Raw genomic sequence first — 144179 nt, forward strand, 5'->3', positions numbered from 1 at the left:
CAAATTCCGCCTCCACATGCCTAAAAGGCCCAATTTAAAGTGCAAGCAAGCAAGCAGTATGCTATTGCAGCCTGGGGGTGGGTGGGTGGCAGGCTGCATACTTGCGCTTGCATTGCAAGGAATGGGAGAGGTACAATTGAACACTGCCCTGGGACAAGGACTTGAATGGGGATAGTTGCAAGTCTGCAATGACAGGTGCAAGGTGGGAGGCATCTTCGCATGTACCATGAACAGGGGTTTGGCATGCACACACTACAGCGGAATAGGCTCTCTTTCCCACTAAATGCACTGGGGAGGGCACAGGTAATCTATGTGTAAGGCACACCAGGACAAATATGGGCGGCTGGGGACTGAGTATGGATACCTCGCTGCCGAAGCAGCCATGAGGTAGTGGCCAGCTTCGGCCTCCTCCAAACTAAAAGGCCCCATTTCAAGTGCAAGCTAGCAGTATGGAATTGCAGTCTGGAGGTGGATGGGTGGCAGGCTGCACACTGACACTTGCATTAAAAGAAAACATAGCAGATGCTAACTTCTGTCATCATCATCATGCTCCTCACCTTGGCACTCTCAACTCCACCGATGGAGAAGTCAGGGCCCACCGGAGGAGTCTGGTTCTCTGGTGGGCTCGTCCAATGCTGCCTAAAGCAGGCCGGGCTAAGAAAAGTGTGTGGGGGGATGTTCCAAGGAGAAATAGGGGCGGCTGGGGACCGTTTATGGACACCCGGCCGCCCCCAGGCGGCTGGGGACCGTGTGTGGACACCCGGCCGCGGGGAGGCTGGGGACCGAGTATGGACACCCGGCCGCCGGGCGGCTGGGGACTGAGTATGGATTCCAGGCCGCCAACATAGCCATGACGTGGAGGCCAGATTCCGCCTCCACATGCCTAAAAGGGCCAATTTCAAGTTCAAGCAAGCAAGCAGTATGGTATTGCAGCCTTGGGGTGGGTGGGTGGCAGGCTGCATACTTGAGCTTGTATTGCAAGGAATGGGGGAGGTGCAATTGAACACTGCCCTGGGACTAGAACTTGCATGGGGATAGTTGCAAGTCTGCATCTTCTGATGCGGTAAGGATCACTAATGATGGGCACACTTTTAGACAGTGACCTGGGAGTCAGAGATGCTTCCAGGGGTCTTCCCCATGCTGTTCCCTTGTCTTTTCAGCACTTTATGCATGTGTCACACAGCACATGGCCAGATAAGGTTGTAAAATGTTAAAATGACATTTCACGGTGAATGCATTTGTCATAGTTGAAAGCAATGCAAAAGTGCAAAAACGCATAAAAAATGCTACTTGTGAACATAGCCCAAGGTGTGGAGGAGTATTTTTGTTTTTGGTCATTTATTTTAACTTATACACAAGTCTTTACCCTGGAAAGGATGTTCCTTAACATATTTCACAGGAAAAAAGTTTCACTTTCGTTTTTGAACGTTTTATTGTGAGCCTGTAAAAGTGGCTTAATACCTCTGACCACGTTGTTGACAGCAGTGACCTGGGGGTCAGAAATGCTTCCTGGGGCGATCCCCATGCTGTCCCCATGTCATTTGAGCACTGTCACTATCGTTTTGGGCACTTGTTAGGCTTTTAAAAGACTGCCGGGGGTGCCACCGCAAAAATGCTCGAGTCTCCCATAGACTAACATTGGGCTCGTTGCTCGGGTCGAGCACCCGAGTATCACGGCGAGCTCTGCCCGAGCTTCGAGCACCCGAGCATTTTAGTGCTCGCTCAACACTAATGCTGACCAATTAAAAGCAGGTAGCAACATAGGAGAAAAAAAACACTCCCCCAACATAATTTAAACCAGGATCTCAGTGTGTGAAATGTAATGAAACAGCTTGGATCTCCTCGTCTAACCTACAGCATGATTAGAAAATGCTGGGAGATTAGAACACAGAGACTCATACCTTTCAGATAAGGTCAATGTAGGGGGAGGAACAGCACAACTGAGTTGAGCTGTGTCACATTACAAACCCCTCTATCAGCTCTCCTCCTCCATTAGCACTTTCAGATCTGCTGTGCTGCCCCTTGCCCCACACTTATGATTGGACAGTGTCTATTTTGCAGGAGTTTCTGATAGGAGCTGCAGGAAAAAAAAACTAACCTGCACTTTCTTTTTGCCACCAAATATATTTCATGCTACATGAAGAAACAAAAAATTCCAAAACTCTTTGTATGAACAGCAAAATGTATTTCCCATACAAATGAATATAAAGAGTTTTCCATGTGCTTTTGGAGCCATTTTCTGAAAGGATTTTGAATCGAATCCATTAAAAAAAAACTTCTCTAAAAATGTCTTCTGAACATAGCCTAAGGGGTTGAAAAGTTTTAAATCAGTCAATCAAATTAGTCATAACCACGGTGTCAGAGATAACAGTCAGGGAAGTCACACAGATCCCACCACTGTCACCACTTTGTCACAGATGACACCAGAGAGATCACAAAAGTCTCACCACTGCCATCAGTTTTTCAGGGGAATGCAACTCCGCTGCTTCCAATCATCAGGATAATTATTCAATTGACTGACCAGTGATGGGCGACGCAGCAGCTGCTTCCACTACTAGGCCAGATATTGGGGAATCAGATCACAGAAATGGAATAACTTCATGGGTATATACCAATATCTAACATCAAAGAAAAACTCATTAAAAAATAACCTTTAATAGATAATAGTAAAATATTGCTTTGAGGCACACAACAAATCCTACATGACGCAGAAATAGACATCTAAATGATATTAGAAAAATGATCCAATGCTGTCAATGTAAATAGATACTCCAAATATTAAGCAATAGGCTACAACGTCTAACAAGACGAAATGCAGACTAAGGAGAGACCCAAAGGTTAGATGTCTCTGAGAGAAGCCTATCCTAATATAACAGTCATGGATCACAATAGCAAGACAAACCACTAGGAGCACAACTAATAGATATTGCTCGTCTACTGTAGTTCCAAAGAGATTCCCGGTAAAGATGGCGCTAGAAACATAAATAATGGTTCTTAAATCCCCTCATTCATCTCAACAGACCACCTAATACCGTCGTGTGGATACACCTACTCGTTTGCTGCATTTAGCAAGACAGTTACCAGGCAGGAACAGTACTCCAAAATGACAATGCAAATTAATAATTCCCCAAACTGAGGCACAACGGCAGGTACCCTCGCAAAATAAGTCATAAGATAAGAAGCATGTACAGATAACGCAATACCTCCTATCAATTTATATACTTTAGATAAATTGCATGAAGTGTTACTCATCTCAATGTGCAGGGATCCTACCTCCCCAGTATACTACAGGGGTTCCACATTCCTCGACGCGTTTCCCCGTATGGTTCCAGGTTTATCAGGAGAAAAAATGGGATAAAAATATTGTTGGGTATCCTGCTGATGATTTGCAGTCTATCCTAAGCTGCCACTCACCCTCTTTATATACCCCATCAAACATGATTGATCCATGCTTATGACGCGCCCCTGGGTCTGTGTCGCGCTGCGTTGCGCACGCGGGAGCTTACCCGGAGCCGGATCTCTTGAGGGTTGTAGTCTCGTGGCGGTGATCCGGTCCGTGCCCAGGGAGTCAGACTAAGTGGCGCTGGATTAGCGGTAGATGTTGTACGACTACGCCACCCGTTGAATGCAGCTAAGGAGCTGCTGCTGCAGGGCAGACCGCTGAGGCCGGTGGTAGGATTGTGCAGCGTGATAGTATAACCCCCAACGGGAGGGGTATGGCCTCAGGGCAGCCGACGTGGATGATGGGGGTAGCAGGAACCACTCAGAGACGGTACGGTGTAGTTCAGGGTCTTTACTGGTGACAACGATAGACCCTCCCGGAGTACTGGCTAGCGATTGGGGCCTGGTCAGTCCTTGAGCAGATGGGATCTCCCCTGGCCAGGCGGAGTTGTAGGCCTCCCAAACTGACTGTACTCTTCTGGCTACCTTGCTAGAGGCGGGTATAAGTAGCCCACGTCCCTGAGTGTACCGTGTGGTGCTCACCCGTATGGCCGGTGACTTGGGGCCTTCTAGTAGCTTCCCCTCCACGACGGCGGTGCTGGTCCCATGCGTGTGACCGTGCCTTCGGGTTTCTTGGCCAGAGGACCTGGAATCCCCTGCCTGACGGATTCTGCTGCTGGGTAGGAGTTAGTCCCCACAGCCTCGGACTCCGGGTCCGGTAAGAAATCTTCTCAGTCAGGGCGAGCTCTGCAGCTGCCAGCCCCTGACTCCTTGTAACACTGCTCCCACAGAGCTCCTGATGTTCTGTTCCTATATTTGCTTCTTTTCTCTGTCTCTACTTCTTCTCTACTCACTAACCCTGCCTCAGCCCCAGGTTTATATAGGGGAAGTTCTTCCCCTCCCAGGACTGGGCAGGAGGTGTGGCATGCATAGGATCCCTGACCAAGAGACCTCCCACCTGCTCTCAGACGTAATATCTCTATCACTGTGGCAACCAGACCCCTGGGGTGTCACATTCCCCCCTAGTGAAATTTAGTACTCCGGGACTAAACATATTTTAGAAAAACATAACAAGATATAACAATAACAATACAATAAAGAAACACATAAAGGTGGTCACGGCATGTCCGTAACCGGGTGCAGTCTTTGAAGAAAGCAAGGTGTCCATTTCACCAAAACAGGGAGACGTAACCAGGTAGGGGTCTGTCCTGCCCCGAGTCCTTAACAGTCTTTAGTCCGTCCTGGGTTACGCTCCAACTATGTACACAGGATTCCCGGTAAATCCACCAAAGACTCCTATAAACAACTAGAAACACATAATTATACACAAGCAACAAGAAAAACAGGTAACCACAAATAAAACAATTTATACACTTCAAATCCTCCAACGTGCGGGTAACTGGCCTCTAGTGGCCCTAGTGGACCTACGGAGCTGACTGTCTGGCCCTGAACTACAGGGTGTAGGAGCTGTTAAGGGTAAACTGGGCAGCGGTCTACGGGCCTTTGGCTCACTAGGGATATGGCAGGCTCACTGCAAGCAGAGGGTTGATCCTCCTGGTCTGCTGGTGTGGGGTCTTCTGCCTCCTGGACCGGCTGTTCTTCCAGCTCTACCTGTTGCTCCGTAGGTGCTTGGGATGCTGGTTGGAGGAAGGTGAGTACGGGTACCACAACTGCACCATTGACTTGAGTCCAAGACCGAGGGAAGTCTCCGAGCACAGTACTAACCATATCTTCCCTTTCCTCTACGGGTCGATGGTCTTCTTGTTCCTCTTCAGGGTTCCGTAGCTGTTCAGGACACTTCTTCAGGTGATCCCGGGATACAATGGCTGTGGTCTCCCCTCCGTCTTTACTGATGGTACAGACCTTCGGGTTCTCGTGGCTTGAGGGCAGTACGGTGTACGGGTCCTTCTCCCACTGGTCGTTCAACTTGTGGAGCCGTCTTTTCCTCTTCAAGACCTGCTCTCCGGGCACCAGGGGAACAGCGGGAGCATACTGGTTGTAAGTTTTCTCTTGTCTCTCCCTAGCCTGACAGAGACTTCGCTCCACGCTCTCCTGTACTTTCCGGTACTGCTGCTGCCTCTCTGTGTCCCAGTCTGCTTCTGGTGAAGTGTCTTCGGGTGTCAGGACTCCCATTTCCAGGTCAACAGGTAACTTACCAGGTCTCGCCCTCATTAGGTAAGCCGGGGTACAGTTGGTGGAACCTACCGGGATGTGGTTGTATAGGTCCACCAGATCGGGCAGCTTCTCAGGCCACAGACTGCGTTCTTCCAGGGGCAACGTTTTCAGAAGATCCATTATCACCTGGTTCATTTTCTCACAAAGTCCATTAGTTTGCGGATGATAGGGTGTCGTCCTTATCTTCCGGCAGCCATACAGATTGCAGAATTCCTGGAAGACCTCCGCTTCAAAGGCAGGTCCCTGGTCCGTCAGCACTTGGTCCGGGTACCCGTGTGGACGGCAGAAGTGCTGCTGGAAGGCTCTAGCTGCTGTTTGAGCCGTTAAGTCCTTGACGGGGACGACAACCAAGAACCGGGAGTAATGATCCACGATGGTTAACGCGTAGACGTAGCCACTTCTGCTTGGGGTCAGTTTTACATGATCCAAGGCTACCAGTTCCAACGGCTGCCGGGTGACGATGGACTGCAGGGGAGTCTTCTGGCTGGCACGGTCCTTCCTCCTCAGGTTGCACGGGCCACAGTCTCTGCACCACCTCTCGATGATTCCCCTCATGCCTACCCAATGGAACCGCCCACGCAGCAGGAACTCCAGCTTCTTCCATCCGAAATGCCCAGCTCCATCGTGGTATGCCTCCATCACCATGGCTGCGTCTCGTCGTGGCACCACTACTTGCCAGATTAGTTCATGCGTCCGGGAGTTAACCATCCTGCGGCACAACTTCCCCTTGTAAAGGAACAGTCTACTCTTTTCTGCCACAGTTGCTTGGCTTCCTCCGGAGCGTCTGGGTCAAGGCGAGCCTCTGGCTGAGTCAGCATCTCCTTCACCAGCCGGACAGCAGGGTCACTGTCTTGCGTTTCCGCCCAGTTGTAGTGAGGTAAGGGGTTAAGCGTAGCGCCTTGCTTACTCCTTACCCGATAGGAATACTGGATAGTCCCATGACGGTGAAACGCGGGGAGTTCGACTTCTTCCAGTCCCTCTGGATCCTCTCCTACGTCCGGTAGGTTTGGCATCCTGGACAGGGCGTCCGCGTTGGTATTGGAGCGTCCTGCCCGGTATTTGATGGTGAACTCGTAGTTGGACAGGGGGGCCATCCATCTCTGCTCTAGGGCACCGAGTCTTGCCGTGTCCAGATGTGTCAACGGGTTGTTATCCGTGTACACGACGAACCGGGAAGAAGCAAGGTAGTGCTTAAAGCGTTCGGTGACTGCCCACACCACTGCCAGGAACTCTAGCTTAAATGAGCTGTAATTCTCAGGGTTTCTTTCGGTGGGTCGCAGTTTTCGGCTGGCGTAAGCGATTACTCGCTCTTTCCCCTGCTGGATTTGGGACAGCACGGCTCCTAGCCCGATGTTACTTGCGTCGGTGTAGAGGATAAAGGGCTGGCTGTAATCCGGGTACGCCAGGATTTCATCCCCCGTGAGGGCCATCTGCAGCTGGCGGAAGGACTCTTCTTCCAACTTCTCCCATCTGAAGGGCGGCTTCTAGTTCTTGGCCTTCCGGGACTGGCCTATCAGGAGGTCCTGCATAGGAGCTGCCTTTTTGGTGAAACCGGGGATGAACCTGCGGTAGTAGCCTACCAACCCGAGGAACTGCCGCACTTCCTTTACACTGGAGGGACTTGGCCATTCCTTAATTGCGGTGATCTTATCAGGGTCGGGAGCCACTCCGTCAGCGCTCACCACGTGTCCCAGGTACTGCACCTTTGGTTTCAGGAGGTGACACTTGGAGGGTTTCACCTTTAGGCCGTAGCTTGCCAGAGCTTCGAACACTTCCGCCAGGTGTTTCAGGTGGTCCTCATAAGTCTTAGAATATACGATGACATCGTCCAGGTACAACAGGACCGTCTCGAAGTTTCTGTGGCCCAGACAGCACTCCATTAATCGTTGGAAGGTTCCTGGTGCGTTGCAGAGTCCGAACGGCATGCAGTTAAACTCGCTAAGTCCCATCGGGGTGGTGAATGCGGTCTTCTCCCGGTCCGCCTCTGCTACAGGAACCTGCCAGTACCCACTAGTGAGATCCAAGGTAGAGAAGAAGTTAGCAGATCTTAAAGCAGCCAAAGACTCCTCTATCCTTGGTAAGGGGTACGCATCCTTGTGTGTGATACGGTTGATTTTCCGGTAATCTACACACATCCTCATGGTGTTGTCTTTCTTTTTGACTAAGACTAGTGGAGCTGCCCAGGGGCTACAGCTATCCCTGATCACCCCAGCCTCCTTCATGTCTCTAAGCATCCCCTTGGCGTGTTGGTAGTGTGCAGGGGGTACGGGTCGATACCTCTCTTTTATGGGAGAATGGTCTCCCGTGGGGATGTGGTGTTCTACCCCCTTGACTCGCCCGAAGTTTAACGGGTGTTTACTAAACACTCTCTCGTACTCTTGAACCACCCGATAGACTCCCTGTTTCTGGTGTGAGGGAGTGGAGTCAGTACCCAAATGTAGTTGCTGACACCAGTCCTCCATTGTTTTCTTAGAGCCGTTACCTTCCTCCGGGTGAGATGGAGGCAAGGGTTCCACAGATTGTATAGCATTTTGGTTAATGGTATATAATTTGGCTAGCGTGGCATACCGGGGCAGGTACACTTCCCTCTTCCCGATATTGATTATGCGAACGGGCACCCTCCCATGGCGTACATTAACCACCCCCCGTGCTGTCAAGATGGTGGGCCTACTGTCTGAGTAAACTGGTTCTACCATTGCCTGGTAATCTCTACCTCTCAGACCAATAGCTGCCCGGCACCAAATCATCATTTCACTTTTTGGGGGCATGGCAATAGGGAAAGGGTCACACATTCTCACGCTACCAATCTCACCGCCGGAGAGTTCCACCTGTTGCCGTCACATCAGTGCCCGGATCTCTTTTTGGAGCACTCGCTGCTCGCCGGAGCTGGCGTTCTTGGCAACCTGCTGTAAAAGGAAAATCACCTCTGCAAGACAATTTTCAATTACATTAGTTCCTAGAGTTATCTTTGGGTGACTCTCGTGTTTGTCAATGTCTACAATGATCAGTCCCTGTGCTGCCAGTTCAACTCTACCAATTTTAATGGTCACCTCTTTAAATCCAATCTGTGGCACGGGCTGACCATTGCTGGCGATGATACTCAAGTCGTCGTCAGGGTAGCGGGTAATATCCAAGTCATTCCAGTACTGCTTGAAGAGCACGTACGGGATGGTGGTGACCTGTGACCCGGTGTCCAGTAGGGCACTCATAGGAATGCCATCCAGTACCACAGGCAAGACTGGACGTCCTCCCACATATTTGTCGCGCCAGTTCGATGGGCCTGATGATCTTCTTCCTAGGTGTTGGCCCTCTACCCTAGGTTGTGCCAGTTTAAAGGACAGTACCTTGCCATATGTCCGGGTTGATTACAGCGGCGGCAGATGGGTCGTCCGTCCTCGTTGTATCGGTCGCTGGGTCTTCCTCTGGCCGGTGGGGTCTCCTTGGTCGACGCCACGGGATGTCCTCCGGTCCGGATGCCAGCTGGATCTTCCCTGGAGTAGAAACCTGTAAAGACTGCACAGTTCGGGTTAGCGCAGCAACGCTTTTAGCTAGCTCTTGGACCTGATGGTGCAGGTCTGGAGCCGGGTCATTGCTCAAAGCCTGCGCATCAGCTCCCACAGGCCCTGCCGACAAGGGCGCCGCCTCCTGGTGGTAAGTGGTAGTGGGGCATCTGTGGGTCACAACGCCACCTGGTGCCGGTTCTCGGAGCACCCGGATGGCTCTGTCCTTGAACTGTGCAAATCCCAGATGAGGGTCCTGTAAGGCCATTGCCCGCAACTGGGTTCGGTGGGCATTGCAATATAAACCCTCTATAAATTGTTCAGTCAACAGCCTGTCCTCGTCTCCCACGCCGTCAGGGTCGGTCTGCTTAATGGCTCTCAGGGCTTCTTGTAGGTTTAATGCATAGTCCCTTATACTCTCATGTGCCCGCTGTTTGCACCCGTAGAATCTGAGCTTGATCTCGGCTGAGGTGCGGGTATCAAAGGTGTCCCTCAGCCGGGCCAGTATCCCTGCGACAGTCCTCCCCCCAGGTGGCCAGGACTTTACCTCCCTTTGGGCTGCCCCGGTTAATTGGGCCACCAGGATGCTCACTTTTTGCTCTTCTGTAAGGGGGTACACCTGGAAGAGGCTATCCAGCTTTTCTCTAAAGTCATGCAGGGTATGCGATTCCCCTGAGTACTGGGGTAGCCAGGCTGCCCCCGGGATATAGGGCATGGTGAAAGGCATGACCGCAACAGCGGTGGCGCTGGCGGGGGTTGAAGCGGTGAAGCTCTCCTCCGTATCCAGCATCCTTCTCCCCCCTAGTGGACCGTGGCCTACCTTGCGATGATCCTCTTCCGTAGGCCGCGGCTCCGCAGTGGATCGTCAGGGTTGAGGACCTTCCGTCGCGCTCCTGTGACGTCAGCGTCTGCTGGGCTCCTTCCAGGACCTTACGCGACGTCTGGACGTGAGGCGGGGCTTCAGTTCTCGCGCGCTTTTGGAGTCCACGCCCCTCTTCTTCCCGCGCGGCGTCTTCAAGATGGCGTCCAACGGCGGGAAGACTCCACGGAAGGCGGGAAGAAGGCTGAAAATGGCGCCGGATGGCGGGAATCTTCACCGCTGGTAAGTTTGAACAGTCTTTTTCAGGCACGCAGTACCCGGTGGTTGCGGGCACGAAATCCTGCCGACTACGCCAAAAGTTGACGCGCCCCTGGGTCTGTGTCGCGCTGCGTTGCGCACGCGGGAGCTTACCCGGAGCCGGATCTCTTGAGGGTTGTAGTCTCGTGGCGGTGATCCGGTCCGTGCCCAGGGAGTCAGACTAAGTGGCGCTGGATTAGCGGTAGATGCTGTACGACTACGCCACCCGTTGAATGCAGCTAAGGAGCTGCTGCTGCAGGGCAGACCGCTGAGGCCGGTGGTAGGATTGTGCAGCGTGATAGTATAACCCCCAACGGGAGGGGTATGGCCTCAGGGCAGCCGACGTGGATGATGGGGGTAGCAGGAACCACTCAGAGACGGTACGGTGTAGTTCAGGGTCTTTACTGGTGACAACGATAGACCCTCCCGGAGTACTGGCTAGCGATTGGGGCCTGGTCAGTCCTTGAGCAGATGGGATCTCCCCTGGCCAGGCGGAGTTGTAGGCCTCCCAAACTGACTGTACTCTTCTGGCTACCTTGCTAGAGGCAGGTATAAGTAGCCCACGTCCCTGAGTGTACCGTGTGGTGCTCACCCGTATGGCCGGTGACTCGGGGCCTTCTAGTAGCTTCCGCTCCACGACGGCGGTGCTGGTCCCATGCGTGTGACCGTGCCTTCGGGTTTCTTGGCCAGAGGACCTGGAATCCCCTGCCTGACGGATTCTGCTGCTGGGTAGGAGTTAGTCCCCACAGCCTCGGACTCCGGGTCCGGTAAGAAATCTTCTCAGTCAGGGCGAGCTCTGCAGCTGCCAGCCCCTGACTCCTTGTAACACTGCTCCCACAGAGCTCCTGATGTTCTGTTCCTATATTTGCTTCTTTTCTCTGTCTCTACTTCTTCTCTACTCACTAACCCTGCCTCAGCCCCAGGTTTATATAGGGGAAGTTCTTCCCCTCCCAGGACTGGGCAGGAGGTGTGGCATGCATAGGATCCCTGACCAAGAGACCTCCCACCTGCTCTCAGACGTAATATCTCTATCACTGTGGCAACCAGACCCCTGGGGTGTCACACTTACTTCCCTATTCAAGTGGTAAAACCTCCATTGGTACAATCATGAAAAATTGCCTCCTCCTAGTGCAGCACGCATGTCTATCGGGCCCACATTCACTAGAGGTCTTAGGAGTGTACTGCGCAGGCATGGGTCCCAGTACGGATGTCGGAGATCAAGCAGCGACCGCGCTTTCACTATAAACAGATACCAGGTGTGCTGCGTTCATCACGGAATCCGCGCATGCGCAGTCGACCAAGTCCATTGAATGGGCGGCGTAACTACAACGCTGCGCTATGTTTGCCATCAAAGTGAGAGCTCTGCGCAGGCGCCACCCATCACAACCAGGGCATGTGTACCATGCTCATGGCAAATCAGGGCCCACAGTATGTATATCTATCACAGAGATCACAGTCCACACTAATAGATTAACCACATAATAAGTGACTGTTATGATCAAAAAAGCCACTTTAGAAGATACAGTCTGCACATATATATATGATTATGCCCTAAAGAAGGGATGCTTATTATATCATTATACTGCTTATATATCAAGTACCGATACATTGGCACAAAGTGAGGAGTGGGAGGAGGGAGAAAAGGGGGGGAATGGGGGAGGGGGAAATTGAGGGGAGTACACATAGAGCACTTGAGTGTCAACGATACTTCTGATAAAGATAATGATAGACAGAAAACCTATATATGATAGTTACAAAGACTTATTAAATAACCACGCTGGCTGACAGTAGAAGTCCCTATTAATTAGTTGAAACAACAATAATTTTGTTGTTCGTTGAGACCATTTGGAGTCAAAGTACATAATCTAAAAATCCACTGACATTTCTTTTGAAGTAATAACTTATTCCAATCGCCTCCCCTCTCATTTTTCCGGATCACCTCTACTACACCAAAGGAAACTGCATTTGGGTTATTGGAATGATAATCCCTAATGTGACGAGCAAGAGGCGTATCCCTCGTGTCGCACATCACCAAGATGTTCACCAATTCTTCTCCGCAATTCCCTTTTAGTCTTACCAATGTAATTCTTGGGGCAGGGGCATGTCGCCATGTATATTACCCCTTCTGTCTTGCAATTTGCAGAATCCCTCATGAAAATTTTTTTTCCCTCAGTACTGCCAGAAAAGCTTTTACATGGTCTTAACCACGGGCAAAATTTACAATTTCCTCATCTAAAGGTACCGCATGTTCTACGTTCAAGCCAAGAACCCGATCTTGTTGGCCGTCTGTAAAAACTATGAACCAGACGGTCCCGAATAGATCGTCCCTTCCTATAGGTAGTATTAGGATGTTCAGAGACAAACCCCTTAAGATCATGGTCCATTCTGAGGATCCCCCAGTATTTGCGGACAATTGTGGACACATCATTTGCCCTGTTGTCATACGTGCCAATAATTCTAGGTGGACCATTACTTTTATCGTCATTGGTTGTCGGGCAAAGTAATCTTTGTCTATTTTGGCAACTGGCATGGAGGAAGACTGTTTCAATAACCTTGTCAGGATACCCCCTGTTTTTAAACCGGTCTCTCAGTTCACGAGACTGGGATATAAATACCCCTTGGTTGGAACAGTTTCTCCTAATACGTAGACTGTTGGCTGCGGTCAGCTTACGGAAAGTTCGTGTTGTAATAAATCCTTCCAGATCTCTACTAGAGATCAGCGTTCTTCGACTCGAACTGTTCGCCAATCTCAAATTCGAGCTGTTTTGGGCGGTGTTCGAGCCGTTCAGCGAACACGAACGATTTGAGAAAAATTCGGCTGTTCGAGGTTATGTTCGATAACTGTTCGTGCACCAAAATCATAACTGGATTTTTTCTCAGTAATGATGAAAATTAATGTTAATACGCAGTTTGAGTGTACAGCGGGGTGGGGGGAGGGGCAGGGGATGGATCTCTACAGGAATAATGAAGATCTCCATTTTTTTTTCTCTTTCCCGCATTTGCAGTGGGGAGGTGCAGTCTGTCAGCCTATCAGCAGCGCGCACACGGAGCGAACTGCTGTTTTTCACACAAGCAAGGGCATGTGTCATTGGCAGTGTATTTCACATGTCCTTGCCCTATAAGACCAAGCCATTTTCCCCGTCGCCACCATTTTCTCACTGCTGCAGCTGCGGGTTAGACGGCACCGCTGTTGCTGTGTGCGCTATACCTTGTTAATTTCAAGCCAATTTTCGCACAAATCTACAGATAGCTTGGGAGTAGGGAATAGTTGTGATTGCAGTCCTTTTAAGGACTAGGTTACAGCATTTCCTACGACTTTTATCAGGCAGGTCTGTGCTCTTAAATAGATAGATTGAGGGAGTAAAGACTAATTGTAATTGCAGTCCTTTTCAGGACTAGGTTACATCAGTTCCTATCAGTTTTTGCCAGGCAGGTCTGTGCCAGTGCTGTGCAAGTTTTTTTCACAGCATTTGGCTGAATCTAGCAAAGCTAATCCTTTTTGGCCTATTGTAGAGTGTGTTAGTCAGTGGAGTAGCCTATCTGTGTTGCAAGATATACCACCTGTGTATAGAATACCAATTTTTTTACTGCACCTAGTGAAGTAAAATCTTTTGGGCATAGCATCATTCTATTAGTCCATCTATACTGACCTCCATCAGGTTGCAAATTGAATATAATTTTTTTCTGCATCTAGCTCTGAAAAAATATTTGGGCTTCTAGCAGTGTGTGGGACTTGTTGTATTAGTCCATCTATACAGACCTCCATCAGGTTGCAAATTGAATATAATTTTTTTCTGCATCTAGCTCTGAAAAAATATTTGGGCTTCTAGCAGTGTGTGGGACTTGTTCTATTAGTCCATCTATACTGACCTCCATCAGGTTGCAAACTGAATATAATTTTTTTCTGCATCTAGCTCTGAAAAAATATTTGGCCTTCTAGCAGTGTGTGGGACTTTCTCTATTAGTCCATCTATACTGACCTCCATCAGGTTGCAAATTAAAAATAATTTTTATCTGCATCTAGATCTGAAAAAATATTTGGCCTTCTAGCAGTGTGTGGGACTTTCTCTATTAGTCCATCTATACTGACCTCCATCAGGTTGCAAATTAAAAATAATTTTTATCTGCATCTACCTCTGAAAAAATATTTGGGCTTCTAGCTGTGTGTGGGACTTGTTCTATTAGTCCATCTATACTGACCTCCATCAGGTTGCAAACTGAATATAATTTTTTTCTGCATCTAGCTCTGAAAAAATATTTGGCCTTCTAGCAGTGTGTGGGACTTTCTCTATTAGTCCATCTATACTGACCTCCATCAGGTTGCAAACTGAATATATTTTTTTTCTGCATCTACCTCTGAAAAAATATTGGGCTTCTAGCTGTGTGTGGACTTGTTCTATTAATCCATCTATACAGACCTCCATCAGGTTGCAAACTGAATATATTTTTTTTCTGCATCTACCTCTGAAAAAATATTGGGCTTCTAGCTGTGTGTGGGACTTGTTCTATTAATCCATCTATACAGACCTCCATCAGGTTGCAAACTGAATATAATTTTTTTCTGCATCTAGCTCTGAAAAAATAGTTGGCCTTCTAGCAGTGTGTGGGACTTTCTCTATTAGTCCATCTATACTGACCTCCATCAGGTTGCAAATTAAAAATAATTTTTATCTGCATCTAGCTCTGAAAAAATATTTGGCCTTCTAGCAGTGTGTGGGACTTTCTCTATTAGTCCATCTATACTGACCTCCATCAGGTTGCAAATTAAAAATAATTTTTATCTGCATCTACCTCTGAAAAAATATTTGGGCTTCTAGCTGTGTGTGGGACTTGTTCTATTAGTCCATCTATACTGACCTCCATCAGGTTTCAAACTGAATATAATTTTTTTCTGCATCTAGCTCTGAAAAAATATTTGGCCTTCTAGCAGTGTGTGGGACTTTCTCTATTAGTCCATCTATACTGACCTCCATCAGGTTGCAAATTAAAAATAATTTTTATTTGCATCTATCTCTGAAAAAATATTTGGCCTTCTAGCAGTGTGTGGGACTTTCTCTATTAGTCCATCTATACTGACCTCCATCAAGTTGCAAATTAAAAATAATTTTTATCTGCATCTACCTCTGAAAAAATATTTGGGCTTCTAGATGTGTGTGGGACTTGTTCTATTAGCCCATCTATACTGACCTCCATCAGGTTGCAAACTGAATATAATTTTTTTCTGCATCTAGCTCTGAAAAAATATTTGGCCTTCTAGCAGTGTGTGGGACTTTCTCTATTAGTCCATCTATACTGACCTCCATCAGGTTGCAAATTAAAAATAATTTTTATCTGCATCTAGCTCTGAAAAAATATTTGGCCTTCTAGCAGTGTGTGGGACTTTCTCTATTAGTCCATCTATACTGACCTCCATCAGGTTGCAAATTAAAAATAATTTTTATCTGCATCTAGCTCTGAAAAAATATTTGGCCTTCTAGCAGTGTGTGGGACTTTCTCTATTAGTCCATCTATACTGACCTCCATCAGGTTGCAAATTAAAAATAATTTTTATCTGCATCTACCTCTGAAAAAATATTTGGGCTTCTAGCTGTGTGTGGGACTTGTTCTATTAGTCCATCTATACAGACCTCCACCAGGTTGCAAACTGAATATAATTTTTTTCTGCATCTACCTCTGAAAAAATATTTGGGCTTCTAGCTGTGTGTGGGACTTGTTCTATTAGTCCATCTATACTGATCTCCATCAGGTTGCAAACTGAATATAATTTTTTTCTGCATCTAGCTCTGAAAAAATATTTGGGCTTCTAGCAGTGTGTGGGACTTGGTCTATTAGTCCATCTATACTGACCTCCATCAGGTTGCAAATTCAAAATAATTTTTTGTCTGCATCTAGTTCTGAAAAAATATTTTGCCTTCTAGCAGTGTGTGGGACTTTCTATATTAGTCCATCTATACTGACCTCCATCAGGTTGCAAACTGAATATATATTTTTTCTGCATCTACCTCTGAAAAAATATTTGGGCTTCTAGCTGTGTGTGGGACTTGTTCTATTAATCCATCTATACTGACCTCCATCAGGTTGCAAATCGAATGTAATTTTTTTCTCCATCTAACCCAGCCAATAGTTTTGGCCTAATACCACAGTTTGGCCACTCAGCTCTGCTCGGTTCCCATCCATTGTTTTTTTGTGCAAACAACTCCAGAGTTGTGAATTAGGTAACCACCAAAATGAGTGGAAAAAGGCCTGCTGCTGGTGGAAAGGGGAATAGGCGTGTTGGGAAGGGGAAAAAAGGTTGTGTCCGTGGGGTAGGTGTTAAAGCAACAGTAACATCTGCAGAAGAAAGACCATCTTCCAGCCAAACTAAAATGTCTACTTCTTTTAGCGGACAATGTGATAAGATCCCTTTCTTACGGTCACGCCAATCGCTACAAATTCCAGATGAGGCACAAAAACAACAGGTGCTTCAATGGATATCAAGTGCTCCTTTAAGTGGGCTCTCCTCCACATCAACTTCAACATCACAAATACTCCAGTCCTCAAAGGTGTCACCCCAATCGCACTTGCTTCCTCACAGCTCCCAAATCTCCAGCTGCCCGTCTGAGTATGAGGTAGAACAGATGGTTGAGTCTGCAGAGCTGTTTACTCATACTATAGCCTGGGAATCAGAGGTCGACTCCAGCGCTTCTGTGAATCCAGATGAGGAAATGATCTGCACTGATGCCCAGAATCTTTATGAGTCGGATCCAGGACCAGACGCAGAAGGTTCTGACCATAATGTAGACCCTCATTCCCAAACTGTAACTCCTGTTGGTGGAGACAATGAGGAAGACGATGATGAGACTCAAATACCTGATTGGAGCGAGAACTTTAGTTTTTTGTCAGGGCAGGAACAGGTTGGCTCTGAGGACGACGGGTGTGATAACGCACAGGGTGATGATGATGAGGTTGGAGATCCCACTTACTGTCAACCCACAGTCAGCCAAGAGATGAGGTCAGCAGAGGAGGTGGAGGAAGATGCTAGTGACGACGAGGTCAGGTTGCGCCTTCCTGGACAGAGACGTAGTACTGGAAGCACGTCAACAACTGCATCCTCAAACACAACTCTGCCTCTCACCACAAGTCGTGGTGGCTCTTCAGGTCGCATGGGTGCTAAGCCTTGCATAGCCTGGGCATTTTTTCAGTTCGATAAAGATGACCCAACTCGTGTTATCTGTAACATTTGTCAGCAAAAGCTAAGTAGAGGCCAAAAAATACATAGTTTGAGTACTTCATGCATGAACCGGCACATGGACATGAAGCATAAGTTGCAGTGGGAAGCTCAGTGTGCTACAATGCAGCCTAGCCGGCCGGGCCAACCACCGTCTGCCATATCTTGTGCATCCGCGGCCTCTTCATCCTCTGTGACTGGGGGGACAGCAGTCACACCTGTTTTGGGGCGCAGACCTGCCACCTCTTTACCCGCAACAGCCAGCGTGATTGGCAGGTCATCATTTTCTTTGGAGGTGGTAACACCAGCTGGTGTTGAGCGCTGTCCGGCATCGATAGCACCACCTTTGGATCAAGGCAACCTAACATGTCCGCCTGCATCTTCCTCACAGACCGGCAGTTTGCCGGGGACACCCTTATCAACCCCGTCTAAGCACAATAGCCAGCCCTCGGTCCCTCAGATGTGGACAAGTAAAAGACCATTTCCTCCTAGCCATGAGAAAGCTAAGAGGTTGAATTTCACCATCTGCAAGCTCTTGGCTACAGAAATGCTGCCTTTCCGCCTGGTGGACACAGAGGATTTTCGAGACCTTATGTCCGTCGCAGTGCCCCAGTACCAGATGCCCAGTCGGCACTACTTCTCAAAGAAAGGTGTGCCTGCGCTCCACCAGCATGTCGCACACAACATCACCGCTTCTTTGAGAAACTCTGTGTGTGACAGGGTGCATTTCACCACAGACACTTGGACGAGTAGGCATGGACAGGGGCGTTACATGTCGCTGACTGGGCACTGGGTAACTATGGTGACAGCAGGACAAGGGGCTGCTGTCCAAGTCTTGCCGTCCCCACGAGTTGTGCGTCAATCCTCTTTATGTCAAAGTTCCTCCACTGCTTCTGCCTCCTCAACCTCCTCTCGGTCTTCCACCTGCACCCAAAGCCTGTCTGGTCATGCCACAAGCTTTCTAACTGCGCAGAAGGGATCCTGCACACCTCCTTACTATGCTGGCAGTAGGGCCAGGGGCGGAACTACGTGCAGCCGGTTCATTGAACGGGGGCCCCGAGGGAGAGGGGGCCCCTCCAGCCTCCAGCAGGGCCGCCATCAGGGCATGACTGCCCTGACTCCAGTATGGGGCCGGGCCGGTAGGGGCCCCCTCGGGGGCCCCCCTCTTGTGCGTCTCTCTCCTCATGGGGCCCCCGGCCCCATGCTATGCGCCGGGTCCGGGACTTTTCAGCGCTGAGCTGCGCTGTTGCAGCAGCGCCTTCATGATTCCCCTGACTTCCGGTCATGTGACGGTGCCGTCACATGGCCGGAAGTCAGGAGAACCTGCTGTCAGCGATTTGGACGAGCGCCAGGATTCTGCAGGGATCGCATGGGGGTAAGTATAACAAGTTTTATTTTTTTTAAAATACAATTAACTAGGAGTGGAGAGATGGGAGAAGCACATGTGTGTGTGTATGTGTGTGTGGGGGGGGGGGAGATGGGAGATGGGAGATGCACATGTGTGTGTGTGGGGGGGGAGATGGGAGATGCACATGTGTGTGTGTGTGGGGGGGGAGATGGGAGATGCACATGTGTGTGGGGGGGGAGATGGGAGATGCACATGTGTGTGTGTGGGGGGGGAGATGGGAGATGCACATGTGTGTGTGTGGGGGGGGAGATGGGAGATGCACATGTGTGTGGGGGGGGGAGATGGGAGATGCACGTGTGTGGGGGGGGAGATGGAAGATGCACATGTATGTGGGGGGGGAGATGGGAGATGCACATGTGTGTGGGGGGGGGAGATGGGAGATGCACATGTGTGTAGGGGGGGAGATGGGAGATGCACATGTGTGTAGGGGGGGGAGATGGGAGATGCACATGTGTGTAGGGGGGGGAGATGGGAGATGCACATGTGTGTAGGGGGGGGAGATGGGAGATGCACATGTGTGTGTGGGGGGGATGGGAGATGCACATGTGTGTGTGGGGGGGATGGGAGATGCACATGTGTGTGTGGGGGGGATGGGAGATGCACATGTGTGTGTGGGGGGGGGTGGCAGATGCACATGTGGGGGGGGATGGGAGATGCACATGTGGGGGGGAGGATGGGAGATGCACATGTGTGTGGGGGGGGGAGATGGGAGATGCACGTGTGTGGGGGGGGAGATGGGAGATGCACATGTGTGGGGGGGAAATGCACGTGTGTGGGGGGGGAGATGGGAGATGCACATGTGTGGGGGGGAGATGGGAGATGCACATGTGTGGGGGGGGGAGATGGGAGATGCACATGTGTGGGGGGGGATGGGAGATGCACATGTGGGGGGAGATGAGAGAGGTGCACATGTGGTGGAGGGGGATGAGAGAGGGGCACATGTGGGGGAGGGGGATGAGAGAGGGGCACATGTGGGGGAGGGGGATGAGAGAGGGGCACATGTGGGGGGGAGGGGGTGAGAGAGGGGCACATGGAGGGGGATGAGAGCTGCACATGGGGGGGTTTGAGAGCTGCACATGGGGGAATTGGGAGTAGGGGGATAATGAGCTGCACATAACGAATGTGGGGTGGGGGAGAGTAAATGATAAATGATGATGGGGTGGTGAGAGCACGGACATGATATAATGAATTGGGGCAGGGGGTGCATGTAAATATTGAATGCGGGGAGCAGGAAGTATAGAGTAGGGGGCGTTGCGGATGCAGGAGTGTGACTGGTAAGAAATTGGCGGAAAGAGTAGAGGTTCTAATTAAATTATATATTAAGTGCCTATTTACAGTTAATGGGGGCACAGTGGTGGATTACAATTTATATTTGGAATGGTAGGTTGCCTAATAACTAACCATATATTGATGGTGGATGCACGTCTGTATTCAGCTGCGTAATGTAGAAGTTGGGGAATGTGCTCTAGATAACTGTGTTATTTTATGCAGAGACGAGTCCTGGCTGGAAGACGTGATGGCGGTCTGTGCTGGATGAAGGAGAAAAGCGAAGATGAAGGACTTCACCTAGAGACGTCACCGGTGAGTTAGTCTATTACATGTACACTGTGTATAATGTCACTGGTGATCACTGTATTACCTGTACACTGACACTATATACAGAGCTCCTGTGTATAATGTCACTGGTGATCACTGTATTACCTGTACACTGACACTATATACAGAGCTCCTGTGTATAATTTCACTGGTGATCACTGTATTACCTGTACACTGACACTATATACAGAGCTCCTGTGTATAATGTCACTGGTGATCCCTGTATTACCTGTACACTGACACTATATACAGAGCTCCTGTGTATAATGTCACTGATGATCACTGTATTACCTGTACACTATATACAGAGCTCCTGTGTATAATGTCACTGTATTACCTGTACATTGACACTATATACAGAGCTCCTGTGTATAATTTCACTGGTGATCACTAGATTACCTGGACACTTACGTTATACATACCATGTATAGAGCTCCCGTGTATAATGACACTTATGGTAATATTAGTAATGTGGTGGTAATATTAGTAATGTAGTGGTAATATGTGGTCTGGTCATGGTGTGGCAGTTTTTCTCCCTTCTGTGTGGTATTATTCGGTCACTATGTTGTGGTAATATGTGGTCTGGTCATGGTGTGGCGGTATTCCCTGTATGTGGTATTATTGGTCATTTAAAAAAAAAATGTATATGACACATTCCCTTAAAGAAAACTAAATAAAAATATATCTAAAAAGAGTATTGGATATTTTAAGAAAATTTTAATAGGTTAGAGTAGGGCCCGCCCAGAAGAGTCTACCTTATCGTGGTGGCGGCTTTAAAAATCTTTTGGCCAAAACAAAAGCTGATGGCTATGTATGTGGCGCCGTCACATGGCCGAACGTCAGGAGAACCTGGTGGCAGCGACGTGGACGAGCGCCAGGATTCTGCAGGGATTGCATGGGGGTAAGTATAACAAGTTTTATTTTTTTTAAATACAATTAATTAACTAGGAGTGGGGGGAATCAGAGATGCACGGGGGGGATGAGAGATGCACATGGGGGGGGATGAGAGATGCACATGGGGGGGGATGAGAGATGCACATGGGGGGGGATGAGAGATGCACATGGGGGGGTGAGAGATGCACATGGGGGGGTGAGAGATGCACATGGGGGGGTGAGAGATGCACATGGGGGGGTGAGAGATGCACATGGGGGGGTGAGAGATGCACATGGGGGGGATGAGAGATGCACATGGGGGGGATGAGAGATGCACATGGGGGGGATGAGAGATGCACATGGGGGGGATGAGAGATGCACATGGGGGGGATGAGAGATGCACATGGGGGGGATGAGAGCTGCACATGGGGGGGTGAGAGATGCACATGGGGGGTTATGTTTACATAACTTTGTTGCCTTATGAAGGGCAGGGGGGGCCCCCCAAAATTTCTTGCACAGGGGCCCACTACAGTCTGTGTCCGCCCCTGAGTAGGGCTCAACGTCATCAGGCGGTTTTTACATTGAAATGTCTGGGAAATGTGAGTCACACAGCTGAGGAGTTGTGGTCAGCTCTGGAGAACCAATTTCATGAATGGTTGTCTCCACTGGACCTGAAACCAGGGAAGGCCGTGTGCGACAATGCTGCAAACCTGGGTGCGGCCCTTCGCCGGGGCAATGTCACACACGTGCCTTGTATGGCTCACGTGTTGAACCTGGTTGTCCAGCAATTTTTAGCCCACTATCCCAGACTAGATGGCCTTCTGCAGAGGGCACGGTCGCTGTGTGCTCACTTCCGCCGTTCGCATCCCGCAGCTCAGCGACTTACATCTCTACAGAAGTCGTTGGGCCTGCCACTTCACCGGCTAAAATGCGATGTGCCTACCCGGTGGAATTCAACTCTGCACATGTTGCAGCGACTGTGGCAGCACCGACAAGCCCTGGTGCAATACGTTCTGACGTATAGCCTGGGCCAACGAGATCCAGAGGTGGGGCAAATCACGCTGGAGGAGTGGTCTCAGATCAGGGACCTATGCACCCTTCTGCACAGTTTTGAAATGGCGACGAAGATGTTTAGTGCTGACGATGCCCTTATCAGCATGACTATTCCGGTGATTTACATGCTGGAGCACATGTTAAACAGAATTCGGAGTCAGGTGGTGGCACAAGAGGAGGTGGAGGAAGTAGAGGAGGAGGAGTTGTATGCGGAAGGGCTAACATCTGCAAGGTCCAGACGGTCGGCAGCACCAAGGCGGCAGGCATGTGAGGGTGGGGGAGATGGTTTTACCAGGGCGCATGGTAGCAGCCAAACTAGTGAGGAAGGTGCAGGAGCCCAGGAAGAAGTGGAGGACGAACTGATGGAAGACTCATCAGATGAGGGAGACCTTGATCACATTTCTGTTGTGCGAGGTTGGGGGGAGAGGACAGAGGAAGGAAGCATGATTGTTACCTCGCCACCAACACAACAGGGACTTGGTGCTCCTGGATGCGCAACACACATGAGTGCCTTCTTGCTGCACTACCTGCAACATGACCCTCGAATTGTGAGAATTAGAAATAATCCTGACTACTGGGTTGCCACACTGTTAGATCCCCGGTACAAAAGTAAATTTGCCGAAATTATTCCTGCCATAGAAAGGGATGCACGCATGCAGAAGTATCAGCAGAGACTGTTGCAGAATCTTACATGTGCTTTTCCACAAAACACCAGTGGTGCACGTAGTGAATCTCACAGTTCCAACTTGCCAACCGTGGGACCGTCAAGTGTTCAGCACTCAAACTGTAACAGAACCACAGTATCTGCTGGTAACATCAATTTTGCGGAATCATTTCACCACTTTTTTAGCCCATCCTTTGCAAGGCCACAGGAGACAAGAAGTCTGACACATAGTCAACGCCTAGAGACGATGGTACAGGAGTATCTCCAAGTAAACATTGAAGCCATGACTGTGTCACTGTAAATGGATATGAATAGCGGTACCAGAGCGCCAATAACAGGGCAAAAATATTAAAAGGACTGATTTATTAATATACACACAAGTGTGTATATTAATAAATCAGTCCTTTTAATATTTTTGCCCTGTTATTGGCGCTCTGGTACCGCTATTCATATCCATTTATTGTCCCTTTCCTCCTGTTGGGGTGCGGTAGAGCTGCCTTTAACTTATTGTTCTTTCACCTGTGGGAGGAATTTAATTAGAATCACTACCCTGGTTTTCCAAGCTGCGCTGCCCTAACCCCTCCGGAACGCTGCCGGGGGTGTTGGTGAAGCTGGGCGTCCATCTCGGCGTTACATGCAACTAACCTGACCACGTGATCCACCACCGAGAGATCAGGATCTGTGAACGCCGCTGGAAATAGATGACAGCCACCAACAGAGCGGAGCTTGTGGAGCTTTACACTGGGGTTGTGCAGAGGTGCACAACTTCATAAGGTTAGTAGCCATCCTCACACCCCTCTAACAATTGCAATACTGAGTCACCCATTGCGCCTTGTTCTCTCCTCTCTTTACATGACTGTGTCACTGGACCCTTGCTCTTTTTGGGCTTCCAATCAGGATAAATAGCCGGAGCTAGCCACTTACGCCTTGGAGATCTTGTCATGCCCCGCAGCCAACGTTCTGTCTGAACGTGTGTTCAGCGCTGCTGGTGGTGTGCTGACAGATAAGCGCACGCGGCTCTCCACTGATAATGTAGACAGACTCACGTTCATAAAGATGAACAAATCATGGATCCGAAACGACTTTTCTACCCCTGTGTCATGCTGGGAAGAGTAAAAGCTTGATGATTGGTTAAAATCACCCTACCAACCGTTTTAAGCTTTCAAATTACTAATCATGTTTATCTGTATCTTGGCTGGAAAATAATTTGGGCTTTGTAGCAGTGTGCAGCACTGATTCTATTAGGCCATCTATAATAAGCTCCACCAGATTTAAAATTACTAATCATGTTTATCTGTATCTTGACTGGAAAATAATTTGGGCTTTGTAGCAGTGTGCAGCACTGATCCTATTAGGCCATCTATACTAAAGCTTCACCAGATTTAAAATTAATAATAATTTTTAGCTGCATCTAGCCCGGAAAATAATTTTGGGGCTCCGAGATGCGCAAGACACATAAGTGCCTTCTTGCTGCACTACCTGCAGCGTGACCCTCATATTGTCAGAATTCGAAGTAATCATGACTACTGGGTTGCCACACTCTTAGATCCCCCAAACTTTTCGATCAACCTTTTCATTTTAATAAAGACCAAAAAAATGGTCATTTTTGAAATTATAAGCATTAGCAGGTTGTTAGAAACTGAAATCAAACAGTTTTCAACTCAAAACTTTATTCTAGGTGATGTTACATTTTCACATAGGACCCCTTGTTCGAAAGGAGCTTCTGAACTCTCTCGTCCATTGAATTTGTCAGGTTTTGGATGGTTTCTGCTTCAATTGTTTTGCATGAGGACAGAATACTGTCCCAGAGGTGTTGCTTAGATGTGAACTGCCTCCCGCCATCATAGACACTCCTTTTGATGATGGTCCAGAGGTTCTGAATGGGGTAGAGGTCAGGGGAGCATGGGGGTCACAACATAAGTTTGTCCCCTTTTATGCCCATATCAGCCAGAGATGCAGATGTTTTATGTGCAGCATGAGATGGTGCATTATCATGCAAAAAAATGATCTTGCTGTGAAATACACGGTTCTTCTTCTTGAACCATGGCAGGAAGTGCTGTTTGAGAAAATCCACATACATTATGGAGTTCATCTTTAGCGCCTTCAGGGATCCTAAAGGGGCCAACAATCTCTCTCCCCATGATTCCAGCCCAAAATATTACTCCACCTCCTCCTTGTCTTCATGTAACGTTTAGCCCACTGGAGCCGTTTCTGCTTCTGTGAAGTGGATAGAGGAGGTCGACAGGATGGCGTATGCACAGCTGCAAACCTCTGAAGGACCCTGCATCTTGTTGTTCGGGGCACGTTGGAGGCACCAAAAGCTTCAAAAACTTGTCTGCTGCTATGACAAGGCTTTTCTGCCGCTGCTCTTTTAACCTGACGTAATTGCCTGTAGGAAAGAGTCCTCAATTTGCCCTTATCAGCACGCACACGTGTGTACTGTGAATCAGCTACATACTTCTTGATTGCCAAGACACTTCATCCTGATCATCGCACAATGTTGATTGTAGTCATGCCTTGACCTAAACACTCCACAATTTGTTGCTTCTCAGCAGCCGACACATCCTTTTTCTTTCCCATTTTGGCAGAAAATGTAGGCTGCTTAATAATGTGAGACAGCCTTCTTAAGTAGTCTTGCCTTTCATTGGACACACCTGCCAAACTAATTAGCACAGGTGTCTGCAATTGCTTACAGTGATATAAAGAGCCCTGACACACATCACCATCAATGAGTTTAACTGACAAACAAACAAATTCTTCCCTTATCACTCCTAAACACTTTTTGCATAATAATTTGGAACACAGTGTACATGTGCTTTTCCACAAAACACCAGTGGTTCACGTAGTGAATCTTACAGTTCTAACTTGCCAACCGTGGTCTGTATGGAGTTGTTCAATAAAGGGCCCAACATTAAGATAACATAGATGGGAGAGGTCTCTATGAATAGGAATTCCTAAGTATTTGATACCCTGTGAGGGCCAGGCAAAGGGAAAGTTGGACTGGATGGAATCCTATATGGATTTGGGGAGGGAGACATCGAGGGCCTCAGACTTCGCTGCACTGATTTTAAAATTTGACCATGTAACAAAGTGATCTATTTCAGCCATAACAGCATGGATGGATATATGTGATTGAGTGATATATACTAGGACATCATCAGCAAATAGAGAGCACTTGTACTCGGTGCCTCCCACCTCAATCCACCTAATATTGGGGTTATGGCGAATTGATGAGAGCAGGTGCTCTGTCACTAGGATGTATAAGAGAGGGGACAGAGGACATCCCTGCTTTGTCCCATTGGTGATTGTGAAAGGTGATGAAAATGTTCTGATGCACCCCCTGGGCCTTGGGACACCCGGAGCTGGACCCTTTTTGGTGGATGCTGGTGGTTGTAGTCTTCGTGGCGGCGACCCGGTTCCGTGGCTCAGGGTGGTCAAACCAGTGGCGGAACTATTTATGTGGTTTTGATGTTTAAATGTCCGACTACGCCACCCGTGGATTGCGGTCAGAGTGAACCGCCGCTGCAGGGCAGACCGCTGAGGCTGGTGTTGTGGGTGCAGCAGAGCGTAGCATAACTCCCCACGGGAGGAGTATAGCCTCAGGGCAGTGTATGCGGAGGATGGGGGTGATGGTGCAGGGCAGCAGCAGTAACGACACGGAGTCAGTGATGCAGTCCAGGGCCTTTACTCACAGTTCTTATTATCCAGACCACGTCTGCAGGTAACGGCTGCCCACGTCGTACTGTGCTCACCAGGTGAGGGGCTCAGACAACTCCCAGATAACTTTGGAGCGCTTCACAGGACCCCCTTTGTGTGTCCTTTGTCTGGCCTTTCTTACCAACCCTTCTGTCCGGCTGCCTCGGGCCTCCTCTTGGTAAACTTGGCGCCAGTTTCCCTGACCCTATGTGGTGCCTTCCTAGCGGGTGTAGCGAGGGGCTGCGCCACATAAAATGTCACAGCCTTTGGTTTCTAGCTGAGGGTCGTTTCCCGCCTCCACTAGTTTCGGGGACCGGTCTCCCCCTTTGGCCTGACCCCTCCACGCAGGTGGATTCGGGCGTGCGGTGGCAACTCGCCCTTCCACACCCCTGGGATCCTTTCGTTCCTCGTTCCTGGAGCCTTCTCCGCTCCTCTTCCTTCCTTCTCCCTCTTCCAGGCCTGGGCCTCTGTTACTAGGCCCGCCTCTGGAGCAGAGCTCATGCAGAGCTCCTGCTCCCTGTCACTTCTGCTCAGACTTCTCTGCACTGAACTAAGATGGTGCCCACCTTTTATACTCCCTTCTCAATGCACCCAGGAACTGCTTCCTCCCTGCTCCTGCACTACAGGGTTCCCCTTCCTCAGTGTTTCCTCCCCCCACTCCAGCCAGGGACAGGGACTGTCGTGCCCATCTCAGGGGCATATTGGTCGCCCTGCCCCACGGCAATGTGGTGTAATGCATGCAGGTGTCGGGTCGTGATCCTCACTCCATCCTTACCTGAGTGTGAGATATCACACCTCTGGGTGAGGTGCAATACCTCTGTAGCAACAGTTCCATTTATCTTCAGCCTAGGTGACGTATTGCAATACAGGGCCGTGATTTTGGCTATAAAAGGTTCCCCTAGACCCCTACCCCAAGCTTTTTAAGAGAATAATATATGGCGTGCCAGGAGACTCTATGGAATGCTTTCTCAGCATCCAATGAGAGTACCTAATTACAAATTTTTAACTGCATCTAGCCCAGGAAATACTTTGTGCCTAGTAGCAGTGTCTGCTAGTCAGCGGATTTTCCCGGCTGTTAAGCAAGCTACACCACCTGTAGTTTGGACACTTCATTTTTTCAAAGGAAATGCTTCGGGACCCCGGGATACTCAGTGAAGAGCATCAGGAGGCACCCCAAGGCATAGGGGCTGGGACTGGCGGTAGGATGCCTTGCGGTGGACAGCCGAGCTCGATCCTTATAAAAGCTTTTTAACTGCAGCAGCTTTAGTGGACGTTACTGGAACTGGAATTACGCGGCTGCTGGCATGAGACTTGCCCTCCAATAGATCCTTGTAAAAGGATTTAAAGTGTATTCATTCAAATTAGAGAGACACTTTAAATTAAAAAGCTTAGAGCTGCCTCCACCACAGGGGGGCTCGCTCGACCCACCAGCGGACAGGTACCAGTATTGGGAGATGGGGGCTGGCCGTCAGAGTCCACCGCAGCTCTGGCACAAACCCTGCGAGACGGAGGTGGCGCGGGCAGGAACGGACTGGCCATGTCGGCTTCTCACTTTTTGGATTTTAGAAGGGCATGACATGCCTATATCTGTGTCTCCTCCTCCTTTTACTCCTCCACCTCTTTTCTTTTCGCATGACTATATGTACTTGTCACTTTTCCATGTGTTAGTTATGTCTTCTGAGCAGTTTGTCAGCTTTTGGACACCTTTGAAGGTGTTTTCTATGTATTTCTATGTGTTTTTGTTTGCCTGCCATTGGTTTTAACGGTGTTCGAAGGTGTTCGATGAACAGATCGACGAACAGTTCGGCGAACACACGGGTGTTCGACGAACCGAACCGAACTCGAACACTACGGGGGTGGCTCAACACTAATCTCTACTAATCGTTAAATCCAGAAAGGTCAACTCATCTCCCCTTATTTCATATGTAAATCTCATATTGATTTCATTTGTATTAAGACACTGTATAAATTTCTGGAAGTCATCCACTGAAACCGACCAAAGGAGGAAAACGTCGTCGATAAACCTAGACCACAGTAGAATGAATGGAAACCACCATGCTTCCTGCCGCAACACCACAGTCTTGCTTTTCTGGCAGTACTGGGGGGAAAAAAATTTTCATGAGGGATTTTGCAAATTGCAAGACAGAAGGGGTAATATACATGGTGACATGCCCCTGCCCCAAGAATTACATTGGTAAGACTAAAAGGGAATTGCGGAGAAGAATTGGTGAATATCTTGGTGACATGCGACACAAGAGGGATACGCCTCTTGCTCGTCACATTAGGGATTTTCATTCCAATAACCCAAACACAGTTTCCTTTTGTGTAGTAGAGGTGATCCGGAAAAATGAGAGGGGAGGCGATTGGAATAAGTTATTACTTCAAAAGAAATGTCAGTGGATTTTTAGATTATGTACTTTGACTCCGAATGGTCTCAACGAACAACAAAATTATTGTTGTTTCATCTAATTAATAGGGACTTCTACTATTAGCCAGTGTGGTTATTTAATAAGTCTTTGTAACTATCATATATAGGTTTTCTGTCTATCATTATCTTTATCAGAAGTATCGTTGACACTCAAGTGATCTATGTGTACTCCCCTTAATTTCCCCCTCTCCCCTTCCCCCCCTTCTCTCCCTCCTCCCACTCCTCACCTTGTGCCAATGTATCGGTACTTGATATATAAGCAGTGTAGCATCAGCGTCTCTGTCCCCTGACAGGCAGAGACGCCGTCCCCCTTACCGCCGCGCTCCTGGCCCGGCGTCTTCCGGCTCTCCTGCTGCTGCCGGCACGCGCAGTCTCCCGGGCACTGTGCTTAGGGCACGCGCGCGCTCCCTCCCTCTTACAGGGGCCGCGCGCCATCCTAAGGAGTCCCCGGCAAATGGCCGGAGGACTTCTCAAATAAAAGGCACCTCCTCCAAAATGGAGGTGCCAGTGCAAGTTTGTAACTCTGTGTTCTAAACTCTGCTTCAGCCCTCAGGTCCCGCTGCTAGTCTGACTATCAGTCCAGTCTGCCAGCCTGACTACCAGTCCAGTCCGCCAGCCTGACTACCAGTCCAGTCCGCCAGCCTGACTACCAGTCCAGTCCGCCAGCCTACCAGTCCAGTCCGCCAGCCTGTCTACCAGTCCAGTCCGCCAGCCTGTCTACCTGTCTTCGCCAGCCAAGTACACTCTCCAGCCCGACGGTCTGCCTACGGTCCAAACCCGCCAGTCTGTCTATGGGCCAGGCTTGCCTGCCTACCCAGAGAACGTAACAGTTACCTGCCGTGCCTACCAGCCAGCCTACCTGGAGGCTCCTGCCAGTACCTGTGGTTTCTGCCAGTCCGTCTACCCGGATCTCCATTTTGGCTTTAGGACAATTCTTTTTGTGTTTTTTCCTTGCAAGCAAATTAAATGAAGATAGTAAGACCAAAGAATTTGTGATTGCAATCATTTTCAGGAAGAAACTGAGTATTATCTGACAGAATTGCAGGGGTGCCAATACTTTTGGCCACCACTGTAGGTGCAGACTGTATCTTCTAAAGTGGTTACTTTGATCCTAACAGTCACTTATTAGGTGGTTAATCTATGAGTGTGGACTGTGATCTCTGTGATATATGTACATACTGCGGGCCGCAGTGAGTTGTCATGATTATACATATATATATATATACAGTGCCTACAAGTAGTATTCAACCCCCTGCAGATTTAGCTGGTTGACACATGCGGAATTAACTTGGCATTGTGACATTTGTACTGTAGATCAGCCTGGAAGTGGGAAATGCACTGCAGCAAATTTTGTTTTGGGTTTTTTTTTTGTTTTTTTTTTAAAACGTTAAAAGTTAATTCAGAGTGTCATTTATTATTCAACCCCTCAAACCACAAGAATTCTGTTTGGTCCTCCTAAAGTATTACGAAGTAGTTCAGGCACCAAGAATAATGAGCTTCACATGTGTGGATTAAAGATCTCTTTTGCCAGCCTTTTCTGACTATTTAAGACCCTCCCCAAATTTGTGAACAGCACTCAGACATGGTCAACATGGGAAAGACAAAGGAGCATTCCAAGGCCATCAGAGACAAGATCGTGGAGGGTCACAAGGCTGGCAAGAGGTACAAAACCCTTTCCAAGGAGTTGGGCCTACCTGTCTCCACTGTTGGGAGCATCATCCGTAAGTGGAAGGCTTATGGAACTACTGTTAGCCTTCCACGGCCAGGACAGCCTTTGAAAGTGTCCTCCCGTGCCGAGGCCAGGCTTGTCCGAAGAGTCAAGGCTAACCCAAGGAAAACAAGGAAGGAGCTCCGGGAAGATCTCATGGCAGTGGGGACATTGGTTTCAGTCTATACCATAAGTAACGTACTCCACCGCAATGGTCTCCATTCCAGACGAGCCCGTAAGGTATCTTTACTTTCAAAGCATCATGTCAAGGCTCATCTACAGTTTGCTCATGATCACTTGGAGGACTCTGAGACAGACTGGTTCAAGGTTCTATGGTCTGATGAGACCAAGATCGAGATCTTTGGTGCCAACCACACAGGTGACGTTTGGAGACTGGATGGCACTGCATACGACCCCAAGAATACCATCCCTACAGTCAAGCATGGTGGTGGCAGCATCATGCTGTGGGGCTGTTTCTCTGCCAAGGGGCCTGGCCATCTGGTCCGCATCCATGGGAAGATGGATAGCACGGCCTACCTGGAGATTTTGGCCAAGAACCTCCGCTCCTCCATCAAGGATCTTAAGATGGGTCGTAATTTGATCTTCCAACAAGACAACGACCCAAAGCACACAGCCAAGAAAACCAAGGCCTGGTTCAAGAGGGAAAAAGTCAAGGTGTTGGAGTGGCCTAGTCAGTCTCCTGACCTTAACCCAATTGAAAACTTGTGGAAGGAGCTCAAGAATAAAGTCCACATGAGACACCCAAAGAACCTAGATAACTTGGAGAAGATCTGCATGGAGGAGTGGGCCAAGATAACTCCACAGACCTGTGCCGGCCTGATCAGGTCTTATAAAAGACGATTATTAGCTGTAATTGCAAACAAGGGTTATTCCACAAAATATTAAACATAGGGGTTGAATAATAATTGACCCACACTTTTATGTTTAAAATTTAATAAAATTCAACTGAGCAACATAACTTTTTGGTTTGTAAGATTTATGCTTCTGTTCATAAAACCTACTCTCGTTTGCAGTTTGAAGGCTCTAACTTATTTGCATCTTATCAAACCAGCTAAATCTGCAGGGGGTTGAATACTACTTGTAGGCACTGTATATATATATATATATAAATCTTTATCAGAAGTATCGTTGACACTCAAGTGATCTATGTGTACTCCCCTTAATTTCCCCCTCTCCCCTTCCCCCCCTTCTCTCCCTCCTCCCACTCCTCACCTTGTGCCAATGTATCGGTACTTGATATATAAGCAGTGTAGCATCAGCGTCTCTGTCCCCTGACAGGCAGAGACGCCGTCCCCCTTACCGCCGCGCTCCTGGCCCGGCGTCTTCCGGCTCTCCTGCTGCTGCCGGCACGCGCAGTCTCCCGGGCACTGTGCTTAGGGCACGCGCGCGCTCCCTCCCTCTTACAGGGGCCGCGCGCCATCCTAAGGAGTCCCCGGCAAATGGCCGGAGGACTTCTCAAATAAAAGGCACCTCCTCCAAAATGGAGGTGCCAGTGCAAGTTTGTAACTCTGTGTTCTAAACTCTGCTTCAGCCCTCAGGTCCCGCTGCTAGTCTGACTATCAGTCCAGCCTGCCAGCCTGACTACCAGTCCAGTCCGCCAGCCTGACTACCAGTCCAGTCCGCCAGCCTGACTACCAGTCCAGTCCGCCAGCCTACCAGTCCAGTCCGCCAGCCTGTCTACCAGTCCAGTCCGCCAGCCTGTCTACCTGTCTTCGCCAGCCAAGTACACTCTCCAGCCCGACGGTCTGCCTACGGTCCAAACCCGCCAGTCTGTCTATGGGCCAGGCTTGCCTGCCTACCCAGAGAACGTAACAGTTACCTGCCATGCCTACCAGCCAGCCTACCTGGAGGCTCCTGCCAGTACCTGTGGTTTCTGCCAGTCCGTCTACCCGGATCTCCATTTTGGCTTTAGGACAATTCTTTTTGTGTTTTTTCCTTGCAAGCAAATTAAATGAAGATAGTAAGACCAAAGAATTTGTGATTGCAATCATTTTCAGGAAGAAACTGAGTATTATCTGACAGAATTGCAGGGGTGCCAATACTTTTGGCCACCACTGTAGGTGCAGACTGTATCTTCTAAAGTGGTTACTTTGATCCTAACAGTCACTTATTAGGTGGTTAATCTATGAGTGTGGACTGTGATCTCTGTGATATATGTACATACTGCGGGCCGCAGTGAGTTGTCATGATTATACATATATATATATATATATATATATATATATATATATATATATATATAAATATATATATATATATATATATATACTGTGGGCCTCAGTGATTTGCCATGAGCATGGTACACATGCCCTGGTTGTGATGGGTGGCGCCTGCGCAGAGCTCTCACTTTGACTGCAAACATAGCGCAGCGTTGTAGTTACGCCGCCCATTCAATGGACTTGGTCGACTGCGCATGCGCGGATTCCGTGATGAACGCAGCACACCTGGTATCTGTTTATAGTGAAAGCGCGGTCGCCGCTTGATCTCCGACATCCGTACTGGGACCCGCGCCTGCGCAGTACACTCCTAAGACCTCTAGTGAATGTGGGCCCGATAGACATGCGTGCTGCACTAGGAGGAGACAATTTTTCATGATTGTACCAATGGAGGTTTTACCACTTGAATAGGGAAGTAAGCATGGATCAATCATGTTTGATGGGGTATAAAAGAGGGCGAGTGGCAGCTTAGGATAGACTGCAAATCATCAGCAGGATACCCAACAATATTTTTATCCCATTTTTTCTCCTGATGAACCTGGAACCATACGAGTAGTGTTGAGCCACCCCCGTAGTGTTCGAGTTCGGTTCGGTTCGTCGAACACCCGTGTGTTCGCCGAACTGTTCGTCGAACTGTTCGTCGAACACCTTCGAACACCGTTAAAACCAATGGCAGGCAAACAAAAACACATGGAAACACATAGAAAACACCTTCAAAGGTGTCCAAAAGCTGACAAACTGCTCAGAAGACATAACTAACACATGGAAAAGTGACAAGTACATATAGTCATGCGAAAATAAAAGAGGTGGAGGAGTAAAAGGAGGGGGAGACACAGATATAGGCATGTCATGCCCTTCTAAAATCCAAAAAGTGAGAAGCCGACACGGCCAGTCCGCTCCTGCCCGTGCCACCTCCGTGTCGCCGGGTTTGTGCCAGAGCCGCGGTGAACCCTGATGGCCAGCCCCCCTCTCCCAATACTGGTGCCTGTCCGCTGGTGGGTCGAGCGAGCCCCCCTGTGGTGGAGGCAGCTCTAAGCTTTTTAATTTAAATTGTCTCTCTAATTTGAATGAATACACTTTAAATCCATTTACAAGGATCTATTGGAGGGCAAGTCTCATGCCAGCAGCCGCGTAATTCCCGCTCCAGTAGCGTCCACTAAAGCTGCTGCAGTTAAAAAGCTTTTATAAGGATCGAGCTCGGCTGTCCACCGCAAGGCATCCTACTGCCAGTCCCAGCCCCTATGCCTTGGGGTGCCTCCTGATGCTCTTCACTGAGTATCCCGTGGTCCCGAAGCATTTCCTTTGAAAAAATGAAGTGTCCAAACTACAGGTGGTGTAGCTTGCTTAACAGCCGGGATAATCCGCTGACTAGCAGACACTGCTACTAGGCACAAAGTATTTCCTGGGCTAGATGCAGTTAAAAATTTGTAATTAGATACTCTCGTTGGATGCTGAGAAAGCATTCCATAGAGTCTCCTGGCACGCCATATATGATTCTCTTAAAAAGCTTGGGGTAGGGGTCTAGGGGACCCTTTTATAGCCAAAATCACGGCCCTGTATCGCAATACGTCACCTAGGCTGAAGATAAATGGAACTGTAGCACCCTGAGGGCTCGGTTGCTACAGAGGTATTGCACCTCACCCAGAGGTGTGATTTCTCACTCTCAGGTAAGGATGTAGTGTGGATCAGGACCCGACACCTGCATGCATTACACCACATTGCCGTGGGGCAGGGCGACCAATATGCCCCTGAGATGTGCACGACAGTCCCTGTCCCTGGCTGGAGTGGGGGGAGGGAACACTGAGGAAGGGGAACCCTGTAGTGCAGGAGCAGGGAGGAAGCAGTTCCTGGGTGCATTGAGAAGGGAGTATAAAAGGTGGGCACCATCTTAGTTCAGTGCAGAGAAGTCTGAGCAGAAGTGGCAGGGAGCAGGGGCTCTGCATGAGCTCTGCTCCGGAGGCGGGCCTAGTAACAGAGGCCCAGGCCTGGAAGAGGGAGAAGGAAGGAAGAGGAGCGGAGAAGGCTCCAGGAACGAGGAACGAAGGGATCTCAGGGGTGCGGACGGGCGAGTCGCCACCGCACGCCAGAATCCACCTGCGTGGAGGGGTCAGGCCAAAGGGGGAGACCGGTCCCCGAAACTAGTGGAGGCAGGAAACGACCCTCAGCTAGAAACAGGAGGCTGTGACATTTTATGTGGCGCAGCCCCTCGCTACACCCGCTAGGAAGGCACCACATAGGGTCAGGGAAACTGGCGCCAAGTTTACCAAGAGGAGGCCCGAGGCAGCCGGACAGAAGGGTTGGTAAGAAAGGCCAGACAAAGGACACACAAAGGGGGTCCTGTGAAGCACTCCAAAGTTATCTGGGAGTTGTCTGAGCCCCTCACCTGGTGAGCACAGTACGACGTGGGCAGCCGTTACCTGCAGACGTGGTCTGGATAATAAGAACTGTGAGTAAAGGCCCTGGACTGCATCACTGACTCCGTGTCATTACTGCTGCTGCCCTGTACCATCACCCCCATCCTCCGCATACACTGCCCTGAGGCTATACTCCTCCCGTGGGGAGTTATGGTACGCTCTGCTGCACCCACAACACCAGCCTCAGTGGTCTGCCCTGGAGCGGCGGTTCACTCTGACCGCAATCCACGGGTGGCGTAGTCGGACATTTAAACATCAAAACCACATAAATAGTTCTGCCACTGGTTTGACCGCCCTGAGCCACGGAACCGGGTTGCCGCCACGGAGACTACAACCACCAGCATCCACCAAAAAGGGTCCGGCTCCGGGTGTCCCAAGGCCCAGGGGGCGAGTCAGAACATTTTCATCACCTTTCACAATCACCAATGGGACAAGGCAGGGATGTTCTCTGTCCCCTCTCTTATACATCCTAGTGACGGAGCACCTGCTCTCATCAATTCGCCATAACCCCAATATTAGGTGGATTGAGGTGGGAGGCACCGAGTACAAGTGCTCTCTATTTGCTGATGATGTCCTAGTATATATCACTCAATCACATATATTCATGCATGTTGTTATGGCTGAAATAGATCACTTTGTTACATGGTCAAATTTTAAAATCAATGCAGCGAAGTCTGAGGCCCTCGATGTCTCCCTCCCCAAATCCATATAGGATTCCATCCAGTCCAACTTTCCCTTTGCGTGGCCCTCACAGGGTATCAAATACTTAGGAATTCCTATTCATAGAGACCTCTCCCATCTATGTTATCTTAATTTTGGGCCCTTTATTGAACAACTCCATACAGACCACGGTTGGCAAGTTAGAACTGTAAGATTCACTACGTGAACCACTGGTGTTTTGTGGAAAAGCACATGTACACTGTGTTCCAAATTATTATGCAAAAAGTGTTTAGGAGTGATAAGGGAAGAATTTGTTTGTTTGTCAGTTAAACTCATTGATGGTGATGTGTGTCAGGGCTCTTTATATCACTGTAAGCAATTGCAGACACCAGTGCTAATTAGTTTGGCAGGTGTGTCCAATGAAAGGCAAGACTACTTAAGAAGGCTCTCTCACATTATTCAGCAGCCTACATTTTCTGCCAAAATGGGAAAGAAAAAGGATGTGTCGGCTGCTGAGAAGCAACAAATTGTGGAGTGTTTAGGTCAAGGCATGACTACAATCAACATTGTGCGATGATCAGGATGAAGTGTCTTGGCAATCAAGAAGTATGTAGCTGATTCACAGTACACACGTGTGCGTGCTGATAAGGGCAAATTGAGGACTCTTTCCTACAGGCAATTACGTCAGGTTGAAAGAGCAGCGGCAAAAAAGCCTTGTCATAGCAGCAGACAAGTTTTTGAAGCTGCTTGTGCCTCCAACGTCCCCCGAACAACAAGATGCAGGGTCCTTCAGAGGTTTGCAGCTGTGCATACGCCATCCTGTCGACCTCCTCTATCCACTTCACACAAGCAGAAACGGCTCCAGTGGGCCAAACATTACATGAAGACTGATTTCAAAACTGTTTTGTTCACGGATGAGTGCCGTGCAGCGCTCGATGGTCCAGATGGATGGAGTGGAGGATGGCTGGTTGATGGACGCCCCACGCAAACACGGCTACAGCGCCAACAAGGAGGAGGTGGAGTAATGTTTTGGGCTGGAATCATGGGGAGAGAGATTGTCGGCCCCTTTAGGATCCCTGAAGGCGCTAAAGATGAACTCCATAATGTATGTGGATTTTCTCAAACAGCACTTCCTGCCATGGTTCAAGAAGAAGAACCGTGTATTTCACAGCAAGATCATTTTTCTGCATGATAATGCACCATCTCATGCTGCACATAAAACATCTGCATCTCTGGCTGATATGGGCATAAAAGGGGACAAACTTATGGTGTGACCCCCATGCTCCCCTGACCTCTACCCCATTCAGAACCTTTGGAGCATCATTAAAAGGAGTGTCTATGATGGCGGGAGGCAGTTCACATCTAAGCAACAGCTCTGGGAGGGTATTCTGTCCTCATGCAAAACAATTGAAGCAGAAACCATCCAAAACCTGACAAATTCAATGGACGAGAGAGTTCAGAAGCTCCTTTCGAACAAGGGGTCCTATGTGAAAATGTAACATCACCTAGAATAAAGTTTTGAGTTGAAAACTGTTTGATTTCAGTTTCTAACAACCTGCTAATGCTTATAATTTCAAAAATGACCATTTTTTTGGTCTTTATTAAAATGAAAAGGTTGATCGAAAAGTTTGGGGGATCTAAGAGTGTGGCAACCCAGTAGTCATGATTACTTCGAATTCTGACAATATGAGGGTCATGCTGCAGGTAGTGCAGCAAGAAGGCACTTATGTGTCTTGCGCATCTCGGAGCCCCAAAATTATTTTCCGGGCTAGATGCAGCTAAAAATTATTTTTAATTTTAAATCTGGTGGAGCTTATTATAGATGGCCTAATAGGATCAGTGCTGCACACTGCTACAAAGCCCAAATTATTTTCCAGTCAAGATACAGATAAACATGATTAGTAATTTGAAAGCTTAAAACGGTTGGTAGGGTGATTTTAAACAATCATCAAGCTTTTACTCTCCCCAGGATGACACAGGGGTAGAAAAGTCGTTTCGGATCCATGATTTGTTCATCTTTATGAACGTGAGTCTGTCTACATTATCAGTGGAGAGCCGCGTGCGCTTATCTGTCAGCACACCACCAGCAGCGCTGAACACACGTTCAGACAGAACGCTGGCTGCGGGGCATGACAAGATCTCCAAGGCGTAAGTGGCTAGCTCCGGCCATTTATCCAGATTGGAAGCCCAAAAAGAGCAAGGGTCCAGTGACACAGTCGTGGCTTCAATGTTTACTTGGAGATACTCCTGTACCATCGTCTCTAGGCGTTGACTATGTGTCAGACTTCTTGTCTCCTGTGGCCTTGCAAAGGATGGGCTAAAAAAGTGGTGAAATGATTCCGCAAAATTGATGTTACCACCAGATACTGTGGTTCTGTTACGGTTTGAGTGCTGAACACTTGACGGTCCCACGGTTGGCAAGTTGGAACTGTGAGATTCACTACGTGCACCACTGGTATTTTGTGGAAAAGCACATGTAAGATTCTGCAACAGTCTCTGCTGATACTCCTGCATGCGTGCATCCCTTTCTATGGCAGGAATAATTTCTGCAAATTTACTTTTGTACCGGGGATCTAACAGTGTGGCAACCCAGTAGTCAGGATTATTTCTAATTCTCACAATTCGAGGGTCATGTTGCAGGTAGTGCAGCAAGAAGGCACTCATGTGTGTTGCGCATCCAGGAGCACCAAGTCCCTGTTGTGTTGGTGGCGAGGTAACAATCATGCTTCCTTCCTCTGTCCTCTCCCCCCAACCTCGAACAACAGAAATGTGATCAAGGTCTCCCTCATCTGATGAGTCTTCCATCAGTTCGTCCTCCACTTCTTCCTGGGCTCCTGCACCTTCCTCACTAGTTTGGCTGCTACCATGCGCCCTGGTAAAACCATCTCCCCCACCCTCACATGCCTGCCGCCTTGGTGCTGCCGACCGTCTGGACCTTGCAGATGTTAGCCCTTCCGCATACAACTCCTCCTCCTCTACTTCCTCCACCTCCTCTTGTGCCACCACCTGACTCCGAATTCTGTTTAACATGTGCTCCAGCATGTAAATCACCGGAATAGTCATGCTGATAATGGCATCGTCAGCACTAAACATCTTCGTCGCCATTTCAAAACTGTGCAGAAGGGTGCATAGGTCCCTGATCGGAGACTACTCCTCCAGCGTGATTTTCCCCACCTCTGAATCTCGTTGGCCCAGGCTATACGTCAGAACGTATTGCACCAGGGCTTGTCGGTGCTGCCACAGTCGCTGCAACATGTGCAGAGTTGAATTCCACCGGGTAGGCACATCGCATTTTAGCCGGTGAAGTGGCAGGCCCAACGACTTCTGTAGAGATGTAAGTCGCTGAGCTGCGGGATGCGAACGGCGGAAGTGAGCACACAGCGACCGTGCCCTCTGAAGAAGGCCATCTAGTCTGGGATAGTGGGCTAAAAATTGCTGGACAACCAGGTTCAACACGTGAGCCATACAAGGCACGTGTGTGACATTGCCCCGGCGAAGGGCCGCACCCAGGTTTGCAGCATTGTCGCACACGGCCTTCCCTGGTTTCAGGTCCAGTGGAGACAACCATTCATGAAATTGGTTCTCCAGAGCTGACCACAACTCCTCAGCTGTGTGACTCACATTTCCCAGACATTTCAATGTAAAAACCGCCTGATGACGTTGAGCCCTACTGCCAGCATAGTAAGGAGGTGTGCAGGATCCCTTCTGCGCAGTTAGAAAGCTTGTGGCATGACCAGACAGGCTTTGGGTGCAGGTGGAAGACCGAGAGGAGGTTGAGGAGGCAGAAGCAGTGGAGGAACTTTGACATAAAGAGGATTGACGCACAACTCGTGGGGACGGCAAGACTTGGACAGCAGCCCCTTGTCCTGCTGTCACCATAGTTACCCAGTGCCCAGTCAGCGACATGTAACGCCCCTGTCCATGCCTACTCGTCCAAGTGTCTGTGGTGAAATGCACCCTGTCACACACAGAGTTTCTCAAAGAAGCGGTGATGTTGTGTGCGACATGCTGGTGGAGCGCAGGCACACCTTTCTTTGAGAAGTAGTGCCGACTGGGCATCTGGTACTGGGGCACTGCGACGGACATAAGGTCTCGAAAATCCTCTGTGTCCACCAGGCGGAAAGGCAGCATTTCTGTAGCCAAGAGCTTGCAGATGGTGAAATTCAACCTCTTAGCTTTCTCATGGCTAGGAGGAAATGGTCTTTTACTTGTCCACATCTGAGGGACCGAGGGCTGGCTATTGTGCTTAGACGGGGTTGATAAGGGTGTCCCCGGCAAACTGCCGGTCTGTGAGGAAGATGCAGGCGGACATGTTAGGTTGCCTTGATCCAAAGGTGGTGCTATCGATGTCGGACAGCACTCAACACCAGCTGCTGTTACCACTTCCAAAGAAAATGATGACCTGCCAATCACGCTGGCTGTTGTGGGTAAAGAGGTGGCAGGTCTGCGCCCCAAAACAGGTGTGACTGCTGTCCCCCCAGTCACAGAGGATGAAGAGGCCGCGGATGCACAAGATATGGCAGACGGTGGTTGGCCCGGCCGGCTAGGCCGCATTGTAGCACACTGAGCTTCCCACTGCAACTTATGCTTCATGTCCATGTGCCGGTTCATGCATGAAGTACTCAAACTATGTATTTTTTGGCCTCTACTTAGCTTTTGCTGACAAATGTTACAGATAACACGAGTTGGGTCATCTTTATCGATCTGAAAAAATGCCCAGGCTATGCAAGGCTTAGCACCCATGCGACCTGAAGAGCCACCACGACTTGTGGTGAGAGGCAGAGTTGTGTTTGAGGATGCAGTTGTTGACGTGCTTCCAGTACTACGTCTCTGTCCAGGAAGGCGCAACCTGACCTCGTCGTCACTAGCATCTTCCTCCACCTCCTCTGCTGACCTCATCTCTTGGCTGACTGTGGGTTGACAGTAAGTGGGATCTCCAACCTCATCATCATCACCCTGTGTGTTATCACACCCGTCGTCCTCAGAGCCAACCTGTTCCTGCCCTGACAAAAAACTAAAGTTGTCGCTCCAATCAGGTATTTGAGTCTTATCATCGTCTTCCTCATTGTCTCCACCAACAGGAGTTACAGTTTGGGAATGAGGGTCTACATTATGGTCAGAACCTTCTGCGTCTGGTCCTGGATCCGACTCATAAAGATTCTGGGCATCAGTGCAGATCATTTCCTCGTCTGGATTCACAGAAGCGCTGGAGTCGACCTCTGATTCCCAGGCTATAGTATGAGTAAACAGCTCTGCAGACTCAACCATCTGTTCTACCTCATACTCAGACGGGCAGCTGGAGATTTGGGAGCTGTGAGGAAGCAAGTGCGATTTGGGTGACACCTTTGAGGACTGGAGTATTTGAGATGTTGAAGTTGATGTGGAGGAGAGCCCACTTAAAGGAGCACTTGATATCCGTTGAAGCACCTGCTGTTTTTGTGCCTCATCTGGAATTTGTAGCGATTGGCGTGGCCGTAAGAAAGGGATCTTATCACATTGTCCGCTAAAAGAAGTAGACATTTTAGTTTGGCTGGAAGATGGTCTTTCTTCTGCAGATGTTACTGTTGCTTTAACACCTACCCCACGGACACAACCTTTTTTCCCCTTCCCAACACGCCTATTCCCCTTTCCACCAGCAGCAGGCCTTTTTCCACTCATTTTGGTGGTTAACTAATTCACAACTCTGGAGATGTTTGCACAAAAAAACAATGGATGGTAACCGAGCAGAGCTGAGTGGCCAAACTATTGGCTGGGTTTGATGCAGAAAAAAATATATTCAGTTTGCAACCTGATGGAGGTCAGTATAGATGGACTAATACAACAAGTCCCACACACAGCTAGAAGCCCAAATATTTTTTCAGAGGTACTGTAGATGCAGATAAAAATTAGTTTTAATTTGCAACCTGATGGAGGTCAGTATAGATGGACTAATAGAGAAAGTCCGACACACTGCTAGAAGGCCAAATATTTTTTCAGAGCTAGATGCAGAAAAAAATGATATTCAGTTTGCAACCTGATGGAGGTCAGTATAGATGGATTAATAGAACAAGACCCACACACAGCTAGAAGCCCAATATTTTTTCAGAGGTAGATGCAGAAAAAAATATATTCAGTTTGCAACCTGATGGAGGTCAGTATAGATGGACTAATACAACAAGTCCCACACACAGCTAGAAGCCCAATATTTTTTCAGAGGTAGATGCAGAAAAAAATATATTCAGTTTGCAACCTGATGGAGGTCAGTATAGATGGACTAATACAACAAGTCCCACACACAGCTAGAAGCCCAAATATTTTTTCAGAGGTAGATGCAGAAAAAAATATATTCAGTTTGCAACCTGATGGAGGTCAGTATAGATGGACTAATACAACAAGTCCCACACACAGCTAGAAGCCCAAATATTTTTTCAGAGGTACTGTAGATGCAGATAAAAATTAGTTTTAATTAGTTTTAATTTGCAACCTGATGGAGGTCAGTATAGATGGACTAATAGAGAAAGTCCGACACACTGCTAGAAGGCCAAATATTTTTTCAGAGCTAGATGCAGAAAAAAATTATATTCAGTTTGCAACCTGATGGAGGTCAGTATAGATGGATTAATAGAACAAGTCCCACACACAGCTAGAAGCCCAATATTTTTTCAGAGGTAGATGCAGAAAAAAATATATTCAGTTTGCAACCTGATGGAGGTCAGTATAGATGGACTAATACAACAAGTCCCACACACAGCTAGAAGCCCAAATATTTTTTCAGAGGTACTGTAGATGCAGATAAAAATTAGTTTTAATTTGCAACCTGATGGAGGTCAGTATAGATGGACTAATAGAATGATGCTATGCCCAAAAGATTTTACTTCACTAGGTGCAGTAAAAAAATTGGTATTCTATACACAGGTGGTATATCTTGCAACACAGATAGGCTACTCCACTGACTAACACACTCTGCAATAGGCCAAAAAGGATTAGCTTTGCTAGATTCAGCCAAATGCTGTGAAAAAAACTTGCACAGCACTGGCACAGACCTGCCTGGCAAAAACTGATAGGAACTGATGTAACCTAGTCCTGAAAAGGACTCCAATTACAATTAGTCTTTACTCCCACAACCTATCTATTTAAGAGCACAGACCTCCCTGATAAAAGTCGTAGGAAATGCTGTAACCTAGTCCTTAAAAGGACTGCAATCACAACTATTCCCTACTCCCAAGCTATCTGTATATTTGTGCGAAAATTGGCTTGAAATTAACAAGGTATAGCGCACACAGCAACAGCGGTGCCGTCTAACACACAGCTGCAGCAGTGAGAAAATGGTGGCGACGGGGAAAATGGCTTGGTCTTATAGGGCAAGGACATGTGACATACACTGCCAATGACACATGCCCTTGCTTGTGTGAAAAAAAGCACTTCGCTCCGTGTGTGCGCTGCTGATAGGCTGACAGATTGCACCTCCCCACTGCAAATGCGGGAAAGAGAAAAAAAAATGGAGATCTTCATTGTTCCTGCAGAGATCCATCCCCTGCCCCTCCCCCCACCCCGCTGTACACTCAAACTGCGTATTAACATTAATTTTCATCATTACTGAGAAAAAATCCAGTTATGATTTTGGTGCACGAACAGTTATCGAACATAACCTCGAACAGCCGAATTTTTCTCAAATTGTTCGTGTTCGCCGAACGGCTCGAACACCGCCCAAAACAGCTCGAATTTGAGATTGGCGAACAGTTCGAGTAGAACAACGCTCATCTCTACATACGAGGAAACGCGTCGAGGAATGTGGAACCCCTGTAGTATACTGGGGAGGTAGGATCCCTGCACATTGAGATGAGTAACACTTCATGCAATTTATCTAAAGTATATAAATTGATAGGAGGTATCAGTACATGCTTCTTATCTTATGACTTATTTTGCGAGGGTACCTGCCGTTGTGCCTCAGTTTGGGGAATTATTCATTTGTATTGTCATTTTGGAGTACTGTTCCTGCCTGGGAACTGTCTTGCTAAATGCAGCAAACGAGTAGGTATATCCACACGACAGTATTAGGTGGTCTGTTGAGATGAATGAGGGGATTTAAGAACCATTATTTATGTTTCTAGCGCCATCTTTACCGGGAATCTCTTTGGAACTAGTGGTTTATCTTGCTATTGTGATCCATGACTGTTATATTAGGATAGGCTTCTCTCAAAGACATCTAACCTTTGGGTCTCTCCTTAGTCTGCATTTCGTCTTGTTAGACGTTATAGCCTATTGATTAATATTTGGAGTATCTATTTACATTGACAGCATTGGATCATTTTTCTAATATCATTTAGATGTCTATTTCTGCGTCATGTAGGATTTGTTGTGTGCCTCAAAGCAATATTTTACTATTATCTATTAAAGATTATTTTTTAATGGATTTTTCTTTGATGTTAGATACAGATATTGGGGAACTCACAGTGAGCGTCTGGTATATACACATCCGATTCCAGCGCATTGAATATATATATATATATATATATATATAAATAACTTGGTATGGTCACTGCGAGCTACACAGTAAAAAGAAAAGGAACCTCTGCTAGTTGCCACCACCAATTATTTATACAGGCCGCTTGGACACCAATTAAAGATAGCGTATGGCTTCAGGGGTGCGGTTTAACAGGAAAAGGAACAGAGCTATTAAATTTTATATATTTAATCCAGAAAGGTAGACAGTGTTTATAAAAAATATACAAAGATGATACAAAATGGGAACAAAACAATACGGTATATACAATTACATAACATAAAAAGGATTAACGAAAGAGAATTACTAAACCTGATGTCACAGAAATGGCTCAGAGCATAGTGACTCGCCCCCTGGGCCATGGGGTACCCGGAACCGGGCTTCTGTACGATGCTGGGAGTAGTAGTGGCAACCCAATCCCGTGGCTTAGGGTGCTCAGACCAAATGCTGCGCAGTCTATTTATCAGTGTTTTGGAATGTCCGACTACGCCACACGTGGATTGCGGTCAGGGATGACCGCCGCTGCAAGGCAGACCGCTGAGGGTGGTGTTGGTATGCAGCACAGGGATAGAATAACTCCCCACGGGAAGAGTGTAGCCTCAGGGCAATGTAGGTGGATGCTGGGGTGATGGTGCAGGCGCAGCATAAATCACACAGAGTCCAATGGTGCAGTTCAGGCCTTTTACTTACAGTTGATATCCAAGTCACCTCTGTCAGCAATTGACGCACCCCTGGGCCTTCGTCGCGCGGCATCGCGCGCACGGGAGCTTACCCGGAGCCGGATCTGTTGAGGGTTGTAGTCTCGTGGCGGTGACCCGGTCCGTGCCCAGGGAGTCAAACTGAGCGGCGATGTATTAGCGGTAGATGTTGGACGACTACGCCACCCGTTGAATGCAGCGAAGGAGCTGCCGCTGCATGGCAGACCGCTGAGGCCGGTGGTAGGATTGTGCAGCGTGATAGTATCACCCCCAACGGGAGGGGTATGGCCTCAGGGCAGCCGACGTGGATGATGGGGGTAGCAGGAATCACTCAGAGACGATGCGGTGTAATTCAGGGTCTTTACTGGTGATAAAGATAGACCCTCCCGGAGTACTGGCTAGCGATCGGGGCCTGGTCAGTCCTTGAGCAGATGGGATCTCCCCTGGCCAGGCGGAGTTGTAGGCCTCCCAAACTGACTGTACTCTTCTGGCTACCTTGCTAGAGGCTGGTATAAGTAGCCCACGTCCCTGAGTGTACCGTGTGGTGCTCACCCGTATGGCCGGTGACTCGGGGCCTTCTAGTGGCGTCCGCTCCACGACGGCGGTGCTGGTCCCACGCGTGTGACCGTGCCTTCGGGTTTCTTGGCCAGAGGACCTGAAATCCCCTGCCGGGCGGTTTCTGCTGCTGGGTAAAGATTAGTCCCCACAGCCTCGGACTCCGGGTCCGGTGATAGCTTCTCAGTCAGGGCGAGCTCTGCAGCTGCCAGCCCTGACTCCTTATAGCACTGCTCCCACAGAGCTCCTGATGTTCTTTTCCTAGATCTGCTTCTCTTCTCTGTCTCTACTTCTTCTCTACTCACTAACCCTGCCTCAGCCCTAGGTTTATATAGGGGAAGTCCTTCCCCTCCCAGGACTGGGCAGGAGGTGTGGCATGCATAGGAGTCCTGACCAAGAGACCTCCCACCTGCTCTCAGACATAACATTGCTGTTACTGTGGAAACCAGACCCCTGGGGTGCCACATTCCCCCCTAGTGAAATTTAGTACTCCGGGACTAAACATATTTTTAAACATAACAAGGTATAAACAATAATAGTGCAATAAGAAAAACATATAAAGATGGTCACGGCGTGTCCGCAACCGGGTGCAGTTTTTGAAGAAAAGCAAGGTGTCCATTTCACCAAAACAGGGAGACGTAACCAGGTAGGGGTCTGTCCTGCCCCGAGTCCTTAACAGTCTTTAGTCCATTCCTTAATTGCGGTGATCTTATCAGGGTCGGGAGCCACTCCGTCAGCGCTCACCACGTGTCCCAGGTACTGCACCTTTGGTTTTAGGAGGTGACACTTGGAGGGTTTTACCTTTAGGCCGTAGTTTGCCAGAGCTTCGAACACTTCCGCCAGGTGTTTCAGGTGGTCCTCATAAGTCTTGGAATATACGATGACATCGTCCAGGTACAACAGGAAGTTTCTGTGGCCCAGACAGCACTCCATTAATCGTTGAAAGGTTCCTGGTGCGTTACAGAGTCCGAACGGCATGCAGGTAAACTCGCTAAGTCCCATCGGGGTGGTGAATGCGGTCTTCTCCCGGTCCGCCTCTGCTACAGGAACCTGCCAGTACCCGCTAGTGAGATCCAAGGTAGAGAAGAAGTTAGCAGATCTTAAAGCAGCCAAAGACTCCTCTTTCCTTGGTAAGGGGTACGCATCCTTGTGTGTGATACGGTTGATTTTCCGGTAATCTACACAGATCCTCATGGTGTTGTCTTTCTTTTTGACTAAGACTAGTGGAGCTGCCCAGGGGCTACAGCTATCCCTGATCACCCCAGCCTCCTTCATGTCCCTAAGCATCCCCTTGGTGTGTTGGTAGTGTGCAGGGGGTACGGGTCGATACCTCTCTTTTATGGGAAGATGGTCTCCCGTGGGGATGTGGTGTTCTACCCCCTTGACTCGCCCGAAGTCTAACGGGTGTTTACTAAACACTCTCTCGTACTCTTGAACCACCCGATAGACTCCCTGTCTCTGGTGTGAGGGAGTGGAGTCAGTACCCAAATGTAGTTGCTGACACCAGTCCTCCATTTTTTCCTTAGAGCCGTTACTTTCCTCCGAGGAAGATGGAGGCAAGGGTTCTACGGACTGTATGGAATTTTGATTGATGGTATACAATTTGGCTAGCGTGGCATACCGGGGCAGGTACACTTCCCTCTTCCCGATATTTATTATGCGAACGGGCACCCTCCCATGGCGTACATTGACCACCCCCCGTGCTGTCAAAATGGTGGGCCTACTGTCTGAGTAAACTGGTTCTACCATTGCCTGGTAATCTCTACCTCTCAGACCAATAGCTGCCCGGCACCAAATCATCATTTCACTTTTTGGGGGCATGGCAATAGGAAAAGGGTCACACATTCTTACGCTACCAATCTCACCACCGGAGAGTTCTATCTGTTGCCGTCGCATCAGTGCCCGGATCTCTTTCTGGAGCACTCGCTGCTGGCCGGAGCTGGCGTTCTTGGCAACCTGCTGTAAAAGGAAAATCACCTCTGCAAGACAATTTTCAATTACATTTGTTCCTAGAGTTATCTTTGGGTGACTCTCGCGCTTGTCAATGTCTACAATGATCAGTCCCTGTGCCGCCAATTCGACTCTACCGATTTTAATGGTCACCTCTTTAAATCCAATCTGTGGCACGGGCTGACCATTGCTGGCGATGATACTCAAGTCGTCGTCAGGGTAGCGGGTGATATCCGAGTCATTCCAGTACTGCTTGAAGAGCACGTACGGGATAGTGGTAACCTGTGACCCGGTGTCCAGTAGGGCACTCATGGGGATGCCATCCAGTACCACGGGCAAGACTGGACGTCCTCCCACATATTTGTCGCGCCAGTTCGATGGGCCTGATGATCTTTTTCCTGGGGTTTGGCCCTCTACCCCAGGTTGTGCCAGTTTAAAGGACAGTACCTTGCCATATGTCCGGGTTGATTGCAGCGGCGGCAGATGGGTTGTCCGTCCTCGTTGTATCGGTCGCTGGGTCTTCCTCTGGCCGGTGGGGTCCTCCTTGGTCGACGCCACGGGATGTCCTCCGGTCCGGATGCCAGCTGGATCTTCCCTGGAGTGGAAACCTGTAAAGACTGCACAGTTCGGGTTAGCGCGGCAACGCTTTTAGCTAGCTCTTGGACCTGATGGTGCAGGTCTGGAGCCGGGTCATTGTTCAAAGCCTGCGCATCAGCTCCCACAGGCCCTGCCGACAAGGGTGCCGCCTCCTGGTGGTAAGTGGTAGTGGGGCGTCTGTGGGTCACAACGCCACCTGGTGCCGGTTCTCGGAGCACCCGGATGGCTCTGTCCTTGAACTGTGCAAATCCCAGATGAGGGTCCTGTAAGGCCATTGCCCGCAACTGGGTTCGGTGGGCATTGCAATATAAACCCTCTATAAATTGTTCAGTCAACAGCCTGTCCTCGTCTCCCACGCCGTCAGGGTCGGTCTGCTTAATGGCTCTCAGGGCCTCTTGTAGGTTCAGGGCATAGTCCCTTATACTCTCGTGTGCTCGCTGCTTGCACCCGTAGAATCTAAGCTTGATCTCGGCTGAGGTGCGGGTATCAAAGGTGTCCCTCAGCCGGGTTAGTATCCCTGCAACAGTCCTTCCCCCAGGTGGCCAGGACTTTACCTCCCTTTGGGCTGCCCCGGTTAATTGGGCCACCAGGATGCTCACTTTTTGCTCTTCTGTGAGGGGATACACCTGGAAGAGGCTATCCAGCTTTTCTCTAAAGTCATGCAGGGTATGTGACTCCCCTGAGTACTGGGGTAGCCAGGCCGCTCCCGGGATATAGGGCATGGTGAAAGGCATTACTGCAGCAGCGGTGGCGCTGGCGGGGGTTGAGGCAGTGAAGCTCTCCTCCGTATCCGACAACTTCCTCCCCCCTAGTGGACCGTGGCCTACCTTGCGATGATCCTCTTCCGTAGGCCGCGGCTCCGCAGTGGATCGTCAGGGTTGAGGACCTTCCGTCGCGCTCCTGTGACGTCGGCGTCTGCTGGGCTCCTTCCAGGACCTTACGCAACGTCCGGACGTGAGGCGGGGCTTCAGTTCTCGCGCGCTTTCGGAGTCCACGCCCCTCTTCTTCCCGCGCGGCGTCTTCAAGATGGCGTCCAACGGCGGGAAAACTCCACGGATGGCGGGAAGAAGGCAGAAGATGGCGCCGGATGGCGGGAAAACTTCGCGGATGGCGGGAAGAAGACAGAAGATGGCGCCGGATGGCGGGAATCTTCACCACTGGTAAGTTTGAACAGTCTTTTTCAGGCACGCAGTACCCGGTGGTTGCGGGCACGAGATCCTGCCGACTACGCCAAAAGTTGACGCACCCCTGGGCCTTCGTCGCGCGGCATCGCGCGCACGGGAGCTTACCCGGAGCCGGATCTGTTGAGGGTTGTAGTCTCGTGGCGGTGACCCGGTCCGTGCCCAGGGAGTCAAACTGAGCAGCGATGTATTAGCGGTAGATGTTGGATGACTACGCCACCCGTTGAATGCAGCGAAGGAGCTGCCGCTGCAGGGCAGACCGCTGAGGCCGGTGGTAGGATTGTGCAGCGTGATAGTATCACCCCCAACGGGAGGGGTATGGCCTCAGGGCAGCCGACGTGGATGATGGGGGTAGCAGGAATCACTCAGAGACGATGCGGTGTAATTCAGGGTCTTTACTGGTGATAAAGATAAACCCTCCCGGAGTACTGGCTAGCGATCGGGGCCTGGTCAGTCCTTGAGCAGATGGGATCTCCCCTGGCCAGGCGGAGTTGTAGGCCTCCCAAACTGACTGTACTCTTCTGGCTACCTTGCTAGAGGCGGGTATAAGTAGCCCACGTCCCTGAGTGTACCGTGTGGTGCTCACCCGTATGGCCGGTGACTCGGGGCCTTCTAGTGGCGTCCGCTCCACGACGGAGGTGCTGGTCCCACGCGTGTGACCGTGCCTTCGGGTTTCTTGGCCAGAGGACCTGAAATCCCCTGCCGGGCGGTTTCTGCTGCTGGGTAAAGATTAGTCCCCACAGCCTCGGACTCCGGGTCCGGTGATAGCTTCTCAGTCAGGGCGAGCTCTGCAGCTGCCAGCCCTGACTCCTTATAGCACTGCTCCCACAGAGCTCCTGATGTTCTTTTCCTAGATCTGCTTCTCTTCTCTGTCTCTACTTCTTCTCTACTCACTAACCCTGCCTCAGCCCTAGGTTTATATAGGGGAAGTCCTTCCCCTCCCAGGACTGGGCAGGAGGTGTGGCATGCATAGGATTCCTGACCAAGAGACCTTCCACCTGCTCTCAGACATAACATTGCTGTTACTGTGGAAACCAGACCCCTGGGGTGCCACACAATGACTGCCCAAGCCGTGCTGCGTCCACCAGGTGAGGGGCTCGGTCAACCCCCAGGCAACTCAGGAGTGTGGCACAGGACCCCCTTCTATCCTTTCTCTGGCCTCTCGTGCCCCACCAGTGACCACGCTTCTGTCTGGCTGCCTCGGGCCTTCTCTGGTAAAACTTGGCACCAGTTTCCCTGACCCTATGTGGTGCCTTCCTAGCGGGTGTAGCAAGGGGTCGCACCAATAAATGATCACGACCTCCGGTTCTTGACTGAGGGATGATTTACCTCCACCAACTTGGGAATCCGGTACCCTTCCACGGCCTGACCCTTCACCCGATATAACACGGGCTTGCAACGGTTGCTGTCCGTTCTGCTCTCTTAGGGTCCCTTCTGCCTTCTTGTTTCTGGAGCCTTTCTACTCCTCTGTCTCTCCTCTTTCCTTCCTTCTCCTTCTCCTCTTCTCCTCTCTGGCCCCGGCCTTCTCTCCAGGCCTGCCTCGTGGAGCTGAGCTCAGGCTGAGCCACAACTCCCTGTCAGCTCTCTCTGGCTAAACTACTTCTGAGAACTGAACTCTCCCACTCTCCTCTGACTTAAGATGGCTCCCACATTTTATCTACCTCTCTGTGCCTGAGCTCAGGTGACCAGAACCCATTGAGCTCCTTCCTATGCTCCAGAAACTGTCCCCTTCTGCTCCTACATCACTGGGTTCTCTCCCCCCCTCCCCACTCCAGCCAGGGACATGGTCAGTTGTGCCTGCATAAATGGGAGCACCGTCGAGCTGTCCCCCGGAAATGGGGTGAGTGTGTGTATGCAGCTAACTGAGCCCTGGTCCACACTCCATCCTTACCTGGGAGTGGAATATCACACCTCTGGTTGAGGTGCAATACCCCTGTGGCAACCGAACCCTCGGGGCGCCACAATAGCAAAGGTAGGTACTCCTTAGGGAAACAGACAGAACCCACAGCAAGCTGTACCTTCCAAGGACTGACAAATGACCAAAACCAAATTTTGCTTTTTATTAGTTCAAAGTTAAGCCCACATACGTCCCCACATTTTATAAGATCCCCAACTTACAGGATATCTTCGCCCCTGGAGGTCCCAGGCGGTAGATATTGTCGTCATGTGTCTTATTGCGATTTTACATTTATATGGTGATCGAACATGACTTGGATAGCATCATCCATCGGATGGTTATTAAGTTGGAGGTACTAGAATGACCTTACAGTGATTAGAGTGAATGCGTTATGTTTGTCCCTTCACTATGACACTGAAAATTTATCTACCATAGATATCGGATCGATGAAAACTTCTAATTATCACTGACCACTGGAACCGGCTGGTCTACGAAAAATCCATTGAACAGAGGAAGCTCTATGGTTTGGAAGTGTATTTCCCCGCCTATGCGTAAACGAATGTCCAACTTGATGTCTTCTTCTTAGTAAATCTTCCTGCTGTAATTACCTGGTCACTGCAGGGGTTGTACTACTTCAATGGAGATTGAGTTGTCAGCTCTCTCTTTCACTTGTTATAATTCGTTTTCTCTCTTCTTCAGTTATAATTAGTTTTGTATGTTCAATGTGAGGGTGATAAGTCCCCTCTCCAGAAATGTATTATGGATTTTTCATTTTTCTCTATCACACACAGCTATAAAGGAAAATCTCACCTTAACAGAAATATCCTTTTGTAACTACCACAGTATATAAATAGGAGTCCAGTTTTATAGGATTTTTATTAAAAATGAACCGGACACAAGTTTTTCAGTTACTACTTGTATATCATTAGTTTTGTATACCCCGTGTTCCCTATCAGCCATGTCTTCTAGCCATACTAACCAATAGTACTGATGAGACGTAACAATTCATATATGGTGTGCTGTGAATTTTTATAACAATAAGTAAAATTTTTGGAAAAAGTTATAGTCCACTACTAAATTAAATAGACCTTCTGATGTGCATTGCCCTGTAACTGGTCGATGGTTGCCCTGCGGACGATCTCCCATCCTTGACTGGATTTCCTCTTTGCCACATTGTTTCCATTTTCTATATTATCCCTGTTGGATGAAGATGTGGAGTTCTTCGTTATGTTCTGTAGATCCTGGGGTATACAGCTCTGTGGTGACATAGACAGTAGACTTGACTCTTCTTGGTTTTCCTTTTTGATGCTGAAATCAAAAAGATTTACAGTCACGCTCACAAATAAAAAACTGACTGTAACTTGCAAAGGAAGTTGGAACTGCTGAAAACTGCTCAGTTCCTTAAGAATTGAAAAATGTAAATGCATATTTAAGAGGGTCATCTAGGGAAAGGAAAGGATTTTTTTTTTTTTATAATGCTGGAAATTGTCTAAAAAAGACATAAAAAAAAAACACTATACGTCATTGCTCAATTGTGACTCTCATTTCAATACTGCCTGGTCTCTCGTTGGTCTTTCTTTCTCGCTTAAGTAATGACAGTCCGCCAAAGGTACATGAGATCTCTGCAGCCAATTACTGACTGTCATGAAAAACTATTGTGGCCAGTGAGGGACTGGGCAGCATTGGAAATGGGAGCGAAGCTCGTACATACCTTTTTCTGCCGCATCGTATGCTATTTCACGTGAGCCTCACTATCCTTGCAGTAGACTCACCATAAATACCACTGGTTTCCAAGTCCATATTCAGATCCACAAACGCCGAGTCGGGGCCAGAATCGTCGGGGTATCTTGCTTTCTAACATAACTGTAGTTGCTGCAAGCTGGAATGAATAAAAACGAACTACTAGGACAACCCCTTCTTAAACTAAATGTTCGGCGCATATAAGATAAAAAAGCCTATACTCGCCTCCCGTGCTGCCTCCGTCCCAGTGGAGTCAACACTCGCGGTCCTGGGGCTGTGATGCGGTGGAATGACACATGATGCATGGCGCCCAATCAGCTCTGGCGTCACTGTCCCCACCTTTGAACAAACTGAACATGAAGAGGAAGTCAGGGCTACAGCTCATCCCGGACTTCCTCTTCATGTTCAGTTTGTCCGAAGGCGGAGACAGTGACGGCAGTGGTGATTGGGCACCGGTCATCATGTGTCATTCCACCGCGTCACAGCCCCAGGACCGCGAGTGCTAACTCCGCTGGAACGGAAGTGAGTATTGGCTTTTTTATTTTATCAGGGCCGAACATTTAGTTTAAGAAGGGGTTGCCCTACTAGTGGACAACCCCTTTAATGACTAGGGACAAAATCTGCCTGTATAGTTGCTAGCAAATTTTTAAAAACAATGACCACCTGACTCCTGGAATTTGACTGGCACTGATCAATTGAAAGATTATCTTCAATTTCCACTGACCTGAGCCCTCCAGAGTTCGTCTCTCTCCTGTGCCACCCTCCAATGGGTGTCTCCCATCATAGCGATCAATAGATTTAGCATTAAGAGGTTGGAAATTAAAGTGAAGAAAAAATAGACAATGCTAAAAGTGAGTGGCAGGTTAACGGCATAGTTGGCCGGAGAGTTAATCGTGTTAATAAAAAGTTGATAGGTGCTGTAAAGAGATATGGCATAACTGAAAAACGTTCCCAACTGAGTCGGGTCCTCCGTCTGGAATGCTATATAGAAAGCTACAATGACAAAAGAGATGCAAAATATTACGATCAGTAATAGGGATAAGAAATTTGGTAACCAATGCAAGAATGCCATATTGTTGCTTCCAATAACCCTCCTCCTAAACGTAAAACTTAATCAATTGACCAAATGAGATGTGTAATGGTGAAGTTACTTTGCTTCGATTGAAAATCAATGCCACTTATCTACGATGTGCCATTTTTTTTTTTAATACTGATGTTTTGTTAAGTGTAAGAGTGTACTTGGACCCCTTCAAATATCAGAGACTAGGCATAGTTGTACCTTTGCATAAGAAGTGGGAGAGGGTCTCTGTCTCTCTACAGGAAGTAATGCGGGTCTGTCTCTCTACAGGAAGTGGGGGCAGGTCTGTCTCTCTACAGGAAGTGGGGGCAGGTCTGTCTCTCTACAGGAAGTGGGGATGGGTTTTGTCTCTCTACAAGAAGTGTGGACGGGTCTGTCTATCTACAGTAAGTGTGGGCGGGTCTGTGTACACAGGAAGTGGAGGCGGATCTTTGTTGCTCTACAGGAATGGGGGGGGTCTTTGTCTCTCTCCAGGAAATACAGTGACGAGCAAAAGGGTAACAATGTTTTGAGCTTTTGACTTTCAGGCTCCATATCTCACCATCCACTACTGCTCCAAACGTGAGACTACCATCATTTTATAGACAATCATCGTGGCTGTATCATACATAAATTTGACTTCCAGCTATTTAGCACATGATTACTTCTGCAGATTCTTGTCATGTCACTGCATGGTTACTGTTTTCTTTCTAAAAATCTAAATTTTATTTTTATTAGTTTGTCAGTATTTTATAAATCCACCTTTGGCTTTCAACACTGCCTGAATCCATATGGGCATGCTTGCAATCAGATTCAAACATGTCTTGACCAAAATCTGATCCCAGGTCTCTGCTACACATTCCAAAGTGGGTGAAAATTGCTTGACTCACTTGGGTATGTATACAGCTTTTTATTCAACTCTATACACAAGTGTTCAATTGGTTTGAGGTCTAGGGACTGTGGGGGCCAATCCAGCACTTCTACTTAATTGTCATTGAACCATTTCTTAAACAATCTCGACGTATGCTACAGACCGCTGTCTTGCTGGAACACTATGTCGTCCATTTCATACCCATAGTACTCAAGTGTACAAAGTCATATAGGATACTCACATATAGCTCAGCACTTAGACCACCATTGATCCTGGTCAATTATCCAATGCCTTTGACTGTGCAACAACCCCATATCATCAGGTTTCCTCCACAGAACTTGACAGTTTCTTCAATGTATCGATCCCTTAGCCCCTTTTTCCCTTGTTTCTTCCAGACCCATTTGCACCCATCAGAGCCTCGTGTATTGACTTTCATCTCATTGCTCCAAATCACCCGTTTCTAATCTTCTACTGTCCACTTTTCCTCCTTTTTTGCAAACTCCAGCCGACGCTTCTTATGATGATATTGAAGTTGAGGTTTCTTCACCTTTTTTCGGGCCACCATTCCAGACTTGTGTAACGTGCGTCGCACTGTGCTTGAATGGATGTCTGTTATCTCACTATTACGATGCATACGAGCCTCCTCCATTGCTGTGTTTGTTGCGCCAGAACTGATAGACATTGTGATGACCCGACTTCTTCACTCCAATATTTTGCCAGGACGTTCACCTCTTGGCTTCTGAATGGATGGACGGACTTCATTTCATATTCTTCCAGCTGTCATGGCGCTCACATGATGCAGTTTGGCAATTTTCTTGGCTGAGAGACCGCTATCGATGAGCTGGATGATGCGGTTTCTCTTTTCTTGGGGAATCATCTTCATGGCGGCTCCTCGATTCGTACCAGTGACCTTTCACTTGGGAATCAACCTACTAACAAACTGAGCTTTTAGGAAATGTGAGAACAGGTTGTAATTTGTAGTATACAGGAAGAAAAAGATTTTTCTACCACTAGGAGCAAAACAGTAACAATGCAGTGACATGAGAAGAATCTGCAGAACTGATCATGTGCTAAATAGTCGCAAGTCAAATTTATGTATGAGATAGCCAAGATGATTGTCTATAAAATGATGGTAGTCTCACATTCCAAGCTGTAGAGGATGTGAGATATGGAGCCGGAAAGTCAAACGTTCTAAACATTGTTACCCTTTTGCTCATCACTGTAAGTGTGGATTATTGTGTCTACAAAAAGTAGGGGTGGATTTTTGTTTCTCTACATAAAGTGGAGGCAAGTCTTTGTCTACAGGAAGTGGAAGTAGGTCTTTATTTCTTTGCAGGAAGTGCGGTTGGATTTTTGTTTGTCTACAGGAAGTGCAGCTGGATCTTAGTCTCTCGGCTCCTGTTTTCTTCTCTGTCACACTACATACTGGCATAACAGAGAATGTTCTAACACCTAAAGTTCTGGAAGAATGTTGATTAAAGGACACTGAAAGAGTGAATGACAAGCAGGAAAATCAGGATAGTGGCTCGACATATTGTTCTGGAATGTGCACCAACAACTGTTTTAACTTGTGGGGGATGAGTGAGTGCATCAAGACAATCCGTTTCTACAAGTTTTGTATGAATGTACGGGAATGCTTCAAGACAAATTGCATCCAAAGTAACTGCCTGTGTTAAGAAATCCCCAACCTTGATAACCTTAGAGGTCAGTGAAGATGTGCAGATATAAAAGGTTTTTGTCAAAATATTACCATTAACCACTTACACGTGGTATTTTCCATCTCAGACCTACATCTAAGTCATTAAAATATAGAGTAACTGTCTATTATTTTGCTATAATCTGTTAATGGAGGGCAGAAGATGCTCTGGTTATACCTGATCCAAATCCTATAATGACAACCATCATAAGCCAGAAAAACCTCAGGAGATCTCCAAATGCAATCTATAAGTGAAGAAAATCAGATGATAAGATCATTTTTGAACTTTATTGACTACAGGCAACATACAAACATATAACGCCAAATCTACTATTTTTAGTATTAATTCATTACTGTATGGAACAAGTCATAAAAGATGGCAAAACAAATAAAATCCAGCGACAATCAGTCTGACCTCACTTCCTTTGTCAATCTATCAGGCCCTGGAGCCATTGACCTCAAAGGAATAGGACTAGTATAAAACCAGTCTTTATGAATGAACCATAACACTGCCCCCTGCACATACTTTAGTTACATAATTATATATTTATTTGCCATAATTTTTCCAATTTTTCTAATAATAAAACCACCAACCTTATATATCATGACAGTGAAAGGCCCAAGCATCTGAAATCCTCGTGCAAAGTACATTGCAAAGCACCAGCCAAAAACCAAAGCCAGGGACATGGGGATGACTTCTCCGTTTGAGTTTGTGAGTCTCAGGGCCAGTGTAAAAAGTACCGAGCAGGAAAAGAAAAATCTGCAATAACAAAAAGAAAATAAATTAATAGTTTTAGAGTATAAGAAAAATTTTGATTTGTAAATGTGCTGCTCAGTGTTAGAGAGCGGTTTAGATTGTTAAATATTTTTTGTGATTTTTCTACTATCTCTTCTAATTTTTTGATTTGCTTTAGCTGCAGGTTCAAGGCCCAGTTGTCCTTCCCTATAAAAAGAAAATGTTGCAGTGACAAAATAGGATGATGAAACAAATAATAAAAATATGTGGTTCTTAGATGTGTATCTGTATATTGGAGAGGTTTAGGCTGCACTATATTTTGACTACCGTAATTTTTCCACCTTGCTTGAGCTGCAGTGTCAGGGATCAGTGGGTGTTCCCTGTAAACCTTCTTTTTGTATTCCGCTCTCTCTCTCAGACTGATGTAATTGCTCCGGTATATACATACATATGTACAATTATAACCAACCACCATAGTGCTAAATTTCAACTGTTTTACGCAAGCACAGTAAAGATTTTCATACAATTTGTACTTTAACGCTATATCTGGGTAAAATTATAATAAGAAAAATCTCACAACTGATAATTTGTGTCATATTTTTTACTGCATATTATTCATGATTGCTAAAAACTATAAAGAGAGTCAAAACTAAATATACAAACTTACAGAATAAAATGAAATAATCCCCCTGAAACTGTGTCCTGGAGTAAGGCAATACTTCGTGTTTGCATTAGCACCGGGATCTAGAGACAGTAAAATCATAATTTCAAAATAGTTGTTTAGTCATCTAATCTAACAATCACTCATTTTATATAATTAAATGGGTTTTCCAGTTTAGGAAAACCACTGTCCCTTGGCTGAAGTTTGTTTTAGAAAAGCAAAACTTGCTTTACTCACCCTCCCCAGGTCTACCATTGAGTTACCATCGGTGCTCTCGGTGACCTTTATTGTCTGCAGTGCTGATGTCATGTCGACAGTGTTGCAACTAGTCAATGATCTGAGCGGCTCTTGCTGTCACCGCGAGATGAAGGCGCTGGGCCTATTTTTTGATGTGACATCAGCACTGCAGACAACAACAGTCACCCGGGACAGCAGTGAAGATTGAGCGCTGGACCCGAGGAGGGTGAGTAAAGTAAAGTTTGTTTTTCTAAAACAACCAGAGGACAGGATTTTTTTCTGAAACCAAAAAACGTCTTTATCAATATGTAGTTTGCTCCCTCTAGTGGTGGCAGCAGGCAGTAGGAATATCATCTTTCACCTCTCTAGCTATGCAGGGGATTTGGAGCACTGTATTAGAAAATATAAATATATTTCACAAAATAAATCAGCACAGAATTTCATGCCTAAACCTGCCATGGCAATTACCGAGAGTTACTCTGAGCCATTTATATCAATATCATTTGCAGATTAAAGAAAACAATTACAATTTCAGCTTCCATGTCATTACCTCTAGGAGTAACATCACTAGTGCCCCAATAACTGAGATAATTTCACCAAATAATCTTAGCTCATCCAGGGGTGTGTTGTAAGATTCCTAAAAATAATAGAAAAAGTAAGTGTAATAAAAGAAAAAATAAAATTTTTCCACCCACCCTGCCGAGTTGCTGATGGACCCTGTTATTTTTTTTACTCTCTTTGGTGTTTATTTTTACATTCTAAAACTCTAAGTTTCAATTTAAAAAAAAGGAAAAAAATTGAGAATTTCTTACCAGAAGGTCCATCTGTTCTAGAAGGGTAATATCCCGAGGATTTGTTGATCGGTTTTGTAAAGGCTTTAGAGGTCGATTAGCACAACACAACGAGACGCAGGTCATATACAAAACATAGATTGTGGCCAAAAGCCAGAAATATGGCCGTCCAAACCTCTGCCACTTCTCATCGATAAGCTCCTTTACTGGAGAAAGGTGCAGAATTCGATGTGCCTAAAGAAAAAAATCCCAAAAGAAAATTCCTCCATGTAGTGATTCTTATACCTAAATATCTTCCTTTTAAACATTGATACCAAAATATTTTACAAATTCATGCTAACAAAATCAAAACGCCCCTGTGAGCAAAAGGGATAAATGTCAAAAACATAATGTAAAATTAAATATTTATAATAAATATATAATAAAGTTTTGTCTTTTTTGTTTAGAGAACTTACCTCAGCCTTACGAGAGGTGGCAATGAGGTGAAGAACAGAACATGGAGTTCCCCAGGAGTCAATCTCAGTCAGATCGTACAGGGTGTACATTGTTGGACCCATTGACTGCACCGTCCTGACTCCTTTCTTGAGGAGATGCTGGAACATCTATAGATGAAGGTTGATAAGTAGTAAGCAAAACTGGATAAATTTCATGGAAATATATCCCCAATGCTGGCATAACATTGATCACTTTTGACACAAATCACAAACTTTACTCCGAAGATCTCAGTGCATTGGCTACTACGGTTGGCAGAAGGACCCTATTGACTTAACGTGGTCAGTCAGGTTGGTTCATAGTTTCTGCTGTTTTGAAAGAAGTATTTTGAGCTATTTATTTGGTCCAATCTGCCTAAAAAGCCAACAGAGTCTACAAACTAACCTCTTGAGGTATCGTTAACAAAGGTTTACAATTAATCCAAGTTCACATTTGCTTTGGAGGCTTCATCACAAATTTTATTAGATCTGATGGACTGTTCTTGCCGGTAAAATGATGGCCACCACAACTCCACTTTGACAAATCCTATTGCAGGTCAATGAGATTCTTTGGAACAATTTGGCAAATGATGGACTCGGCACTTTGTCAAGACTTCCATTACAAGCAGAAGCCATGACGTACTGTTGATGTAGACATTACTTTCCTATGTCACTGCTCTCAGCGTCTTTCATTTTAATGATCCACTGCTTTCAAGCTAATCTCTTACCACAACATTTCCTTCAGCTGCAGCCATCTTAAATGGGGTGAGACCCTGATTATTCATTACTTGGTCCAAACGAGGGCCACTTGGCTCAGAGTCCAGTGAGAGGAGTAAATCATACATCTGGCAGAACATAGACTTATTAGGCTGGAGGGTCAGGATGTGAAGGGCGGTGTTTCCTACAAGAAGGAACTGGTCATTACTGAGAACTTCAACACAGGTTTGATATTTGGATAAAAGGTATGACGTTTGCTGGACTCTCACCCCAGCAGTCCTGAGCGCGTATTTTCGCCCCATTCTCTACCAGTAACTTGACTATTTCTGTGTTTCCAACACAAGCAGCGAAGCTTAAAATATGTTCTCCTAAGGAAAATAATATAACATATAAACAGTAATGCTAGAGGTACAGAATCTATAACTATGTAAAGAGCTTGTCCTCTGGAATCTAGGGCTTCAAGCTCATGCAAGGACACCCAAAATGTATAGAAAAATTGTGATAAAAACTGTGACCTTCAATGATTTACCATTAGTGATGAACGAGCACTAAAATGCTCGGGTACTCGTTGCTCGGGTCGAGCACATTGGAATACTCGGGTGCTGAACCTGAGCAATGAGCCCAATGTTAGTCTATGGGAAACTCGAGCATTCTTCAGGCGGCTCCCCCCGGCGGTCTGCAGAGGGCCTAAAAATTGCCCAAATCGATGGGAACAGTGCTCAAATGACCTGGGGACAGACTCCCAGGTCACTTCTGTCAAAAACGTTGTCAGAGGTATTACGCCACTTTTACGGACTCACAAAACATACAAAAACGAAACCAAGATGGATTTTCCTGGGAAATATATTAAGGAACATCCTTTCCAGGGTAATGACTTGTATATAAAGCAAAATAAATAGCCAAAAACAAAAATGCTCCTCCACACCTTGGGCTATGTTCGCACGTAGCGTTTTTGATGTGTTTTTTCACTTTTGCATTGCTTTCAACCGTGACAAATGCATTCCCCGGGAAATGTCATTTTAACATTTTACAACCTTATCTGGCCATGTGGTGTGTGAGATATCATCAGACACATCATGTTTCATTTATGAAGAAGGGACTCTGAAAGTCACAAAGCCTATTTTTATAGGGCCATCAGGCTGCCTTTACTATTCTTAAAGGACCAGCAGTCGGCCCTCACTATTCTTAGAGAGCCATCAGCCGGCTATGTTTTATTGTTCCCATTACTAAAGAGTGGGTCTCCTATACTGTTATTGCGTATGCAGTGAGTGGCAGGGCTGCCCAAAATTTGGATGCACCCCAATACCCCTTTGAAGAGACTTAGAGGAGGGCCTCCTGAAAACAATGTTCCCATTATTAGGAAGTGGGTCTCCCATAGTGTTGACCTATGCAGTGAATGCAAGGGTTGCCAAAAATTTGGAGGCACTTGAACGCCCCTTGGAAGAGACATGGAGGTCAGAGGGCCTCCTCCAAACAATGTTCCCATTATTAGGAAGTGGGTCTCCCATAGTCCTGGCCTATGCAGTGAATGCAAGGGCTGCCAAAAATTGGGAGGCACTCCAATGCCCCTTGGAAGAGATATGGAGGTCAGAGGGCCTCCTCAAAACAATGTTCCCATTATTAGGAAGTGGGTCTGCCATAGTGTTGGCCTCTGCAGTGAATGCAAGGGCTGCCAAAAATTGGGAGACACTCCAATGCCCCTTGGAAGAGACGTGGAGGAGGGCCTCATAAAAAATGTTCCCATTAGAAAGGAGCGGGCCTCCTATACTTGTAATGCCCATGCACTAAGTGTATGGGCTGACAAACATTTACCCCTGGGGGGTATACATGAACATACTGTATAAAAAAATTTTTTACGGGCATCATAAACACTCCTTCAAAAAAATTATGTGCGTGTTGCATCACGGACCACGGTCACCCTGGTGATATGGTAGTGGAGGATGAGGAGAAGGAGGAGGACAAGAGCAAATAGCCAAAATCAGGAAGTGTATACCCATGTGTGGGTGTGAAAAGGTGCATGGGAATACACCTCCCAAGAAAAGACACGGGATTTGAGTTTATGTTACGCTGCTATAATTCGGTGGTGTTGAGAAGTCTGGCCCAATCCAGCCCTTGTTCATTTTTATAAGAGTCAGCCTGTCAGCATTTTCAGTTGACAGTCGGATGCGCTTATCAGTTATAATTCCACCAGTGGCACTAAAAACCCGCTCTGATAAAACGCTGGAGGCTGGGCAGGCCAGGACCTCCAAGGCGTAGAGAGCCAGTTCATTCCACGTATCCAGCTTGGATACCCAATAATTACAAGGCACAGAGGAATCACGGAGGACGTTGGTACGGTCGGCAAGGTACTCCCTCAGCATCTTCCCAAACTTTGCACTCCTTGTGAGAGTACCCCGCGCCTCAGGGCCTGTGCGATGGGAGGGCCTGAGAAAATTCTCCCAGAACTTTGACAGTGTTCCCCTGCCTCTGCTGGATTGAAGTTGTGTCTCTCTCGCCTGTACTCCTTGGTTATCCAACGAAGTGTGCCCTCTGCCGCCAGCGTTTTAAGATGGGAATTTTTTTAATAGTTCCGCAACAAGGGCCTTCTGGTACAGCCCCATTTTTGTAGACCTGTCCGCCTCAGGAATAAGAGATATAAAGTTCTCCTTGTAGCGTGGGTCTAGAAGTGTCACCAACCAGTAATGACTGTCACCCAAAATTTTGAGAACGCGGGGATCATGGGAAAGGCAGCGTAACATAAACTCAGCCATGCATGCCAGACTTTTAATGGAGGCCAGAAATGGCAGTATTTTCTGACAACGTATATATGATCCATGTGACGGAGAAAACAGAGATTTAAATAGCTGGATTTTTAGCGATGTAATATGGAAAGGACCTGGCTGTATTCTGCAGTGTCAACAAGCGAATGGCGCAGAAAGACTGTGTTCTCTGGATTGCTTTTTAAGCAAATAATGAGGATTAAGATCCAAAGAAAAGTATTCCTGGCCCCTGAGACCTGGGCCTTTGTATAGAAATATCTAACAGCAGCAGAAGGCAGAACTGGAATGGAGCCTCTTGTGCTATATGTACTGCAGTCTGCTATATACACTGCCTGCCTGCCTATATACACTGCCTGCCTGATATCTCTGCAGATGGATTAGTTAGTCCTCAAAAGGACTGTTTGTTAAGATGGATATGTGTAATGTACTTTTTTTTTCCTTACACTACCTAATACACAAGAAAATCTCTCCTGACTCAGCAGCACCTCTCCCTACACTGTCTGATCCGGAGTGACTGTGATGAGCATGGCGGCGCCAGGTCTGATATAGACCTCATGATGCTGTGCGGCCAGTCAATCACTGTAATGCCCACAACCACCATGGCTACGGCATTACAATGAGTAGCAGACAATCCCTGCATGTTGATTAGCGCTCTAAAGAGCGCCAAACATGCAGGGAGGGGACCCGAGCATCCACCCGAGCATCTCGCAAGTACTCGGCGAGCTCCGAGCATCTCGAGTACTGAGATGCTCGGGCAAGTACCGAGTACTTGCGAGTATGCTCGCTCATCACTATTTACCATACAAAAAAAATAAGCAATTATCCTCATGGCTGTTGGAAAAATCACCATGTAGTCGATATTTTTTGCATCTAGCATAAGGTCATTTGTGGCCAAAGTGGCTACAGATATGTTGTAATTTTACAAAAATTCCCCTGTAGAGATGAACAAATCTCAAGAAAGTAGTTTTGGGGCAGTTGTTTTTTTATTAGCCATCCCATTCAATTCAGTCCAAATAAAATTGGTCTAAATTTGTTATCTCTCCAGAATACAGAGGATAATAAATGAAGGGGAAGAAAGTGGTTAACAAATAAGAAAAAAAACACATACTCACCTGTCCTAGACCCTCATCCGACTCTTTATACCCCCACAGCTCAAGCTCAAGTGTGTGGGCTTTATCTGTCGGGGCGCTATGCTGTTGCAGTCCGCATGATGCCATTCACTTCGGTTGGCCAGGACCAGATGTTGTAGAGTTCAATGAGGGAGACCACCACTCAAAAATAAACTTTTTCTAAATAATAACTTATGAGAAACTTTGTACAGTAGATAGCATGCGCAAAACTTTGTGGACGTTTTTCCTACAACATGTAACATCTTCAAACACATTCCTGTTCCTTCTTGAGCTCACTTCGCTCTCCGAGAACCACTCACTTCTTCCAACACTTTTCTTTGTCTGTATTCTGGATCACACTATCTGTTGCCTTGGTCTCCACTCACTTCAGGGACACCCACTTCATGCGGCTCTGCTGATTAATCAGACCAGAGGTCTGCTCTATTTAGAAGCTAGGCCCTGCCTGACTCCTGACAGGAACTTCCCCCGCTGTCCCTTCACTTTATCCCCTTCCACTCTGGGCTAGTCTCAACTATTAACCCTGTAAGCTACCTGTACCCTGTAAGCTGGCAAACACAACCTATCACTATCAATACAGATTATTAAGCATTCAAACGGCATAGCGCATTCAATATACACGTCTTCAAGGGGGAATGTGGTCAACACCTCCATCTTCTTACATCTACATGGAGCCCTAGCCTAAAAACAAGAAATTCACCCCTTGAGTCTTTCTCTTGTGTTAGGCAATTTTTAATACAGCTCCCACTTTTTCTTCCCAAATGGTGATCAGCTTTAATAAGTGGCTACCCACTGCCTTAGTATTCACGAAGTATAGCATCCTGCTACCGTATGCTTTTCATGGAGTTAGCCTCATCTTCTTCTTGACTCTTCGCTAGCCATTATCTTCCCAGCTATACTTGCCTGCAATCCAGCAACCACCTACTACTTGCAAGCTCAGGCCACTAATCCCTGGAGCAGTTGACCTCTCAGCTCTGCTGTATCAAGTTATATTAACAACCTATCTGCTATCCTGATTACGTTCATATATGCTACTCTGCTAAACCTGTGAGTAACCGTATCTCTGCAGGCAAGTAACCTCATCACTTAAACATATCTGCTATTTCTGTGTGTAACTGCATCTCTGCAAGCAAGTTACCAGTTTGCTTTTACATCTCTGGTATTCCTGTGTGTAATTGCACTTCAGGAAGCTTGTTACAAGTATGCCTTTACATCTCTGCTTTCCCCTTGTTTTATTGTACTTATGGAAACAAGTTGACAGTATGCCTATACATCTCTGCTATTCTTGTGTGTAACTGCACTTCTGCAAGTAAGATACTAGTATGCATATATATCTCTGCTGTTCTTGTTCAATTTGGGCATGTGGTTCATCTGCATATAATGCTTCCACCTCCGCTTGACTATCCTCCATCCTGCATATCCTGCTATACTGGTCCTCGTTGAGTCTTGTGCTGCTGATGCCCGAGTTTCACTGCGATATTGCTTCTAGTCAGTATTGCTAACCCCGACTTATGGCTTAGGGAATCCACCTCACCAGGTGAGCTCATAAAAATGTCTATATCACACTATGTGCAATATTTGGTATGAACAATAGGTTAGGCATGCTCTATGCAGATAATGAAGAAACAGGGGGGATACTTGGAAATGTGAGCTCAGAGCTAAAAAGAAACCAGCAGAATTGTTTAGAGTATAGGTAGGTAAGTCATTATACCAAAATAGAAGAGGCTCTGGGGTTTCTGGGTGAAGAAACTGCCGATGGCTCTAGGAGAAGACACATCCGCCCCTCTGTTTAGGAGCATCTTGATGAAATTCATGTTCTGATTGACAGTGGCAATGTGAAGAGCTGTCTGTCCTGTAGAAAAAGTAGTAACAAAGAGAGATTAGAATGAGAATATTACTAGGAGCTCAAAATACTGCAACTTCAATGTCTGTAGGATAGGTGCTTGTTGCTTTAATTTTTTAAAGATCAGAACATTTGCATATTTGTGTGTTTGCTTGCACTGAAAAACCTCTGTATTTTAGTGTATAGTCAATAGATCTGAGACTGCCATGACTACTCATCGTTTTGAACAGGGATTGGAAATTTTATAGGTCTATATACCACTCTTTTCTTGCCCCAAGGAATAGCTAACCACTTCTGCCCTTACGTTTAAGCATTCAGAAGGATTCTTAAGACCTGGGCCCTTCATCGATAAAAGCTACTATACATTGGCTATAACATCAAACTTTTTTTAAAAGTTTAGTAACCCTTTGAAAGATTTTTTAAGGGGTTTATAGTGTTAAAAAAATTCATTTGTAGTCCAATTCATCATTTGCGTTGGATTTTTTTAAGTCATTTTTCTTTTTTTTTGGCTTGTGCTATTCATTGACTAATTTTACCCCAAATTCTTTTAAATGTTGCAAGGGTTTCATGAATTTTGCACTTAATAAAAAATGCTCTTTATTTTCGTCTGACATTTTTTTTTACTTTGCAGTGTAAAAAGTCTCCTAAAACGTTGCCATATTTGCACACAAAAAAATTTCAGGTGTACATAAAATTACTCCAAGATGGGGACTAGTGTAAATTTGTGCAAAAAAATTGCAACTTTTTTAAAAAGTCTCAATTAATTAATCAGCCAAAAACATCTGTAAATCCCCAAGCACCTCTCACAATGAACAACATAAAAATGCAAACACATTTAAAATAAATTTTAAAAAAGGTGCAAATTAAAAGAGAAATAAGTTGTAAATGAAAAAGAGACACAAAACATCAAAAACTAGACAAGGTGCAAATGCAATAATGAATCGAGCTCCATGTGTTAATGAGTCAGTTTTCTAAATACTGTGGATTTTTCGGTTTCACACGAGTGTAAACCAGATGCATTTTTTTCAAATCCTTTAAGGCTGCAAATCCCAGCTAAACATCAGCTGTCATACATCCCTATAATGCTGATAGTTTCATGTGTAACCAAACTTCCACATATAATCTGCTCTACATATTTACTTTCAATGGTCTTATATCGGCCTCTTAGAGAAATAGTGAATATTTTTGTTGAGCATCGGCATTGACCTTGGTAGATCTCAGCGGTCATGGGAAGGTTCAGCAGGTACGGAGCCTCGGTAAGGAGAATTTCCGCTGCCTCCAGGTTATCATATAAAGCCGCCAAGTGCAGGGCTGTTTCCCCTAAAGCACCTATTACAATAGGAGACAAAATAATTTGGTGAAGTCATGATAATCCATTAGTGTGAACTGCATATTTCCACTACGTCTACGTATATGTCTGCCTTATGGTGCCATATTCTAGTTTGAAACACTAATATGAGCTGAAGGATCAATATAAGAACTAAAGCCCAAAAAGGACAGAGCAGCAGCAAACAGAACATTTATTTTCCCCATAAATACAAAAAAGCATAGCAGTCCCTTAGTTTGGCCTCCATCCATGCATTTTTGAAATTTTGGTAAGCAATGGTGTAACTTGAAGCTTGTGAGTAGTGTTGAGCCACCCCCGTAGTGTTCGAGTTCGGTTCGGTTCGTCGAACACCCGTGTGTTCGCCGAACTGTTCGTCGAACTGTTCGTCGAACACCTTCGAACACCGTTAAAACCAATGGCAGGCAAGCAAAAACACATAGAAACACATAGAAAACACCTTCAAAGGTGTCCAAAAGCTGACAAACTGCTCAGAAGACACAACTAACACATGGAAAAGTGACAAGTACATATAGTCATGCGAAAAGAAAAGAGGTGGAGGAGTAAAAGGAGGGGGAGACACAGATATAGGCATGTCATGCCCTTCTAAAATCCAAAAAGTGAGAAGCCGACACGTTCAGTCCGCTCCTGCCCATGCCACCTCCGCGTCGCCGGGTTTGTGCCAGAGCCGCGGTGATCCCTGACGGCCAGCCCCCCTCTCCCAATACTGGTGCCTGTCCGCTGGTGGGTCGAGCGAGCCCCCCTGTGGTGGAGGCAGCTCTAAGCTTTTTAATTTAAATTGTCTCTCTAATTTGAATGAATACACTTTAAATCCATTTACAAGGATCTATTGGAGGGCAAGTCTCATGCCAGCAGCCGCGTAATTCCAGCTCCAGTAGCGTCCACTAAAGCTGCTGCAGTTAAAAAGCTTTTATAAGGATCGAGCTCGGCTGTCCACCGCAAGGCATCCTACTGCCAGTCCCAGCCCCTATGCCTTGGGGTGCCTCCTGATGCTCTTCACTGAGTATCCCGTGGTCCCGAAGCATTTCCTTTGAAAAAATTAAGTGTCCAAACTACAGGTGGTGTAGCTTGCTTAACAGCCGGGATAATCCGCTGACTAGCAGACACTGCTACTAGGCACAAAGTATTTCCTGGGCTAGATGCAGTTAAAAATTTGTAATTAGATACTCTCGTTGGATGCTGAGAAAGCATTCCATAGAGTCTCCTGGCACGCCATATATGATTCTCTTAAAAAGCTTGGGGTAGGGGTCTAGGGGACCCTTTTATAGCCAAAATCACGGCCCTGTATCGCAATACGTCACCTAGGCTGAAGATAAATGGAACTGTAGCACCCTGAGGGCTCGGTTGCTACAGAGGTATTGCACCTCACCCAGAGGTGTGATATCTCACTCTCAGGTAAGGATGTAGTGTGGATCAGGACCCGACACCTGCATGCATTACACCACATTGCCGTGGGGCAGGGCGACCAATATGCCCCTGAGATGGGCACGACAGTCCCTGTCCCTGGCTGGAGTGGGGGGAGGGAACACTGAGGAAGGGGAACCCTGTAGTGCAGGAGCAGGGAGGAAGCAGTTCCTGGGTGCATTGAGAAGGGAGTATAAAAGGTGGGCACCATCTTAGTTCAGTGCAGAGAAGTCTGAGCAGAAGTGGCAGGGAGCAGGGGCTCTGCATGAGCTCTGCTCCGGAGGCGGGCCTAGTAACAGAGGCCCAGGATTGGAAGAGGGAGACGGAAGGAAGAGGAGTGGAGAAGGCTCCAGGAACGAGGAACGAAGGGATCCCAGGGGTGCGGACGGGCCAGTCGCCACCGCACGCCCGAATCCACCTGCGTGGAGGGGTCAGGCCAAAGGGGGAGACCGGTCCCCGAAACTAGTGGAGGCAGGAAATGACCCTCAGCTAGAAACAGGAGGCTGTGACATTTTATGTGGTGCAGACCCTCGCTACACCCGCTAGGAAGGCACCACATAGGGTCAGGGAAACTGGCGCCAAGTTTACCAAGAGGAGGCCCGAGGCAGCCGGACAGAAGGGTTGGTAAGAAAGGCCAGACAAAGGACACACAAAGGGGGTCCTGTGAAGCGCTCCAAAGTTATCTGGGAGTTGTCTGAGCCCCTCACCTGGTGAGCACAGTACGACGTGGGCAGCCGTTACCTGCAGGCGTGGTCTGGATAATAAGAACTGTGAGTAAAGGCCCTGGACTGCATCACTGACTCTGTGTCATTACTGCTGCTGCCCTGCACCATCACCCCCATCCTCCGCATACACTGCCCTGAGGCTATACTCCTCCCGTGGGGAGTTTTGCTACGCTCTGCTGCACCCACAACACCAGCCTCAGCGGTCTGCCCTGGAGCGGCGGTTCACTCTGACCGCAATCCACGGGTGGCGTAGTCGGACATTTAAACATCAAAACCACATAAATAGTTCCGCCACTGGTTTGACCGCCCTGAGCCACGGAACCGGGTCGCCGCCACGGAGACTACAACCACCAGCATCCACCAAAAAGGGTCCGGCTCCGGGTGTCCCAAGGCCCAGGGGGCGCGTCAGAACATTTTCATCACCTTTCACAATCACCAATGGGACAAGGCAGGGATGTTCTCTGTCCCCTCTCTTATACATCCTAGTGACGGAGCACCTGCTCTCATCAATTCGCCATAACCCCAATATTAGGTGGATTGAGGTGGGAGGCACCGAGTACAAGTGCTCTCTATTTGCTGATGATGTCCTAGTATATATCACTCAATCACATATATCCATCCATGCTGTTATGGCTGAAATAGATCACTTTGTTACATGGTCAAATTTTAAAATCAATGCAGTGAAGTCTGAGGCCCTCGATGTCTCCCTCCCCAAATCCATATAGGATTCCATCCAGTCCAACTTTCCCTTTGCCTGGCCCTCACAGGGTATCAAATACTTAGGAATTCCTATTCATAGAGACCTCTCCCATCTATGTTATCTTAATTTTGGGCCCTTTATTGAACAACTCCATACAGACCACGGTTGGCAAGTTAGAACTGTAAGATTCACTACGTGAACCACTGGTGTTTTGTGAAAAAGCACATGTACACTGTCTTCCAAATTATTATGCAAAAAGTGTTTAGGAGTGATAAGGGAAGAATTTGTTTGTTTGTCAGTTAAACTCATTGATGGCGATGTGTGTCAGGGCTCTTTATATCACTGTAAGCAATTGCAGACACCTGTGCTAATTAGTTTGGCAGGTGTGTCCAATGAAAGGCAAGACTACTTAAGAAGGCTGTCCCACATTATTAAGCAGCCTACATTTTCTGCCAAAATGGGAAAGAAAAAGGATGTGTCGGCTGCTGAGAAGCAACAAATTGTGGAGTGTTTAGGTCAAGGCACGACTACAATCAACATTGTGCAATGATCAGGATGAAGTGTCTTGGCAATCAAGAAGTATGTAGCTGATTCACAGTACACACGTGTGCGTGCTGATGAGGGCAAATTGAGGACTCTTTCCTACAGGCAATTACATCAGGTTGAAAGAGCAGCGGCAAAAAAGCCTTGTCATAGCAGCAGACAAGTTTTTGAAGCTGCTGGTGCCTCCAACGTCCCCCGAACAACAAGATGCAGGGTCCTTCAGAGTTTTGCAGCTGTGCATACGCCATCCTGTCGACCTCCTCTATCCACTTCACACAAGCAGAAACGGCTCCAGTGGGCCAAACATTACATGAAGACTGATTTCAAAACTGTTTTGTTCACGGATGAGTGCCGTGCAGCGCTCGATGGTCCAGATGGATGGAGTGGAGGATGGCTGGTTGATGGACACCCCACGCAAACACGGCTATAGCGCCAACAAGGAGGAGGTGGAGTAATGTTTTGGGCTGGAATCATGGGGAGAGAGATTGTCGGCCCCTTTAGGATCCCTGAAGGCGCTAAAGATGAACTCCATAATGTATGTGGATTTTCTCAAACAGCACTTCCTGCCATGGTTCAAGAAGAAGAACCGTGTATTTCACAGCAAGATCATTTTTTTGCATGATAAAGCACCATCTCATGCTGCACATAAAACATCTGCATCTCTGGCTGATATGGGCATAAAAGGGGACAAACTTATGGTGTGACCCCCATGCTCCCCTGACCTCTACCCCATTCAGAACCTTTGGAGCATCATTAAAAGGAGTGTCTATGATGGCGGGAGGCAGTTCACATCTAAGCAACAGCTCTGGGAGGGTATTCTGTCCTCATGCAAAACAATTGAAGCAGAAACCATCCAAAACCTGACAAATTCAATGGACGAGAGAGTTCAGAAGCTCCTTTCGAACAAGGGGTCCTATGTGAAAATGTAACATCACCTAGAATAAAGTTTTGAGTTGAAAACTGTTTGATTTCAGTTTCTAACAACCTGCTAATGCTTATAATTTCAAAAATGACCATTTTTTTGGTCTTTATTAAAATGAAAAGGTTGATCGAAAAGTTTGGGGGATCTAAGAGTGTGGCAACCCAGTAGTCATGTTTACTTCGAATTCTGACAATATGAGGGTCATGCTGCAGGTAGTGCAGCAAGAAGGCACTTATGTGTCTTGCGCATCTAGGAGCCCCAAAATTATTTTCCGGGCTAGATGCAGCTAAAAATTATTATTAATTTTAAATCTGGTGAAGCTTTAGTATAGATGGCCTAATAGGATCAGTGCTGCACACTGCTACAAAGCCCAAATTATTTTCCAGTCAAGATACAGATAAACATGATTAGTAATTTAAAATCTGGTGGAGCTTATTATAGATGGCCTAATAGAATCAGTGCTGCACACTGCTACAAAGCCCAAATTATTTTCCAGCCAAGATACAGATAAACATGATTAGTAATTTGAAAGCTTAAAATGGTTAAGAGGGTGATTTTAACCAATCATCAAGCTTTTACTCTCCCCAGGATGACACAGGGGTAGAAAAGTCGTTTTGGATCCATGATTTGTTCATCTTTATGAACGTGAGTCTGTCTACATTATCAGTGGAGAGCCGCGTGCGCTTATCTGTCAGCACACCACCAGCAGCGCTGAACACACGTTCAGACAGAACGCTGGCTGCGGGGCATGACAAGATCTCCAAGGCGTAAGTGGCTAGCTCCGGCTATTTATCCAGATTGGAAGCCCAAAAAGAGCAAGGGTCCAGTGACACAGTCGTGGCTTCAATGTTTACTTGGAGATACTCCTGTACCATCGTCTCTAGGCGTTGACTATGTGTCAGACTTCTTGTCTCCTGTGGCCTTGCAAAGGATGGGCTAAAAAAGTGGTGAAATGATTCCGCAAAATTGATGTTACCACCAGATACTGTGGTTCTGTTACGGTTTGAGTGCTGAACACTTGACGGTCCAACGGTTGGCAAGTTGGAACTGTGAGATTCACTACGTGCACCACTGGTATTTTGTGGAAAAGCACATGTAAGATTCTGCAACAGTATCTGCTGATACTCCTGCATGCGTGCATCCCTTTCTATGGCAGGAATAATTTCTGCAAATTTACTTTTGTACCGGGGATCTAACAGTGTGGCAACCCAGTAGTCAGGATTATTTCTAATTCTCACAATTCGAGGGTCATGTTGCAGGTAGTGCAGCAAGAAGGCACTCATGTGTGTTGCGCATCCAGGAGCACCAAGTCCCTGTTGTGTTGGTGGCGAGGTAACAATCATGCTTCCTTCCTCTGTCCTCTCCCCCCAACCTCGCACAACAGAAATGTGATCAAGGTCTCCCTCATCTGATGAGTCTTCCATCAGTTCGTCCTCCACTTCTTCCTGGGCTCCTGCACCTTCCTCACTAGTTTGGCTGCTACCATGCGCCCTGGTAAAACCATCTCCCCCACCCTCACATGCCTGCCGCCTTGGTGCTGCCGACCGTCTGGACCTTGCAGATGTTAGCCCTTCCGCATACAACTCCTCCTCCTCTACTTCCTCCACCTCCTCTTGTGCCACCACCTGACTCCGAATTCTGTTTAACATGTGCTCCAGCATGTAAATCACCGGAATAGTCATGCTGATAATGGCATCGTCAGCACTAAACATCTTCGTCGCCATTTCAAAACTGTGCAGAAGGGTGCATAGGTCCCTGATCTGAGACCACTCCTCCAGCGTGATTTGCCCCACCTCTGGATCTCGTTGGCCCAGGCTATACGTCAGAACGTATTGCACCAGGGCTTGTCGGTGCTGCCACAGTCGCTGCAACATGTGCAGAGTTGAATTCCACCGGGTAGGCACATCGCATTTTAGCCGGTGAAGTGGCAGGCCCAACGACTTCTGTAGGGATGTAAGTCGCTGAGCTGCGGGATGCGAACGTCGGAAGTGAGCACACAGCGACCGTGCCCTCTGCAGAAGGCCATCTAGTCTGGGATAGTGGGCTAAAAATTGCTGGACAACCAGGTTCAACACGTGAGCCATACAAGGCACGTGTGTGACATTGCCCCAGCGAAGGGCCGCACCCAGGTTTGCAGCATTGTCGCACACGGCCTTCCCTGGTTTCAGGTCCAGTGGAGACAACCATTCATGAAATTGGTTTTCCAGAGCTGACCACAACTCCTCAGCTGTGTGACTCACATTTCCCAGACATTTCAATGTAAAAACCGCCTGATGACGTTGAGCCCTACTGCCAGCATAGTAAGGAGGTGTGCAGGATCCCTTCTGCGCAGTTAGAAAGCTTGTGGCATGACCAGACAGGCTTTGGGTGCAGGTGGAAGACCGAGAGGAGGTTGAGGAGGCAGAAGCAGTGGAGGAACTTTGACATAAAGAGGATTGACGCACAACTCGTGGGGACGGCAAGACTTGGACAGCAGCCCCTTGTCCTGCTGTCACCATAGTTACCCAGTGCCCAGTCAGCGACATGTAACGCCCCTGTCCATGCCTACTCATCCAAGTGTCTGTGGTGAAATGCACCCTGTCACACACAGAGTTTCTCAAAGAAGCGGTGATGTTGTGTGCGACATGCTGGTGGAGCGCAGGCACACCTTTCTTTGAGAAGTAGTGACGACTGGGCATCTGGTACTGGGGCACTGCGACGGACATAAGGTCTCGAAAATCCTCAGTGTCCACCAGGCGGAAAGGCAGCATTTCTGTAGCCAAGAGCTTGCAGATGGTGAAATTCAACCTCTTTGCTTTCTCATGGCTAGGAGGAAATGGTCTTTTACTTGTCCACATCTGAGGGACCGAGGGCTGGCTATTGTGCTTAGACGGGGTTGATAAGGGTGTCCCCGGCAAACTGCCGGTCTGTGAGGAAGATGCAGGCGGACATGTTAGGTTGCCTTGATCCAAAGGTGGTGCTATCGATGTCGGACAGCGCTCAACACCAGCTGGTGTTACCACCTCCAAAGAAAATGATGACCTGCCAATCACGCTGGCTGTTGCGGGTAAAGAGGTGGCAGGTCTGCGCCCCAAAACAGGTGTGACTGCTGTCCCCCCAGTCACAGAGGATGAAGAGGCCGCGGATGCACAAGATATGGCAGACGGTGGTTGGCCCGGCCGGCTAGGCCGCATTGTAGCACACTGAGCTTCCCACTGCAACTTATGCTTCATGTCCATGTGCCGGTTCATGCATGAAGTACTCAAACTATGTATTTTTTGGCCTCTACTTAGCTTTTGCTGACAAATGTTACTGATAACACGAGTTGGGTCATCTTTATCGATCTGAAAAAATGCCCAGGCTATGCAAGGCTTAGCACCCATGCGACCTGAAGAGCCACCACGACTTGTGGTGAGAGGCAGAGTTGTGTTTGAGGATGCAGTTGTTGACGTGCTTCCAGTACTACGTCTCTGTCCAGGAAGGCGCAACCTGACCTCGTCGTCACTAGCATCTTCCTCCACCTCCTCTGCTGACCTCATCTCTTGGCTGACTGTGGGTTGACAGTAAGTGGGATCTCCAACCTCATCATCATCACCCTGTGCGTTATCACACCCGTCGTCCTCAGAGCCAACCTGTTCCTGCCCTGACAAAAAACTAAAGTTGTCGCTCCAATCAGGTATTTGAGTCTTATCATCGTCTTCCTCATTGTCTCCACCAACAGGAGTTACAGTTTGGGAATGAGGGTCTACATTATGGTCAGAACCTTCTGCGTCTGGTCCTGGATCCGACTCATAAAGATTCTGGGCATCAGTGCAGATCATTTCCTCGTCTGGATTCACAGAAGCGCTGGAGTCGACCTCTGATTCCCAGGCTATAGTATGAGTAAACAGCTCTGCAGACTCAACCATCTGTTCTACCTCATACTCAGACGGGCAGCTGGAGATTTGGGAGCTGTGAGGAAGCAAGTGCGATTGGGGTGACACCTTTGAGGACTGGAGTATTTGTGATGTTGAAGTTGATGTGGAGGAGAGCCCACTTAAAGGAGCACTTGATATCCGTTGAAGCACCTGCTGTTTTTGTGCCTCATCTGGAATTTGTAGCGATTGGCGTGGCCGTAAGAAAGGGATCTTATCACATTGTCCGCTAAAAGAAGTAGACATTTTAGTTTGGCTGGAAGATGGTCTTTCTTCTGCAGATGTTACTGTTGCTTTAACACCTACCCCACGGACACAACCTTTTTTCCCCTTCCCAACACGCCTATTCCCCTTTCCACCAGCAGCAGGCCTTTTTCCACTCATTTTGGTGGTTAACTAATTCACAACTCTGGAGTTGTTAGCACAAAAAAACAATGGATGGGAACCGAGCAGAGCTGAGTGGCCAAACTGTGGTATTAGGCCAAAACTATTGGCTGGGTTAGATGCAGAAAAAAATTATATTCAATTTGCAACCTGATGGAGGTCAGTATAGATGGACTAATAGAACAAGTCCCACACACAGCTAGAAGCCCAAATATTTTTTCAGAGGTAGATGCAGAAAATTTTTTTATTCAATTTGCAACCTGATGGAGGTCTGTATAGATGGATTAATAGAAGAAGTCCCACACACAGCTACAAGCCCAATATTTTTTCAGAGGTAGATGCAGAAAAAAAATATATTCAGTTTGCAACCTGATGGAGGTCAGTATAGATGGACTAATAGAGAAAGTCCCACACACTGCTAGAAGGCCAAATATTTTTTCAGAGCTAGATGCAGACAAAAAATTATTTTGAATTTGCAACCTGATGGAGGTCAGTATAGGTGGACTAATAGAACAAGTCCCACACACTGCTAGAAGGCCAAATATTTTTTCAGAGCTAGATGCAGAAAAAAATTATATTCAGTTTGCAACCTGATGGAGGTCTGTATAGATGGATTAATAGAACAAGTCCCACTCACAGCTAGAAGCCCAAATATTTTTTCAGAGGAAGATGCAGATAAAAATTATTTTTAATTTGCAACCTGATGGAGGTCAGTATAGATGGACTAATAGAGAAAGTCCCACACACTGCTAGAAGGCCAAATATTTTTTCAGAGCTAGATGCAGATAAAAATTATTTTTAATTTGCAACCTGATGGAGGTCAGTATAGATGGACTAATAGAGAAAGTCCCACACACTGCTAGAAGGCCAAATATTTTTTCAGAGCTAGATGTAGATAAAAATTATATTCAATTTTCAACCTGATGGAGGTCAGTATAGATGGACTAATGGAACAAGTCCCACACACAGCTAGAAGCCCAAATATTTTTTCAGAGGTACTGTAGATGCAGATAAAAATTATTTTTAATTTGCAACCTGATGGAGGTCAGTATAGATGGACTAATACAACAAGTCCCACACACAGCTAGAAGCCCAATATTTTTTCAGAGGTAGATGCAGAAAAAAATATATCCAGTTTGCAACCTGATGGAGGTCAGTATAGATGGAGTAATAGAACAAGTCCCACACACAGCTAGAAGCCCAAATATTTTTTCAGAGCTAGATGCAGATAAAAATTATATTCAATTTGCAACCTGATGGAGGTCAGTATAGATGGACTAATAGAACAAGTCCCACACACAGCTAGAAGCCCAAATATTTTTCAGAGGTACTGTAGATGGAGATAAAAATTATTTTTAATTTGCAACCTGATGGAGGTCAGTATAGATGGACTAATACAACAAGTCCCACACACAGCTAGAAGCCCAATATTTTTTCAGAGGTAGATGCAGAAAAAAATATATTCAGTTTGCAACCTGGTGGAGGTCAGTATAGATGGAGTAATAGAACAAGTCCCACACACAGCTAGAAGCCCAAATATTTTTTCAGAGGTAGATGCAGATAAAAATTATTTTTAATTTGCAACCTGATAGAGGTCAGTATAGATGGACTAATAGAGAAAGTCCCACACACTGCTAGAAGGCCAAATATTTTTTCAGAGCTAGATGCAGATAAAATTTATATTCAATTTGCAACCTGATGGAGGTCAGTATAGATGGACTAATAGAACAAGTCCCACACACAGCTAGAAGCCCAAATATTTTTTCAGAGGTACTGTAGATGCAGATAAAAATGATGTTTAATTTGCAACCTGATGGAGGTCAGTATAGATGGACTAACAGAGAAAGTCCCACACACTGCTAGAAGGCCAAATATTTTTTCAGAGCTAGATGCAGAAAAAAATTATATTCAGTTTGCAACCTGATGGAGGTCAGTATAGATGGACTAATAGAGAAAGTCCCACACACTGCTAGAAGCCCAATATTTTTTCAGAGGTAGATGCAGAAAAAAATATATTCAGTTTGCAACCTGATGGAGGTCAGTATAGATGGACTAATACAACAAGTCCCACACACAGCTAGAAGCCCAATATTTTTTCAGAGGTAGATGCAGAAAAAAATATATTCAGTTTGCAACCTGATGGAGGTCTGTATAGATGGATTAATAGAACAAGTCCCACACACAGCTAGAAGCCCAATATTTTTTCAGAGGTAGATGCAGAAAAAAATATATTCAGTTTGCAACCTGATGGAGGTCAGTATAGATGGACTAATACAACAAGTCCCACACACAGCTAGAAGCCCAATATTTTTTCAGAGCTAGATGCAGAAAAAAATTATATTCAATTTGCAACCTGATGGAGGTCAGTATAGATGGACTAATAGAATGATGCTATGCCCAAAAGATTTTACTTCACTAGGTGCAGTAAAAAAATTGGTATTCTATACACAGGTGGTATATCTTGCAACACAGATAGGCTACTCCACTGACTAACACACTCTGCAATAGGCCAAAAAGGATTAGCTTTGCTAGATTCAGCCAAATGCTGTGAAAAAAACTTGCACAGCACTGGCACAGACCTGCCTGGCAAAAACTGATAGGAGCTGATGTAACCTAGTCCTGAAAAGGACTCCAATTACAATTAGTCTTTACTCCCACAACCTATCTATTTAAGAGCACAGACCTGCCTGATAAAAGTCGTAGGAAATGCAGTAGCCTAGTCCTTAAAAGGACTGCAATCACAACTATTCCCTACTCCCAAGCTATCTGTAGATTTGTGCGAAAATTGGCTTGAAATTAACAAGGTATAGCGCACACAGCAACAGCGGTGCCGTCTAACACGCAGCTGCAGCAGTGAGAAAATGGTGGCGACGGGGAAAATGGCTTGGTCTTATAGGGCAAAGACATGTGACATACACTGCCAATGACACATGCCCTTGCTTGTGTGAAAAAAAGCACTTCGCTCCGTGTGTGCGCTGCTGATAGGCTGACAGATTGCACCTCCCCACTGTAAATGCGGGAAAGAGAAAAAAAAATGGAGATCTTCATTGTTCCTGCAGAGATCCATCCCCTGCCCCTCCCCCCACCCCGCTGTACACTCAAACTGCGTATTAACATTAATTTTCATCGTTACTGAGAAAAAATCCAGTTATGATTTTGGTGCACGAACAGTTATCGAACATAACCTCGAACAGCCGAATTTTTCTCAAATTGTTCGTATTCGCCGAACGGCTCGAACACCGCCCAAAACAGCTCGAATTTGAGATTGGCGAACAGTTCGAGTAGAACAACGCTCATCTCTACTTGTGAGCCCCAATGCAAAACTTTCAAAAGGGTTCTCCCAATTATTAATAATGGTCTTTTTATATGGGAGAAACGAGACCTTTTGGGCCAACCAAAGCTCCAGGGCCTGGGTGCAATTGCAACCCCTTTGCCTATTATAGTTACACCCCTGCTGGTAAATATACTAAACTTTTCTAAACTCCTGAAGTTGGGGGTTTATCACTGCATAACTAGATGTTAAAGCTGCTAGGTTAACCACATTGGTCGAAAGAAGCTTTACTGGAGACCGATATCATTAGAGTCCCATGCACATGGGAATGCTCTAGTGATGTGCGAGTATGTTCGGTTAACCCTTTCGGCGAGTATGCTCGGGCGAGTACCGAGTATCTTGAGCGCGCTCGGTGATATGATTGAATCACTCCCGTGTGCATAATTTGCGACTGTTTGACAGCTTTAATACATTTGAGGAATGCTTAAGAAACAAGCATTCCTCACATGTATTAAAGCTGTCAAACAGTCACAAATCATGCACACGGGAGTGATTCAAACATATCACCGAGCACGCTCAAGATACTCGGTACTCACCCAAGCATACTCGCCGAAAGGGTTAACCGAACATACTCGCTCATCACTAGAAAGCTCCAAATGGCTGCATAAATCCAAGTTGAAGGGTTATTCCCAGCCCTGAAAGTCACCACTTCTTCACAAGATAGGTTATAATAACTTGTTGATGGGTGAGGGACGGTGTTCATCTTCTGGGACTCCAACCAGTCCCGAGAATGGGATTTTGAAAAGTCTTGCTGGAGCATTGCAGTAGCTGAGCATGCATGTCACCGTTCCATTCATTGTCTATAGGACTGCCGGAGATAATCGGCGTTGTACTGCTATCTCCAGAATTAATGGAACTCTTGTGCGCATGACCGCTGCTCCATTTTGGCAGCACTACTTTCTATGGATAGTAACTTTCAATGTTGGCAATCGGGGTCAGTGCCAGCACACATTTAAACTGGGCAAGTGCCAGGTTTCCATTGATTACCTCCACAAAATATGAACTGTCGGTGTGTGCACTGCAGGATCCATACAGCGCAGGTGAGGGCCATCTGGCTCCAAGTGCAGCAATTCAACCTATTAGATGCTGCTTACAATCTTGACAGTGGCATATAGGAGGTTGGAAATGGAAATAATTGGCTGCCATGAGACTTCCCTCATTCTCTTGTTGCAGATGTAGGGTTGATGGAGTCAGAAGAGACACTTTATCCCATTTCCAACCTCTGAAATGCTGCTGTCACAACTGACAGCGGCATCTAAAGGGTTTAACTCTGAATAGTGATCCTCTGCTCACTGCAGATCAGTCAATACAAGAAGAGTATTGCTAGGGATTGTCTTAGATTTATACACTGTGTGCAGAATTATTAGGTAAATGAGTATTTTGATCACATGATACTTTTTACACATGTTGTCCTACTCCAAGCTGCATAGGCTTGAGAGCCAACTACCAATTAAGTAAATCTGGTGATGTGCATCTCTGTAATGAGGAGGGGTGTTGACTAATGACATCAACACCCTATATAAGGTGTGCTTAATTATTAGGCAACTTCCTTTCCTTTGGCAAAATGGGTCAGAAGAGAGATTTGACGGGCTCTGACAAGTCCAAAATTGTGAGATGTCTTGCAGAGGGATGCAGCAGTCTTGAAATTTCCAAACTTTTGAAGCGTGATCACCGAACAATCAAGCGTTTCATGGCAAATAGCCAACAGGGTCGCAAGATGCCGGTTGGCCAAAAAAGGCGCAAAATAACTGCCCATGAATTGAGGAAAATCAAGCGTGAAGCTGCCAAGATGCCATTCGTCACCAGTTTTGCCATATATCAGAGCTGCAACGTTACTGGAGTATCAAAAAGCACAAGGTGTGCAATACTCAGGGACATGGCCAAGGTAAGGAAGGCTGAAAAACGACCACCTTTGAACAAGAAACATAAGATAAAACGTCAAGAATGGGCCAAGAAATATCTTAAGACTGATTTTTCAAAGGTTTTATGGACTGATGAAATGAGAGTGACTCTTGATGGGCCAGAGGCTGGATCAGTAAAGGGCAGAGAGCTCCACTCCGACTCAGACGCCAGTAAGGTGTAGGTGGGGTACTGGTATGGGCTGGTATAATCAAAGATGAACTTGTGGGACCTTTTCGGGTTGAGGAGGGAGTGAAGCTCAACTCCCAGACCTACTGCCAGTTTCTGGAAGACAACTTCTTCAAGCAGTCGTACAGGAAGAAGTCGCTATCGTTCAAGAAAAACATGATTTTCATGCAGGACAATGCTCCATCACATGCAACCAACTACTCCACAGCGTGGCTGGCCAGTAAAGGTCTAAAAGAAAAAAAAATAATGACATGGGCCCCTTGTTCACCTGATCTGAACCCCATAGAGAACCTGCGGTCCATCATAAAATGTGAGATCTACAGGGAGGGAAAACATTACACCTCTCGGAACAGTGTCTGGAGGCTGTGGTGGCTGCTGCACGCAATGTTGATCGAAAACAGATCAAGCAACTGACAGAATCTATGGATGGAAGGCTGCTGAGTGTCATCATAAAGAAAGGTGGCTATATTCATCACTAATTTTTTTGGTTTTGGTTTTTGCATGTCAGAAATGTTTATTTCTAAATTTTGTGCACTGATATTGGTTTACCTGGTGAAAATAAACAAGTGAGATGGGATTATATTTGGTTTTTATTAAGTTGCCTAATAATTCTGCACAGTAATAGTTACCTGCACAAACAGATATCCTCCTAAGATAGCCAAATCTAAAAAACACCACTCCAACTTCCAAAAATATTAAGCTTGGATATTTCTGAGTCTTTTGGGTTGATTGAGAACATAGTTGTTGATCAATAATAAAAAAATAATCCTCTAAAATACAACTTGCCTAATAATTCTGCACACAGTGTAGTTAGGGTCAGGATTAGGGTTAGAAACATAGAAAGGTAGAGTTGGAAGGGACCTCTAGGGTCATCTGGTCCTACCCTCTGCTCAGTGCAGGGGGTTGCAATGGGTTAAATTTTATTTGCATAGACAATGTACTAAAAAAAAGATAAAAACATTGTACATACATTTTTGTTTTTAAAATTTTAGCAAGAGCCAGAAAATAAGTGGTGGTCCCTTCCAATATCATTGTGGGGTGCTGATGACATCGTAATGGCAGCCAGGGCGCCTCCTATAGGCCTCCATGTCGAAACATGTTTGAACAACTATGTTTGGGATTCACAGCTGAACAGTAATTTTATAATACACTGCAATAGTACAGTATTGCAGTGAATTGTGCAGGTGATCAAGTGACTGCAGGTTCATCTCCTCTAGGGGACTAATAAAAATATAAAGCAAAAGAAAAATATTAAAATTAAAATGTAAAAGTTCGCATCACCCCTTTTCCCAACATATAAATAAAAACATTTAATGTATTTGAGATCAGCGCGTATGGCAAAACAAATAAAATATTATATTTTTCCCAATAGAGTAAACAACTAAAACAAATCAAAATTACAGAATTGCTGTTTTTTTAACAATCGCTACCCTTGCAAAAATTGGAACAAAAGAAAGTCATATGGACCCCAAAATGGTAATGAGAAAAACTTCAGCGTTTATCACAAAAAAAAATAAGTCCTGATAGACCTCTATTAACTAAGACAAATAAATTTGCTCTTGGAAGAAGAAAAAATGAAAAACGAGGAGGGGCCCACTAGGTCTCTGCCGCCCAAGTGTCCACAAAAACCTGGAGCTGACAAAGTTGATAATAAGTCTTTAAGTACCTACAGAAAATCACTGAGGTGCCATATTCTTTATCATCACCAGTGTGACAACCACTTCTATAGACAGAGAATGGAGTAGTATTGAGTATGTGAGTCCACCATTCTTATAGACAGTAAATAGAGCATTGCTGGGCATGTGCGACCACCAGTCCTATAGACAGTGAATGGATCAATAGTCGCACATGCTCAGTACTGCTCCATTCACTCAAGGATCTTTGACCTCCCCTGTATTAGGATTCGTGGGGGTTTTGGCAGCAGGACACAAACCAATTGTAATGCACACGCCCGGGCTGAGTGGCGTGTGCGTGTGTATGTAGTGATTCCACTGTGCCATGAACCGGAGAGTGCCTGGAGGCACTAAGTATCTGTCCGATCAGACCAAGGTCGCACGACGGCATACGACGCCAGTGCACCAGGGAGGAACCGGGCAGAGGGACCAGGTGCTACTCCAGGACAGACCCCGGACACGGCTGTTGACCCACACAGGGGAATACTGGAACAGGCAGGTTAGGCTGGCACACAGACTGGTGGGTATAGGCAGACACGGCTGGAATACAGACGGGTGGATGCTGGCGAGCACGACTGGTCTGCAGGCAGGGAGGTACTGGCTGGTATGACAGGTTGGAGCACAGAGTGGATAGGACCCAGTTCAGACTGGGACTCAGGAACAGAGCCGCAGATGCAGCGGACAAACACAGCAGAGTGAGACCACCCGGAGCGGCGAGCAAGAGCAGAGCAAGACGAGACCGCCAGTAGCGGTGAGCGAGAGTAGAGCAGGACAAGGCCGCCTGGAGCGGTGAGCAAAGGGTCAGAGCAGAGCGAGACTGCCGGAGCAGTGAGCAAGGAGTCAGAGCAGAGCGAGACTGCCGGAGCACTGAGCAAAGGAGTCAGAGCAGAGCGAGACTGCCGGAGCACTGAGCAAAGGAGTCAGAGCAGAGCGAGGCTGCCGGGGCAGTGAGCAAAGGGTCAGAGCAGAGCGAGACTGCCGGAGCAGTGAGCAAAGGGTCAGAGCGGAGCGAGACTGCCGGAGCAGTGAGCAAAGGGTCAGAGCGGAGCAAGACTGCCGGAGCAGTGAGCAAAGGGTCAGAGCGGAGCGAGACTTCCGGAGCAGTGAACAAAGGGTCAGAGCGGAGCGAGACTGCTGGAGCAGTGAGCAAAGGGTCAGAGCGGAGCAAGACTGCCGGAGCAGTGAGCAAGGGGTCAGAGCGGAGCAAGACTGCCAGAGCAGTGAGAAAAGGGTCAGAGCAGGCCAGAACCGCCGGAGCGGTGAGCAAAGGCAGAGCAGGCTTGAACCGCTGGAGCGGTGAGCAAGGCAGAGCAGGGGGGACAGGGCTCTGTACACACGGAACAGACAGGAAGGGAAAGGCAGAACCAGATACCTACAGTGTACTTGCAGTGAAGTAGCGAGTGGACCACAAACTCACAAACGGAAGTACAGTGACAACAAGCAGGAGTTAGGTACGAGTTCAGACTCTGCAGAAAAAGGGAAGGTACGGACATAGAGAAAAACAGGAAACAGGCTAGAAGAGTATACAGACAAGAACAGACACAGTAGCAAGATACAGGAGCGGGTCTAGGTATGCAGCCCCTAGGAGGTGGGAGGAACAGGCTAGGAGCGTGTTCAGACAGGACAGACAAGATACAGGAGCGGGTCTAGGTATGCAGCCCCTAGAAGGCGGGAGGAACAGGCTAGGAGCGTGTTCAGACAGGCCTGGAAATACAACCTTTAGGAAAGGCAGACAAGCAAACACAGAAAGGGACCTGGCACATTCAGAGTGAAAGAGCACACTGAATGAAACACAATGCTCAGGCAGGGATTCATTGGAGCAGCTGGGTTAAATACCAGGTGACAGACAGCAATAGGCTGAGGACGCACAACGGGTGTGCCCGCAGCAGGTACAAGAAACAGGAAGTGATCAGGCACCGCCCTTAAGCAGCAGACACAGAGGCAAGCAGACAGCATGGAGGGAAGCCAGGCTAGCAGACTGGACTGGAGATCAAATGCACGCTCTTGCACAGTGGGAGATGGACCATTATGCAAGGACGCCGCCAGGTATGTTACACCAATTACACATTATTTAAGTATCCTTTTTATAGGTGATAAATGTTTATGCAACAACAGCATTAAGAAATAGCTGACTCAGGACTAGTGATGAGCGAACCCGTTGAAGTTCAGGTTCGCCCAGAATTTTTAAAAAGTCTGATTCGGGACTCGAACTTGACCCTGGACACCGAACCCTATATAAGTCAATGTTGACCCGAACTTCAGTACTGTAAAATGTCTGTAAAATGGTCGAACTAAGGGCTAGGAGGCTGCAAAAGGAAGAAAAATGGGGCTAAATGCAGGACAATTGCCCAGCAAACAAATGTGGATAGGGAAATGACTTAAAGGGGTTCTGCCGCCATAGCAATCATGGTAAAATATGAAGTAAATGAATAACATTAAAATTTTAACAGTGCCTTCACAGACCCTGAGGCTTGCTACTGCCAGTCTAGTTAAAAATTTCACCCACAGAGCATGGAGCTCAGTACCTCCACAGTTACAAAATGTCAGCTCTAGAAGTGTACGTTACAAAATGCCGCCGATGAAAAGCTGGTAGTATGACCATGGTCTGAGCTGGCAGTCCACCGCGAGGTTTGCTACCAGCAGTGCAATTAAAAATTTCACCCACATAGCTTGTTTTCACATTTCCCTGAGAAAGCTAATTAAAAATTTCCCACCCAGACAACTGGGCACAGTACCCCCACAGGCAGGGTTGCAGAGTACACACAGCAGCTTTTGCCACAGTACTCCCACAGATGGGGTTGCAGAGTGCACATGGATAATGGACAATCAAGGTTCTATTCCGGAGAGGCAGCCTGATAAATGAGTGCCACATCCAAGGAAGGCAGCAGTCAAGCAAACTAACCACTTCTCAACTGAGTCAGCAGTCGATGTTGGGAGACAAAATAGACATCCGCGACAATTTAAAGACTCTGTAATTGGAATGAGTAGTTTAATCCTTTAATGAGCATTAGGCCCGGCCACAAAGGTAGAGTAAAATTATTTTTACTCGTATAGACACGGCTGCAAAGTACACAGAGGCTTTTGGGCACAGTACCCCCACAGAAGCTAAAAACAAATTTCACCCTCAGAGCATGTTTTCAAATTTCCCTTAGAAAGCTGATTAAAAATGTCACACCCAGACAATGGGGCACAGTACCCCCACAGGAGGGATTGCAGAGTACACACAGCAGCTTTTGCCACAGTACTCCCACAGATGGGGTTGCAGAGTACATATTGTGTAATGGGCAATCAGGGTTCTATTCCGGAGAGGCAGCCTGATAAATGAGTACCACATCCAATGAAGGCAGCAGTCAAGCAAATTAACCACTTCTCAACTGAGTCAGCAGTCGATGTTGCGCGACAAAATAAACATCCATGACAATTTAAAGGCTCTGTAATTGGAATGAGCATTAGGCCCAGCCACAAAGGTAGAGTAAAATTATTTTTTCGAACCACTACTCGTATAGACACGGCTACAAAATACACAGAGGCTTTTGGGCAAAGTACCCCCACAGAAGCAAAAAACAAATTTCACCCACAGAGCATGTTTTCAAATTTCCCTGAGAAAGCTGATTAAAAATTTCACACCCAGACAATGAGGCACAGTACACACAGCGGCTTAAAGGCACAGTACTCCCACAGATATGGGTTAAAGAATACACATAGCTGCTTTTGGTACAGTAGTACAGTACCTCCACAGAAGCTGATAACAAATTTCACCCACAGAGCATGGACTAGAGTACCCCCACAGAAGCAGCTTACAAATTTCACCCACAAAACATGGGGTAGGGTACCCCTACATTAGCAGCTTACAAATGTCACCCACAGAGCATGGGGGAGAGTACGACTACACGAGCAGCTTAATAATTTCACCCACAGAGCCAAACTTTTATCTTCAGTAGCGTACAGTAGAGCAGCTGCAGATAAAAAGCTCATGCTTTGAGTCTGGATAGAGCTGGCTGTCCACTGCAAGGCTTGCTACCGCCAGTCCAGCCCAAACTGTTTATCTTGAAAAAATTATTGTTCAAAGCATGGCGGCGACTTGTGGTCTGAGGTGGAGAAGTCAGGCTCATCATGGGAGTGTACAGCGCCGAGGGCATGAAAAGGTGCTCTGCCCATTGGAGGTTTGGCCCAGAAGAGGGGACGCGCTGAAGACAAGGTTCGGCCCATTATGGGGGTCATGTTCCAGAAGAGGGAGAGATTCAAAATGAAGTACAGCCCACCAGGTAATTTTTGAATCTGTCAGTCAATGCATGGAAAGCAGCTATCATGTTGTGGACTGTGGAAGAGATGCATGTGACCAGAATGAACACTCATTTCCAGCAGATGATACCAATATGACACAGCAAGAAACACAACCAGAAGCAAAAAAACAGAAGTTGACGGCCATATCCATGTCCCTTATTTGATGCTCGCCTCATTTTTTTTTAGTGTTTTTTAGGCAAAGTACTCCCACAAATGCGGTTTCAGGTTAGAAAAAATTGTTTGTACCCACAATACTATCAGACACATGGCTGCATAAGAGTAGAAACATTTGCTTGTATTATTATGAGACATAGGTGCATAACAGTAGAAAAAATTGTTTTTGCAAATAGTATTATGAGAGACATGGCTGCATAAGAGTAGAACATTTTTTTGGGATGCAGAGTATTATGACAGACAGAGTTGAAAAATTTATTTTGGCGTACATGACTCCCACCAACACTGTTGTGGATTAGAGAAACTTAGGTACGCACAGTACTAACATAGTGCACAGAAAAAATAGAGAGTGTTTTTGGAAAACTGTGTACACACAAGACATAATACTGTCCCTCACTAAAGCTGTGTCCGGTCCCTACGCTAAGCAGAGCAGAAATAAAAAATAATAATCTTTAACAGATCCAAGTGAAGGAGTAGGTGAACGTGGCGGGGAAGGTGAAAGAGGCAAGGGAGGAATAATCCAACCCTTTTTTTTGCTTTTTTTGTACTTTTTTATGGAACTGACTTAAAATAACCTATAATTAACCAAACTAAAACTAGCAGTATAGAACCAGGAGGCATGGCTCCAAGTGGAGAAAGCGATGGATGTGGCAGTATAGGTGGAAAAGACAAGAGTGGAGAAATCCAACACTGTTTTTTTTTGGATACGTGTTTTTTTGCTTTCTTTTTCGTTTTTTTTAGGGAACTGACTTCAAAGAACATAGAATGAACACAAAATAAACTAACAAGCTACAACCAGGGAGCAGAGGTCCAACTGGAGGAGGTGAATGTGGCAGTGTAGATGAAAGAAGTAGAGGAGGAGGTGGCCAACGCAGTTTTGGGTTTTTTTTATTCAAAGAGGAGGCACCCAAATGAAATGAATGACAAATAGAGTAGAGTAATGGCTGGGTGTGGCTATTATTGGGTCTAGTCCTCCAAAGGTACGGACAAGACCTGTGGGATCCAAGCCTGGTTCTTTTTAAGGACTGAGACACGTGCAGAGTACACACAGTGGCTTTCTTACAGAGTGCGTAGCTAATTCTGTCCTTTACTCCAACTGCCTCCTGTCCCTACACTAAATAAGAACAGAATTGTGGCAGCACTCGTGATCCGGCCTTTGTACACCGTGGGTCACGTAGTGTGCCGGCCGATCACAGCCGATCACAGTCGATCACAGTGATGGCTCTGGAAGTGCCCACAGTCTTAAAAGTTGTTGATTGGCTGTGCTGCAGTCATTCAACAAGCTTTATTAGACTAGCGAACCAGAACAGGAAACCGAACGTAAAGTAAAAAGTCAGTGTTTCGGGTTCGGTACAGTACACTATGTGTCCGGTATGGACCCCGAACTGTTCGGTTTCGCTTATCTGTACGCAAGACAACCTCATTACTTATATTTACAGGGACTTTTTTTTGCTTTTTTTAGGGGGTGGAGGAGGTGGACTTATTTTTGTCATACAAGACCAAGTTAGTATAGGGTTAGTATATCAGAATCTCCTTGCCTCTCTGGAAGGGATCACATTTGTCTGATGACAGGATCTCCTTCAGAAGCTCCACGTTATTTTCTTTTGCAGCTCGAAGGATCGGCGTCTCCTTTATCCTAAAATGGTGACAAACAATACATGAAGCAGCAAAGTGATGAAGGAGTCATGCAGAGGGGTAGGCAACATATTCTTCTTCTTATGTGGCATGGAAGCAACCTTCAGGCCCCTAGTGTGACGGATCCACATGCCTGTCAAGATTTGTATGGCTGCGCCCTATAAACATTTCCCCCAAATTTGTCCTAAATTGTCAAGAAGTTTCAAAATCGATAATTTTTGATAATGGGGTAACAACGATATCAATGAATGAATTAGACAGGTCACTAAAATTTGTCAAAATGGTTGATGTACCGTTTTTTATTATTTGGTCTGACAGGCCAGATTTATCAATATTATCTTTGCTGCCCATAGCAACCAACCAACCACAAGGCAGCTATCATTTCATCAGTGCTGTTTTAAAAATGAAAGCTGGACTCTGATTCGTTGTTATGAGCAACAAAGACAGTTTTGGTAAATGAGGCCTACTCTTCCTTACACCATCTAATTTCTAGTTTACATGAACAACCATAATTTGCAGTAAAAAAAAAAATTGAAGAGACCTAATATAGTGCAGCCATTTTATTGTAAAATATAACTACTTATTGCTTAAATTAATATATATTTTTTCTTTTGAAAATGGTGTGGTGTTACTGTAAAGGGAAGTGGCTAGGAGAAAGGGTGTGGTATCACCATATAAAGGGACGTGGCTAGGGGGAAGGTTGTGGTATCACCATGTAAAGGGATGTGACTAGGGGAAAGGTTGTGGTATCACCATATAAAGGGACGTGGCTAGGGGAAAAAGTGCAGTATCACAGTATAAAGGCACATGGCTAGGGGAAAGGGTGTGGTATCACCATATAAAGGGACGTGGCTAGGGGAAAGGGTGTGGTATCACCATATAAAGGGACGTGGCTAGGAGAAAGGATGTGGTATCACCATATAAAGGGATGTGGCTAGGGGAAATGATGTGGCATCACTGTATAAAGGCACATGGCTAGGGGAAAGGGTGTGGTATCACCATATAAAGGGACGTGGCTAGGGGAAAGGGTGCGGTATCACCGTATAAAGGGATGTGGCTAGGGGAAAGGGTGTGGTATCATCGTATAAAGGGATGTGGCCAGGGGAAATGGTGTGGTATCACTGTATAAAGGGACGTGGCTAGGGGAAAGGGTGTGGTATCACCGTATAAAGGGACGTGGCTATGGGAAGGGTGTGGCACCACCATATAAAGGGACATGCCCAGGACAAAGGGTGTGGCATCACCATATAAAGGGACGTGGCTAGGGGAAAAAGTGCAGTATCACAGTATAAAGGCACATGGCTAGGGGAAAGGGTGTGGTATCACAATATAAAGGGACGTGGCTAGGGGAAAGGGTGTGGTATCAACATATAAAGGGACGTGGCTAGGGGAAAGGATGTGGTATCGCCATATAAAGGGATGTGGCTAGGGGAAATGATGTGGCATCACTGTATAAAGGCACATGGCTAGGGGAAAGGGTGTGGTATCACCATATAAAGGGACGTGGCTAGGGGAAAGGGTGCGGTATCACCGTATAAAGGGATGTGGCTAGGGGAAAGGGTGTGGTATCACCATATAAAGGCACATGGCTAGGGGTAAGGGTGTGGTTTCACCATATAAAGGGATGTGGCTAGGGGAAATGGTGTGGCATCACTGTATAAAGGCACATGGCTAGGGGAAAGGGTGTGGTATCACCATATAAAGGGACGTGGCTAGGGGAAAGGGTGCGGTATCACCGTATAAAGGGATGTGGCTAGGGGAAAGGGTGTGGTATCATCATAGAAAGGGATGTGGCCAGGGGAAATGGCCTGGTATCACTGTATAAAGGGACGTGGCTAGGGGAAAGGGTGTGGTATCACCGTATAAAGGGACGTGGCTATGGGAAGGGTGAGGCACCACCATATAAAGGGACATGACCAGGGCAAAGGGTGTGGCATCACCATATAAAGGGACGTGGCTAGGGGAAAGGGTGTGGTATCACCATATAAAGGCACGTCTACAGAGGAAAGGGTGAGGTATTATCATGTAAAGGAACGTGGCTAGGGGAAAGGGTGTGGGATCACCTTATAAAGGCACGTCTCCAGAGGAAAGGGTGAAGTATCATCGTATAAAGGCATGTGGCCAGGGGAAAGGGTGTGGTATCACCGTATAAAGTGATGTGGCCAAGGGAAAGAGTGTGGTATCACCGTATAAAGGGCCGTGGCAAGGGGAAAGGGTGTGGTATCATCGTATAAAGGGATATGACTAGGGGAAAGGGTGTGGTATCACCGTATAAAGTGATGTGGCCAGGTGAAAGGGTGTGGCATCACTGTATAAAAGGTGTGGCATCACCGTATAAAGGGACGAGGCTAGGGGAAGGGTGTGGCACCACCGTATAAAGGGACGTGCCCAGGAGAAAGGGTGTGGAATCACCATATAAAGGGACGTGGCTAGGGAAAAGGGTGTGGCATCACCGTATAAAAGGTGTAGCATCACCATATAAAGGGACGTGGCTAGGGGAAGGGTGTGGCACCACCGTATAAAGAGACGTGCCCAGGAGAAAGGTTGTGGCATCACCATATAAAGGGACGTAGCTAGAGGAAAGGGTGTGGTGTTACTGTATAAACGCATGTCTCCAGAGGAAAGGGTGAAGTATCATCGCATAAAGGCACGTGGCCAGGGGAAAGGGTGTGGTATCACCATATAAAGGGACGTGGCCAGGGGAATGAGTGTGATATCACTTTATAAAGGGCCATGGCAAGGGGAAAGGGTGTGGTATCAGCGTATAAAGGCACGTCTCCAGAGGAAAGGGTGTGCTATTATTGTATAAAGGGATGTGACTAGGGGAAAGGGTGTGGTATCACTGTATAAAGGGATGTGGCTAGGGGAAAGGTTGTGGTATCACCATACAAAGGGATGTGGCTAGGGGGAAGAGTGTGGCATCACCATATAAAGGGACGTGGCCAGGGAAATGGTGTGGTGTCACTGTACAAAGGGACGTAGCTAGGGGAAAGGGTGTGGTATCATCATATAAAGGGACTTGGCCAGGGGAAAGGATGTCATGTCACCGTATAAAGGGATATGACTAGGGGAAATGGTGTGGTATAACCATGTAAAGTGACGTGGCTAAGGGAAAGAGTGTGGTATCACCGCATAAAGGGACTTGGCCATGGGAAAGGGTGTGATGTCACCATATAAAGGGATGTGGCCAGGTGAAAGGGTGTGGCATCACCGTATAAAAAGATGTGGCCATGTGAAAGGGTGTGACACCACCATATAAAGGAATGTGGCCAGGGGAAAGGGTGTGGCATCACCATATAAAGGGAAGTGGCTAAGGGAAAGGGTGTGGTATCACTGTATAAAGGGATGCGGCTAGGGGAAAGGGTGTGGTATCACCGTATAAAGGGACGTGGCTAAGGGAAAGGGTATGGCATCACCGTATAAAGGGACGTGGCCAGGGGAAAGGGTGTGGTATCATCGTATAAAGGGACATGGCTAGGGGAAAGGGCATGGCATCACCCTATAAAGGGACTTGGCCAAGGGAAAGGGTGTGGTATCATCAATCATATAAAGGGAAGTGGCTAAGGGAAGGGGTGTGGTATCATTGCATAAAGGGATGTGGCCAGAGGAAATCGTGTGATATCACTGTATAAAGGGACATGGCTAGGGGAAAGGGTGTGGTATCATCGCATAAAGGGATGTGGCCAGGGGAAAAGGTGTGGTATCACTGTATAAAGGGACGTGGCTAGGGGAAAGGGTGTGGTATCACCGTATAAAGGGACGTGGCTAAGGGAAAGAGTATGGCATCACCGTATAAAGAAACGTGGCCAGGGGAAAGGGTGTGGTATCATCATATAAAGGGACGTGGCTAGGGGAAAGGGTGTGTCATAACCGTATAAAGGGTGTGGCATCATCGTATAAAGGGACGTGTCTAGAGGAAGGGTGTGGCGCCACCATATAAAGGGACGTGCCCAGGAGAAAGGGTGTGGCATCACTCTAAATAGGGATGTGGCTAGGGGAAAGGGTGTTGTATACAACCGTCTGTTGTATAACCCTTCCTTCTGGAGGCACGTCTCCAGAAGAAAGGGTGAGGTATTATCATGTAAAGGCACGTGGTTAGGGGAAAGGGTGTGGGATCACCATATAAAGGCAAGTCTCCAGAGGAAAGGGTGAAGTATCATCGTATAAAGGCACGTGGCCAGGGGAAAGGGTGTGGTATCACCGTATAAAGTGATGTGGCCAAGGGAAAGAGTGTGGTATCAACGTATAAAGGGATGTGACCAGGGGAAAGGGTGTGGCATCACCGTATAAATGGACGTTTCCAGAGGAAATGGTGTGGAATCATCGTATAAAGGGATGTGACTAGGGGAAAGGGTGTAGTATCACTGTATAAAGGGATGTGGCTAGGGGAAAGGGTGTGGTATCACCATATACAGGGATGTGGCTAGGGGAAAGGGTGTGGCATCACCGTATAAAGGAATGTGGCCAGGGGAAAGGGTGTGGCATCACCATATAAAGGGATGTGGCCAGGGGAAATGGTGTGGTGTGACTGTATAAAGGGACATGGCCAGGTGAAAGGGTGTGGCATCACTGTATAAAGTGACATGGCCAGGTGAAAGGGTGTGGCATCACTGTATAAAAATACGTGGCCAGGTGAAAGGATGTGGCATCACCGTATAAAGGGATGTGGCCAGGGGAAAGGGTGTGGCATCACCATTTAAAGGGTGTGGCATCACCATATAAAGGGATGTGGCTAGGGGAATGGTGTGGCATCACCGTATAAAGGGACGTTGCTATGGGAAAGGGTGTGGTATCACCATATAAAGGCACATCTCCAGAGAAAAGGGTGAGGTATCATCATGTAAAGGCATGTGGCTAGAGGAAAGGGTGAAGTATCATCGTATAAAGGCACATGGCCAGGGGAAAGAGTGTGGTATCACCGTATAATGGGATGTGACTTGAATTTGGGAAAGTAATAATAAATCTTCCTCCTTGTGGGGAGATTTTCCATTCAGTGCGCGCTATCATGACAAGCACCTAACCCTTTCTTTGAAGGATTACCTTCTTTGCTGTAGCAGATCTGTATTAATATCCAGTTCCATCATGTCTAAGCAGCAAGCATGGAAGCAAAGTTCATGTTTGGACTTCTTTCTCATGTTCCTATCATATGAGAAATATTGCAAAAAAAAAAATCATAAATTATAAATGAAAAGCCTCAATGATTACATTATAAAACATGTAAAAATATATATAATAACTAGTGTTGAGCGAGCACTAAAATGCTCAGGTGCTCGAAGCTCGGGCCGAGCTCGCCGTGATACTCGGGTGCTCGACCCGAGCAACGAGCCCAATGTTAGTCTATGGGAGACTCGAGCATTTTTGCGGTGGCTCCCCCGGCAGTCGTTTATAAGCCTAACAAGTGCCCAAAACGATAGTGACAGTGCTCAAATGACATGGGGACAGCATGGGGATCGCCCCAGGAAGCATTTCTGACCCCCAGGTCACTGCTGTCAACAACGTGGTCAGAGGTATTAAGCCACTTTTACGGGCTCACAATAAAACGTTCAAAAACGAAAGTGAAACTTTTTTCCTGTGAAATATGTTAAGGATAGTGTTGAGCGATACCTTCCGATATCAGGAAATATCGTATCGGATTGGATCGGACCGATACCCAAAAAGTATCGGATATCGCCTATTCCGATACCGGAAACCAATGCAAGTCAATGGGACACAAATATCGGAATGAAAATAAACCCTTTCTTTCCTTTTAGGTTAATTCTACATGAAGGAAAACAACTAACAATAATGTAGAATGTATTACACGAAAAGCCAGCAATTCATCAGCGGCATTCACCGGTACCCGACAATTTACAACAGAAAGAATAGAGCATCACACATAGATTAGATAGATAGAAACATGTCAGTCACATATATAATAAGTACAGTGACAGTGTTGCTTACTGTACTTGTCATTTAGTGTAAAGGATTTATTTAAAAATATAACAGTGTTTTCATGCACCGTCTCTTTAAAAAAGCCGGCCGGCAATTCAGCATCTGTACCCGACAATTTAGAATAGAAGGAATAGAGAATCATACATAGATTAGATAGATAGAAACATGTCAGTCACATATATATGAAGTACAGTGACAGTGTTGATTACTGTACTTGTCATTTAGTGTTAAAATAAAGGATTTATTTTAAAATAAATTGGCGTGGGGTTCCCCTTAATTTTAGTCTCTAGCGGAGGTTAAGCAGATAGCTGGGGCAGATGTTTGAAGCCTGGGAAGGGGGTAATACCCAAGGAGCTTCCCAGGCTACTAATATGAGCCCCCAGCTGAATACCTAGCCTTTACTAGCTATTAAAATGGGGGACCACCTCAAAAAAATGACGTGGGGTCCCCCCTAATTTAATAGCTAGCAAAGGCTAGGCAGACAGCTGGGGGCTGATATTAATAGCCCAGGAAGGGTGCCATGAATATTGGCCCCCTCCCAGGCTAGAAACACCAGCCGTCAGATGCCCCAGAAATGGCGCATCCATAGGATGCACCAATTCTGGCACTTAGCCTCGCTCTTCCCACTGCCCTGTAGCGGTGGCAGTGGGGTAATAGGGCTGGGGTTGATGTCAGCTTATAATGCCAGCTGACATCAAGCCCAGGTTAGTGATGGAGAGGCGTCTATAAGACACCCCCATTACTAACCCCATAGTCAAAGTTAAAATAAAAAACACAAACACCCAGAATAAAGTCCTTTAATTGAAATAAACACACAATTCTTTATTGTTCTAAATTAAACTCTACTTACCATCACGCCCATTCCAGCTGAAGCCAACGATCTCCTGCAATAAAAGTAAAATAATAAAGAAACCTCATCCTTACCTTTCCATGGTTCCCAGGACAGCTTCAGCTCTGCTACATCGAGATGACAGGCTGGACCGCAGCAGAACGCTGCCATCCAGCCTGTCATCCCGAAGACACTGAGAAGCGCAGGCATGCTTGCGCTCCTCAGTGTCTCTCTGTGACAGCATCCAGATGAGCCGAGTTCATGTCCAATGAACTCAGCTCACCTCATGCACGTCACTGACAGCGTGGGAGAATTCTCCTGCACTCAGCGCTTCAGCGTGAGAATTTTCCCACGTTGTCAGTGACGTGCATGAGGTGATCTGAGTTCATTGGACATGACCTCACCTCATTCACGTCACTGACAGCGTGGGAAAATTCTCACACTGAAGCGCTGAGTGCAGGAGAATTTTCCCACGCTGTCAGTGACGTGCATGAGGTGAGCCGAGTTCATTGGACATGAACTCGGCTCATCTTTATGCCGTCACAGAGAGACACTGAGGAGCGCAAGCATGCCTGCGCTTCTCAGTGTCTGCGGGATGACAGGCTGGATGGCAGCGTTCTGCTGCGATCCAGCCTGTCATCTCGATGTAGCAGAGCTGAAGCTGTCCTTGGAACCATGGAAAGGTAAGGATGAGGTTGCTTTATTATTTTTCTTTTATTGCAGGAGATCGTTGGCTTCAGCTGGAATGGGCGTGATGGTAAGTATAGTTTAATTTAGAACAATAAAGAATTGTGTGTTTATTTCAATTAAAGGACTTTTTTCTGGGTGTTGTGTTTTTTTTAAATACTTTACTAGAAATTCATGGTGGTCATGTCTAATATTGGCGTGACCCCATGAATTTCGGGCTTAGGGCCAGCTGATAATGCCAAGCTGGCCTTAACCCCTTTATTACCCAGTGAGCCACTGCACCAGGGCCCTGGATGAGTTGGGTACAGCGCCAGAAGATGGCGCTTCTATGAACGCAGCATTTTCCGGGGTGGCTGCGGACTGCAATTTGCAGAGGGTGGGGCCCAGAAAGCTTGGGCCTCCCTGCGCTGCGGATTCCAGCCCCCAGCTGCCTAGTTGTACCTGGCTGGACACAAAAATAGGGCGAAGCCCCACGTATTTTTTTTTTAAATTATTTCATGAAATTCATGAAATAATTAAGAAAAAAAGGGCTTCCCTATATTGTTGTGTCCAACCAGGTACAAATAGGCAGCTGGTGGTTGGGGGCAGCCCGTTCCTGCCTGCTGTACCTGGCTGGACACAAATATAGTGCGAAGTCCCACGTCAATTTTTTTTTAATTATTTCATGAAATAATTTTTTAAAAAAAGGGCTTCCCTATATTGTTGTGTCCGGCCAGGTACAAATAGGCAGCTGGTGGCTGGGCGCAGCCCGTTCCTGCCTGCTGAACCTGGCTGGACACAAATATAGGGCGAAGCCCCACATCAATTTTTTTTTAATTATTTCATGAATTTCCTGAAATAATTAAAAAAAAATTGACGTGGGGCTTCGCACTATATTTGTGTCCAGCCAGGTACAGCAGGCAGGAACGGGCTGCGCCCAACCACCAGCTGCCTATTTGTACCTGGCCGGACACAACAATATAGGGAAGCCCTTTTTTTCTTTATTATTTCATGAATTTCATGAAATAATTAAAAAAAAAAATACGTGGGGCTTCTCCCTATTTGTGTGTCCAGCCAGGTACAACTAGGCAGCTGGGGGATGGAATCTGCAGCGCAGGGAGGCCCAAGCTTTCTGCCCCCCCCCGGTGCAAATTGCAGTCCGCAGCCACCCCGGAAAATGGCGCGTTCATAGAAGCTGGATGCTGTACCTGGCTGGCATACAAAAATATGGCAAAGCCCACGTTAAAATTTTTGGGAAAAATTAATTAAAAAATAAATAATAATTTAGGGACTGCATCTTTATTAACTCCTCAAATGTCATTTAGTGTTAAAATAAAGGATTTATTTAAAAAAAAAATTGGCGTGGGATCCCCCATAATTTTAGGCTCTAGCGGAGGTTAAGCAGACGGCTGGGGCTGATGTTTGAAGCCTGGGAAGTGGGTAATACCCACGGAGCTTCCCAGACTACTAATATCAGCCCCCAGCTGAATACCTAGCCTTTACTAGCTATTAAAATGGGGGACCCCCCCAAAAAATGACGTGGGGTACCCCCTATTTAATAGCTAGCAAAGGCTAGGCAGACAGCTGGGGGCTGATATTAATAGCCCAGGAAGGGTGCCATGAATATTGGCCCCCTCCCAGGCTAGAAACACCAGCCGTCAGTCGCCCCAGAAATGGCGCATCCATAGGATGCGCCAACTCTGGCACTTAGCCTCGCTCTTCCACGCTGCCCTGGTGCGGTGGCAGGGGGTAATAGGGTTGGGGTTCATGTCAGCGCCAGCTGCCATGAAGCCCAGGTTAGTAATGATGGGCGTCTATAAGACACCCCCATTACTAACCTACAAAGTGTTAAAAAGAAAAAACACACACTACACCCAGAAAAAAATAATTTATTTGAAATAAAACACACAATTTTATTTAATTCTTAGTTTACTAAAAAAAAATAGTTACCTGTCCATGTTCCTGCGCTGATCTCCCATGCACAGCTGTCACATATGGAGATGGTGACAGCTGTGCATGGCTGCTGTAAGCTCACACTGCCGGGAACACGTCCGCTCCCGGCAGCGGGAGCCACTAACTGAGGTCACCGGAGTGCATTCAGGCAGCGCAGCTCCGGAGACCTCCTTTACGGCACTGCTGTACCGTGGGAATTTCTCACGATACAGCAGGGCCGTAAAGGAGCTAACCGGAGCAGCGCTGCCTGAACTCCGGCGAACCCGCTTATGCAATGACGGGGCTGCTTTACGGCCCCATCATTCTAGCGGCGGCAGCGGTTCAGAGCGGTCACATTCTATGTGGCTGCTCGAAACTGGAGATCATCGTGGGACACTCGTGGACTACTACGGAGGGGTAAGGATAAGGTTGTGGTTTATTATTTTATATTTTATTACAGGAGATCGATGGCTTCGGGGAATTAGGTGTCTAGGTGAGTATAGGTGTAGTTTTTTATTTTTTACTTTATTTTAGGTGGCGATCGGCGGGGACAGGTAATGTATGAACTAATTTATTGTAGGCAACCACTGGCCACCAATGACATGTATTTAAAATTTATTGGGGACACAGTAGGGCAATTTAAATAGCAGGATCAGGCTGATGGGAACTACTGCTCCCATCGAGCTGATCCTGCTGGCACGAGTGGACGGGGGACAGACATAGGCCGATGGGAGTAGTAGTGTCACATCGGCCTATGTCTGCCTGCACGCACACACCCGCACACATCCCGCACACATCGCACAGACATCGCACACACCCGCACACATCGCACAGACACCGCACACACTCGCAGACATCGCACAGACACCGCACACACCCGCAGACATCGCACAGACACCGCACACACTCGCAGACATCGCACAGACACCGCAGACATCGCACAGACACCGCGCACACCCGCACACACCCGCACACATCGCACAGACACCGCACACACCCGCAGACATCGCACACACCCGCAGACATCGCACAGACACCCCGCACACACTCGCAGACACACGCACAGACACCCCGCACACACTCGCAGACACACGCACAGACACCCACACACACCAATCATGACGGGCTGATCGTCTGGGAGGTGAGGCTGACCTGTGCGGCCGTGGGAAAGTTCATGTGAGTTCATGCAATGCAGTCAAGCATGAACTCACGTGAACCCTCTGAGGGCACCGCGGCTACTTCAAATGAACAGCTGATCAGCATCACCTGATACCTCAGCTGTTCATTTGAAATAACCGGCGGGAAAGCGCAGCACAGAACGGGAAAGCCAGCGGTGAAGTCTTTTCACTGCCGGCTTCCCCGCCCGGGTCCTTCGCTCCCCGCTCCTTGGTGCTGCGCTCCCTGCCCGGTCCTAACTTACGATCGGGATGGGAGGTGGCGAGGGGAGCGGAGGATCGGGGTGGGAGGCTGCGGGGAAGCAGTATGGGGCTGTGTGATTGTTTAAAAGCCGGCGGCTTTTTACCGCCCGACGGCTTTTAAACGATCAGGAGAATTCTCCCACGCTGGGATGGCATTCTGATGACAGGCTGGATCTCAGCCAAGCGCTGCCATCCAGCTTGTCATACTTCAGAGACACTGCAGAGCGCAGGCATTATGGGAACTTCCGATTTCGGTATTCGATATTGTAAAAGTATCGGAATTAAGTATCGGAATTCCGATACCGCGAATATCGGCCGATTCCCGATATTTCAGTATCGGAATGCTCAACACTAGTTAAGGAACATCCTTTCCAGGGAAAAGACTTGTGTATAAGTTAAAATAAATGACCAAAAACAAAAATACTCCTCCACACCTTCGGCTATGTTCACAAGTAGCATTTTTTATGCGTTTTTGCACTTTTGTATTGCTTTCAACTATGACAAATGCATTCACCGGGAAATGTCATTTTAACATTTTACAACCTTATCTGGCCATGTGCTGTGTGACACATGCATAAAGCGCTGAAAAGACAAGGGAACAGCATGGGGAAGACCCCTGGAAGCATCTCTGACTCCCAGGTCACTGTCTAAAAGTGTGCCCATCATAAGTGATCCTTACCGCATCAGAAGATGCAGACTTGCAACTATCCCCATGCAAGTTCTAGTCAGAGGGCAGTGTTCAATTGTACCTCCCCCATTCCTTGCAATACAAGCTCAAGTATGCTGCCTGCCACCCACCCACCCCCAGGCTGCAATACCATACTGCTTGCTTGCTTGCACTTTAAATTGGGCCTTTTAGGCATGTGGAGGCGGAATCTGGCCACCACGCCATGGCTGTGTCGGCGGCCTGGTATCCATACTCAGTCCCCAGCCGCCTGGTGGCCGGGTGTCCCCGCTTGCTCCCCAGCCTCCAGGGGTGGCCGGGTGTCCATACTCGGTCCCCAGCCACCCCTATTTGTCCCGGTAACCTTTCCCACACTTTTCTTAGCCTGGCCTGCTTTAGGGCAGCATTGGCCGAGCCCACCGGACTATCAGACTCCTCCGGTGGGCCCTGGCTTCTCCATCAGGGGAGTTGAGAGTGCCAAGGTGAGGAGCATGATGAGGATGATAGAAGTTAGCATCTGCTTTGTTTTGTTGTAATGCAAGCGCATGTATGTAGTAGCGGCTAGGCCTGAGGTGGTCAGCGTTTTGGCGCATATCCTACCTCCTCCGAGGATTGCTGGATGTTTTCCTGCTACTATCCAAGTTCTATGACTCCCGTTAAAACAAAGCTTCAGGTGATAAATGATGGATGAGGTAGTGGCAAAGGAGAAAGAGCAGGAGGAACAGGGACCATTCACATCAATATCAGGCCAGTCAACCAGATATGTCTTGTAGGATATGTTTCTGTAACAAAAGGAGCGGTTCGGCTACACAGTTATAGGGCATACAGTGAGTGCAATGCCTACCAAAAATTTCGAGCCACTCCAATGCCCCTTGGAAATGACATGGAGGCCAGAGGGCATTAACTAAACCTTTTTTTCCATTTATAGCAACTGGGTCTCCCGTGCACTGTTGGCCTAAGCAGTGAATGGAAGGCTTTCCAAAAATTATGAGGAACTGCAATGCCCCTTACAAGAGCCATGTGTGGCACCCCAGGGGCCTGGTCACCACAGTAATAGAGATATTACGTCGGAGAGCAAGTGGGAGGTTTCCTGGTCAGGATCCCTTAAACATGCAACATCCTCCTGCCCCAATCCTGGGAGGGGAGAATTCTGCCGTTATAAACTGGATCTGGGGCGGGGTTGAGTGAGTCAGAGAACAGTCAGAGTCAGAGTGAGAGCAAGGGAAAGTAACAGCAAGGAGCTCTGTAGGCGCTAGGAGCTAAAAACCAGGGGCTGGAAGCTGAGCAGAGCTCGCCCTGGCAGAAGACAATAGGAACCGGACACAGGAGTCCGAAGCTGTGAGGACTTATATATCCAGCAGCAGAAACCAGCCGGCAGGGGATTTCAGGTCCTCTGGCCATAGAAGCCCGGAGGCTCAGTCACAAGCAAGGGACCAGCACCGCCGTCGTGGAGCGGAGGCTAACAGAAGGCCCCAAGTCACCAGCCATACAGGTGAGCACTACACGGTACACTCAGGGACGTGGGCTACCTCTACCCGCTTACAGCAAGGTAGCCAGGACGAGTGCAGACAGACGGGGAGGCCTACAACTCCACCTGGCCAGGGGAACTCCTGCTTGCTCACAGACTGACCAGGCCTCTTATGCTAGCCAGTACTCCCGGGAGGGTCTACCTTATAATCATCAGTAAAGACCCTGAACTGCACTGCAAAAACTCTGAGTCATTCCTGCTGCGCTCGTGCACCATCACCCCCATCATCCACACTCACTGCCCTGAGGCTATACTCCTCCCGAGGGGAGTAATCCCATTCTATGCTGCGCACACAACACCAGCCTCAGCGGTCTGCCTCGCAGCGGTGGTACTCCCTGAACGCAATCCACGGGTGGCGCAGTCGGACAATTAACCTCAAAACCTAAGAAAGACTGCCACTGGTTTGACCAGCCTGAGCCACGGGACCGGGTCACCGCCACGGAGACTACAGACCCCAGAGACCCGGCACCGGGTATCCCACACACGTGTACACATGGCCCAGGGGGCGCGTCACATGCAGTACAGCATATTACAAACATAAGTCCCATTATTGGGGAGTGGGTGTCCCATGGTATTTGCTTATGCTTTCCAAGCAAAAGTTGCCAAAAATTAGGACGGAGCAACTTGCAATGCCCCTTACAAGAGCCATGCAGTACAGCATATTACAAACATAAGTCCGATTATTGGGGAGTGGGTGTCCCATAGTATTTGCTTATGCTTTCCCAGCAAAAGCTGCCAAAAATTAGGATGGAGCAACTTGCAATGCCCCTTACAAGAGCCATGCAGTACAGCATATTACAAACATAAGTCCCATTATTGGGGAGTGGGTGTCCCATAGTATTTGCTTATGCTTTTCCAGCAAAAGCTGCCAGAAATTAGGACGGAGCAACTTGCAATGCCCCTTACAAGAGCCATGCAGTACAGCATATTACAAACATAAGTCCCATTATTGGGGAGTGGGTGTCCCATAGTATTTGCTTATGCTTTCCCAGCAAAAGCTGCCAAAATTAGGAAGGAGCAACTTGCAATGCCCCTTACAAGAGCCATGCAGTACAGCATATTACAAACATAAGTCCCATTATTGGGGAGTGGGTGTCCCATAGTATTTGCTTATGCTTTTCCAGCAAAAGCTGCCAAAAATTAGGACGGAGCAACTTGCAATGCCCCTTACAAGAGCCATGCAGTACAGCATATTACAAACATAAGTCCCATTATTGGGGAGTGGGTGTCCCATAGTATTTGCTTATGCCTTGCAAGCAAAAGCTGCCAAAAATAAGGACGGAGGAGCTTGCAATGTTGGCACCCTGGTGGTATAGTGGTGGTGGAGGCTGAGGATAAGGAGAAGAAGATTAAACAGCCGAAACAAGGAAGCGTATACCCATGTGTGGGTGTGAAGCGGTGCATGTGAATACACCTCCCGAAATAACACAGTGGATTTGACTTTATGTTACTCTGCTGTCATTTGGTGGTGATGAGAAGTTTGGCCCAATCCAGCCCTTGTTCATTTTGATAAGGGTCAGCTTGTCAGCATTGTCAGTTGACAGGCGAGTGCGCTTATCAGTTATAATTCCCCCAGCGGCACTAAAAACCCGATCCGATAACACGCTAGCGGCAGGGCAGGCCATGACCTCCAAGGCGTACAGAGCGAGTTCATTCCAAGTGTCCAGCTTGGATACCCAATAATTAAAAGGCACAGAGGAATCACGGAGGATGCTGGTACGATCGGCAAGGTACTCCCTCACCATCTTTTGAAACTTTCCACTCCTTGTGAGAGTACCCCGCGCCTCCGGGCCTGTAAGCTGGGCGGGTCTCAGAAAACTGTCCCAGAACGTTGACAGTGTTCCCCTGCCTCTGCTGGATTGGAGTTGCATCTCTCTCGCCTGTACGCCTTGGTTGGGCAACGAACTGTGACCTCTGCCGCTAGCGTGTTCAGATGGGAATTTTTTTAAGATTTCTGCAGCAAGGGCCTTCCGGTATTGCCCCATTTTTGTAGACCTCTCCACCTCAGGAATAAGAGAGTGAAAGTTCCCCTTGTAGCGGGGGTCTACAAGTGTCACCAACCAGTAATGACTGTCACCCAACATTTTGACAACGCGAGGGTCACAGTTAAGGCAGCGTAACATAAAGTCAGCCATGCGTGCCAGACTGGTAACGGGCAATATTTCCGTGTCCTCACCAAGATGACGACTGACCATGCTCTCCTCCTCCTCCTCCTCTTCCTCCTCCCCCCTGTCCTCAGGCCACCCACGCTGAACCGACGGTATGACACTTGTACAGGTACTACCGTCTACAACGCATGATAGCAGCTCCTGTTCTTCCTCCTCCTCCTCCTCTCCCTCATTGTCCCCCAATGCACGTTGGGATGAGATGAGGCTGGGCTGTGTGTAATCGCCCGCTACGGCTTCTTGATCCATCTCATCATACTCTGGCTGCAATGCCTCCTCTTTAATTCTCTGCAGAGAGCATTGCAAAAGACAGACAAGTGGGATGCTGACACTAATGATGGTGTCATCGCCACTCACCATCTTGGTGGCCTCCTCAAAGTTTGTCAGGATGGTACATATGTCAGACATCCAGGTCCACTCCTGAGGTCTTATGTGTGGAGTCTGACCTGAATATTGACGGCCTTGTTGCAGCTGGTACTCCACAACTGCTCTCTTCTGCTCACAAATCCTTTGCAACATGTGGAGGGTAGAGTTCCAACGTGTGGGGACATCACACACCAGTCGGTGTGCCGGAAGCTGCAAACGCTGCTGCAACACAGCAAGGGAGGCGGAAGCTGTAGCCGATTTGCGAAAATGAGCTGACAGGCGGCGTACTTTCACGAGCAGATCTGGCAACTCGGGGTACGATTTAAGAAACCGCTGAACCACGAGGTTAAGCACATGAGCCAGGCATGGTACGTGTGTGATCTCACCTCGCCTCAGAGCCGCCACCAGGTTACGGCCATTGTCACACACGACCATGCCGGGATGTAGGTTCAGCGGTCTCAGCCACAGATCTGCCTGGTCTTTCACAGCTGTCCACAACTCACAAGCAGCGTGAGGTTTATCACCTAAGCTTATGAGTTTCAGCACAGCCTGTTGCCGCTTGGCGGAGGCAGTACTGCAATTCTTCCAGCTTGTAACTGATGTGGTGATATCTGAGATGGAGGCTGAACAAGAGGAGAAGGAGGAGGAGGAGGATGCGCAGGAGCTGTACACTGTGGGGGCAACTCTGACTGACATAGGGCCCGCAATCCTCGGTGTGGGGAGGATGTGTTCCGTCCCAAGGTCCGACTGGGTCCCGGCTTCCACTATGTTTACCCAGTATGCCGTCAGAGAGATGTACCGTCCCTGGCCACAAGCACTTGTCCACGTGTCCGTTGTCAGGTGGACTGTCCCAGTAACTGCGTTGTTGAGGGCATGGCAGATGCTTTGGGACACGTTCTTGTGTAGTGCGGGGATGGCACACCGGGCAAAATAATGTCGGCTGGGGACCGAGTACCGAGGGACGGCCACTGCCATAAGATTGTGGAAGGATTCCGTCTCCATCAGCCTAAAAGGCAGCATTTCCAATGCAAGCAGTCGTGAAATGTGCGAATTTAGGACTGTGGCCTGTGGGGTGTTAGCTGCGAATTTCCGCTTTCGTTCAAAGGTCTGGGATATGGACAATTGAACGCTGCGGTGGGACGTGGACGTGAACGTTGATGCTGTTTCTTGAGAAACTGCCATAACAAGTGAAGACTGAGAGGAGGGGGCATCTTTACATGCAGTATGGACAGGGGATTGCCTTGCACACACGACAGGGGGTTCTATTGCACGCACAACAGTGGAAGAAGCAGTGGTGACACCCGCTGACACTGGTCGTGGACCCTGGGTTTCGCCCCACAAAGTCGGGTGCTTTGCTGCCATGTGCCTGATCATGCTGGTGGTGGTCAGGCTGGTAGTTTTGTCACCCCTGCTGATGCTGGCATGGCTGGTGGAACATATGGCCTTTTTGGGGTTATCAGCAGAGTCTTTAAAAAAATTCCAGACTCTGGAAGACCTACCGCTTGTACTGGCAACGTCCCTCGTGTTGGTGTTACGGGGAACGGTTGCCTGCCTTCTGTCTGCGGCCACCACACTGCTTCTTCCTGCCTGTTGGGGTACTCTGCCTCCCTCCCCCTGTGTGCTGCTGGCCTCACTCTGCATGTCCTCCTTCCACGTTGGGTCAGTTACTAGATCATCCACCACCTCCTCCTCTTCCACTTGCGCACCACGATCCTCCTCCTCACTTCCTGGCAATTGTGTCTCATCATCGTCCACCTCTTGTGACAGATTGCCAACGTCGACTTCCTGTGGCCGTGGCTGTTCAAATATTTGGGCATCGCAACATGGGATCTCCTCTTCCACCACTTCAAGCGTATCAGGCGAGGGGCCCAAATATGGAAATGGACCAGTGAACAGCTCTTCAGAGTGTCCAAGTGTGGGATCACTTGCTGTCTGACGTCATTCGGCATGGTGGGAGGAAGGAGCATCAGGGTGAGGAGGAGTATGCGGTCGAGACTCCCGGCTACTAAGAGTTGACCGTGTGGAAGACAGACCGGAGGTGGTGGTGCCCAGGTAACTGGAAGTATTGTCTGCTATCCAATTAATAACCTGTTCACACTGATCAGTTCTCAATACTGGTGTTGTTCTGTGCTTCCCTAGTAATTCGGTCAAGAAGTGGGAGCGAGAAGATGTGGCTGTTGGTTGTGGCACATTTTCACCTTGGCCACGGCCCCGTCCTCTGCACGAACCATCACCAGAACGTCCACTTCCACGTCCCTTGCCACGCGCCTTGCCCATTGTAAATGAAGTAAAATAGCTTACACTTGCACTATCAATGGAAAAAGGGTAATAAAGAGTAGATTAGAACAGTGGAAGAGGAAAACCACAGTTATTGTTTACTGGGGTATACCACACTTTTTTAAATAGAGATATTTGCGGCTGAACAGTGAGCGACACACTCAAACTGCTTTTTTTTTAGATACCAAAGGCCCAAAACTGGATAGTACAGCGATTTGACCCGTGGAACTGCGAAACCACACTGGGATGTCGGGCCTACACAAGACTATTTTCAACAGATATATTTTTGTATCACAACAGTCAGGAGACACTACTGTTTTTCTTTACGGAAAAAACTACCAAAAGCTGAATAATAGAGATTTTTTACCGTGGAACAGCAAAACCACAGTTATAATTTACTGGTGTATACCAGGCTTTTTAAAATATATATATATTTGCGGCTGAACAGTGAGCGACACACTCAAACTGCTTTTTTTAGATACAAATGGCCCAAAAGTGGATAATACAGAGGTTTGTACCATGGAACTGCAAAACCACACTTGTATTTCTCGGGCCTACACCAGACTATTTTCAACAGATATATTTGTGTCTGAAAAATCAGGGAGACACTATTTTTTTTTTACAGCAAAAATGCAAAAAGCAGGATAATAGAGATTTTTTATCGTGGAACAGCAAAAGCACATTTCTGTCTCTCTGGCCTACACCAGACTATTTTCAACAGATATATTTGTGTCTGAAAAATCAGGGAGACACTTATTATTTTTATACAGGATAATAGAGATGTTTTACCGTGGAACATCAAAACCACAGTAATAATTTACTGGTGTATACCAGGCTTTTTAAAATATATATATATTTGCGGCTGAACAGTGAGCGACACACTCAAACAGTTTTTTTTAGATACAAATGGCCCATAGAACTGCAAAACCACACTTCTATTTCTCTGGCCTACACCAAACTATTTTCAACAGATATATTTGTGTCTGAAAAATCAGAGGCACACTTTTTTTTGGGAAGGGGGGGGGCACCAAAAGGTTAATAAGATGGGTATTTGTACATTGTAAAGGAGGAAAAAAAAAAGAGGATTTAGATAAAAAAAAAAGGATTTTTCCTGGCCCCCGGGACCTGGAGCTAAGTCCAGCAATTTCAGCAACAGGAGCAGCACACAGGACTGTAATGCAGCGTTTGCTGGTATAACCACTGCGTCTCCTATACAGCCTGCCTGCCTGATATACCTGGGATGGATATTAGTCCTGAGAAGGCTTGTTTGTTTGATCTGGCAGCCTTTACAGACCCTACACTAACTATTTTGCAGGATATATCTCTCCCTAAATCAGCAGCGCTGTCCCTACACTGTCTGATCCAGAGCGACTGTGTCCAAGATGGCGGCGCCCGGTTTTAAATACTCGAGGTGACGTTGTGCGGCCAGCCAATCACTGTAATGCCCACAAACAACATGGCTGCGGCATTACAGTGACTGGCTGGCAATCCCTGCATGTTCATTGGCTCTGTAAAGAGCGCCAAACATGCAGGGCGGAGACCCGAGCTCCCGCCCGAGTAACCCGGAAATGCTCGGTGCTCGCCGAACATCCCGAGTAGCGTGATGCTCGAGCGAGTACCGAGCAGTGTCGAGCATGTTCGCTCAACACTAATAATAACATGTAAAAAATCCTACCTTCGTAGAGTAAAAAAAAATAAATTACAAAATTCATTAACAAAATGTAAAAAAAAAATAATGAAAACAGACTAAATTCACAAATTGCATTCAGTGATCATATTTGGTGGGACATTTTCAGTGTTCCCAATGAAAAATTTTAAAGATGAAAATGTATGTATACAGCTATATTAATGTATTATGGTAAAAAAAAAAACTAAAAATACAGATTTTTGGCATATATTTTCCTATGTAAATCTTTGGACATACATCCTGAGATTTACACAGTCACCTATTGAATTATCCTGATAGCTGATGTTGTGCCCGTACTATCCGCAACAGGAGCTGAGATCCCTAATTATGTGCTGGGACCAGGGCTAACTTTTATCCCAGGATTCTAACCCCCTCAGATGACAATGTCTATAGTGACAACGGCATGTGAGGAGTTTGACAGGAAGAAAAATAAAAAAAGTTGTGAATCTTAGAAAATAATATTTTTTTTCAATTATGTGATTTACTTTTAACAAAAAGTACTAAAACCTACATAAACTACATAAATTTGGTATTTTCATTATCATATCCACCTAAAGAATTATGTTAACATGTTTACTGTACTGAATGGTTAACAGTGTGCAAAAAAAAAAAAAACATCCAGAATTGCTGATTTTTGTTATCATTCTACCTCCCCCAAAAAATGCAATAAAAATTGCTCTAATAGTCCACAAAATGGTAACAATAAAAACTACATCTTGTCATGGAAAAAATGTTAAAATTATGGCTAACAGAATATGGCGACATAAAAACAAATGATTTTCTTTGAGTGTATTTAGTACAAAAGTAAAAAAAAAATAAAATAAAACTATGTAAATTTGCCATAAACTGCAGAAGGTCACACTTCATTTGTACATATGTAGCAAAATTCTAAAACTGTCAAAGACCTTTAGTAAAATTATTGGGTTGTTTTTTTTTATAAAGGGTTAATAAAATTTAGGTAAATTTAGGTAATAAGTTATATATGCCCTAAAATCATACCACAGACATATACAACTTATCCCCAAAAAGTACAGACAAATACAACTTATCCCCAAAAAGTACAAGTTTTCATATAGCCACATAGACAAAAAATAAATAAATTAAATAAATTAAAAAACAAGATGATTCTTGAAGTGCGACAATTGAAAAAAATAAAAAATAAATATGTATAGGGACAAATTATTGCTTGTTCTGAAGATGATTAAGATGATTATCAAAACTGAAACGCAGCTTTACAAGCGCACAAGAAAGTAAGATTTATAATAAGTGTAATTTTTAATTTTAAGCCTAAATTTTGAGGTTACAAGTTTCAGGTACATCTTCATATCAATCAATAAATGTAATTATTTAAGTAAAACTTATAAATATTTTATTAAATATTTACATGAAATACATTTTGAATGAATAGTTTTTGTTTTTCATTATTCTCAACTATTAATGAGGCGGAAAGGGCAACTGAATAGTTATAAATATTCAGAAAGAGCAGAACAAACATTTTTTATTAAGAGATGCTGAAAACACCACATTGATAACAGATATATAAATATATTTATATAACTTATAATATCTAAATGTAAAACTGTACATTTTATATCCATTGGTTGTGATTTAGTTATTCATTCAGGGTTAGTACTATCATAAATCATAATTGCACAAAATGATGACCCCAATTGATGGTATAGCCACATTCATTTTTTTTAATTCTGGAATATATTCTAATAAAATTATTGTTCTACTCACCTTTCAATACTCGTCTGATTTTACATGCCATTTGCTTTTACATCAGCTTTGTCTTTCGCTTGCATTGTCAAATGAGTCGTAAATTCTAGATTTTGTGAAGACATTGCTACTTTGGATCCTGCTGATCCATGTGGTGGGCGACCATGATCCGACCTCCCCGTCCTCTAGAACCAAAGACTTAGTTCTGTTTGAGCAGATGAAGATTTTTCGAGATGGGATAGGGGAGGGGAAAGTGTTTATTATCCAGATCATGTGGAGGAATGTGGTGAGACCTGTTGGGGAACTTGGGTCATGTACAGAAGATGACACACTGTTCCAAATGCACATGCAAACACGACCTCATCTACCTACACAAGTGGATGGTAAGGGTCTTAAAGGGATTTATATTGATGACCTATTTTTGGATAGGACATCAATATCAGATTGGTGGGGGTCTGACGCTTGGCACCCCCACTGATCAGCATTTCTCAGTGGCGGCAGCTGGATGTTAGCAGTTATGGAGCTGAATGGCACAGCTCCATCGTAGTGACAGTTGCCGAATACCGAAGATCTACCCTAATTTGAATGAATTGAAGTTGATCTGTAGTATCTGGCAGTGACCACTACAGAATTGATGGACCTGTGCTCTTCAGCTCTACAACAGCTGACATCCGTCCCCCGCAAGGACCGAGAACAGCAGATTTTTGAGGATGCCCAGTATCGGACCCTCACCAATCTGATAATGGTGACCCATCATTTTGATGAGTCATTGACATATGTAAGAAGTAGAAAAACACTTTAATTGGCACCCAGCTATCATGTATCATGGTAGTAGGATCAGGATATGGGTGTATCTATATTATTATTGGAACCCTTCTTTGCCTCCACCTGCCCTAAATTTGATAACACTGCTGCAGTATGGAGAATCCTATTAGTATGCTTTAATGGGAAGACCGTAATGTGTGTATATATATATATATATATATATATATATATATATATATATATATATATATCAAAAACAGCACTCTGATAACTTACAAGTATTCATACCTAGTGAACTTTTCCACATCTTTCATGTTTTACCCACAAACTTAAATGTATTTTATTGGGATTTTATGTGATACCAACACTAGTAGCGAGTATTTGTCAAGTGTAAAGGAAATGATACATGGATTTCTAATTATTTGAAAAATATAAATCTGAATATTGTTCCTTGCATTTGTATTCTTCCCTGCTGCGTCAATACTTTGTAGGACCACCTTTCACTGCAATCGCTGCTGCAGTCTTTTGGGGAATGTCTCTCCAGCTTTGCACATCTGGAGGTGACATATTGCCCGTCTTCTTTGCACACTCGCTCTCGCTCAGTGAGATTGGATGGAGACGTCTGTGATCAGCAATTTTCACGTCTTGTCACAGATTCTCTGGGATTTCGGTCTGGACTGTGACTGCGCCGTTCACACACATGAATATGCTCTGATCTAAACCCTCCTGTAGCATCGGCGTCTCTGCCCCGTTCTAGGCAGAGACGCCGTCACTCTCACCTCCCCGCTCCTGTCGCGGCGTCCTCCAGCGCTGCTCTCCCCGCTGCTTCCGGCACGCGCTCCTTCCCCGGCAGTGTGCTTAGGGCGCGCGCGCGCGCGCTCCCCCTCTCTTAAAGGGACCGCGCGCGTCGTCCTAAGGAGTCCCCGGCCAATTGCCGGAGGACCTCCCATTTAAAAGGCACCTCCTCCAAAATGGAGGTGCCCGAGCAATGTTGTAGCACTGTTCACTACTCTGCTTCAGCCCTCAGGTCCCGTTGCCAGTTACCTGCCAGATACCTGCCAGATTCCTGCCAGTCTGCTGTCTAATTCCTGCCTGATATCCTGCTACCTGCCTGCTAGCCTGAGGTCCGACGGTCTGCCTTACTACTCCTGTCAGTCTGTCTAAGGACCAGCTTGCCCGCTCACCTGGGAGCGCATATCTGCTACCTGCCTGCTAGCCTACCTGGAGGCTCTGCCGTCACGTGCTGTGACCACCTGCCTGTCCAGTGACTCCTGCCCGCTCACCTGGGAGCGCTCATCTGCTGCCTGTCTGCTAGCCTACCTGGAGGCTCTGCCGTCACGTGCTGTGACCACCCGCCTGTCCAGAGACGTCTGCCCGCTCACCTGGGAGCGCTCATCTGCCGCCTGTCTGTTGGTCTTCCTGGAGGCTCCGCCGTCACATGCTGTGACCACCCGTTTATCCAGAGACTCTCGCCTGCTCACCTGGGAGCTCACGTCTACCATCAGCCGCCACAGGTCGTACCAACCCGTTACCCAGAGACTGCCCCGGTCACTTGCCCTGACCATCTGCCCGTTCACCCAGAGACTGCCCCGGTCACTTGCCGTGACAATCTGCCCGTTCACCCAGAGACTGCCCCGGTCACTTGCCGTGACCATCTGCCCGTTCATCCAGAGACTGCCCCGGTCACTTGCCGTGACCTCCTGCCCGTTCTTCTAGAGACTGTCCCGGTCACCTGCTGTGACTGCCTGCCTGGTCGCCACCCGCTCCCTTACAAGGACCGCCCCCTTGTATAGTAGCTCAGAGGTTCCGCCTCCCAGACCCGTTACAGTTTGCTCGGGCCATGGAACCCGGTGGCCCCCAAGCTCCCTCGCTCTCGGACCTGTGTCATGAACTGTCCCGTCAGAGGTCCCAACAGGAGTCCATCCTGGGTCACCTGCGGAATGTCAATTCTCGCCTGGACACTCTGACTGCTCTGCCTGCAACCACCGCCAGTGCCATGACTCGCAATTCGGCAGCTCCACTGCCCACTAATAACATGGTATCCTACCCCGGACCCTGGCTTTCTGCACCTCCTCGTTTCGGAGGAGACTCCGCCCAGGCTCGGGGCTTCATAAATCAGTGCACCCTGCACTTTGAACTCCTGTCTCACCAGTTTAACTCCGACAGGGCCAAAATTGCCTTCATCATATCTCATCTCACCGGAGAGGCCCTGGCCTGGCTAAATCCTCTATGGGAGAGAGGAGACCCCCTGGTGTCCGACTTGCCTGCCTTTCTCACGGCTTTCCGGAAAGTCTTCGATGAACCCGGACGGAAGACCTCATCCGCATCATCTCTGCTACGCCTCCGTCAGGGAAGTCTCACCGTGGGCCAATATGCCATACGGTTCCGTACCCTTGCCTCGGAGCTAGCCTGGGATAATGACGCTCTGGTTTCTGTCTTCTGGGAGGGTCTGTCCGGCCATATAAAAGATGAACTTGCCGGTCGGGATATTCCTACCACTCTCGATGACCTAATAACTCTTGCCACCCGGATTGACCTGCGGTTCCAGGAGCGTGCCAAAGAGGTCACCCGTGAGAGGAGGTTTCCACGTCTTGCTCCTACTTTTCAGAAACCCGTCACTCCCTCCGTCTCTCCTCAGCTACACTCTCCTGAGCCTATGCAGGTCGACCAGACCAAGATGGTCGGTTCTCGCCAAGAATCTCGCCGAGCCGAGGGAAGCTGTTTCTATTGTGGCAGTATGAAGCACTTCATCCGTTCCTGCCCGGAAAAGCCGGGAAACGCCAGTGTCTAGGACCACTCGGAGAGGTCGTCCTAGACAAAAGTAAGCCCTCTCCGTCTCTGACCTTACCGGTCTCTATTGCTTGGGGAGAAAACCGTCTCTTTGAACTCGCCCATCTGGATTCTGGAGCTGCTGGAAACCTCATCTCCCAGTCTCTGGTAGAGAGATACCATATTCCCACCAAGTCCCTGGCTGAACCATTGTCAGTCGCCTCCGTGGATGGAAGACTTCTCTCGGAGACCATCCTGCTCGTCACCGAACCCATAACCCTGCAGGTGGGAATGCTGCACTCTGAGGAGATCTCATTCCATGTGCTGTCCGGACTTTCTCACTCCCTGTTGCTAGGTCTACCTTGGCTCCAGACACATGAACCCGTATTGAACTGGCGGTCCGGTGAAGTACTCCGATGGGGTCCTGACTGCCATAGGACCTGCCTGGTCCCGGTCCGTCCTCTTCGCCCTCAGCCTACTCCAGCTAACTTACCTGGTCTCCCGGCTCCCTACTGGCCCTATGCGGACGTCTTCGGTAAGAAGGAAGCTGAGACGTTGCCACCCCATAGGCCATACGATTACCCGATCGACCTGGTACCTGGCACCACTCCTCCCCGTGGGCGTATCTACCCGTTGTCTGCAGCCGAGACCCGAGCCATGTCTGAGTACATTGAAGAGAATCTGGCTAGGGGATTTATCCGAAAATCTACCTCCCCGGCTGGAGCCGGATTCTTCTTTGTCAAAAAGAAAGACGGCTCGCTACGTCCCTGTATTGATTACAGAGGACTCAATCTCATCACGGTAAAAAACAAATATCCCCTGCCACTCATCTCCGAATTGTTTGACCGTCTCAAGGGCGCCAGGATCTTCTCTAAGCTGGATCTACGAGGAGCGTATAATCTGGTCCGTATCCGTCAAGGAGACGAGTGGAAGACGGCATTCAATACCCGGGACGGTCACTACGAGTACCTTGTGATGCCCTTCGGTCTCTGTAATGCTCCCGCGGTCTTTCAGGAACTAGTCAATGACATCTTCCGTGACCTCCTGTACTCCTGCGTAGTGGTATACCTGGACGATATCTTGGTCTTCTCTCCGGATCTCCCCACACACCGGAGGGATGTTCGTCAGGTCCTGCTTAGGCTTCGGCAGAACCACCTTTACGCCAAATACGAGAAGTGCCTCTTCGATCAGACCTCCCTTCCGTTCTTGGGCTATGTCATCTCCCAAACAGGTCTGCAAATGGATCCCGAGAAGCTCTCTTCCGTTCTAAAATGGCCTCGTCCTGAAGGTTTGAAGGCGATACAGCGATTCCTGGGCTTCGCTAATTATTATCGTCTTTTCATCCCACACTTCTCGTCTCGGACTGCTCCCATATCTGCACTTACCCGTAAGGGGGCTAACCCCAGAACATGGTCGCCTGAAGCCGAGGAGGCCTTCCTTTCCCTAAAGAAAGCCTTCGCCTCTGCTCCCGTCCTGCACCGTCCGGACTGTAATAAACAATTCTACCTGTAGGTTGATGCCTCCTCTTCCGGAGCTGGAGCGGTGCTCACCCAGAAGTCTTCTACTGGGAGAATGGTAACGTGCGGCTTCTTCTCCAAAATCTTCTCCTCGTCGGAGCGCAACTACTCCATTGGAGACCAGGAATTGCTAGCCATCAAATTGGCACTGGGAGAGTGGCGCTATCTGCTTGAAGGGGCTCTCTACCCGGTAATTATCTACACGGATCACAAAAACCTGGCATATCTCCAAAATGCCCAGAGACTCAATCCTTGCCAGGCCCGGTGGTCGCTGTTTTTTGCCCGCTTCGACTTCATTCTTCATTTCCGTCCGGCGGACAAGAACGTCAAAGCTGATGCCTTGTCCCGGTCCTTCCTGTCCTCCGATCAAGAGGAGGAACCTACGCACATCATCAACTCCTCCAAGGTGATGAATGTGGCCCCCGTGGATCTGACTCGTCTTCCACCCGGTAAGACGTTCGTAGCTGTGCCAGATCGGGAGAGGGTTCTTCGCTGGGGACATTCTTCTAAACTAGCTGGCCATGCTGGCCAAAAGAAGACCTTCCAACTTATTACCCGGCATTACTGGTGGCCTACCCTGCGTAAGGACGTGGTAGACTTCATCGCGGCCTGTTCATCCTGTGCCCGTAACAAAGTTCCCCGACATCTACCTGCCGGCCATCTCCTGCCCCTTTCCGTACCTGCTGCTCCTTGGCAACACATCGCTATGGACTTTATCACCGACCTTCCAGTTTCTGCCGGTTGCACTGTCATTTGGGTTGTCGCTGACCGTTTTTCTAAGATGGCCCACTTCATTCCCCTGCCTGGTCTTCCGTCTGCACCCGAGCTGGCTAAAGACTTTATCCGCCACATCTTCCGTCTCCATGGTCTGCCCCTCCACATCGTGTCGGATCGTGGGGTTCAGTTCACCTCTCGCTTCTGGAGAGCCACATGTAAGCTGCTGGACATTACCCTGGATTTCTCTTCCGCTTACCACCCTCAGTCCAATGGTCAAGTGGAGCGGATCAATCAGATCTTGTCCAGCTACCTCCGGCACTTCGTTGATGCTCACCACTCGGACTGGGTGGATCTCCTACCATGGGCCGAGTTCTCTTATAACAACCATGAGAGCGAGTCCTCTTCCAAATCCCCGTTCTTTATAGTCGGTGGCCAACATCCCCGGATTCCACTTCCTGTCTCCGTTTCTGTGGACAACCCTGCTGCGGAGTCTCTTGTCAGCGAATTTTCTACTATTTGGGAGAGCACCAGGTCCGCTCTTCTTCTCTCCTCTGAGCGGATGAAGAGATATGCTGATAAGAGACGTCTGGATCCGCCCCAATTCCGTCCGGGAGACAAGGTTTGGCTCTCATCCAAACATGTGCGGCTCAAAGTACCCTCCTACAAGTTGGGTCCTCGATTCATCGGCCCCTTCAAAGTCCTCAGGCAAATTAACCCTGTGGCCTACAAATTAAAACTCCCGGCCACCCTACGGATCCCCAACTCCTTCCACGTATCTCTCCTCAAACCCGTTGTCTTTAACTTTTTTTCCAAAAATCCAGGTGCCCCTCCTGCTCCGGTTTCCGCTGATGACATCTTTGAGGTAGAGAGTATTCTGGCCTCCAAGAGGGTAAGAGGAAAAACCTTTTTTCTGGTAGATTGGAAGGGGTTTGGTCCTGAGGAGAGAACTTGGGAACCCAGGGAGAACATCAACGCCCCGCTTCTCCTTGAGAAATTTCTTTCTGGCCAAAAAAAGAGGGGGCCTAAAGGGGGGGGGGGTACTGTAGCATCGGCGTCTCTGCCCCGTTCTAGGCAGAGACGCCGTCCCTCTCACCTCCCCGCTCCTGGCGCGGCGTCCTCCAGCGCTGCTCTCCCCGCTGCTTCTGGCACGCGCTCCTTCCCCGGCAGTGTGCTTAGGGCGCGCGCGCGCTCCCCCTCTCTTAAAGGGACCGCGCGCGTCGTCCTAAGGAGTCCCCGGCCAATTGCCGGAGGACCTCCCATTTAAAAGGCACCTCCTCCAAAATGGAGGTGCCCGAGCAATGTTGTAGCACTGTTCACTACTCTGCTTCAGCCCTCAGGTCCCGTTGCCAGTTACCTGCCAGATACCTGCCAGATTCCTGCCAGTCTGCTGTCTAATTCCTGCCTGATATCCTGCTACCTGCCTGCTAGCCTGAGGTCCGACGGTCTGCCTTACTACTCCTGTCAGTCTGTCTAAGGACCAGCTTGCCCGCTCACCTGGGAGCGCATATCTGCTACCTGCCTGCTAGCCTACCTGGAGGCTCTGCCGTCACGTGCTGTGACCACCTGCCTGTCCAGTGACTCCTGCCCGCTCACCTGGGAGCGCTCATCTGCTGCCTGTCTGCTAGCCTACCTGGAGGCTCTGCCGTCACGTGCTGTGACCACCCGCCTGTCCAGAGACGTCTGCCCGCTCACCTGGGAGCGCTCATCTGCCGCCTGTCTGTTGGTCTTCCTGGAGGCTCCGCCGTCACATGCTGTGACCACCCGTTTATCCAGAGACTCTCGCCTGCTCACCTGGGAGCTCACGTCTACCATCAGCCGCCACAGGTCGTACCAACCCGTTACCCAGAGACTGCCCCGGTCACTTGCCGTGACCATCTGCCCGTTCACCCAGAGACTGCCCCGGTCACTTGCCGTGACCATCTGCCCGTTCACCCAGAGACTGCCCCGGTCACTTGCCGTGACCATCTGCCCGTTCATCCAGAGACTGCCCCGGTCACTTGCCGTGACCATCTGCCCATTCATCCAGAGACTGCCCCGGTCACTTGCCGTGACCTCCTGCCCGTTCTTCTAGAGACTGTCCCGGTCACCTGCTGTGACTGCCTGCCTGGTCGCCACCGGCTCCCTTACAAGGACCGCCCCCTTGTATAGTAGCTCAGAGGTTCCGCCTCCCAGACCCGTTACACCTCCATTGTGGCTCTGGCAGGATGTTTAGGGTCGGTGTCCTGCTGGAAGCTGAACCTACCCCCCAGGCTCAAGTCTTTTGCAGCCTCTAACAGGTTCTCCTCATGGATTTTCCTGTATTTAGCTCCATCCATCTTCCATCAATTCTGACCATCTTCCATCAATTCTGACCAGCTTCCCTGCCCCTGCTGAAGAAAAGACTCCCAACAGCATGATGCTGCCACCACTATGTTTAATGGTGGGGATGGTGTTTTCAGGGTGAGGTGCAGTGTTAGTTTTCCGCCACACAAGCGTCTTGCATTTAGCGCAAAAAGTTTTCCTTTGGTTTCATCTGACTAGAGCCACTCTTCCATAAAAGCCAGATTTGTGGAGTATACGACTAAGGCTACGACCCCACTATCAGTATTTGGTCAGTATTCGGTCAGTATTTTTTGTCACAAGTGGGAACCAAAATCAGAAGTGGGTGATAAATGCAGAATTGGTGACTTGTTTCTATTATACCTTTTCTTTGATTGTTACCCACCTAGTTTTGGCTCCCACTTTTGAGAAAAAATACTGACAAAATACCGATAGTAGAGCCATGACCTACTAGTTGTCCTGTGAACAGATTCTCCGACCTGAGATGTGGATCGTGGCAGCTCCTCCAGAGTGACCATGGACCTCTTGGCTGCTTCTCTTATTAGTGTTTATTAGTGCTCTCCTTGCTTGGGTTGTCAGTTTGGGTGGACGGCCATGTCTTGTTAGGTTTGCAATAGTGCAATACTCCTTCCATTTTTGGATGATGGCTTGAACAGTACTCTGTGTAATGTTCAGAACGTTGGCTATTTTTTTTTAGAACCTAACCCTGCTTTACTCTTCTCCACAACTTTATCCCTGACATGTCTGGTGTGTTCTTTGGTTTTCATGATGCTGTTTGATCCCTAATGTTGTCACACAAACCTCTGAGGCCTGCACAAAACAGCTGTAGTTATGCTGAGAATAAAATACACACAGGTGGAATAAATGTACTAATTATGTGACTTCTGGAGGTGATTGGTCACTAAGGAGTCTATTTAGGGGTATTAGACTACAGGGGGCTGAAAACAAATGCGCCTCACAATTTACAGAATTTTTTTTTAAATTTCGAAAACAATGTATCATTTTCTGTAAACTTCAAAATTACTTGCTACTTTGTGTTGGTGTCACATAAAATCCCATTAGAATAAATTTAAGTTTGTGGGTTAAACATGACAAAATTTGAAAAAGTTCAAGGGATATGAATACTTTTTCAAGGCACAGTATTAATCAGTAGGGGTTTATCCACTGGGGTCAGCACAAATCGGCGGAACAGGGCACTTTTCTCTCAGTTAAATAAAGCAGCATAGTCCATGTTTGACCACCGCTCTATTCACTCCCTATGCGGGTGCTGAGCGGTGCGCTCAACTTTTATGGCAGCATCCTGTGAATATGTGACAACTTGATTTCATCAGACAACCACTTAGACCCCAGTGCTTCAGTTGTAATATCTATTAATTTATTTACCGGTATTTTGTTTCTCCTTTTTATCACATTGAATGCTATAATTTGTTTTCGGCACTCATAAAATTCAGCAATGTTCTTCCTACTAGCACCACCTGCAGTTGACTACTGGTTATAAAGGAGTAGAAAGCTCAAAAGTAAGTGAGGCAATCATGGCATTTATTTACCCTGTGGAGTTTGTATTTTTTGATTATTGTTATCATCATAAGCAAAAAGGAAAATAAAAGATCCTCCAAATACATTATTCCAGTACATTTAAGAAATCTGAATACAAAACATCCTTCAAAGAAAAAATATGCTTTTATATGTGTTTTTTTTTCTCAGATGCTTTAACAAAATGAATTCAGCAGTTAGAAAAATAAACACTTTTCATCATTTTATTATCAAGTAATCAGTCAATATAAGGAGCAAAGAGTAATTATATCTATTATTAGAAAGCAAGAGCAGTATTATAGTAGTTATATTCTTGTACATAGGGGCAGTATTATAGTAGTTATATTCTAGTATATAGGGGGCAGTATTATCGCAGTTATATTCTTGTACATAGGAGCAGTATTATAGTAGTTATATTCTTGTATATAGGAGCAGTATTATAGTAGTTATATTCTTGTACACAGGGGCAGTATTATAGTAGTTATATTCTTGTACATAGGGGGCAGTATTATAGTAGTTATATTCTTGTACATAGGAGCAGTATTATAGTAGTTATATTCTTGTACATAGGGGCAGTATTATAGTAGTTATATTCTTGTACCTAGGGGGCAGTATTATAGCAGTTATATTCTTGTACATAGGGGCAGTATTATAGTAGTTATATTCTTGTACATAGGAGCAGTATTATAGTAGTTATATTCTTGTACATAGGGGCAGTATTATAGTAGTTATATTCTTGTACATAGGAGCAGTATTATAGTAGTTATATTCTTGTACATAGGGGCAGTATTATAGTAGTTATATTCTTGTACCTAGGGGGCAGTATTATAGCAGTTATATTCTTGTACATAGGGGCAGTATTATAGTAGTTATATTCTTGTACATAGGAGCAGTATTATAGTAGTTATATTCTTGTACATAGGGGGCAATATTATAGTAGTTATATTCTTGTACATAGGAGCAGTATTATAGTAGTTATATTCTTGTACATAGGGGGCAGTATTATAGTAGTTATATTCTTGTACATAGGAGCAGTATTATAGTAGTTATAATCTTGTACATAGGAGCAGTATTATAGTAGTTATATTCTTGTACATAGGGGCAGTATTATAGTAGTTATATTCTTGTACATAGGGGGCAGTATTATAGTAGTTATATTCTTGTACATAGGAGCAGTATTATAGTAGTTATATTCTTGTACAAAGGGGCAGTATTATAGTAGTTATATTCTTGTACATAGGGGGCAGTTCTATTAGTCCATCTATACTGACCTCCATCAGGTTGCAAATTGAATATAATTTTTTTCTGCATCTAACCCAGCCAATAGTTTTGGCCTAATACCACAGTTTGGCCACTCAGCTCTGCTCGGTTACCATCCATTGTTTTTTTGTGCAAACAACTCCAGAGTTGTGAATTAGTTAACCACCAAAATGAGTGGAAAAAGGCCTGCTGCTGGTGGAAAGGGGAATAGGCGTGTTGGGAAGGGGAAAAAAGGTTGTGTCCGTGGGGTAGGTGTTAAAGCAACAGTAACATCTGCAGAAGAAAGACCATCTTCCAGCCAAACTAAAATGTCTACTTCTTTTAGCGGACAATGTGATAAGATCCCTTTCTTACGGCCACGCCAATCGCTACAAATTCCAGATGAGGCACAAAAACAGCAGGTGCTTCAACGGATATCAAGTGCTCCTTTAAGTGGGCTCTCCTCCACATCAACTTCAACATCACAAATACTCCAGTCCTCAAAGGTGTCACCCAAATCGCACTTGCTTCCTCACAGCTCCCAAATCTCCAGCTGCCCGTCTGAGTATGAGGTAGAACAGATGGTTGAGTCTGCAGAGCTGTTTACTCATACTATAGCCTGGGAATCAGAGGTCGACTCCAGCGCTTCTGTGAATCCAGACGAGGAAATGATCTGCACTGATGCCCAGAATCTTTATGAGTCGGATCCAGGACCAGACGCAGAAGGTTCTGACCATAATGTAGACCCTCGTTCCCAAACTGTAACTCCTGTTGGTGGAGACAATGAGGAAGACGATGATAAGACTCAAATACCTGATTGGAGCGACAACTTTAGTTTTTTGTCAGGGCAGGAACAGGTTGGCTCTGAGGACGACGGGTGTGATAACGCACAGGGTGATGATGATGAGGTTGGAGATCCCACTTACTGTCAACCCACAGTCAGCCAAGAGATGAGGTCAGCAGAGGAGGTGGAGGAAGATGCTAGTGACGACGAGGTCAGGTTGTGCCTTCCTGGACAGAGACGTAGTACTGGAAGCACGTCAACAACTGCATCCTCAAACACAACTCTGCCTCTCACCACAAGTCGTGGTGGCTCTTCAGGTCGCATGGGTGCTAAGCCTTGCATAGCCTGGGCATTTTTTCAGATCAATAAAGATGACCCAACTCGTGTTATCTGTAACATTTGTCAGCAAAAGCTAAGTAGAGGCCAAAAAATACATAGTTTGAGTACTTCATGCATGAACCGGCACATGGACATGAAGCATAAGTTGCAGTGGGAAGCTCAGTGTGCTACAATGCGGCCTAGCCGGCCGGGCCAACCACCGTCTGCCACATCTTGTGCATCCGCGGCCTCTTCATCCTCTGTGACTGGGGGGACAGCAGTCACACCTGTTTTGGGGCGCAGACCTGCCACCTCTTTACTAGAGATGAGCGTTGTTCTACTCGAACTGTTCGCCAATCTCAAATTCGAGCTGTTTTGGGCGGTGTTCGAGCCGGTCGGCGAACACGAACAATTTGAGAAAAATTCGGCTGTTCGAGGTTATGTTCCATAACTGTTCGTGCACCAAAATCATAACTGGATTTTTTCTCAGTAATGATGAAAATTAATGTTAATACGCAGTTTGAGTGTACAGCGGGGCGGGGGGAGGGGCAGGGGATGGATCTCTGCAGGAACAATGAAGATCTCCATTTTTTTTTCTCTTTCCCGCATTTGCAGTGGGGAGGTGCAATCTGTCAGCCTATCAGCAGCGCACACACGGAGCGAAGTGCATTTTTCACACAAGCAAGGGCATGTGTGATTGGCAGTGTATGTCACATAGAATCATAGAATCATAGAATCATAGAATGGTAGAGTTGCCCTATAAGACCAAGCCATTTTCCCCGTCGCCACCATTTTCTCACTGCTGCAGCTGCGTGTTAGACGGCACCGCTGTTGCTGTGTGCGCTATACCTTGTTAATTTCAAGCCAATTTTCGCACAAATATACAGATAGCTTGGGAGTAGGGAATAGTTGTTATTGCAGTCCTTTTAAGGACTAGGTTACAGCATTTCCTACGACTTTAATCAGGCAGGTCTGTGCTCTTAAATAGATAGATTGTGGGAGTAAAGACTAATTGTAATTGGAGTCCTTTTCAGGACTAGGTTACATCAGTTCCTATCAGTTTTTGCCAGGCAGGTCTGTGCCAGTGCTGTTCAAGTTTTTTTCACAGCATTTGGCTGAATCTAGCAAAGCTAATCCTTTTTGGCCTATTGCAGAGTGTGTTAGTCAGTGGAGTAGCCTATCTGTGTTGCAAGATATACCACCTGTGTATAGAATACCAATTTTTTTACTGCACCTAGTGAAGTAAAATCTTTTGGGCATAGCATCATTCTATTAGTCCATCTATACTGACCTCCATCAGGTTGCAAACTGAATATAATTTTTTTCTGCATCTAGCTCTGAAAAAATATTTGGGCTTCTAGCAGTGTGTGGGACTTGGTCTATTAGTCCATCTATACTGACCTCCATCAGGTTGCAAATTAAAAATAATTTTTTTCTTCATTTAGCTCTGAAAAAATATTTGGGCTTCTAGCAGCGTGTGGGACTTGTTCTATTAGTCCATCTATACTGACCTCCAACAGGTTGCAAATTAAAAATAATTTTTTTCTGCATCTAGCTCTGAAAAAATATTTGGGCTTCTAGCAGTGTGTGGGACTTGGTCTATTAGTCCATCTATACTGACCTCCATCAGGTTGCAAATTAAAAATAATTTTTTTCTGCATCTAGCTCTGAAAAAATATTTGGGCTTCTAGCAGTGTGTGGGACTTGGTCTATTAGTCCATCTATACTGACCTCCATCAGGTTGCAAATTGAATAAAAAAATTTTCTGCATCTAGCTCTGAAAAAATATTTGGGCTTCTAGCGGTGTGTGGGACTTGGTCTATTAGTCCATCTATACTGACCTCCATCAGGTTGCAAATTAAAAATAATTTTTTTCTTCATTTAGCTCTGAAAAAATATTTGGGCTTCTAGCAGTGTGTGGGACTTGTTCTATTAGTCCTTCTATACTGACCTCCAGCAGGGTGCAAATTGAATATAATTTTTTTCTGCATCTAGCTCTGAAAAAATATTTGGACTTCTAGCGGTGTGTGGGACTTGGTCTATTAGTCCATCTATACTGACCTCCATCAGGTTGCAAATTAAAAATAATTTTTTTCTGCATCTAGCTCTGAAAAAATATTTGGGCTTCTAGCAGTGTGTGGGACTTGGTCTATTAGTCCATCTATACTGATCTCCATCAGGTTGCAAATTAAAAATATTTTTTTTCTGCATCTAGCTCTGAAAAAATATTTGGGCTTCTAGCAGTGTGTGGGACTTGGTCTATTAGTCCATCTATACTGACCTCCATCAGGTTGCAAATTGAATAAAAAAATTTTCTGCATCTAGCTCTGAAAAAATATTTGGGCTTCTAGCGGTGTGTGGGACTTGGTCTATTAGCCCATCTATACTGACCTCCATCAGGTTGCAAATTAAAAATATTTTTTTTCTGCATCTAACCCAGCCAATAGTTTTGGCCTAATACCACAGTTTGGCCACTCAGCTCTGCTCGGTTACCATCCATTGTTTTTTTGTGCAAACAACTCCAGAGTTGTGAATTAGTTAACCACCAAAATGAGTGGAAAATGGCCTGCTGCTGGTGGAAAGGGGAATAGGCGTGTTGGGAAGGGGAAAAAAGGTTGTGTCCGTGGGGTAGGTGCAGAAGAAAGACCATCTTCCAGCCAAACTAAAATGTCTACTTCTTTTAGCGGACAATGAGATAAGATCCCTTTCTTACGGCCACGCCAATCGCTACAAATTCCAGATGAGGCACAAAAACAGCAGGTGCTTCAACGGATATCAAGTGCTCCTTTAAGTGGGCTCTCCTCCACATCAACTTCAACATCACAAATACTCCAGTCCTCAAAGGTGTCACCCAAATCGCACTTGCTTCCTCACAGCTCCCAAATCTCCAGCTGCCCGTCTGAGTATGAGGTAGAACAGATGGTTGAGTCTGCAGAGCTGTTTACTCATACTATAGCCTGGGAATCAGAGGTCGACTCCAGCGCTTCTGTGAATCCAGACGAGGAAATGATCTGCACTGATGCCCAGAATCTTTATGAGTCGGATCCAGGACCAGACGCAGAAGGTTCTGACCATAATGTAGACCCTCATTCCCAAACTGTAACTCCTGTTGGTGGAGACAATGAGAAAGACGATGATAAGACTCAAATACCTGATTGGAGCGACAACTTTAGTTTTTTATCAGGGCAGGAACAGGTTGGCTCTGAGGACGACGGGTGTGATAACGCACAGGGTGATGATGATGAGGTCGGAGATCCCACTTACTGTCAACCCACAGTCAGCCAAGAGATGAGGTCAGCAGAGGAGGTGGAGGAAGATGCTAGTGACGACGAGGTCAGGTTGCGCCTTCCTGGACAGAGACGTAGTACTGGAAGCACGTCAACAACTGCATCCTCAAACACAACTCTGCCTCTCACCACAAGTCGTGGTGGCTCTTCAGGTCGCATGGGTGCTAAGCCTTGCATAGCCTGGGCATTTTTTCAGATCGATAAAGATGACCCAACTCGTGTTATCTGTAACATTTGTCAGCAAAAGCTAAGTAGAGGCCAAAAAATACATAGATTGAGTACTTCATGCATGAACCGGCACATGGACATGAAGCATAAGTTGCAGTGGGAAGCTCAGTGTGCTACAATGCGGTCTAGCCGGCCGGGCCAACCACCGTCTGCCATATCTTGTGCATCCGCGGCCTCTTCATCCTCTGTGACTGGGGGGACAGCAGTCACACCTGTTTTGGGGCGCAGACCTGCCACCTCTTTACTAGAGATGAGCGTTGTTCTACTCGAACTGTTCGCCAATCTCAAATTCGAGCTGTTTTGGGCGGTGTTCGAGCCGGTCGGCGAACACGAACAATTTGAGAAAAATTCGGCTGTTCGAGGTTATGTTCGATAACTGTTCGTGCACCAAAATCATAACTGGATTTTTTCTCAGTAATGATGAAAATTAATGTTAATACGCAGTTTGAGTGTACAGCGGGGCGGGGGGAGGGTCAGGGGATGGATCTCTGCAGGAACAATGAAGATCTCCATTTTTTTTTCTCTTTCCCGCATTTGCAGTGGGGAGGTGCAATCTGTCAGCCTATCAGCAGCGCACACACGGAGCGAAGTGCTTTTTTTCACACAAGCAAGGGCATGTGTGATTGGCAGTGTATGTCACATAGAATCATAGAATCATAGAATCATAGAATGGTAGAGTTGCCCTATAAGACCAAGCCATTTTCCCCGTCGCCACCATTTTCTCACTGCTGCAGCTGCGTGTTAGACGGCACCGCTGTTGCTGTGTGCGCTATACCTTGTTAATTTCAAGCCAATTTTCGCACAAATATACACATAGCTTGGGAGTAGGGAATAGTTGTGATTGCAGTCCTTTTAAGGACTAGGTTACAGCATTTCCTACGACTTTAATCAGGCAGGTCTGTGCTCTTAAATAGATAGATTGTGGGAGTAAAGACTAATTGTAATTGGAGTCCTTTTCAGGACTAGGTTACATCAGTTCCTATCAGTTTTTGCCAGGCAGGTCTGTGCCAGTGCTGTGCAAGTTTTTTTCACAGCATTTGGCTGAATCTAGCAAAGCTAATCCTTTTTGGCCTATTGCAGAGTGTGTTAGTCAGTGGAGTAGCCTATCTGTGTTGCAAGATATACCACCTGTGTATAGAATACCAATTTTTTTACTGCACCTAGTGAAGTAAAATCTTTTGGGCATAGCATCATTCTATTAGTCCATCTATACTGACCTCCATCAGGTTGCAAACTGAATATAATTTTTTTCTGCATCTAGCTCTGAAAAAATATTTGGGCTTCTAGCAGTGTGTGGGACTTGGTCTATTAGTCCATCTATACTGACCTCCATCAGGTTGCAAATTAAAAATAATTTTTTTCTTCATTTAGCTCTGAAAAAATATTTGGGCTTCTAGCAGCGTGTGGGACTTGTTCTATTAGTCCATCTATACTGACCTCCAACAGGTTGCAAATTAAAAATAATTTTTTTCTGCATCTAGCTCTGAAAAAATATTTGGGCTTCTAGCAGTGTGTGGGACTTGGTCTATTAGTCCATCTATACTGACCTCCATCAGGTTGCAAATTAAAAATAATTTTTTTCTGCATCTAGCTCTGAAAAAATATTTGGGCTTCTAGCAGTGTGTGGGACTTGGTCTATTAGTCCATCTATACTGACCTCCATCAGGTTGCAAATTGAATAAAAAAATTTTCTGCATCTAGCTCTGAAAAAATATTTGGGCTTCTAGCGGTGTTTGGGACTTGGTCTATTAGTCCATCTATACTGACCTCCATCAGGTTGCAAATTAAAAATAATTTTTTTCTTCATTTAGCTCTGAAAAAATATTTGGGCTTCTAGCAGTGTGTGGGACTTGTTCTATTAGTCCTTCTATACTGACCTCCAGCAGGGTGCAAATTGAATATAATTTTTTTCTGCATCTAGCTCTGAAAAAATATTTGGACTTCTAGCGGTGTGTGGGACTTGGTCTATTAGTCCATCTATACTGACCTCCATCAGGTTGCAAATTAAAAATAATTTTTTTCTGCATCTAGCTCTGAAAAAATATTTGGGCTTCTAGCAGTGTGTGGGACTTGGTCTATTAGTCCATCTATACTGACCTCCATCAGGTTGCAAATTAAAAATAATTTTTTTCTGCATCTAGCTCTGAAAAAATATTTGGGCTTCTAGCAGTGTGTGGGACTTGGTCTATTAGTCCATCTATACTGACCTCCATCAGGTTGCAAATTGAATAAAAAAATTTTCTGCATCTAGCTCTGAAAAAATATTTGGGCTTCTAGCGGTGTGTGGGACTTGGTCTATTAGTCCATCTATACTGACCTCCATCAGGTTGCAAATTAAAAATAATTTTTTTCTGCATCTAACCCAGCCAATAGTTTTGGCCTAATACCACAGTTTGGCCACTCAGCTCTGCTCGGTTACCATCCATTGTTTTTTTGTGCAAACAACTCCAGAGTTGTGAATTAGTTAACCACCAAAATGAGTGGAAAATGGCCTGCTGCTGGTGGAAAGGGGAATAGGCGTGTTGGGAAGGGGAAAAAAGGTTGTGTCCGTGGGGTAGGTGCAGAAGAAAGACCATCTTCCAGCCAAACTAAAATGTCTACTTCTTTTAGCGGACAATGTGATAAGATCCCTTTCTTACGGCCACGCCAATCGCTACAAATTCCAGATGAGGCACAAAAACAGCAGGTGCTTCAACGGATATCAAGTGCTCCTTTAAGTGGGCTCTCCTCCACATCAACTTCAACATCACAAATACTCTAGTCCTCAAAGGTGTCACCCAAATCGCACTTGCTTCCTCACAGCTCCCAAATCTCCAGCTGCCCGTCTGAGTATGAGGTAGAACAGATGGTTGAGTCTGCAGAGCTGTTTACTCATACTATAGCCTGGGAATCAGAGGTCGACTCCAGCGCTTCTGTGAATCCAGACGAGGAAATGATCTGCACTGATGCCCAGAATCTTTATGAGTCAGATCCAGGACCAGACGCAGAAGGTTCTGACCATAATGTAGACCCTCATTCCCAAACTGTAACTCCTGTTGGTGGAGACAATGAGGAAGACGATGATAAGACTCAAATACCTGATTGGAGCGACAACTTTAGTTTTTTGTCAGGGCAGGAACAGGTTGGCTCTGAGGACGACGGGTGTGATAACGCACAGGGTGATGATGATGAGGTCGGAGATCCCACTTACTGTCAACCCACAGTCAGCCAAGAGATGAGGTCAGCAGAGGAGGTGGAGGAAGATGCTAGTGACGACGAGGTCAGGTTGCGCCTTCCTGGACAGAGACGTAGTACTGGAAGCACGTCAACAACTGCATCCTCAAACACAACTCTGCCTCTCACCACAAGTCGTGGTGGCTCTTCAGGTCGCATTGGTGCTAAGCCTTGCATAGCCTGGGCATTTTTTCAGATCGATAAAGATGACCCAACTCGTGTTATCTGTAACATTTGTCAGCAAAAGCTAAGTAGAGGCCAAAAAATACATAGTTTGAGTACTTCATGCATGAACCGGCACATGGACATGAAGCGTAAGTTGCAGTGGGAAGCTCAGTGTGCTACAATGCGGTCTAGCCGGCCGGGCCAACCACCGTCTGCCATATCTTGTGCATCCGCGGCCTCTTCATCCTCTGTGACTGGGGGGACAGCAGTCACACCTGTTTTGGGGCGCAGACCTGCCACCTCTTTACCCGCAACAGCCAGCGTGATTGGCAGGTCATCATTTTCTTTGGAGGTGGTAACACCAGCTGGTCTTGAGCGCTGTCCGACATCGATAGCACCACCTTTGGATCAAGGCAACCTAACATGTCCGCCTGCATCTTCCTCACAGACCGGCAGTTTGCCGGGGACACCCTTATCAACCCCGTCTAAGCACAATAGCCAGCCCTCGGTCCCTCAGATGTGGACAAGTAAAAGACCATTTCCTCCTAGCCATGAGAAAGCTAAGAGGTTGAATTTCACCATCTGCAAGCTCTTGGCTACAGAAATGCTGCCTTTCCGCCTGGTGGACACAGAGGATTTTCGAGACCTTATGTCCGTCGCAGTGCCCCAGTACCAGATGCCCAGTCGGCACTACTTCTCAAAGAAAGGTGTGCCTGCGCTCCACCAGCATGTCGCACACAACATCACCGCTTCTTTGAGAAACTCTGTGTGTGACAGGGTGCATTTCACCACAGACACTTGGACGAGTAGGCATGGACAGGGGCGTTACATGTCGCTGACTGGGCACTGGGTAACTATGGTGACAGCAGGACAAGGGGCTGCTGTCCAAGTCTTGCCGTCCCCACGAGTTGTGCGTCAATCCTCTTTATGTCATTTTTCCTCCACTGCTTCTGCCTCCTCAACCTCCTCTCGGTCTTCCACCTGCACCCAAAGCCTGTCTGGTCATGCCACAAGCTTTCTAACTGCGCAGAAGGGATCCTGCACACCTCCTTACTATGCTGGCAGTAGGGCTCAACGTCATCAGGCGGTTTTTACATTGAAATGTCTGGGAAATGTGAGTCACACAGCTGAGGAGTTGTGGTCAGCTCTGGAGAACCAATTTCATGAATGGTTGTCTCCACTGGACCTGAAACCAGGGAAGGCCGTGTGCGACAATGCTGCAAACCTGGGTGCGGCCCTTCGCCGGGGCAATGTCACACACGTGCCTTGTATGGCTCACGTGTTGAACCTGGTTGTCCAGCAATTTTTAGCCCACTATCCCAGACTAGATGGCCTTCTGCAGAGGGCACGGTCGCTGTGTGCTCACTTCCGCCGTTCGCATCCCGCAGCTCAGCGACTTACATCTCTACAGAAGTCGTTGGGCCTGCCACTTCACCGGCTAAAATGCGATGTGCCTACCCGGTGGAATTCAACTCTGCACATGTTGCAGCGACTGTGGCAGCACCGACAAGCCCTGGTGCAATACGTTCTGATGTATAGCCTGGGCCAACGAGATTCAGAGGTGGGGCAAATCACGCTGGAGGAGTGGTCTCAGATCAGGGACCTATGCACCCTTCTGCACAGTTTTGAAATGGCGACGAAGATGTTTAGTGCTGACGATGCCATTATCAGCATGACTATTCCGGTGATTTACATGCTGGAGCACATGTTAAACAGAATTCGGAGTCAGGTGGTGGCACAAGAGGAGGTGGAGGAAGTAGAGGAGGAGGAGTTGTATGCGGAAGGGCTAACATCTGCAAGGTCCAGACGGTCGGCAGCACCAAGGCGGCAGGCATGTGAGGGTGGGGGAGATGATTTTACCAGGGCGCATGGTAGCAGCCAAACTAGTGAGGAAGGTGCAGGAGCCCAGGAAGAAGTGGAGGACGAACTGATGGAAGACTCATCAGATGAGGGAGACCTTGATCACATTTCTGTTGTGCGAGGTTGGGGGGAGAGGACAGAGGAAGGAAGCATGATTGCTACCTCGCCACCAACACAACAGGGAGTTGGTGCTCCTGGATGCGCAACACACATGAGTGCCTTCTTGCTGCACTACCTGCAACATGACCCTCGAATTGTGAGAATTAGAAATAATCCTGACTACTGGGTTGCCACACTGTTAGATCCCCGGTACAAAAGTAAATTTGCAGAAATTATTCCTGCCATAGAAAGGGATGCACGCATGCAGGAGTATCAGCAGAGACTGTTGCAGAATCTTACATGTGCTTTTCCACAAAATACCAGTGGTGCACGTAGTGAATCTCACAGTTCCAACTTGCCAACCGTGGGACCGTCAAGTGTTCAGCACTCAAACCGTAACAGAACCACAGTATCTGCTGGTAACATCAATTTTGCGGAATCATTTCACCACTTTTTTAGCCCATCCTTTGCAAGGCCACAGGAGACAAGAAGTCTGACACATAGTCAACGCCTAGAGACGATGGTACAGGAGTATCTCCAAGTAAACATTGAAGCCACGACTGTGTCACTGGACCCTTGCTCTTTTTGGGCTTCCAATCTGGATAAATGGCCGGAGCTAGCCACTTACGCCTTGGAGATCTTGTCATGCCCCGCAGCCAGCGTTCTGTCTGAACGTGTGTTCAGCGCTGCTGGTGGTGTGCTGACAGATAAGCGCACGCGGCTCTCCACTGATAATGTAGACAGACTCACGTTCATAAAGATGAACAAATCATGGATCCGAAACGACTTTTCTACCCCTGTGTCATCCTGGGGAGAGTAAAAGCTTGATGATTGGTTAAAATCACCCTACCAACCGTTTTAAGCTTTCAAATTACTAATCATGTTTATCTGTATCTTGACTGGAAAATAATTTGGGCTTTGTAGCAGTGTGCAGCACTGATCCTATTAGGCCATCTATAATAAGCTTCACCAGATTTAAAATTAAAAATAATTTTTAGCTGCATCTAGCCCGGAAAATAATTTTGGGGCTCCGAGATGCGCAAGACACATAAGTGCCTTCTTGCTGCACTACCTGCAGCATGACCCTCATATTGTCAGAATTCGAAGTAATCATGACTACTGGGTTGCCACACTCTTAGATCCCCCAAACTTTTCGATCAACCTTTTCATTTTAATAAAGACCAAAAAAATGGTCATTTTTGAAATTATAAGCATTAGCAGGTTGTTAGAAACTGAAATCAAACAGTTTTCAACTCAAAACTTTATTCTAGGTGATGTTACATTTTCACATAGGACCCCTTGTTCGAAAGGAGCTTCTGAACTCTCTCGTCCATTGAATTTGTCAGGTTTTGGATGGTTTCTGCTTCAATTGTTTTGCATGAGGACAGAATACCCTCCCAGAGCTGTTGCTTAGATGTGAACTGCCTCCCGCCATCATAGACACTCCTTTTAATGATGCTCCAAAGGTTCTGAATGGGGTAGAGGTCAGGGGAGCATGGGGGTCACACCATAAGTTTGTCCCCTTTTATGCCCATATCAGCCAGAGATGCAGATGTTTTATGTGCAGCATGAGATGGTGCATTATCATGCAGAAAAATGATCTTGCTGTGAAATACACGGTTCTTCTTCTTGAACCATGGCAGGAAGTGCTGTTTGAGAAAATCCACATACATTATGGAGTTCATCTTTAGCGCCTTCAGGGATCCTAAAGGGGCCGACAATCTCTCTCCCCATGATTCCAGCCCAAAACATTACTCCACCTCCTCCTTGTTGGCGCTGTAGCCGTGTTTGCGTGGGGTGTCCATCAACCAGCCATCCTCCACTCCATTCATCTGGACCATCGAGCGCTGCACGGCACTCATCCGTGAACAAAACAGTTTTGAAATCAGTCTTCATGTAATGTTTGGCCCACTGGAGCCGTTTCTGCTTGTGTGAAGTGGATAGAGGAGGTCGACAGGATGGCATATGCACAGCTGCAAACCTCTGAAGGACCCTGCATCTTGTTGTTCGGGGGACGTTGGAGGCACAAGCAGCTTCAAAAACTTGTCTGCTGCTATGACAAGGCTTTTTTGCCGCTGCTGTTTCAACCTGACGTAATTGCCTGTAGGAAAGAGTCCTCAATTTGCCCTTATCAGCACGCACACGTGTGTACTGTGAATCAGCTACATACTTCTTGATTGCCAAGACACTTCATCCTGATCATCGCACAATGTTGATTGTAGTCATGCCTTGACCTAAACACTCCACAATTTGTTGCTTCTCAGCAGCCGACACATCCTTTTTCTTTCCCATTTTGGCAGAAAATGTAGGCTGCTTAATAATGTGAGAGAGCCTTCTTAAGTAGTCTTTCCTTTCATTGGACACACCTGCCAAACTAATTAGAACAGGTGTCTGCAATTGCTTACAGTGATATAAAGAGCCCTGACACACATCACCATCAATGAGTTTAACTGACAAACAAACAAATTCTTCCCTTATCACTCCTAAACACTTTTTGCATAATAATTTGGAACGCGGTGTACATGTGCTTTTCCACAAAACACCAGTGGTTCACGTAGTGAATCTCACAGTTCTAACTTGCCAACCGTGGTCTGTATGGAATTGTTCAATAAAGGGCCCAAAATTAAGATAACATAGATGGGAGAGGTCTCTATGAATAGGAATTCCTAAGTATTTGATACCCTGTGAGGGCCAGGCAAAGGGAAAGTTGGACTGGATGGAATCCTATATGGATTTAGGGAGGGAGACATCGAGGGCCTCAGACTTCGCTGCATTGATTTTAAAATTTTACCATGTAACAAAGTGATCTATTTCAGCCATAACAGCAGGGATGGATATATGTGATTGAGTGATATATACTAGGACATCATCAGCAAATAGAGAGCACTTGTACTCGGTGCCTCCCACCTCAATCCACCTAATATTGGGGTTATGGCGAATTGATGAGAGCAGGTGCTCCGTCACTAGGATGTATAAGAGAGGGGACAGAGGACATCCCTGCCTTGTCCCATTGGTGATTGTGAAAGGTGATGAAAATGTTCTGACGCACCCCCTGTGCCTTGGGACACCCGGAGCCGGACCCTTTTTGGTGGATGCTGGTGGTTGTAGTCTTCGTGGCGGCGATCCGGTTCCGTGGCTCAGGGCAGTCAAACCAGTGGCGGAACTATTTATGTGGTTTTGATGTTTAAATGTCCGACTACGCCACCCGTGGATTGCGGTCAGAGTGAACCGCCGCTACAGGGCAGACCACTAAGGCTGGTGTTGTGGGTGCAGCAGAGCGTAGCATAACTCCCCACGGGAGGAGTATAGCCTCAGGGCAGTGTATGCGGAGGATGGGGGTGATGGTGCAGGGCAGCAGCAGTAACGACACGGAGTCAGTGATGCAGTTCAGGGCCTTTACTCACAGTTCTTATTATCCAGACCACGTCTGCAGGTAACGGCTGCCCACGTCGTACTGTGCTCACCAGGTGAGGGGCTCAGACAACTCCCAGATAACTTTGGAGCGCTTCACAGGACCCCCTTTGTGTGTCCTTTGTCTGGCCTTTCTTACCAACACTTCTGTCCGGCTGCCTCGGGCCTCCTCTTGGTAAACTTGGCGCCAGTTTCCCTGACCCTATGTGGTGCCTTCCTAGCGGGTGGAGCAAGGGGCTGCGCCACATAAAATGTCAGAGCCTCCGGTTTCTAGCTGAGGGTCGTTTCCTGCCTCCACTAGTTCGGGGACCGGTCTCCCCCTTTGGCCTGACCCCTCCACGCAGGTGGATTCGGGCGTGCGGTGGCGACTCGCCCGTCTGCATCCCTGGGATCCCTTCATTCCTCGTTCCTGGAGCCTTCTCCGCTCCTCTTCCTTCCTTCTCCCTCTTGCAGGCCTGGGCCTCTGTTACTAGGCCCGCCTCCGGAGCAGAGCTCATGCAGAGCCCCTGCTCCCTGCCACTTCTGCTCAGACTTCTCTGCACTGAACTAAGATGGTGCCCACCTTTTATACTCCCTTCTCAATGCACCCAGGAACTGCTTCCTCCCTGCTCCTGCACTGCAGGGTTCCCCTTCCTCAGTGTTCCCTCCCCCCACTCCAGCCAGGGACAGGGACTGTCGTGCCCATCTCAGGGGCATATTGGTCGCCCTGCCCCACGGCAATGTGGTGTAATGCATGCAGGTGTCGGGTCCTGATCCACACTCCATCCTTATCTGAGAGTGAGATATCACACCTCTGGGTGAGGTGCAATACGTCTGTAGCAACCGAGCCCTCGGTGCTACAGTTCCATTTATCTTCAGCCTAGGTGACGTATTGTGATACAGGGCCGTGATTTTGGCTATAAAAGGGTCCCCTAGACCCCTACCCCAAGCTTTTTAAGAGAATCATATATGGCGTGCCAGGAGACTCTATGGAATGCTTTCTCAGCATCCAACGAGAGTATCTACTTACAAATTTTTAACTGCATCTAGCCCAGGAAATACTTTGTGCCTAGTAGCAGTGTCTGCTAGTCAGCGGATTATCCCGGCTGTTAAGCAAGCTACACCACCTGTAGTTTGGACACTTAATTTTTTCAAAGGAAATGCTTCGGGACCACGGGATACTTAGTGAAGAGCATCAGGAGGCACCCCAAGGCATAGGGGCTGGGACTGGCACTAGGATGCCTTGCGGTGGACAGCCGAGCTCGATCCTTATAAAAGCTTTTTAACTGCAGCAGTTTTAGTGGACGCTACTGGAGCTGGAATTACGCGACTGCTGGCATGAGACTTGCCCTCCAATAGATCCTTGTAAATGGATTTAAAGTGTATTCATTCAAATTAGAGGGACAATTTAAATTAAAAAGCTTAGAGCTGCCTCCACCACAGGGGGGCTCTCTCGACCCACCAGCGGACAGGCACCAGTATTGGGAGAGGGGGGCTAGCCGTCAGGGTTCACCGCGGCTCTGGCACAAACCCGGCGACACGGAGGTGGCACGGGCAGGAGCGGACTGGCCGTCTCGGCTTCTCACTTTTTGGATTTTAGAAGGGCATGACATGCCTATATCTGTGTCTCCCCCTCCTTTTACTCCTCCACCTCTTTTCTTTTCGCATGACTATATGTACTTGTCACTTTTCCATGTGTTAGTTGTGTCTTCTGAGCAGTTTGTCAGCTTTTGGACAACTTTGAAGGTGTTATCTATGTGTTTCTATGTGTTTTTGTTTGCCTGCCATTGGTTTTAACGGTGTTTGAAGGTGTTCGACGAACAGTTCGACGAACAGTTCGGCGAACACAAGGGTGTTCGACGAACCGAACCGAACTCGAACACTACGGGGGTGGCTCAACACTACTCTTTACCCGCAACAGCCAGCGTGATTGGCAGGTCATCATTTTCTTTGGAGGTGGTAACACCAGCTGGTGTTGAGCGCTGTCCGACATCGATAGCACCACCTTTGGATCAAGGCAACCTAACATGTCCGCCTGCATCTTCCTCACAGACCAGCAGTTTGCCGGGAACACCCTTATCAACCCCGTCTAAGCACAATAGCCAGCCCTCGGTCCCTCAGATGTGGACAAGTAAAAGACCATTTCCTCCTAGCCATGAGAAAGCTAAGAGGTTGAATTTCACCATCTGCAAGCTCTTGGCTACAGAAATGCTGCCTTTCCGCCTGGTGGACACAGAGGATTTTCGAGACCTTATGTCCGTCGCAGTGCCCCAGTACCAGATGCCCAGTTGGCACTACTTCTCAAAGAAAGGTGTGCCAGCGCTCCACCAGCATGTCGCACACAACATCACCGCTTCTTTGAGAAACTCTGTGTGTGACAGGGTGCATTTCACCACAGACGCTTGGACGAGTAGGCATGGACAGGGGCGTTACATGTCGCTGACTGGGCACTGGGTAACTATGGTGACAGCAGGACAAGGGGCTGCTGTCCAAGTCTTGCCGTCCCCACGAGTTGTACGTCAATCCTCTTTATGTCAAAGTTCCTCCACTGCTTCTGCCTCCTCAACCTCCTCTCGGTCTTCCACCTGCACCCAAAGCCTGTCTGGTCATGCCACAAGCTTTCTAACTGAGCAGAAGGGATCCTGCACACCTCCTTACTATGCTGGCAGTAAGGCTCAACGTCATCAGGCGGTTTTTACTTTGAAATGTCTGGGAAATGTGAGTCACACAGCTGAGGAGTTGTGGTCAGCTCTGGAGAACCAATTTCATGAATGGTTGTCTCCACTGGACCTGAAACCAGGGAAGGCCGTGTGCGACAATGCTGCAAACCTGGGTGCAGCCCTTCGCCGGGGCAATGTCACACACGTGCCTTGTATGGCTCACGTGTTGAACCTGGTTGTCCAGCAATTTTTAGCCCACTATCCCAGACTAGATGGCCTTCTGCAGAGGGCACGGTCGCTGTGTGCTCACTTCCGCCGTTCGCATCCCGCAGCTCAGCGACTTACATTTCTACAGAAGTCGTTGGGCCTGCCACTTCACCGGCTAAAATGCGATGTGCCTACCCGGTGGAATTCAACTCTGCACATGTTGCAACGACTGTGGCAGCACCGACAAGCCCTGGTGCAATACGTTCTGACGTATAGCCTGGGCCAACGAGATCCAGAGGTGGGGCAAATCACGCTGGAGGAGTGGTCTCAGATCAGGGACCTATGCACCCTTCTGCACAGTTTTGAAATGGCGACGAAGATGTTTAGTGCTGACGATGCCATTATCAGCATGACTATTCCGGTGATTTACATGCTGGAGCACATGTTAAACAGAATTCGGAGTCAGGTGGTGGCACAAGAGGAGGTGGAGGAAGTAGAGGAGGAGGAGTTGTATGCAGAAGGGCTAACATCTGCAAGGTCCAGACGGTCAGCAGCACCAAGGCGGCAGGCATGTGAGGGTGGGGGAGATGGTTTTACCAGGGCGCATGGTAGCAGCCAAACTAGTGAGGAAGGTGCAGGAGCCCAGGAAGAAGTGGAGGACGAACTGATGGAAGACTCATCAGATGAGGGAGACCTTGATCACATTTCTGTTGTGCGAGGTTGGGGGGAGAGGACAGAGGAAGGAAGCATGATTGTTACCTCGCCACCAACACAACAGGGACTTGGTGCTCCTGGATGCGCAACACGCATGAGTGCCTTCTTGCTGCACTACCTGCAACATGACCCTCGAATTGGGAGAATTAGAAATAATCCTGACTACTGGGTTGCCACACTGTTAGATCCCCGGTAGAAAAGTAAATTTGCAGAAATTATTCCTGCCATAGAAAGGGATGCACGCATGCAGGAGTATCAGCAGAGACTGTTGCAGAATCTTACATGTGCTTTTCCACAAAACACCAGTGGTGCACGTAGTGAATCTCACAGTTCCAACTTGCCAACCGTGGGACCGTCAAGTGTTCAGCACTCAAACCGTAACAGAACCACAGTATCTGCTGGTAACATCAATTTTGCGGAATCATTTCACCACTTTTTTAGCCCATCCTTTGCAAGGCCACAGGAGACAAGAATTCTGACACATAGTCAACGCGACGAGACGATGGTACAGGAGTATCTCCAAGTAAACATTGAAGCCATGACTGTGTCACTGGACCCTTGCTCTTTTTGGGCTTCCAATCTGGATAAATGGCCGGAGCTAGCCCCTTACGCCTTGGAGATCTTGTCATGCCCCGCAAACAGCGTTCTGTCTGAACGTGTGTTCAGCGCTGCTGGTGGTGTGCTGACAGATAAGCGCATGCGGCTCTCCACTGATAATGTAGACAGACTCACGTTCATAAAGATGAACAAATCATGGATCCGAAACGACTTTTCTACCCCTGTGTCATCCTGGGGAGAGTAAAAGCTTGATGATTGGTTAAAATCACCCTACCAACCGTTTTAAGCTTTCAAATTACTAATCATGTTTATCTGTATCTTGGCTGGAAAATAATTTGGGCTTTGTAGCAGTGTGCAGCACTGATTCTATTAGGCCATCTATAATAAGCTCCACCAGATTTAAAATTACTAATCATGTTTATCTGTATCTTGACTGGAAAATAATTTGGGCTTTGTAGCAGTGTGCAGCACTGATCCTATTAGGCCATCTATACTAAGCTCCACCAGATTTAAAATTAATAATAATTTTTAGCTGCATCTAGCCCGGAAAATAATTTTGGGGCTCCGAGATGCGCAAGACACATAAGTGCCTTCTTGCTGCACTACCTGCAACATGACCCTCATATTGTCAGAATTCGAAGTAATCATGACTACTGGGTTGCCACACTCTTAGATCCGCCAAACTTTTCGATCAACCTTTTCATTTTAATAAAGACCAAAAAAATGGTCATTTTTGAAATTATAAGCATTAGCAGGTTATTAGAAACTGAAATCAAACAGTTTTCAACTCAAAACTTTATTCTAGGTGATGTTACATTTTCACATAGGACATATTTTCCATGTGTTAGTTGTGTCTTCAGAGCAGTTTGTCAGCTTTTGGACTCCTTTGAAGGTGTTTTCTATGTGTTTCTATGTGTTTTTGTTTGCCTGCCATTGGTTTTAACGGTGTTCGAAGGTGTTCACCTGGTGAGCACAGTACGACGTGGGCAGCCGTTACCTGCAGACGTGGTCTGGATAATAAGAACTGTGAGTAAAGGCCCTGGACTGCATCACTGACTCCGTGTCGTTACTGCTGCTGCCCTGCACCATCACCCCCATCCTCCGCATACACTGCCCTGAGGCTATACTCCTCCCGTGGGGAGTTATGCTACGCTCTGCTGCACCCACAGCACCAGCCTCAGCGGTCTGCCCTGCAGCGGCGGTTCACTCTGACCGCAATCCACGGGTGGCGTAGTCGGACATTTAAACATCAAAACCACATAAATAGTTCCGCCACTGGTTTGACCACCCTGAGCCACGGAACCGGGTCGCCGCCACGAAGACTACAACCGCCAGCATCCACCAAAAAGGGCACTTCCTGCCATGGTTCAAGAAGAAGAACCATGTATTTCACAGCAAGATCATTTTTTTGCATGATAATGCACCATCTCATGCTGCACATAAAACATCTGCATCTCTGGCTGATATGGGCATAAAAGGGGACAAACTTATGGTGTGACCCCCATGCTCCCCTGACCTCTACCCCATTCAGAACCTCTGGACCATCATCAAAAGGAGTGTCTATGATGGCAGGAGGCAGTTCACATCTAAGCAACAGCTCTGGGAGGGTATTCTGTCCTCATGCAAAACAATTGAAGCAGAAACCATCCAAAACCTGACAAATTCAATGGACGAGAGAGTTCAGAAGCTCCTTTCGAACAAGGGGTCCTATGTGAAAATGTAACATCACCTAGAATAAAGTTTTGAGTTGAAAACTGTTTGATTTCAGTTTCTAATAACCTGCTAATGTTATGTTCTGCTACCAGAGCTAAGGAAAGAGAGGAGATCTGTCCCTACAATAGAACTCAGCTGAATCCCTACGATGTAACAGGGAACCTGATCCTGCGATCAGACCTGCTAAAGTCCTAAGCTAGTCTGTACGGAGACCTATAGATGTGGGGAAGGAATCCCTACAAGTACTAAGGACTGGGAGGAAAATGGGACACCTCCTAACAGAAATAGTAGCAGACAGACGAACAAACAAAATATATAGAACATAGAGGTCCGTAGACCAAGCAAACTAACAGAGTTAGATACAGAGCACAGGCTAGCTAGAAAGTAGTTATACAATGAAGTCCAGCAAAGCCAGAAGGGCGGAGCAGGATTAAATAGGCCAATAAGGTCATGTGACCAGCAAAGGAAAAAACCTAAGAGCAAGGTTCTAACAGCTAATGCTTATAATTTCAAAAATGACCATTTTTTTGGTCTTTATTAAAATGAAAAGGTAGATCGAAAAGTTTGGCGGATCTAAGAGTGTGGCAACTAGAGATGAGCGGTGTTCGACTAGAACTGTTCGCCAATCTCAAATTCGAGCTGTTTTGGGCTGTGTTCGAGTTGTTCGACGAACCCGAACGATTTGCAAAAAATTCGGCTGTTCGAGGTTATGTTCGATAACTGTTCATGCACCAAAACCGTGTCTTGCATGTCTGGTGCTATTTAGAGCACCAATCATGCAGGGATTGTCTACCACTCACTGTAATGCCACAGCCATGGTGGTTGTGGCATTACAGTGATTGCCCAAATCGATGGGAACAGTGCCAACAGTGAAACATGAAAAGCCGGCAATTCAGCAGCGGCATACACCGGTACCCGACAATTTAGAACCGAAAGAATAGAGCTTCACACATAGATTAGATAGATATAAACATGTCAGCCACATATATACGAAGTACAGTGAAAGTGCTGCTTACTGTACTTGTCATTTAGCGTAAAGGATTTATCAAAAAAAATAATAGTGTTTTCATGCACCGTCTCTTTAAAAAAGCCGGCCGGCAATTCAGCAGCGGTACCCGACAATTTAGAATAGAAGGAATAGAGAATCACACATAGATTAGATAGATAGAAACATGTCAGTCACATATATATGAAGTACAGTGACAGTGTTGCTTACTGTACTTGTCATTTAGTGTAAAGGATTTATTAAAAAAAATAATAGTGTTTTCATGCACCGTCTCTTTAAGAAAGCCGGCCGGCAATTCAGCATCTGTACCCGACAATTTATAACAGACAGAATAGAGCTTCACACATAGATTAGATAGATAGAAACATGTCAGTCACATATATATGAAGTACAGTGATAGTGTTGGTTACTGTACTTGTCATTTAGTATTAAAATAAAGGATTTATTATTAAAAAAATTGGCGTGGGGTTCCCCTTAATTTTAGGCTCTAGCGGAGGTTAAGCAGACAGCTGGGGCAGATGTTTGAAGCCTGGGAAGGGGGTAATACCCACGGAGCTTCCCAGGCTACTAATATCAGCCCCCAGCTGAATACATAGCCTTTACTAGCTATTAAAATGGGGGACCCCCCCAAAAAAATGACGTGGGGTCCCCCCTAATTTAATAGCTAGCAAAGGCTAGGCAGACAGCTGGGGGCTGATATTAATAGCCCAGGAAGGGAGCCATGAATATTGGCCCCCTCCCAGGCTAGAAACACCAGCCGTCAGCTGCCCCAGAAATGGCGCATTCATAGGATGCGCCAATTCTGGCACTTAGCCTCGCTCTTCCACGCTGCCCTGGTGCGGTGGCAGGGGGTAATAGGGCTGGGGTTGATGTCAGCTTATAATGCCAGCTGACATCAAGCCCAGGTTAGTAATGGAGAGGCGTCTATAAGACACCCCCATTACTAACCCCATAGTCAAAGTTAAAAAAAACACAAACACCCAGAATAAAGTCCTTTAATTGAAATAAAGACACAATTCTTTATTGTTCTAAATTAAACCATACTTACAGTCACGCCCATTCCAGCTGAAGCCAAAGATCTCCTGTAATAAAAATAAAATAATAAAGCAACCTCATCCTTACCTTTCCATGGTTCCCACGACAGCTTCAGCTCTGCTACATCGAGATGACAGGCTGGACCGCAGCAGAACGCCGCCATCCAGCCTGTCATCCCGCAGACACTGAGAAGAGCAGGCTTGCTTGCGCTCCACATTGTCTCTCTGTGACGGCATAAAGATGAGCCGAGGTCATGTCCAATGAACTCGGCTCACCTCATGCACGTCACTTACAGCGTGGGAGAATTCTCACGCTGAAGCGCTGAGTGCAGGAGAATTTTCCCACGCTGTCAGTGAGGTGCATGAGGTGAGCTGAGTTCATTGGACATGAGCTCACCTCATGCACGTCACTGACAGCGTGGGAGAATTCTCCTGCACTCAGCACTTCAGCGTGAGAATTTTCCCACGCTGTCAGTGACGTGCATGAGGTGAGCCGAGTTCATTGGACATGACCTCGGCTCATCTGGATGCCGTCACAGCGAGACACTGAGGAGCGCAAGCATGCCTGCTCTTCTCAGTGTCTGCGGCATGACAGGCTGGATGGCAGCGTTCTGCTGCGGTCCAGCCTGTCATCTCGATGTAGCAGAGCTGAAGCTGTCGTGGGAACCATGGAAAGGTAAGGATGAGGTTGGTTTATTATTTTTCTTTTATTGCAGGAGATCGTTGGCTTCAGCTGGAATGGGCGTGATGGTAAGTATAGTTTAATTTAGAACAATAAAGAATTGTGTGTTTATTTCAATTAAAGGACTTTATTCTGGGTGTTGTGTTTTTTTTAAATACTTTACTAGAAATTCATGGCGGTCATGTCTAATACTGGCGTGACCCCATGAATTTTGGGCTTGGGGCCAGCTGATAATACCAAGCTGGCCCTAACCCCTTTATTACCCAGTGAGCCACCGCACCAGGGCCCTGGATGAGTTGGGTACAGCGCCAGAAGATGGCGCTTCTATGAACGCGCCATTTTCCGGGGTGGCTGCGGACTGCAATTTGCAGCGGGGGGGGCCCAGAAAGCTTGGGCCTCCCTGCGCTGCAGATTCCAGCCCCCAGCTGCTTAGTTGTACCTGGCTGGACACAAAAATAGGGCGAAGCCCCACGTATTTTTTTTTAATTATTTCATGAAATTCATGAAATAATTAAGAAAAAAAGGCCTTCCCTATATTGTTGTGTCCGGCCAGGTACAAATAGTCAGCTGGTGGTTGGGGGCAGCCCGTTCCTGCCTGCTGTACCTGGCTGGACACAAATATAGTGCGAAGCCCCACTTCAATTTTTTTTAATTATTTCATGAAATTCATGAAATAATTAAGAAAAAAAGGCCTTCCCTATATTGTTGTGTCCGGCCAGGTACAAATAGGCAGCTGGTGGTTGGGGGCAGCCCATTCCTGCCTGCTGTACCTGGCTGGACACAAATATAGTGCGAAGCCCCACTTCAATTTTTTTAAATTATTTCAGGAAATTCATGAAATAATTAAAAAAAAATTGACGTGGGGCTTCGCACTATC

General features: G+C 47.1%; 1 protein-coding gene across 1 annotated transcript; it reads right to left on the reverse strand.

Annotated features, from left to right (window-relative positions):
* Positions 1–51733: 51733 nt before the first annotated feature.
* Positions 51734–110754, reverse strand: LOC141271190 (transient receptor potential cation channel subfamily V member 6-like). The gene is made up of 16 exons (XM_073681291.1): positions 110547–110754; positions 94384–94482; positions 89247–89344; positions 67449–67571; positions 66111–66251; positions 60783–60881; positions 60525–60697; positions 59782–59928; positions 59348–59560; positions 59086–59172; positions 58305–58381; positions 57496–57661; positions 57080–57146; positions 54002–54270; positions 53310–53416; positions 51734–52845 (listed from the first exon to the last, which is right to left on the reverse strand). The coding sequence occupies exons 2-16, from the start codon at positions 94476–94478 to the stop codon at positions 52611–52613; spliced, it is 2097 nt and encodes a 698-aa protein (XP_073537392.1). The 5' UTR covers positions 94479–94482; positions 110547–110754; the 3' UTR covers positions 51734–52610.
* Between the last annotated feature and the right edge of the window lie 33425 nt (positions 110755–144179).

The sequence above is a fragment of the Phyllobates terribilis genome, unplaced genomic scaffold (genome assembly GCF_046119375.1).
Source record: "Phyllobates terribilis strain yellow unplaced genomic scaffold, ASM4611937v1 Scaffold_5__5_contigs__length_657084704, whole genome shotgun sequence".
Taxonomy (NCBI): Eukaryota; Metazoa; Chordata; class Amphibia; order Anura; family Dendrobatidae; genus Phyllobates; species Phyllobates terribilis.

Coding starts and splice junctions, on each gene's coding strand:
- LOC141271190 (XM_073681291.1), bottom strand. CDS start 94,478: ATGAGAAAGAAGTCCAAACATGAACTTTGCTTCCATGCTTGCTGCTTA. Junction 57,147..57,495: donor TCACTGTCATGATATATAAG/GTTGGTGGTTTT, acceptor CTTCACTTATAG/ATTGCATTTGGAGATCTCCT. Junction 52,846..53,309: donor GGAAACCAGTGGTATTTATG/GTGAGTCTACTG, acceptor TTTTGATTTCAG/CATCAAAAAGGAAAACCAAG.